General features: G+C 49.3%; 2 protein-coding genes across 5 annotated transcripts; both read right to left on the minus strand.

Moving 5' to 3' along the window:
• Positions 1-5,431: 5,431 nt before the first annotated feature.
• PEF1 (penta-EF-hand domain containing 1) lies at positions 5,432-29,492 on the minus strand. The gene is made up of 5 exons (XM_051987794.1): positions 29,379-29,492; positions 14,516-14,816; positions 8,724-8,879; positions 7,869-8,012; positions 5,432-6,347 (listed from the first exon to the last, which is right to left on the minus strand). Exons 1-5 carry the CDS (start codon positions 29,400-29,402, stop codon positions 6,118-6,120), a joined length of 855 nt encoding a protein of 284 aa, XP_051843754.1. The 5' UTR covers positions 29,403-29,492; the 3' UTR covers positions 5,432-6,117.
• A 6,036-nt stretch (positions 29,493-35,528) lies between these two features.
• Positions 35,529-112,456, minus strand: COL16A1 (collagen type XVI alpha 1 chain). Of its 4 annotated transcripts, XM_051987778.1 has the most exons (72): positions 112,094-112,456; positions 110,634-110,727; positions 108,981-109,055; positions 108,781-108,898; positions 108,088-108,211; positions 105,366-105,632; positions 105,121-105,201; positions 104,819-104,944; positions 102,666-102,719; positions 102,062-102,100; positions 101,060-101,092; positions 99,326-99,352; positions 98,758-98,820; positions 97,596-97,637; positions 97,426-97,470; positions 97,293-97,328; positions 96,615-96,677; positions 96,485-96,529; positions 96,204-96,299; positions 95,592-95,630; positions 93,461-93,505; positions 93,310-93,345; positions 92,988-93,098; positions 91,434-91,472; positions 91,002-91,037; positions 87,500-87,601; positions 87,153-87,197; positions 86,990-87,025; positions 86,229-86,273; positions 85,476-85,592; positions 85,244-85,279; positions 84,705-84,812; positions 83,890-84,012; positions 82,873-82,926; positions 82,586-82,627; positions 81,490-81,525; positions 81,356-81,409; positions 79,759-79,827; positions 78,649-78,702; positions 78,539-78,565; positions 71,273-71,338; positions 71,026-71,073; positions 70,872-70,925; positions 66,082-66,135; positions 65,803-65,841; positions 64,062-64,178; positions 63,934-63,975; positions 63,745-63,828; positions 63,192-63,236; positions 62,515-62,559; positions 60,053-60,106; positions 54,152-54,205; positions 53,209-53,262; positions 51,950-51,994; positions 51,781-51,834; positions 50,201-50,236; positions 49,858-49,920; positions 44,966-45,037; positions 44,779-44,832; positions 44,106-44,150; positions 43,852-43,896; positions 43,489-43,542; positions 42,626-42,679; positions 41,368-41,418; positions 40,504-40,593; positions 39,515-39,550; positions 39,177-39,221; positions 38,718-38,906; positions 38,184-38,250; positions 36,975-37,151; positions 36,533-36,610; positions 35,529-35,836 (listed from the first exon to the last, which is right to left on the minus strand). In XM_051987778.1, the coding sequence occupies exons 2-72, from the start codon at positions 110,707-110,709 to the stop codon at positions 35,634-35,636; spliced, it is 4,878 nt and encodes a 1,625-aa protein (XP_051843738.1). In that variant the 5' UTR covers positions 110,710-110,727; positions 112,094-112,456; the 3' UTR covers positions 35,529-35,633. The 4 variants fall into 4 exon arrangements, with proteins under 4 accessions (XP_051843738.1, XP_051843735.1, XP_051843736.1 ...); XM_051987775.1 differs by lacking the exon at positions 112,094-112,456 and having other exon boundaries at positions 110,634-110,993; XM_051987776.1 differs by lacking the exons at positions 91,434-91,472; positions 112,094-112,456 and having other exon boundaries at positions 110,634-110,993.
• Between the last annotated feature and the right edge of the window lie 29,910 nt (positions 112,457-142,366).

Raw genomic sequence — 142,366 nt, forward strand, 5'->3', positions numbered from 1 at the left:
GGGGCAGGAATGGGTAAGAGAGAAGATCTGGAACTCAAAGTTAAAAAGAGTAGGAGGAGAATCCAGAAAAGGAGACAGGGAAGGAGTATCCTGAAAACCTAGAGAGAAGAGACTATTAAGGATAAGTGACCAATAGTGTCAAAGGCTGCAAAGGTCAAGGAGAATGAGGAATGAGAAAGGCCACTGGGTTTGGCTACTAAGAGACATAATCTCAGAAAAGGCAATGTCGGTGGAATGATGGAAGTTGGAACCTGGCTTGTAAGGGGTTAAGAAGAGAATGTGGGGAGAAATAGTCACTTATGACCTTTCCAAGGAGTTTATCCACAAAGGAAGAAGACATACAGGGTGGCAGAGGCACACATGTGGACATGTGCCCACTTGGAACGGGCACCTGTAGACTCACAGATGTAGGTGTGCACTCATGGACGCGTGTACGTACGGACACATACATACTTACACACCCCACAGCGGTGTACCAGTCCCTACACCCAGAAGACACCCCCTTCTCACCTCGGCTTGTTGGAATCCCCAGCTTCCTCCAAAGCTCAGTTCAAACCCCGCCTTCTCCCTACCTGAAGCCTTCCCCTGGCCCTCTGGCCGTTAGTACCCCTTCCCAAAGTAACCTTTATGTTAGCTTTGCACATTTTGTGTACCTGCTTAAACAATCCTGGCTGACTCTCTTGGTAGAAGGTGAGCTAATGGGGAGTGAGGTGGCGGGTGGGGAGCTGGGACTGTTTGTTTTACTGTTTTATTTGTTGTTGTATCTTAGTCCCTAGGATATAACGAGCACTTAATAAATGCTTGTAGAATGATGATTATGTATACATGGAAACAGTCACACTGGAGACCTGCATGTACATACACGTGAACAATAAAGTGTGCATAGAAACAAGCACAAACTTACTGCACGTCTGCACACACAGATTCAGATCCAGCTCCGAGAGCACACATACCCAGGCCTCTACCCCCGTCCCAGGGGGAGGATTTGTCTGGGAGCTGAACTAAGCAGAGTCAATCCCTATCACATTTTCCCTCTTCCCACGCTCTTCGCTTGGCCTGGGCCGGGGTCCAGTGAGATGGCCCAGGCATGGGGAGGAGGGCAATGATGTCAAGGCTGGGGTTGGGGCAGGATGCCTAACCTCCTCTGGGGACCATCGCTGAATCCAATTCCTAGCAATGGGATCAAACTTCCCATCAGTCATGGAGGGTCTTGCTCCCTCTTTTCCTTCCTCCCCAACCCCTCCTGCCCCTTGTAGGCAATCTCCTTCAGGGCAGGCTGAACTCTGACGACTCTCTATAGTCCGGTTCATCACTTGGATTGAAACTCAAGTCCAGCCGGGCCCGACAGCCTCCCAGCTCCTGGGTGCTTCCTTTCCTAATGGGGGTGGCAGTGGATCCCCCTCTTGCCCCACTTGTCTCTCCCCACACTGAAGCAAGGAGGGGTACCTGTGGCCAGGGAACCGCATGGCCTCCCAGAGCCACAGAGGAAGGACTTTTGCATTATCTGGTATTTTGTACTATCCGTTTGGAGGATTATCTGATATTGGAATTATCACAGGCTCCCAGGATTTTGTGCCAGACAGAATTATCTAATTCTGGGTTTTTCATTTGACTGCTTTCCTCTGCACTGGCAGGGATAATTGAGATGTCTCTCGGGTAGATGATGTCTATCCCTGTCAGTCAGAAGGTCGTTTGCACTGCTCAGAACCCCAGGTTCACCAACTCTCTCCTGCTCCTCTTCATGAGCACGTATAACAGGATGGCCTCAGGGCCATCTGGGGCCTTGGGGGTTTTGCTGCCTGTCACAGCGTCTCAGGTGTGGCCACGGAGGAAATGCGCCCAAAGACGAGCCAGGCGAGCGCGCCGTCCTCCTTCATGTGAAACGAGCGCCGGACAGACCCGGCTGGCTCCCCCCCAGAGTGGGCACAGCTTCTGGGGCTGGCGTTTCTCTGGGTGCCCGTCTGGATAGCAGCCCAGAGTGCGGATCAGCAGGCCCTGGTCCTGGCCAAAGGGCATAGTGATCTTCCTGGCTCGGGGGCCTCAGACGTCAGTGTGGTCCTGGAGTAGGGGAGTGGGCATTTCTCCTTAGAGGCCCCGGCCTACAATCAGCCACTCTGTGAAAGGGCTGAAGACTCAGGGAAATGGGGAGAATTCGCGGCCCATCCCTCAGCTAAGGTCCTTGCCTTTCTCGAATTACAGCTACTTATCCACACCTTCACAGGCATCAGCCCAGGGACCGTTTTGTCTGTGGGTCCCCAAGGCCAGCTCAGTGCCTGGTATACAGCAGACGCCTACTAAATGTCTGGGCAGTGAAGTTTCCTTCAGAGCCTGCTGAGGCTCGCTTTCCAGAGGGTCACATCTCTTCGCCCTCTCCCGCACCTCCACCTCCTTCTGTTTTGTTTTCCCCTGGCAGAGGAAACCCTTTGAAGGCGGGCCTGCGGTAACTTTTGTCTCTGTGCTCCCAGGGCCTGTTACAACACCGGGCGCACACAGACGACTTGGATCCCGGCCACAGAGAAAGCTGGGGTGGGCAGGAGCTCGGGGCCTGCGGCCGTCTTTCACAAGCCTCCCCTGACTGCAGGAAGGCCCCTGGGGCCGCAGGGGAGAGGCTCTCCCCACCTGCCAGCTCCCTGGGTGCCCGTGCCCATCTGTGGGCGTGTGTGCTGCCTGGAGGCCAGTTCTGGAACAATGGAGGCTGCTTTCTCTTTCTACCTCTGCCCTGGGTCCTGGCAGCTTCCCGAGAGCCCAGGCCCAGCCAGCTCAGGAACACCCTGTCTCCCCAGCCTACAGAACGGAACAAGCCCGGGTTCCCAGCGCACGGTGGTCACTGGCAGGGCCCAGAGACCATCTCTGCTGGATTCTGCAGGACTCGGGCCAGATCTGTGATCTGTGACCCACCCCCAGCTGCAGCCTCCCCTCGCCCCAGCCCGCCTCGGCTGCAAAGCTCCCTTCGCAGCCATCTGCTAGCCGGGGCCTTTCCTGATTTTCTGCTGCTAGAATAATAGCAGCTAACGTTTATATTGTGGCCACCATACATTGACAAATGAGCCAACACTTGGATGCCATTTGATCCTCCGGGAGAGAGGTGTTGTATGATCCTCATTACAAAGAAACTGAGGCAGATTGCTCAGGTTGCACAGCTATTAAGTACTTGAGGCTGAATTTGAACTCAGGTTTCTCTGACTCCTGGCCCCGGGCCCTATTCACTGTGGTTTCCAGCTACAGCTTTCCCCAGCACCAGCTTGTATTTGCTTAGGATCCCTTATACGCAGTATTTTGAATGCGAGTCACTTGAAGTCAAGGCCCTTCCTCTTGGTCTCTGGGACTGCAGCAGGCTTTGAATGTCTGCTGCCTGGTTAGTCGGGGGCCAGCAGCTCCCTGGAGGAGGGCTGCCACAGGAGGGTCTGGGCTGCTCCAAGAGGTGGGACACTGCGAGGAGGAGGCTCCCCAGCGAGTCCTGGGATGTCCCCCCGACGCTGGCTGATGTAGCACCGAATCCCACTCCCAGCCTGAGACAGGATCAGGAGTTAAAGCCCATGCTGCCTCCCTTCTGTCAGAGGCACTGGCCCCCAGCCCACAGCTATTTTAATTAAAAGCTGCTTGTAGCTAATACAAGGCACAGATGGCACCGGCTGTTCCTTTTGCCCTAAGCTGCATGAAATCTGAATGGCTCAGGCTCGGGGCAGAAATGTCTCAGCAAGGTGGGCCAGCGGGGGACCAAGGGCTAGGGGCAGAGCTGAACTTGTGGTCTCGGCTCGGGCCGGGCTCCTGGCAATCTGTGATCTCACTGGCCACTGCCTCGTCTCGACTAAGTCGCAGCATCACCTGCCAGCTCTGACAGCCCCGCCATATGGCTGGGGAAATAACAGCCTCCAGAAAGGTGGCCTGGCTGGCACCCCTAGCGACCACATGCCTGCCTCTGCTCAGTGGCCAGCAGATTCGCCCCTGGCAGGCTCAGAGGGGATCAGCCCCCTCCGTGCCATGGGCTGGGCCCAGCCAGACTCCTCGTGTGCACTAGGCGGGTTACAGGAAAGCCGTCCAGCAGGCTCCGTGCAGGGCGCAGAAGGAAGGGCCCTCCCTGGAGCCGCGCTCTGCCAAGGGGACATCTGAGCGAATGAGACGCCCCAGTCCTGACCGCTGTTACTGATGGGGCTGCAGTCCTCCCCCCGACCTCCCTGCTTCTGCTTGGTCGCAGCTGCTTTGATGAGGATGGTCAGCTTTCCCAAGAAGGTCAGCTGCTCACTGCCTCGGGCGGTGCCTGAGATGGCTGCTGAGGCTCCTACAGAGCTCTTCTCCCACGATCCGGAGGCAGGGTGCTCAGGCACGAAACAAGCTTGCTGTGTGCCAGCCCCGTGCTGTACACGACGATCTCACTGATCCTCCCAACCACCCTGGGAAGTGGGTATCATTATCCTCTTTTTTACAACTGGGGAAATCGAGGCAATCGGGTTAAGTGAGTTCTCCAGTCACAGCACTAGGGCCTGAGGCTGGGTTTGAACTTGGTCTCCCAGCTCCAGGTCCAGCACTGTCTCCACAAGCCGCCAGCAGCCAGAGCTAATGGGCCCGACAGCTCAGGACGCTTTTGGACGGTGCCTAGGAAATTTTCCTTTATACTGAGTTAAATCTGTTTGTCAGCAACAGCCCTCCATGACCATTTGTCTAGTAGAATATTTCTGATGTTATCTTGGTTCCCATGACTCCCTTCCAGGGAAGCCAGACTCCCCTCCCAACATGACTAACTTTTTGGAAAGACAAATCCCAGGCAGTGGGAAATGAGTTCCAATGGGCCCAATCCAAACAAGTGGCCACTGGCTGTCCAAGGATGGCCTCCCAGGGCTGTCTCTGAGGAAGGGATGGCAGGCCCTGGGCTATCTGGGGCAGAAACCAACATCTTTGTTGGGCAAGGGAAGGGAACAAATCTGGGCAGGGAGCAAACCCACGTGCTTGGAGGGATGGGGAGGGAGAGAGATCACTGGATCTGGAAAAGGATTCTGAAGATGAAAGTTCTTCATGTGGAAGAGGGATTAGGCCCGCTCAGCTTGGCGCCAGACAGCATAACCATAACGGGGAAGGGGAGGGAGGAAGATGCTACAGGGAAGCAGATTTCGGTTCAATGGAAGGAAAGACAGCAGTGAGCAGCTCCTGCAGCAAGGGAGCACACACCGGGCGATGTCTTCTCATTCCAAAGAGGTGAGGGCCAGGGTCGGGGTGAGGACAAAGGGCTGCCCAAATGGGCGGGAGCACAGTCACCCGGCGCCCTCGGCCTGTCTGAAGCACCCAGTCCGGACACGGCACCGTGCTCAGGCTGGCTCCAGAATCGTCTGAGGATTGGACTCCTGAGCCCACCGGCACCCCCCCCCTCCCCCCGGCCCCTTTCCCTGCCGGGCCTGTTTGCTGGTGCTGGTAAGAGTGACTAGAGGACAAGATGGGCTTGTGAGGTAGCACCCCTTTATTGAAGCTTATGGAGGCGCTGGACTTTTGGCCCCTACAGACTGAGAACACAGAGATGCATTGGCAACAGCAGGCACGCGGGCTGGGCACAGGGCGCCCGCTCCTGTTGGCCCGAGCAGCATGGGCACAGCACGGGGCTGGGCAGCGCGGGGTTCTGTGGAAATGCCCGTCTGGCCCTGGTCTGTTTCATCTGCAGACAACCCACGTCTGTCTAATATAAAATGACACACAAGGAAGCGACGAGGATATACATGTGGCGAGAGATGAGCTAGTGTGGACACGGGCCATCAGGAAAGGCCGCGAGGCTTGCTGGTCCGATGGCCTGAACTGACCGAGTCCCTTGAGAGCCTGGGTCCCCATCTCCCAGGCCTGGAGGCCCGGGGAGAATCCGCAGCCTGAAGGGTCCTATGGGGGCTCGCTCCTCCCCAGTCCAGGGTGGCAGTCACCGTCAGGTTCTAAGATTCCTTTCTGGGAATGTTGCCACTCAAAGAACTGGGGAGCTCTACTTTACTTTGGGGCAATGGTGAGAGAGGGAGGGGGGAGGGAAGAAGCCCCGCACTGTTTCAGCGGGGGGCGGGGGGCGGGGCAGGGTCTCCAAAGTCCCTGGATCTCTGAGGCCAGCATCCCTCCGGCTCCGCCCCCAGGAGGCTCATGCGCTGTGTGGGGTCACAACATCCGGGAGGCCGTCATGATGAGGAACTCCTCGAAGCTGAGCCGGATATTGCCCTGCATGCTTGTGTCCTTCTCCCGGAAGGCCTCGGTCAGCACCTGTAGCTGGGTGCACACCTGGATGAAGCGGTCCAGCTGCATGGCGGGGCTGGCAGAGCGGGGGCAATACCGGGAGAGCAGGAGCTGCGTGAACTGGGGGCTCAGGTTGTAACCCATCTGAGACAGAGCTGCAAAAGACAAAGCCCCAGGGGAGCCGTGAGCCCTTATCTGTGCCAGGAGAAGAGCAGAACTTGGCAGCCCCCCCCGGCCCCCTCGAAGACTAGGACGGACTCGCACCTCATGAGGAGGGGAGGCCCCAGAACCTGCCCGAACCCATCAAAACAGGGTTTCTGTCCTGCCAGTTGCGGGACAGGACAAAAGAGCCAAGAACCAAGGTGACCGCCTCTCCCTAGAAGAGGAAAGCGAGGCAGGCAGAGGGGACCGGTTTGCCTGAGGTCACAAAGGTCCTGAGTGGCAGAGGGCCAGCTCTCCTGGCCCTCCGTGTTACCTCCACAAATTTCCCATTTCCGTTCCGTCAACCCCTCTGGTCCAGGCCTGAGACACAGCTCCCCGTGCAGGAGCCAGGCTGCTCCCAGCAGGCTCATGGGACAGACATAAGAAGTAGACATAAGTAGTCAACAGGGGAAACTGAGGCACAGACGGAGGAAGGGACTGAGGGAGGCATCTCCCCTACATGACTATTGAGAACCTCATCTTTCAAGAGGGGTACTGCGGTACCATACATAGCAAGAACACTGGATCTGGAATCAGATTCGGGTGGTCCCAGCCCAGGTAACAACTTCCTGAGCAATCATGTCACTCTCTCTAACATTTCTCTGGATCTCAGTTTCATCTTTAAATGAGGAAGGTCAGGCCGTCTCTAGGGTCCCTCTGGCTCTAACACCTGCACATCACCTTGAACACAGAGCTGGACCCAAGCCTTTGGCCTGAACTGAACCACTCCTGGGGAGCAGTCCCAGCTTCAGGGAGCTTTCTCCAAACCTCACCAGGCCCCCTTAGCCTTGGTTCATGTGACACCAAAGATCTACATAATTGGCTATTCCAGGGCTTGCAGATAATGCTCCTCCATGCAAATTATCAGCTATTTAGGCCCCAACTTCTCTTCCTGACCAATGGGTAGAGAGAAAGGAAATTCAAGCCTGCTGTTCAGGTTACTTATCAGGGGCTGAGATCAGCAACTATAAGGAGACAGTACAGCATTCATTACCTGGGACTCCCTTCACAGGTAACCAAAAGCTTGCTGTCCAATTCCTACCCAATTAATGCAGCCAAGTAGCCCCAAAACCATTTCCCTCTTTGCTGCATTAACAATGTGAGGTGAGTCTGTAGCCTCTGCCCCTTATGACTATTTCTCTGTGGGAAGCAGTGAGTGGGGTGGGGGGTAGTGAAGGACCAATATCTCCCCCAATTTTCCTTTCTGAGGGGGCATATGACTGTCACATGAGACCTTGCCCCCATCTTCCTAGGTCTTAGGCTAAACCACACAGTGAGAGCCAGGAGAGCTGGATGGATATGGGCCCAAACTCTTCGGGCTGGCTGCAGGTAAGCTGGCATTTTTTTCCTCCTTGGCATCATTCTCAAATGCCAAGCTTGCATGCTGGGTGTTGTTATAGTCAAATGGGAAAGAGAGTAGGTCCCAAGGGGTCATGGGGCAGGAGGCTTGGGAAGGGCCCCAGGGCCCAGCTCACCTTGCTGCAACTCATTGTAGCTGATGGAGCCCGAGTGGTCTCGGTCATATTGCTGGAAGAGGTTCTTCCACTGCTGAATGAAGGTCCACAAGGCAGAGAAGCCAAAGAGGTCGATCCGGCCTGTTTTGGTCTTGTCAAACATATCTGGAGAGGAAGGATTAGGGCCAAGAAGACTGTGACCACTGAAAACTAAGGACCCCAAGCAGCTGGCCTGACAAGCCCTGAGAACTTGCCACCTCTCTATTGTAGGAAGGACAAGTCCCAGCATAGGAAAGGGCCCAGAGGGAGGCAGAGCTAGCATGCGGACTCAGATCTCCTGGCTCTAGGTTCTTTGGGCAGTTTCCCAGCTGCCTCTTCTACTTTTCGTGCCTCCATTTCTACCACTAACTTGTTGGGGTTTCTAGAGTTATAAGAGTTGATGGGATTTTACTTTTACATAAGCTAGTTCTTTTGAACTTCAGAGCCTCTCTTGGGGGCAGGAAGATAAGAATCAGGAACTGGGGTCCCCTCTGATCTGAGGGCTCTTAATGGAATCCCTGAGCCCAATGCCCGTTCTACTCCAGCCAGAACCTGGAATGAAAGGAGGCCCCACATTCTTGATAGGAGTCAGCTGGGAGGGCCCTAAGGGGAAACATTCAAACCCTACAGTCCTTCCTGGCTCCACCATCAGATCTCCATCTATCAGACATAGCTATTTCCCAGCAAGTCCCCACTTTTGGGGAGCTGGACAAAGGATAGGCCAGTTTTTCAGGCTGAAAGCACAGCTGCTTCAGGGCCCCTGAATATGGGGGAGTTCATTGGTTTGCCCTTTGGGGAACAGAGAGAGGAAGGATAGGATGGGGGAATGGGACTCACTTATCATCATGAGGCAGGTTTCATCATTGAATGTGGACCAATTGGAGTTGACCAAGGCCTGCTTGAGCTCCTTCACAGAGATGTAGCCACTGTGATCTGAATCCACTGTCTGGAACCAGGAGTAAGCTTCAGGGTCTACACCAGGAGGAATGTTTCCTGAGAGAGAAAGCAGATTATGAAATTTGGGTTGAGTCTTGGATTCCAATTGCTAGGACCAAGAAATGGGCAATATGGGGCTGAGTTTTAAAGGATAATGTATATCCTCCCAGGCTTGTAAGAGAAAGACCACATATCAACAGAAAATAAGCTTTCTAAAAGTAGAGACTATCTCACTTTTTATATCTCTAGCACCAAGCACTAGGACTGACACAGACTGACAACTGTTTAATAAATGCATGTTGATCAAATGAGATATGATAAAGTTAAAACAGCACTAGATGTGGAGTAAGGAGATCTGACCTCTTGAGAAAGTCATTAAACTCCCTCAAACCTTAATGAAGGAGTGAGGAAGAGATGGGGGGATGACAACTCACATTCTGAAGAGAAGTGGGTAAAAATATAAGGAAGGTCTGAGTTCTTGAGATCTGTAAGCATGAGTAAAAATTTAACAATTGGTCTACATTACATAATATTACATAAAAATTAAAAGTTCAATGATGCCACTTATTTTGAACTTTTTATTCACTGAGGATCAATCTGCATATGAATTATCACTTGTAGAACAAATAGAACCCCCAAAGGCCTCTTATGTCCTATAGGAAGTATCATTGGCTGCTGCAGCCTGAAAAGCTTCCTTCTTTCCTTAACCCCAGAGCTTTTGGGCACTCAGCTAGGCCTGCCCGGGTTCACAATGGACTGACCTCCTAGAGGTTAAGGTTACCTCCATACCATGATGAAATCTGAAGGAAAATGGGGCTGGGGAAGAGAAAGTCTGCATTATTACAAATTAGAAATGGGGGAGAGGTCAGAACTGAGAGAAGTTTGTCTATTCATGCTTGAAACATCAGGCTTCCATAGATAGGGGCAAGAAAAATTCAACTAATGCCTTAATATGATTGAAGAAGTATTGGAGGGAAAACTGGACAGGTGAGAAGGGGCAGAGTAAACAACACAAGGAGGGGAGAGAACTGTTATTCTGTGTATGATTTACACAATAGAAGCTGCCTAAAAAACTACTTCTGAAGAATAATATTATCGGAGTAACAGGGATGGGAAGAATCGAAAAATCCTCTCAGAGCTGAAAAGGACCTCAGAACACTGAAGGTCAGAACTAGAATGATATGCAATGACAGATGCGAAAGAAACCTTAGAGATTACAGGATATTGTCCACTCACTTTATACAGAAAGAAACTGAGGCCAAAATGCCCAAGTAGGACCATACTGGGGATGAGTGATGATTACTCACTGATGATTACAGTGAAGGCTCTGTCTAGGCTAAGGGTGAGAAGAAAAGAGGAAAGATAAAACGTAGTTTGATGCTGGATGAGTTAAGAGCAAATAGAGCAAGATAAAGCTGCTGGTTCAGCAAGTGCAGGACTGCTGGGAGCTTGAGCTTCTCTCCCAAGAGTAGCCTGTGTATATAGACAGAAACAAAGTTGTGGGGGTTTTGTTTTTGCTTTTGCAGCAACACCATTTCTTAGGGAACTTCAAGAAGGTGCCTGAATAAGCCCCAAACTGCCAAGTTTGTAGATGTGTCCTTGGTTCAGACAAGCCATGGCAGTGCTGATGCAAGCTAATGGGGGGAGACTTAAGGTGGGCCTCTGGTTGGGATGTTTGAAAAGCCTGTTTTGGATGGACGTGCCTAATTTCTTTTAAAGAATCTTCAATCCCTGTCCTATCCCTTTTCTCTCTTCACTTTCTCATACCTGCAAGCTCTCCTGTCTTCTGCTCTCTTGCTGTATCTCTTTGGGTTTTAAGATTCTCTAAATTACCCCAGCAGAATTAAAGGTTAGTCCTATCTCTCTATCATCCCCTATTTTAGATCATGCCCTTTGCTCCATGATACAGCCCCAGGAAATAAGATCAGGTAGAGCTGATTCTCTCCAGAGTGGGGAATGTTAAGAACTAAGACTCAGACTAAAGGGTAAATAAAGTTCTAAAGAGTCAGGAGCTGGACAAGACAACAGAACAATTCATTCGAGGAAAAAAAAGTCAAGAATTTCAAAGAAAATATTGAAAAGAAGGTAAGAACAAAAGGAGTCTCCATGGCCAAATTGTATAGTATATAGAAAACTGTTACCATCAAAGTATTTAATATTGGTTAAAAAGTAGCTCAATAAAGCAAAAAAGGCAAGCAAGACTTAGAAAGAAATAATAAAGAAAGTAGCCTAATGTTCAATAAATCAAAAGGGTAGTACTTTCTTTGTGACATGAATTGCTGTGATAAGTAGAAGAATGCTGGAAGAAAACCTGATTGGAAAAGCACTTTAATTATGCTCCAAATGGATAAATGACCTATCCATAATATGGCCACATTTAAAAAAAAAATAGGGGAGACTGGAAGCAGCACCTTTCATTATTATGATTGGGAAAGAATTCAGAATGAAACAAGAGAGAGGGAAGATCATAAAAGGAAAAAAAACCAAAAAAGTAGATGTTGATTAGGTAAAAAAATCAACTCTTTCTGATAAAAGTTTGATATCCAAAATATATAATACAAATATGTAACACTAAGCCATTTCTTAATATATGAGGCTAAAGGAATTTTTCCCCCTACATGATGAGTCACTTATAACCTGTGATTCTAATACTCCACAGGATTTCAGCAATCTATTTGGACACATCTCCTGCTCTCTGGCCCCCTCTGTGGATCTAACAAAGGAAGGCTGATGTTAACATAGGGATCATGACAGCTGCCCTACGAAGTCTGTCAGGCATCTGAAAGCAAGCACATATAGAACTCTTTGACCAGTAATTGCTGCTATTATCCAAGTGTGAATAATTCTAAGGGCTCAGTTTAACCACTGCTGCGCTGTGGTAGATTACCCTTCTATATGGGAACATGGAATCCACAGCAGTCCTTATATAAGTGGTATCAAACTCAAACAGAAAGAAGTCACTAATCTGTACATAAAGATCCAAGCAGGCTGCCTATTAATTTAGTTTTAAAATGTGTTATTATCTATGCTTCATTGTATTCTTATTTATTTATTAAATATTTCCCAATTCCATTTTAGTCTGCTTCAGGTAGTACTCCAGACTGGTGCAGGTCCACAGGTTTCTGCCTTACCTCATTCATAATGCCTAAGTACCACAATCTCTATAATCACTGCTAGATTCACCAGTATTCCACCCATACACCGATCCAAGACAAACAGCTACAGTTTGGCTTTGGCTTTTTGTTAGCCAGGCAAAGGAATCAACCATCTTAATCTGTTAGTTTAACTCTGCAACCAGGGCTCAGTCAGTTCGGACAAGCAGACAAATCAAACTGTCCATCTACAGCTGGGATTGTCCTTTTCTGAGCCTATCAACAGAGAATGGAAAGACTGGAAGATTGGTTTGAGACACTAGGTTCTGTTTCTCTGTGGAGCCCAGAAAGGCCCTAAATCTCTTCACAACCTGTGTTGCCTGGAAGGGTGACCACCTTCAAGATGAGACCCATGCAACTCTGAAGAGGCTGTCATTCTAGACAGTTTTTTAGACTAAATGCTCACTAACTTGGGTTGAGTGAAACATATCAATCAATTTTCTATAAAAGCAGGAAGAATGGCTATGACACCACCAGTTTTATCTAGGAGCACCAAAGAGAAGTTCTCTCAAGCCAGCAATTTCAAGGGCATCAGAAAGTCAATCAACTACCAAGCACAAAAATGCCAGACCTACATTCATAAGGCAAACTAGGAATGATTCTGGGGATAGATTATTATCAAGTAAAGGAATGTACTTTAAATATCATCCTTTTCTCTTATCCCAGAGTGACAGGTGAGTAAGTTACCTGAGGGGAATCAAGGAAACAGAGTTTGATATTAAATGCCTACCAATCCTTTCTCAATTCAAGTGAGTTGTGTCCATTGCTGCATCCATAATGGCTTGGTCTGGTAGGTCCACAAATAGTTTTCGAAAGAAGAAATGCAAATCATTAACAAACAAAATTAAGATGCTTTAAATCACTGATAATGTGCAAAATACAAATGAAAATACTTATAAGGTTTCTTTCTTAATCGCCATTGAAAAAGATGAAAAAAACAACAACAACATAGAAATAGCTCATGCTGGAGGGGCTCTGGGAAAACAGGCTGACTGGGATAGGAGAGCTGTGGGGGGATGGACTGAGTCAACTGTTCTAGAAGGCAATTTAGAATTAAAGAGTAAAGTGACTAAACCATTTATACCCTTGTCCCCAGCAATCTCACCACTGGGAAAATCTGGAGAGGGATCCAATCAAAAGAAAAGCACACTAGATATACAAAAATATTTATAGAAATACAAAAACCTAGAAATAAAATGGGTCTTATTAATCAGAAAATGGCTCAACAAAGTGTGACATAAGGATATAATAGTACATTAATGCATGTTAAGAAATAATAAGTATGAGGAATTCAGAAAAACACAGAAGGTTTACATGAAATGATACAGACTAAAGAAAAAAGGACCAGGAGAACAATACAGGAGAACAATAAACACAATAACAATGATGTAAATGGAAGTACACTAAAAATGGAGTCTCAATAGAACTGAAGTTGGAAGGTTTTTAGAAGATAATTAATTCCATTTTGGGTGTGTTGAACTTGAGATACAGATGGGCCTTTTTAGAAGGTGATGGTGTGGGACTAAAATTTAGGAGAGAGAGAATAATACTGGACATATGGATACAGAAGTCTTCTATCTGCATAGAAATAATTGAAGTCCCTCCAATACCCACTTTCACTCTTGTCAAAAAACAGGGACTGGGACAGGCCCTGGGGGTGACATCCACATTTAGAAGGGAGGCTACGGATGATGATTTGACAAAAGATAGAAAAGGGATAACCAGGTAGGGAGAACCAAAGGAGACAATGTGAGAGGAGCCAAGGCAGGAGAGCATCTAAGGTGGGGGAAGTCAAAAAGTATAGAAAGGTCAAGAAGGATGAGACCTGAGAGAAGCCTTTAGCACTTATGAGATACCTGATAGCAGCCAAGTGGTGGCATTTATTAAGCACCCAGGAAGTGCAGGACATAAAGAAAAGAAGCCATTGGGCCTAAACAACCTTTCTCAGGGGGCTGAGGTTACAAAGCTAGCCGAAGGACAGCCTGAGGCAATGTGGAATAATCGAGGTGGTCCCAGGAATCCTGGGAGGAACTGGGAGGGGTAAGGAAGCAGCCAGTGTCTAAGAGGAGACTAAGGGTGAAAGGGGGGACCAGGTGACTAAGTGTGATTTCTGTGTCAGAGCTGGAACAAAGGAGGAGAGGATGGAGAGTGTACAGAGATTCTGAAGACAGAAGAGGGCATAGAAAGTTGGAGGAAACAAGGAAAACTGTAACAACCCCCGGGAGAATATGAGGGTCAATCGGGGAACACTAGAGGCCCATGTGGGGATTGGCCCCGGGGGCACACCTGAGGGCACTCTGCAGCAGGGATGAGATCTCCTGGACTGGGGCTTGGTAAGGTGTGAATAGCATAGGATAAAGGGACCCTTGGGATTTGAGAAGAGAGGGTAAAGAGGGTAACTAACAGTTAAGACTGTAAAGCAAAGAAAACAAGACCAAAGCAGAGGTTATGGACTGAAAGTCCTAGTGAGGACACAGAATTTGTTCGGAAAGAGTGAGGGAGAGGGAGAGATGGAAAGAGAAGTTATACCTTTCAACTTACCTGCTGATGGGCCTTGTCCATAAGGTCCTGGCTGGGGGGCATTATAGGGATTTGTAGCAGGCTGGCCATAGGGACCTCCTGGGGCAGAACCTCCATAGGGTCCTCCAGGAGCTCCTGAGGGGAGCCCCCCAGGGCTGGGATGTCCATAGGCTCCACCACCAGGTGGTGGTCGGTAGGGCCCTCCTGGAGCTGGGCCTCCATAAACCCCACCAGGGGGTAGCCCCCCTCCATACTGGGGATGTCCTGGGTAATAACTGCCTGGTGGGGCTCCTGGGGCCTGTCCAGCAGTTCCTGGGTAGCCCTATGGAAAGAAAGAAAAATATTAAGAGTAAGAACAGTGACAAACTTGGGAAAAAGCCTTCCCACTTCTGTTCAAGGAATTTCCCAGCTCCTGGTCTTTACAAAATGTTAAGAGTAGGACTGGAGTAATTCTAGAGGGATCATTGAAGACTGTGACAAGCAAGCTAAAGCCAGGGCTCTTTTCAGCTTGCTCCCTGAAACTCAGTGATCACACACCTGGAGGAGGCAGTGATCCCTTCTATCACTTACTGAGGTCAATGAATAAAGAAATGGTTGGAGTACCACATTTTAGGAAGGGTACTGACAAATTACACAACACCCGGAAAACCAGGGCACCAGATTGATAAAAAAGACTGGAGAATATGAAACATGAAGTTCTGTTGAAACCACAGATAATATTCAGGAGTGATAAGAAACTGATGATAAAATTCAGAGGAAATGCAACAATTGCCCAGAGAATATGATTTGTTGTTCTTAGCCCCAAGGACAGAACAAAAGCAACCAGTAGGAGTTGCCAAAAGGCAGATTTAGGCAGGATGCAAGTAAAACTTAACAATTAGGGCAATCCCAAAGTGAAACACAAATACTTATCTCCAAAACAACAGTTCTTAAATTAGGTCCATGAACTTGGTTTAGGAAAAAAGAAATGTTTATAACTAATTCAATTTAGCTGACTTCCTTTGTAATCCTCTGTACTTCTTTTATGCATTTAAAAGCATTCTTTGCAAAAGAGATCCACAGGCTTTGCCAATGGGATCTAGTTCACAAAGATGGTTAAGAAAGCATGCACCCCAGGAGGGAGGTTCTCCATTACTTGGCTTCTCCAAGGGAAGGCTGGATGCCCACTTTAGGGACATGTAGAAAAAATTCTAGGCAGGAACAGATTACAGTAATGTAATCTTCGGAAACACCTTCCAGTTCAAAGATTCTAGGATTCTGTTTTTCTTGAGGAAACATTCAATGTGATAGCATGAAAAAAGTACTGCCCTACAGAGAAGAAGCTTGTATACTATAAGAAACAAAATATCTTATCAAGAACTCCACTGATACACTGATGAATGCAGGAAAGATTTATTTTACATTCTTGCAAGAATGAGTGCCTATTCTAGTAGATACACTTTTGGAACCCCAAAGGCAGTATTTTATTTCCTTTCCTGAAGGACAAGTCCCTCCCCGATTACCAATTAATTGGATATTACAGAAGTTATAGATGTGATTCTCTACCCCTCATTACATAGCCAGTCTCTGACTCCAAGTAGCATACATTCTTATGGAGACAAAGTTCGGAAGGATTAAAATCTAAAACCTTCATCCCTTCCCCCTGATTATTCTTTGAGGTTTTCAATTTTCTAATTTAAGTTTCATTTCTCCAATTTAATTTTCATAATTGTGGAAACCAAATGCCCATCCACTTCACACAATTCAGATCCTACTACTTGCCAGCTGAAACATGATGGGGAGAGGGACAAATTCCATTTGTATTGCGCTTAAGGCCTTCAGAGCACTTTCCTCCCAACAACCCTATGAAAGCATATGATTCTCATTTTAGAAAGGATAAAACTGAGGTTTGGGAAGTTTTGTGATTTGCCCATGACTAGAGAACCAGAGCCAGTGTTCAAACCCAGGTGACTCAGCTACTGGGTCTTCTGAGAACCCTTTCCTGACTCCACCATTTGAAAGATATCTTTCTCTCTAAATTCCTCAAGACTCTTTCCCTAAATCCCAGTGCTCTCCTTTATGCTTATTTCACTTTTCCTTATATCATCATTATTTGTGTATTTTTTTCCCTTTTAGATTATAAACTCACTGAGCAAACTAAAAAATGAGTCCTGCACAGGCTAATTGCTAGATGAATTGGTTGAATCCATGCATTGAATAGATCTTTCCCAGTGAAGATGTCAAATCTTGTACAAGGTGTACTACACCTGTCTTCTGCTTTCTGGGAGCGGAGTCCAACCCCAACCAAAGTTCAATGTGCAACAAGAGCCCAGGATCATGGACTGAACCAGGAAGTATTCAACTGAGAAGTCAAGGAACAAAAGTTACAGAGAGCCAGGGCCCAGTACCAGCTCCCTGAAACTGGGGCACATATCCTTAAGTTCTGTACAGAACTTAAGTTCAGAAATTAAGGAGGTCAACATAGAGACTGCCATTCCCTTTCACTTGCTAAACCATGATTCTAAACATCCAATGAATTCTCTATCCCAGACTTCTCTGCCAATTCTTCAGCTAAAGAGGTTGAACCTTCAATGCCTTAATAATGGTTCCATATTGTGTACCTGTACTACACAGTACCTGTAACTACAGGTACTATTATGTAGTACACAGGCCTATGTAGTTAGATACAAAGGTGAAATATCTTCCTCCCAATGTGGCACATCTGGAATTCCCCTCAGGAGCATGATAGCATCAAGGCACAATCTTTAAGATCATTCAAGGGTTCCATTTCTCCACGGTGGCACTACAGTTGCATTAGAGTTTCCCTGTATCTCCAGGTTCTAAACCACTAATCTAAGACTTCCTAGTGAGTCTTTTCTAATCTCATAAATTCTATTCACAACCCAATTTGCATTTTTTAATACTTAGAATTATGGGATTACATTTTAGTTGTTAACAAATGTGCCTGACTAATTCTCTGAACATTTGCAATTTTTGATTTTAGTAATTTTCCCAGGGAATGTGGATTTATTCACCCGTTATAATAAGCTGTGATGAATCAAATACTCCATCTCAGGTAGGGGGTCCACAGAATCTTGAATGTCCTGAAGATATCTCTTCTGGACCACAACCTATTTAATTATCTTTGATTATTTAAATCTCCACATTCTAAATTTGGCATGCAAATTTTAATGGGGAACCCCCCCCTTTATTTAATCCAATCAACAACCATGATTGGTTGTTGGAAGATGCCCATATCAGCAGTCTTCCACAGAAGATTAATAAGCTCCTTATCTGTCCTCAATTTTCTAGACTTTTCCTTATTAATATAACAAATAAATATCATTATTATTATTATTATTTTTTGCTGAGATAATTGGGGTTAAGCCACTTGCCCAGGGTTACACAACTAAAACTCTGAGACCGACTAGATGGCACAGTGGACAGAGCATCAGCCCTAAAGTCAGGAGGATCTGAGTTCAAATCTGGTCTCAGACACTTAATACTTCCTAGCTGTGTGACCCTGGGCAAGTCACTTAACCCCAAATGCCTCAGAAATAAAAACAAAAACAAAGAGTCTGCAACTCTGCTACTCATATGTTCAACCTGTCCTGATGAAGGAAGATGTTAGGGGAAATGACATTTTCACTAAACCATACTAGGGAGTAATTTATTCTAAAATTATCTGGAAGATACTTGAAGCTGTGGCTGTTACCAATGGATAGTCCTCAACCTTTTCTGTTAAGTGATCAACCACTATTAGGACATATTTCAGCTTGCCCACTGTTGGCATCTCAGTAAAATAACCTGGACATTCTGGAAGGGTTGAAGGTCTGCTTCCTGTATTCTGCGGGCTTGTTTCCTTAATACTTTATTATTCACTCTTTTTGCAAATTATAACTTCTTCCCAATCTTGTTAAGTTATTATGTATATTCCTACACATGTATATTTTTTCAGTATTAGATCACACATTGCTTGACCTCTCCAATTAACCATGGTATAAAATGGAAAGGAGTTCCCTGACAATTTGTTTGTTTAGTATTTCTTTCCCATCTGGTAGTAAACATCAACTTTCTGTCTTTACTGCCCTGAGTTCAGCCAATCCCTTTTCTTCTTGTTTAATAAATGAAGAAATGAAGACATATTTCTTTGTTCAGGGTTTAGGACAGTTTGCTTAGCCATTTCTTCAGTCAATCTATTTTCTTTTGTCTCAAGTATATTCCTTTTTTGATGTCTATTCACATGGACTACCTTAACTTCATTTGGCAACAGCAAGTTTGTTAATACTTGCCTAACCAATTCACCACATACTAGTTCCTTCCCCTTGCTATTGAATAATCATCCTCTTTCATACAAAAATTTCCCAAAAGTGTGTACTAACCCACCAACTACTTAAGAGTTGGTGTAATTGGCTCCCTCTGTTTCAACCAGAAGTTTTTAATACATGATTCAGTGCACATACCTCACAAGTTTATGTTGATCATGTGTTTGGTAATCTATCTGGCTTTTTAATGATAATAACTTAATAATTATTATTCCCATTGATTATGGCAATATTATATCTTTTCCAATTTATCATCCTAGGTGACTCATCAACAAACAGGTGATGTCCCTCTTCTCTCAAGTCTGGACATACCTGTCCAGACTAGTATTCAATGGTACCTAAACAACTGTGTTCTAAATTCTCACTTCTATTCTCCTCTTTCCACAAGAAGGGAGCTGGATTTACAGAACAATACTTACCACCAGGGTAACTCCAAAGGTGAGTTTTTACTTTCTTCCAACAATATAGTAATGCCAGACACTGCTTGAACACACTCCAGCTAGTCTCATGAGACAAGGTGTAATAATGCTGACAAAAGGGCCACTGGTCATCTTTAACCTCTCTAGTTCTGAGTCAGAACCTCCAGATGAAATGGTTTGTCTAGGGAAGGGAGTGCCAATATAGGGGCCTGAATCAGAGTTTGTTTTAGTTCCTTGGCTGAGTCTTTCTCTTTTTGTGTCCATTAGAGTATATTTGATAGCAGTTCTAGCAATTTGCGATATAAGCCTTTAATTTTCTGAGTGTAGGAGTCAATCCATAATCTACACTAACTAGTCAGGCCTAAGAACTTTCTAAATTCCTTTTTATTCTTTGGAAGGAGCAGTTCAACAATTCCCTCAATTTTCTCTGAATTTATTCTCCCTTTGTCGTTTTCCAAGAGGCCCAAATACCTTACTTCCTTCTTGATATATGTAATTCACTTTTGGATACTCTGAATCTTTGTTCTCTCAGGAAGTTTAACAAGGCATTAATGGCCACTGCTATCTCTCTTCTCCTTTTCCCAAAGATTAGGAAACCATCCACATACAGTAACAGAGCAGTCCCTAGGGGAAATTTGGATTTCTCAGTACTTGCTCCAATACTTGGCCAAATAGTTTAGGGGATTCCAGGAAGCCCTGGAGAAGGATTGTACACCAAAATTGTTATTTCCATCTGTTGAAGGGATTTTCCCAATCAAAGTTACATTTCTACTATCCTGGGCCAAAGGGCAAGGCTCAGAAAGCATCCTTTAAATCAATCACACTAAACCATCCCTGATCAAGGGGAAATCTTACTGAGAAAGATATAAGGGTTGAGTTAAAGGCCCTTGGATTTTGGACCATGTGGTAACATCCCATCACGTTTCTGTGCTGGCAGAATGAGGGTTTGTTTTAAGGGGACATATAATGGCTTAAGGAGACCATCTTTAAGCAGATTCCTCGAGTGAAATAAGATCGTGTTTTAGTCATATCTTCCCCTGGTGGGGGGGAGACTCAATCACCTTTTCCCTTCTTCACTCAAACCTTTAGATCTATTTTTTTTTCTTCAGTTAATACAGACATAGTAATCACAATTTGTTTGTCACAAATCCCAAACTCCAAATTAGTTTTATTATTAAATTTATTCCTAACAAATTGCTTCCTGCCTCGGGGATATAAAGTAATTGTTCCTTTATTGCTCTTTCCCCAAACTGAGGGTAGTTGTTTCAAATATCAGGACTGTGAATCCCTCCCCTTTAATTCCTGAAACTATCAAACTTTGACTCCCTCTGGTATAAAAAAAGTTTCCTTCTCTAATGGTCCTACCTTTATATTTATCAAGGGTTCCCAGTGGGATCTGGAATTTAGGAATCCTCGACCCTTCTAATCATCCTCCTCAAAAGTCAAAAGGGTAATTACCTTTTCTTCCCTTTTTAATTCTGAGCACTCATGCTTGAAATGATCAGGTTTCCCCCACTGCTAGAATCCAACAGTTATAGGAGGGTAAATTATGTTTGGTCCCATCCTCACCTGCCTCTTCCTCCTAATTCTCCTTTCACTTTTCTTCTTATTTTAACCCATATTTCCTTTTCCCTTCCTGACAAAGTTCTATTTTCTTTTTCATCATTTTGCCAACTACTGTCATCATTATGTTTGCCTTCTGTTTCTGTTTAACCTTTATTTTTATAAGTACTTTTTGTGACTCTCTCATTAATTCCTAAGGGGTTTTTCACTCCATCCATCCAGTTTTTAAATCTTTTTCCTATCAGCTGGTCAACCTTTGGTAACAAAATGGATCTTCAGGAAGTTTTGGGTCACTGGGTCTTCAGGGTCCATGCCAGAATACTTTCTCATTTGATTCCTTAGTCTTTGTAGAAATGCTGATGGAGTTTCATCTTTCTCTTATATTTCAAAGGCTTTTGAAAAGTTTTGGAACTTAGGGGCAGCATCCTTTATACTTTTAATTATCAGATCTCTCAAATCTCTCATGTGTCCTCTGTCCTCTGGCTTAATTTATTATCCTAGTTGGGGATCAATATTTGGAATTTTTTGTTCAGCTGCCCTCAACTCCTGGACTTGTGTATGTGTGTCTGTGTGTTGGGGGGGAGAGGAGGAAACGGCTCATATTTCTCATTCCTTCTCCCTATCCTGCCTCTTTCTTCTTCTGAACAAAATGTTCATAATGGCCATTATCTCAGGCCAGGTATAAAAATGTGGTCCCAAGACAGTCCTTTGGGATCTTCAATAAAAGACTTCATTTTTTTTTTTTTTTTTGAAATTTTTCACCTCTGTATTAGTGAGAGGTGCATTTACAAACCCTCTTTCTCCTTGTCCTATGGGAGCCTCTCAAAGGGAATAGAGCCTGAGAATTTCCTTCCAAGAAGACAGCATTCCTTCCCTGATAGGAGAGGGAAGTTCTTAATATCTTATCTACACTGCTCTAATTCTTGATGTAACCTGGAGTGGGCTGGTGCACTAGGGGTGACATTAAATGCAGTAAGACCAGTATCAAAGCAGTCTTCTAATCTCTAGTCCTATTGTTTCTGGCATCAGCTGGGCCTAATAATTCTCCTAAATTTATTAAATTTTGTCCTGGTAAATCTAGGAGAATATGGTGCAAGCAGGGATTTTAAGTTTTCTCTCTTCATTTTGTCTTTTGATTTTCCTGATCTGCAGATTTAAGTGGATACAACAGAAGGCATAATCTGATTCTTCCTGAGAAAAGGGTTTCTTTTCATTGACCTTTTTTAAAGGCTTGACATAGCCTGCTTTCATTCACCCCATACTTAGGCCAGGGAACAGCAGGGTGTTTTGGCCAAATAAAACAACAATATTTAATTATTTTTAAAAATCTTTCTGCCTAGCACAGATTGTATCTTCTCAGCATTTCAACATACTTCCTACGGGATTGTTTGGAAGAACGTCCTTAGGGATATTCTCATTATCCCTTTTACTTCCCTTAAACTTTGCATTCTTATTTCCCATTCTATATCTTTATCTGAAACTTTCTGTATCAAAACTAGCCATTTCTTCCTTCTTCAGCTATTTCTCTCACAATCACTAGAACTGTAGCTCTAGAGCCCACAGTCACTTTGCCCTTTCCCAGTACACACACTCAGAGTTTCAGGACTCCATTAGGATGCTCCAACCACCAAGGCGATACTTAATGTCCTCTTTTCTCATCTTGGTCTGTGGAGTTACCTGGTTACCAGGGTGCCTACTGTCTCATACTTTCTCTTTAAAAGCCCTTTTATGTTCCTGGATCCATAGTGGTCTTGTTCATTAATGTGGTACTAGGACCTTGAAACAGTCCGTGAGCTGGGACGCCTATCGGCAATACAGGAACTGTTTAAAATCAATGGCAGACATCTCCCCATCCTTCAGCAGCGGCTGCCCCTCACTCAGGATGTCAAGATCCCGGATGAGTCCCTATTCGCAGGAAACAAGCGTCTTACCAAGAACTCTTCAAAGCCGCTGGTGAGCCAGGAAGGACTTTTATTAATGTTCTTCTTTATTAATATCCAACAAGTAGGCACACCCATTAAGACAAATACACAGATTTTTATTTCCTATTCCTGATTCGCATTTCCCTCCAATTTGCATTTCCCCCACTGGCTGGGTACCACAGAGTTTACAGCCTATCCAGGGAGCCTAAACTCCCCACTTGACTCTGCCAATGTTTGCTTCTCCCATTTGCCATATTCAATGCTCCCTTCTCCTTATTTTCTTTATACCTTATTTGGTTATAGTTCTCCATAGCTGCAAGGTGTTTGACTATAAACCAGTTTCAACCAGTTTTAACTAGGCCAGTTCCAGTATACTTTCTCAAGTGTGCTGTCATATAGGCAGCATGCTGAGTGATATACAGAAGCAATATCTCCAACCATGTTGCCTTACTGAACAGAGTACTGCACATAAAAGCCAGGAGAGATGTGTTCAAATCTTGCCTCATGTAGGAGTCAAGACCACTTAGGTTTGAATGCTATCTCAGACAGTAAGTTGCACTAACCCCAGCAAGTCACTTAATCTCTTTCAACCTCAGTTTCCTCATCTGTTAAAATGGGGACAATAACACTTCTATGCCAGGGTGACTGAGAGAATAAAGTTTAGTATGTGTGAAATACTCTGAAAATCTTAAAGCAAAATATTATGGTTAACTATACTATTATAGTCAACTAAATAAGAGCCCAATTAATAGGGCTCCCTTAAATCACTGCTTGAGACTTCCTAAAAAAATGAGGCTATGAATCTAGAAATCAGCAACCACTAAATGATTATGGTTGTTCCACAGTGGTAACCTGGGGTCCTCACTTGCTGAGGCAGGGCCCCCACAAGTACTTACTCTGCTCTAGACAAGATAGTACATTGGTCTTGGGATTGGGACACTTGGAGTCAAATTCTACTCAGAAACTGACTACTGGCATTGAGCAATACATCCCTGAACCTCAGCTTTCTTATTTGTAAAATAAAGATATCAAAACTTTTAGGCCTTAATTCATGATAGAAGTGGGGGCTATTACTATTACTGAGGTACAATTGTATAAGGCAATATAGTGTGGCAGAAAGAGTCCTTGGATGACCTAGAAGTTAGTCACAGATTCTTTGGGCCCTCAAATGGAGTGGTTTTGGACTTGAACTTCTTCATGAACTTCTGATCTTTTTCCACCCTAAAGTGGGATCCCCATACCATATACTTCTCTCTACCTCCAAGCCAGAAGGGAATCCCATGCTACTGGAGCTCCAGCATCTACACCACTTTTCAGATCCATAGCTCTGGGTCAGTGGAAAGTTACCAGAAATATACAGGAACAGAGTAGAATTCTCCAGAGTCCCACTGTGTTCTGTCTGGGAGGCAAGGCTAGGGAAGGCAGGAACAAACTTAGTGAGGTATGAAACAACTTTGAGTGTAGCTGCCCAAGAGGTTTGGAGAAAAAGGATGGGGGGAGAGGGAGAAAAAGCAGGGAAAAATAATTTCTTCTGTCCCTTGGATTGTACCACTATTATCAACACATCACTACTCTCCTGATCTTCTCAGATAATTCAGTTTGTGCAGATACTCCCTCTAGCATGATTACCCATAATGAAGAGTCACACTGTGTAACTGAGGTCATAGACAATATACAATAATTCAATTAATTAATTATTCATGAAATGACTTTCACCAAGTCACACATGGCATCTAAGCAATATACTCTGCCCTTTGGAGGCCGGACTGTTGTCAGAGATCACAGGCAAATGGAGGATACACCCAGACAACAATAGAGGCTGATAATCAAATCCTATTTATTCTAAAATTGGACTAAATTATAGTTCAATGCCATAATAAAGATATAGACAATAAGTACTTTGAGCTCTGAGGGTACTTCAGGGAACTTCCTTAATAATGCTCACACCTGCCTAACTAACACCCTCTACCCACCTCTGACCTTAATACTTGTGTAAGGCAGGCAGGGCTGGCCCCTTTTACAGAGAAGACAAATAAAGTTCCAGGAGTACTGACACACCCCATGTCATAAGGAGAGGTGGTATGGAAAGCATTACTTCCGACACCCATTTTACAGAGGAAGCTGATACTTGGTGAGGGGCCTTCCCTCTGTTACACTACTAGTTCTGATCTCTTGACTCCAGATCCAGGGCTAATTCTACTATAACTTATTGCCTTTCAAATATTGGGGATTATGGAACAAGGGAAACTTGAAATGAGCTAAGGATGGTGGACACAGGCAGACAGAGAAAAGGAAAGGAAAAGGGTAAATTCAAATCTGACAAAATCAAGCCCATCCTATTTAAGACAGCTAAGTTCTGCTGTGACAGAATCTAAGAGTGGGTAGAATTCTGAAGCCTCCTCTGGACAGGGTGCCAACTCTCAAGCCTATCCTGGATCAAGGTCCATCCACTCCCCTCCACACTTAAAACCATTGCTACAAAGATTCTGCCACTCCTGAATAACCACACAAGTTCACCTTTCAACAGCACTTGAGTTTACAAAGTACATTCCTCACAACCATCCCGTGAAGTTAGTAACACCATTTTTACAGGTGAGGAGACTGAGGCTCAGAAATGTTAACTGGTGTGTGTATGTGTGTGTGTGTAATAGAGACAGACAGACAGACACACATACACACACACGAGAGAGAGAGAGAAAGAGAAATATTGTCTGATGCAGGAGTCTCAAGCTCAGGGCTCCTGATGCTAAAACAAATCCTTTCCACTAGAGCATTCTGCTGCATAGGTCCCACAAGACTGACCTAAGAACGATGGATGGGAATGGGTGAGGGGCCAAATTTCCTCCTCTCTGAAGTTCCCCACCTGGGATTCTACTCCAGTTCTAAGGAGGTAGCAGAGGTCTCCCTAAGCATGTGCTCAAGAGGAACCACTCACCACTTCATCACTACATTTATTCCATATGGAATCCTTATTTGGTCAAGTGAACTAAATAGCCTTGAAGGACCTCTCCAACCCTGAGATTCCTAATTGAAAGCCCAGCTTGCTATTTCCACTGTGACAGGTTGCCCCAGTGACAGAGCCTGGACCATGGTCTGAGCACGGATAACATATGTCTCAACAGAAGGTGAACTGAGTTTGTCTTTGACTAGGGCCACTGCCCTGCCCGGGTCCTGTGTCTGCCCCTGTATTACTGACCAGTCCTGAGGCCTAGGATGCTCTCTGCCTCATGGGGAGAATGCGGGCTTCTCTACACATCTGGCTGCTTTTCCTTTTCAGCTTACCATCTGTCTATGTTGTGAGTGACTTGAATGGACCAATTTCCAGACATCTCCCCAGTGAAAAGGAAGCCCCTTGAAGACAGTGCCTGTTCTTATTTTTGCTCATGATTCAGGATGCAGCATACAGCAAGCACTTAATGTCTGTTACACACATTAGGCACTAAGACCATTTGTTGAATGAAAGGAATAAAAGAATCTCTTTCAACTTCCCATTTTGGATAATTCAACACATGTTTATTAAATCCTTATTATGGTTATGACACCATAAGTGGTGAGGATATTAAGACAAACCCCAGACAGTGTGTGGGGAGGCAGGAGGGAAGAGAGGAGGAAGGGGAAGAAGCACCCCCAAAAGGAGAGTATGAGAAGTTAGGTTTCTACAGACACTGTCAAAACAGAATCAAGGACGAACTATTGTTAAGATACCTCCAACCAATCACTGTGAGTCAAAGAACTGGCTAAACAACAAAGGTCCTGACAAAGGGGCTCAGGCTTACCCTGGCCCAAACCGGTGAGGGTCATCAAAAGGGCAAATAAGGACTGTAAATCCAACCAATTGTAATTAATTTTGACTATAAATCCAAACCTCGAAGGGAAAGGTAAGGAACCAAACAGTATAAAACTTGCTATTGCGCCTGCATTTGGTGTGTGTCTTGTCATTGAGCACACCTGCTTCTCATGAGAATTGATGAATAAAGGATTCTTCTCTCACTCTAAAAGAGCATTGGTTCTAACACTACTCCTACCAATCTGCAACTGGAGAAGAAGTGGGCAGCGGCAGCACGTCCACCTTACTTACCAACCCTGCTGAGTTCCACGGAGAATTTTGATATCACCCAATAAAAGGAATATGAACCAGCTGAATAAGGTAGGATCTGGAGGCCTTGGACACATACCAGTTTTACGACCTCAGTCAAGTTATTTCATTTCAGTCTATCTCAGTTTCCTTAACAATAACATGATATTCATAACAGCACTGACCTTCACTGACTTTGGTTGTAAGGATCAAAGATCATATGTGAACAGTAGTTTACAAACTTTGAAGTACTACATAAAAACTATAAGAATTATCGAGGCAAGAGAAAATATGACTTCTTAGGGGAACCAGGAAAGATTCATGCAAGAGATGGCACCAGAATTGAGCCTTAATAGCAAAAGTGAGGACTGCATTCCAGAAGTGGAACATCTTGTTTAAATGCAGAGATAGCAGAATGAACTCCAGGAAGAATTACTAATTCAATCTTGCTAGGTCTCCTTTGTGGTGGAGAATAATATGAAATAATGATGGAGAGAAATGGAGTCTCTGAGCAAAGGGGGTTGTGCTTAATTCTGGAGTTAATGAGGGCCTATTGAAGTTATTTGAGCAAGGGAGTGATATGGTAAAAAGGAAGATTATTTTGATATTGTTAGTCACATGAAGAATGGATTAGACAGAGACTAGAAACAAGGGAGTCCAACTTTGTCCTGAACTATATTTGAAAAGTCCATCTGAGAGGTTGTGAGGGCCTGAACGAGGGCAGATGTGACTGAAAAGGTGATGGATGCAAGAGATATAGAGGCCTAATGAACATAGCCTGACAACAGGTCGGCTATGAGGACTAGGAGAGAGAAACAGAAAGGTGGGTAGGGCAGAGGGCTGGTTTAGAGGGTGGAGGACCTTGTGTTCTGTGGGTCTCCAGGGAAGCACTAGGTTACACAAAGTCCTGCTGTCTTCACTAGATTTAAATTCCTCAGGGGCAGAGCTGCTCTTACTCTCTTCTTTGTATCTTACCAAGATAAAATAGGAAAGAGTGACAAATCTGGTTAGAGGATAAAATGACGGGCTCAAGTGCCTTGTGTTGGAGAAGAAATGCTGGATTAGAAGCTCAGCTTCACAACAGGCTAGCTCTGTGACTAAGGGTGCTTTCTTTCCCCTCCAAAGGTCTCAGTTCCCTTACAATAAACTAAGGGGTTGGGAGGAGATCTATGGTTTTTAAACTTTTTTTGGCAGATTAGCGAAGCCCATGACTCCTCAAAAAGCTGTTTCTAAACATAAAATGAAATACATAGGCTTATGAAAGATAACTGCAAAGCCAATTATACTGAAATAAAGAAGTAATTTTTCCCTCACTCAAGTGCACAGAACCACTGAAATCTAGCCTATAGGATGTTAAGATCCCTTTCTAACTGCTAAATGCATCTATCTGAATTATTTACATCTAATACATTTAACTTTTACTTAAACCTTCTAATCCTCAATTTCTTCATATGCAAAATAGGAGAATGATAATTAAATCTACTTACAAAGCTATTGTGATCAAGAGAAATTATGGAAGTAAAGACCTTTAAAAAAACTTTTAAAAGTGACATGTATTACTACTATTATTGTCATTTTTATGATCTTCATCATTACAAGACTATTGTGAAGAAACATAAATCCAAATAAATGCGAATGACTATCATTAGTAAAAAGAGCCCCAAGAAGTTCTGGTCTTGGTTCTGTTACTCATTTATTTGGACAAACCTCTTAATGTCTCCAAGTCCAAATTTCTTCTTCACTAAAGACCACTAGACATGGTCTGTAAGGACTTAACATTCTATGGTGCTATGACTGGCGTTTAGGGGGGAAAACGCCTCAAAGCTGAAAGGGATTTTAGGATCATACATCTAGGGTTAAAAAGGAGACCATCTAGTCTGAATTCTTTTAAGCGACAAGTAGACTCAATCTTATTCTACAAGTTAACAGAGATCAAAAGGTAAGTTCATCCTAAGAACCTGTTATCTTTTCTGTTCTAACTGCCTTTTGAGGTCAGAGCTAGAAGGGATCAAAAGCATAGAACGTCAGAACTCTAAAAGCCCCTCTAACAGGAAGTGGGAGCTGGGAGGGGGCTGAGAGAAGGAGTATCAGGGTTGGGAAGAGCCTTAGAACACAGAGTGTCAGAGCTGGAGCGGCTCTTAGGATACACTATCAGAGCTGGGAAGGGCCTGAGAACGCAATGTTGGGGATGGGAGGGCCCTTAGAACACGCAATGTCAGGACTGGGGGCCTTCAGGTACAGATTGTTGGGGAAGGAGGGCCCTGGCCCTTGGAACAGAGGATGTCAGGACTGAGGATCTTTAGAGCGGAGGATGTCAGCGCTGGGGGGCGCCTTAGAACAGAGTCTGTCGGAGTTGAGGGAGGGCCCCGCAGGGTCCCAGAACACAGCACGTCGGCGCGATCGCGGCCCCAGGACACCCTCCCATGGTCCAGACACGGCGCGGGCGCTCCCACGCGTGTCTCGTTCGCTCCGGCCTCGGCGGAGGCACCAAGTGTGACATCGCCACGGCCGCGGTGCTGGCGTAGGCGCAGGACGGACCCCCGACCCGGGCCCCAACCCCCGGCAGACCCAGGCTCGCCGCTCCCTCAGTCACTCACTCACCTGCCCGTACGGGTAGCTAGACATGGCGTCTGTGACGTTACTGAGAGGAGGCACTTCCCTTCTACGGCCACCACCCGCACGCTCTCACGAGAGGACGGAGAGAAGGCCAGCACGGCTGCCCATTGGACGGTGTCAGCGGCAGCTCGGGCGGATGTGACGTGACAAGGCGAGGCCCTCGGCCGGCTAGCTCCAGTTGGAACCGGTCTTTCCGCCGACCTTCTGCTATTATGGCCCCAGTCCCTTTGTTCTTCTCCACTCCGAAGAGGCACTTCGGGCTTTCCGGATAGGGTCTGGTTCCCTAAAGAAGCAGAGGCCGCGGCAGCCCGAAGGAGCAGCGGGGCCTGGCTGGCCGTCCCCCACTAACGTCACATCCTGACGGGCATTCCTCTGAGGGGCGGAGTCGGGCTCATCAGCGCCCTCTGCAGGCCGGGAGCTGCAGGCACCGGGGAGCCCTGGGGAGCGTCTCTCAGCCCATAGCCCCAGCGCTCATCCCTTTCCTCATTCATACGCTCGTGCATTCATGCATTCATCAAGCCTGGGCAGAATCAGTGTCGGGGGCTGACTTCCCCTCACACTCGCCACTCCCTCCCGGTTCTCCCAGTGACCTTTGGCCCCCTCTGCTCCCCAAGTCCCGTCATGGGTCCAGCTCTCACCTCTCACCTTTTGTCGAGGTTCAGCCGTCCCCCACTGGCCTTGACCCCGCTTGGGGTTGTCTGGGCAGATGCCGAAGTGCTTTGCCGATCTCCAGCTTTTCCCGGAGATGAGGAAACCGAGGCGCCCAGCTTCCCACTGGGGAAGTGCGGGCTTGTGCCTCCCAGCCTGGCCCTCAGCGCCCACCTTGCCGTCCCGGTCCCTGGGGAGCTGGCCCCGAGCCGCCTCTGTGCTCCCTGGGGCTGGCCTTGCCCTCCTCACCCAGGACCCGTTTGCCGCCTTCGCCCTGGCGTGGGGCGTGCCCCGCCTTCACTAACGCGTACTTATTCTATGGGTGCTCATAAGGAGGGAGAAAAAGCGCTTGGGGAGGCTGGCCGCGGTCTGGCGCGCGGGCTCGAGCAGCAGCAGGGCGGATGGCAAGTCCCGCCGGCTGCATCACCCACAGGCGGCGGCCGGGGCCCGGACAAGGACTCTCGGGCCGTGCGGGCAGGGGGAGGGGCATTCACCGAGCACTTGGTGTGCCAGGAAGGGGGCTCCGCGGGTGGGCGGAAGCACTGGGCCTGGGGTCAGGAAGAGCAGAACGCCGCAGGCACTGCTGGTGTGGGTGGGCAAGTCACTTAGCCCCTGTTGCCTTTATCTTCTGTAAACGGGGCCACACTGAGAAAACGGCAAACCAGTGGCTTTGCCTGCAGAGTCATGCAGTGTGTGCCAGGAACTGAGGGGCGCTTTACAGCTGATCCTCACAGGAGGGGGAGGGGGCTTTGTTAGCCCCATAGCCAGCCGACATGTCTGGTGCCTTGCCCCGAGTCAACAGCTAGTGTCCGAGGCCACATTTGCACTCTGGTCTTCCTGGCTCTAGGCCTGGTCCCCGCTTCATCCACCAGCCAAATAGAACGCAGTGTTGTGGCGGGTTTCTGAGGGACGCCCTCGGTCTAGCCTTGCAGAAGGGACTTGCCCGAGGTCACAGGGCTGCTAAGTCCCCGGGTTGGAACTCTCCCAGCGGAGGGCAAACTTCCTTCCCAGCCCTACCTACTTGGGAGGGGAGAGAGTGGCCCCAGGCCCGCTGCCTCCTGCGGAGCTCCTGGCCTGCAGACGGGCTGGCCTGCTAACTTAGCCTGGCACAAATAGCAAGCCCACCTTAAGAGCCAGCCTCCCTTCCTCCCCTGGCGGAGCCTCAGGCCCACCCACCGAGAGACTACCAGTTCATTCTGGGTCTTTTGTTCACATTTTCCCCTGTATACACTAATGTCTAGCCTTAGAAGCTTAAAACAACATATTTAGCATATATGTGGCGTTTGAAGATTTGCAGGTCGCTTTGCAACTCTCACTTTATCCTCACCCCGCCCCTGAGAAGGAAGGATTATCCTCACTTTTCAGACGAGGAAACTGAGGCAGACACTGTACCCTGTGTGGCAATAAGCCCCGGAGCCAAGAATCCTCCTCTGATCTATGTCCAGAACTTCCCATCCGTCATACCGCTGAGTCCGAGTCTGGCTCCCATCAGGCTGCCTGGCCAGCTTCCCTTGGCCTGGATAGTGTTTGGTAAACGCTTGGAGGGACATCCTTGATCCCTCTCCCTTTGCACAGGTTGATTTTGAGGTGCAGAGAGGGAAGCTCACAAAGTGGCTGAGAAGCAGTCACTTTTCAGAGGGCCCCAGGCAGTGGGAGGGCTCCCTTAGAGGAGATGGTCTTCCAGCCTTATCTCACGGTTCCCCCCTCCACACTCCAGAGTGGGCGGCTCTTGGCCTTCTGAACTCCATCCTGAGTTAGCATGACATCTCTCCCCACCTCCATCAGGCCGGGGCTCCCGTTTATAGCAACCAATGGACATTCCCTCAACTCCTTCCATCCCTTTGAGTTTGCACCCATCCTTTCAAGCCCCACACAGATGCTGTGCGACCGCCAGGGTCCTCCCCACCCCAGAAGATTGGCCTTTGTTCACATCCACTTACTGTGGGAGAGTTGTTTGCAATATCCCCTTTCCAGTGTTATCTTCAGGAGAACAGGGATCCCAGTTTTTAGAACTTAGCAAGGTGCTTAGTATCTGTTGAATGATCTACAAGATCCCTTCTAATACTAATCCTGCTTTTGCTACTGATTCCCCTTTCTGGATCTATTTCTTCAACTGGACAATCGGATGGAGGAGGGAAGACGGGGTATAACAAATTCTTTTTAACTAGCTGGCAATCAGTACCCTCAGGTTGTAGGTCTCTTAAAATGTATTTGCAGTGTGGTTCTGGGGTAAGTTTCCTTTTAACTCGTGGAAGGACACGTCTCTCCCAAAATGGGGAGCCAAACGGTGGGGCTGCACCCCATTGACCATTTCCATCTCTGAGAAGCAGGGTGTTGGAGCAGTGTCTCTCTCTGATCCCTCCCAACTTAGGCTCCTGGGGCTCCCTGCTGGATGATTGTCTCGACTCAAGCACTTAGATGGGGCAGGGCTGAGTAGGGAAGGACCTGAGCCATCTTTCAGGCAGAAGGTCAGAATGCAGGCTCCCACACAGATGTTCAATGATTCTTGGACCATGGAGGGCTCTTTGTTCTGCCTCGGTTGTTTATTTTTGAGAGGGCTGAAGCAGGAGGACCAAAGAGTCTCTCACAGGAGAAACAATCAAATCTTTTCTGAATACTGAGATGTGGGTGGTGGCTAAAGAAGAGGGATTGAGCAGATACTGTCATAGAATGCTTTGCTGGCCTAATAAAAGTTCCAGAGCTGACCCCTTTAGAGTTAAAACATAACTTGGTAAAGGAGGCTCACCCTTTGGAAAATATTACAAGCCCCGGAGATAGACCAGTCCCACTACTCCCCTCACCTCATAAAACTCTGGCTCAGCTTCCAGTTCCAGCACTGCTTACCAGGAAGCAAGCCTATTACCCGCTAAAATATCAAGGGATTGATTCATTCTGACTTGAGCCAGATCAAGTTCAGAAGAATTTTAACTGCTTCATGGAGCTTGTAGAAAGGAGGGGGAAGCAAAGAACCAAACAGAGAAAGGAACACCACAACTTGGCAGTTTTGCAACATTTCCCTTCCATTATGGAAGGGCATGGAAAGTAAATTTATAGACTTTTTTTCCTCCCCAGAAACCATTAATGAACAACAACCAAAACAATGAAATCTCACAGACATGCAAGCAGTCAACAGACAATAAACGAAAATCCACTTTTAAGAGCATCTGGCTAGTTTTCCGTGACAGGGAAAATTGTTACTAGAGGATTTGAATTTTGCAGGACTCCAAATTCAGTTCCCTTCTCTTTATGCAACTGGCTACCTTTTCTTCTTTTTACAGAAGCTTCTGTGAATGTTCCAGTTTTCTCACTTATAGATCTTACCACTGAAGACCTAACAACATGGACCAACAAGTGTGGCCTTCTTGCCATTTTGGAAGGAATGAAGAAAGCTTCCAAGACAACCACAAAATAGAAGAGAACACCTCAGGAGGGAAGTGAAGCCTTTAGAGACCATCTCCCTTCTTGGAATTATCTTACTCCTGTGCCATCTACTCCAAACCAGAATAGCTGATGAGCAAGTTTGAGAGTGGTTAAACAGATTTTCCACCAACCACATTAAAAGGAGAAAGCGCTCAGATTTTCCCCATGGGCCCAAGATGATGCAGCAATTTCTAATACCTGGGAGATAGATTTGTCAAAAAAACTTCAAATTTGGATAATTATCACAGACTAGCAGTAACTTGTCTCATTAAAGTGAGGAACCATTCTGCTATGAGAGGATTCTCTAATTAATCCTCAAAAAGAATGGATTGCAAGCTTCCCAATAGAGCTTCTCCAGTCCAACCTTTATGTCAAGGTACCCAATATAGCAGCTGGCACCCAGATCTTTTTTTCCCTTTCCCACCATTGTAATCCTCAAAGTGGTATGTCTTCTGTAAAGATACCCTGGCCCACAAAAGCAAATGGCAGTCTGTCTTCCAGTGGGAGTGCTAACATTTGTCTCTTCTCTTCCTGTATCCAAGACTACGGCCAATGTTTTGATGCAAAGATTGTTTTTTTTTTTAATAGAGTACACTGGAATTCATGTAAACAAAGCATCCCTGTAAAACAAGAGCCAGCTACATCTCTCCTCAAAGCCCCCCTGGAAATACTGTGGAATTGGGAGGAGTCTGGTGGGTCTCATTCCTTTCCTAATCAGCACACCTCTGCTTCTGACTACCAGAAGGTCAGTTCTCACAGTTATTTCAGGCCCATATAGAAAACTGAAGTTTCAGAAATGTCATGGGAACAATTTGCCATCCTATTTGTGAGCCTCAAGGGATTGAGATAAATATCTGAACTTACTGCCTCTGTGCTGCCTTTGAAGTTTATCCATCACTAATAAAACTTTCAGAAAGCCAGAGTTGGATCCAACTGAGCAGCTTTCTTTGGAAATCCTTTTGGACACCAGTTATTTTTGCACAGGGCAATCAGCCCACTGGGCCAGAAGGATCAAGCATTTGGAAAAATGAATGAGGATGAAGCTGGGACAGGAATATTTCTATAATGCCTTTTTTTTTTTGACCTGGTCATTGTACAAAGGCAGACAGGAGGCATATCACCAAATCCCATCAGACTTAGCTCATCGGAGATTTAGAAATAAAATCGGTAGTTCCCACATTGACAGACCCCAACATGCCCATTGCAAGCTGGTTTCCAAATAAGAGATTCAGGTTACCTTGTAAAGGAAATAGGCAGTGAGTGAGAATCCCAGCTGATGCAATTTGCAGTTTAGAAAAGGGGGTTGTCAGAAGCTTTTTTTCTGAAGACAAGGCTAGAGATTATCGCAGGCAGGAGGTTCTACCTCATTTCCCCCAAGCATTCCCTATCTGCCTCTGTCGGGGACATACGATTATCTTTCACCCTTTTGCATAGGCCCTCAATCATCAGTGAGCCACTGAACCGATGAGGAGGGATAACATGCCTGAAGGCACTGCCAAGCAGCCGAGTGTAAACTCGTGCATTCTTCAAGGTGCAGGGAGAGCTAAACCAGGCAGAATTTTGGTCACAGTCTACACATGGAGATGAACATCAGGGCAAGACTGTTTTCAGGCAAGGGAGTGAGGGGGACCTCTCTGAATCAGAAGTAGCATTTTTGAACCTCTCTTCCCTTCTCCTGCCACTCAAAGGCCGAGCCAAGTTTCTTCTGCTGGCCTCCTGAGAAACTTCCCAAGGAAAAGAGGGCAAGAGGCTCAGAGATGTTGTCTTGATGGAATAAGACATAAGGAAAAAAAAAAACTAAAAGAGAAGCTGCTGAAAAAAAAAGGAAATCTGGAGTCAGGGACCACCTCCAGTAGTCTCACTACAGACCATTTCTGGTTTGAGTGTGTATGACAAGGGATATTACCTTTCTTGAACCTGGAACTGGCCTACAGAGAACAAGGACAGACAGGGGATTTGGAGAGGTAAGTTCCAACAGGGATTGGGGGTGGTGGTGGTGGTGTGTGTGTGTGTGTGTGTGTGTGTGTGTGTATGTGTGTGTGTGTTGGAGGAGGTGTTTTCTTTAAAAAAATATCAACAGCAATTTTAAAAATCATTCACAACCAGTCAGAAGGACCACAGAGCTTTGGCTGTCCCAAGAGAGTCCTTAATGTTGATGGTCAGCACATCATTTCAGCCAAATGGCCCCTTCATGCTTTTCACTGGTGGATACTGCTGCTCCATGGGCATGGCACTGAAGCAGTCTGAAGGGTTACAGTGGCCCGCCTTTCCAGGCTGTCCTGTGGGGCCTGGGGGGCCCGGGATTCCAGGGATCCCCTGTTGACCCATGGGCCCAGTTGGGCCCAGCTTTCCATACCCTGGGGGTCCCTGGGGACCTAGAGTGGGAACATGAAGAAGAGATTAGGAAACTCATCCCTTCTCACCTAGGACAGATGCCTCCTCTCCCTTGATTCCCTGGAGAAAATGGTGCTGAAAGGCTGTGATCTTGCAATCAGTGGTTCCAACCCTGGTCCTGATACTTTCTTTGTCTAAGGATAGGTAAGTCCTTTCTACCTGAGCCTCTGTTTCCCCACCTATAAAATCGGGAGGAGCTTCCTTGTACTACCTAGTCCCCTGGACTGTGGAGGAGAGATCACTTATCCCTTAGAAAGGGAAGCTGCTTTTCTCATTATTCTTCTCCTGGGCAGTCCTGGTACTTTGTACCTTCACCCTCACCTTTGTATATTTATTTATTTCTTCCCTTAAGGGCAGCAATTGGCCATTTTTTATCCTCCTTAGTTCATGGTCTTGCCTTTAGAAGATATTAAATTGAATTGACTCAACTAGGAAGTGAATAAAGATGAGGTAAAACAGTTTCATTTTCTAAATGAGTCAGACAAGTGCCTAACACGGGACTCTGGGCACTGTGGGTGCTCAATGAGCAGAGGTTGATGGATTGAGCCATGATTGTGTGAAATTCTACCTAGGGGTGATTAAGGAACCATCTGGCTAGGGGAGAGACAGCTGCCCAGCTAGTCCAGGGTCATTTCCCATCTTCCATTTCCCCCCGAACTCCTGCTGATTCTTCTTACCTGGAGGCCCAGGGAGACCTGTTTCTCCAGCAATGCCAATGCCAGTGTCTCCTTTGTCACCTTTGGTCCCAGGCAAACCTGCCACAGAGGGAAGGAAGGTAAGAGGACCCACGGAGAGTGCTACACCAGGCTGGCCATGCTGGACAGCCCTACCCCGCCTCCCTACACATAGCCTCCTCACCCACCCCCATGCTCCCTCACACACACTCCTGTGCACTCACACAGGCATGGACAGGTTAAAGAATGCACCCAAGGGCCTCTCTGTAGCAACATCACAAGGACAGAGATGTCTGAGGAGATCTGGCACTGAGCAGGAAGGGAGAGCGGGACCAAACAAAATCTGCAGAATGCTGACAACTTTTGCCAGAGCCTTCGGGAATTGGAGGCTGGCCTGGGGCCTTGAGGGTCACAGATACCCTATTCAGTATCCCGGCAGAGCTACCTCTCATTCCTGGAAGGCCCTGCCGGCCTTCTCTGCCGATCTGTCCTGGAAGTCCGGGTGAGCCTGGAGATCCTGGTCGGCCTGGAGCGCCGTCCTTGCCTGGGGGTCCCGGTCTGCCTGGGGCTGCAGCCATCTCCACTGGGAACTGCATCCTGGATGTGTAATAAGCCATCCTCTCTGCAAGGAAAGGCACAGGTTCGTCACTGGGGCTCCCCCTCCCTCCATGCAACTCTGGAGAGCCTTCCTTCATCCTTAGTCGTGAATCAGTGATTGATGCAAACTTCTTTAAAGAGGGAAGAGAGGGAATAAAGTACAGGGCAGCTCAGCATTGCTCATTTTCCTCATCTGGAGAATGAGTCGCTGGCTAAGGTCCCCCCAGCCCTGACATTCTGAGTCCCAACGTCCCTTCTGCTGTGCTGGAACCTCCCTCCTCCCTCACCTCCCCAGATGACAGAATAAGTAAACGCAGTCCGAGGGATCTTCGCCTGGCTGCCAAGAACATAAGACCACCTAACTTTAGGAGGGGTGCCCACAAGAATCTGTCACGCTTCTCCTTCCCTCCCTGGGGAGGGTCAGGAATGACAGAGGGGAGGCTGGGGCCTGCTCTCCACGTTGGCCATCCTGCTTACAAATCCTTACACTCCCTGGGTTTATGTGAAGAAGCCCATCTCCAGGGAGGCAGCCCAAGAAAGTGGGAGAAGTTCTGGGTCTAGAGTTGGAAGAGCCTGGCTTCCAGTCCTGGCTGAGGCTTCCTAATTGGTGACCCAGCCTGAGAAGTGCTCTTGAAGTTTCTGAGCTTTTTGCTCAACGGCAAGATGGGGCAAACTACATGCCTCATGGGATTGAGGAGGAAAGCCTTTGTAGACCCTCAGCTACTGCAGGGATGGGAGTTATTCATAACAAAGGAAGGAGTTCCTTGTTCATAGTTGCATGGCTGTGAAATGAGACCCTGAGCACAAGAGTCTTGAAGACCTGGAAATTGGTGTCAGTCAGACTGAGGTCAATGGAGAAGCAGGAGGCATATGATGGGTGTGCGCAGACTGTGCCATAAAATAGGGAGCTCTGAAGGAGGGCTTTGGGGATGGAGGGGAGAGGTGTGGATAGGAAAAAGCTGGACTGAACAAAGAAGTTGGTCTGATTGCATGATGAAGACTAGAGGCACATAAAGATTAGGGAAATCAAGCAAGGAAGGCCCCTATGATCACTTACCATCAAACATTTTGATGATCTCCTGTCTGATGAATCTCTTGATTTCATCATAATTCACCATATCTGCCTGTGAGAGAGGAGAGAAGGGAGGCAGTGAGCTCACTTCAGGTTTTCTAAAAAGCACGCTTTTCATCTGAATGGAAACTTTTATACCTGGGCTTCTTAAAATTTTTCCCACATGCAACCCCTTTTCACCCAAGAAAGTTTTTTGTAATCCTTGGTATGGGGATATATAAAATAGATAAATCAAACATTTACTGGTAACAAATCATAACTTTGTGACCCCCATCTTCAGTTATGAGACCCCCTCCCCCGTGGGATGATGACTCTAGTTTAAGCAGCTGAGTTTTATAGGATTTAAGGACAGGATTTACGGGCAACATTTCTTTGGGGGCCCTTCCTTGCCTTGCTGTGAGTTTCTGAACCTTTTTTCTCTCCACAAAGTCCAGAAAAGCTTGCAAGGTATTTCCATGCTATAGCCACATCTTTCTGAGTAACCCCATTGTCTATGTGTTCGCCCACCTTCCTGCTTACCATTGTTCCAGGCAGTCCTGGCAGCCCTGGGGACCCAGCAGGCCCAGGAGAACCTGGGTGGCCTCTCTCACCAGAAGGCCCTGGTGGTCCAATAGGGCCCATGGAGCCACTCTTGCCAGGTCCCCCTGGCATGCCGGCTCTCCCTTTCTCTCCAGGCTCACCCTTCTGTCCTGCAGATCCAGGGTCACCCTGCGGAAAAGAAGAAGTCACCTAATATTCTCCTTCCAAGCCAAGGCCAGCGTGTGTCCTTCAAGTGAGACTCGGTTGACCAGGAGCTGGCCTGTGGTTTTCTCAGGCCTTTCTCTCTTGCCTCTTGGCCTTCCCCTGGCCACCCTGCAGCTGCCAGTAATGGCAATGAACTCTGCCCAAGTCTGCCTTCCTAGTGTCCTGTCCCAGACTGTGGTGCCAGGGACAGCTCGTCCCTCCGAATCGAGGTCAGAAGGGGTTTGGTCTTCTTACCTTTGGGCCCACAAGGCCATAAGGTCCTGGCTTTCCAGGAGGCCCCTGGAAGAAAGCAAAGGTCAGAGATCAGGAGACAAGGAGAGGCCCTGCTGGGATGTAGAGAGGGTCTAAACAGGCCACAGCCTGAGGCCATCGTTGGAGTCTCTAGGACAAGGAGAGGCCCTTCTCCTCAGCCCAGAATGTGAGGACCTTGGTGAGAAATGCTGGGAGCAGAGGAGCAGAGTGGCAGGTGGCTCGGTGGCTCAGGAGAGGGAGGCTGAGCCAAAGACGGGGGGCAGGCGAGAAGCGCCCACAGCGGCCCGGGGAAGCGGCCAGGAACCTTTGTGATACAGTACCTCTTTGCCGGTTGCTCCATCAGATCCAGGCTCACCCTGACCATGACAAGAGAAAACAGGGAGTCAGGAGCCACAGCCCGGACCCTTCCTGCAGCAGCCCCAGCCCCTCCTTGCCCACAACCCTGAGGAAGAGCTCGGGACCCAGCATGCTCCCTAAACCTGGGGGTGCAGGTTCTGTGCCAAGACTTCTGCCACCACAAGTCAGACTGTGGTTTTCCTAAGGGAGAGGGATGGAGACCGAATTTCATTGGTACCAAGTACTCTTCCCTGGATGAGGAAATGCAGGTTGGGACCTTCTATGAAACATAGGTTTGAGTCTCTGAGCTTGCTAAGCAGTTAAGTGACTTGCTCAGGGGTTGCACAGTCAGTATATATCAGGGGCAGGGCTGGGAAAAAAATGTCATTCTGTAGCCCACAACCTTATGTGTGGTATTGGGTCACAGTTTACAGTGTCTTTAAAGGTTTCCACAGTTGGAAGCAGCTGAATACATCAATTGAATGTTTTCTCCTTCAGACTGGGAGCTTTCCAGGAAAAAATGGAAAATGCCTTCCTGTCCCAAGCGACAAGCCCGCCCAGCCCAGGACTCGGGGCACACTGGGCTGCATGTCCCAAGTTTCCTCCAGGTTTTACAGTTTAAGAAGGCCTTTCCTAACAATAATCCTATAAGGTATGGAGACAAAACTTGGAAACTGAGGCTCAGAGGAATGTCCTCTCACATGGCTAGGCTCTGGTGACCCCGAGTTCTGAGCCCCCGGTGAAGTTGTTTCCTGGCCTTCTCCCCCACCTCTACTATCTCTACATTTTGTAATTTTGCTTTTACTATGACGTATGTAGATGCCACCAATGATCTCTACCCATGAGACTTCAAAATCCCTCACAGTAAGGGCCCTGTGCAGCTCCCCTTGTCCTTGTAATGTCTGTTGGCAGGATTCCATGCCAACATATTAGTATTGACTGAGAGATAGCCCTTCCCCAGCCATATACTTACTGGGGGTCCAGGGTGTCCAGGGGCGCCAGGTTCACCTGGAAGACCTGCAAGACCCCTTTCTCCTGGGGTTCCCCGATCTCCTTTTAGTCCCTGGAGGCGGAAGAAAGAAATGCCATCAATAGTTTAATCTGCCTACAAGACCCACCTCCACTCCTCCCACTGGGGAAGTACAATGTACAATGAGATGGTACATGACTCCATATTCTTCTTCTTCATTTTCTCTTAGCCAGAGTGTATGAGAAATTGAGAGAGAGACAGAGACAGAGACACACACAGAGAGAGAGAGAGACAGAGAGAGAGAAACAAAAGGAGAGAGATGACAGAGACAGACACACACAGAGAAAAAGAGACAGAAGGAGAGTTAGACACACACAGATACAGAAACAGAGACACAGAGAGATGGAGAGAGGAGGAAAGAAACAAGAGATAGACACAGACAGAGACCAAGAGAGGAGAAGAGAAAGACACACAGAGAAAGGGATATAGAGAAAGAGAGAGAGAAGGAGAAAGAGAGAGACAGAGAGACAAAGATAGAGACAGAGAGACAAAGATAGAGACAGAGATACACATAAACACAGAAAAAGAAACAAAAGGAGAGACAGAGAGAGGAGGAGAGAAACAAGAGACAGACACACAGAGAGACCAAGAGAGGAGGAGAGAGAGACACACAGAGAGAGATATAGAGAGAGAGACAGAGTGTGAGTGTAAATCAAGTGTGTGTGTGTGTGCTGGGGAATGGAGGTGTAGTAGAGGCTGACACCAGATGGTATAGAATGGGTACAAAAGGTTTCTTCTTTCCCCGCTCACAGCTGAGCTAGGCAAGCCTACTGGGAGAGAAAATGAACAAGAGTAATTGGTACTTACGATTCCACTGATCCCAGCAGGCCCAGGCTGGCCGGGAGATCCAGGGGGACCCTGGGATGAGAAAGAGAAAAAAGGAAGCAGGATGGAAAAAAACCAGCTGGGCTGCCTGGCCCAGCAATGCAGAGGAGGGTACCGACGATAATGAAAATGGTACCTAATATTGCTATAGTTTAAAAACCCTTCCCCCCATTCCTTCTAGTCTTGCTCCTCACGGTCTTCCTGAGAAGCATGCGGGGTCAGAATTGGTCCCTCCATCTCACAGAAACCTGGGGCTCCCTCCACGCTGGAAGTTCTTTCAAACCCCACGGCCTCTCCCTCCGAGCAGCCGTTTCCTCCCTGAAGCTCCAGTTTAAGGAGGTGGCCCGAGAATGCCTTCACCTCCTTCCAGGCTACACCTGGACTCATGGCCTCGGGACCTTCATCCTGTGGCCCCCAACGCTTTTTGGCTCTCTCTTAGGTGCTGTCTCCCTGTCAGCATGAGTTCCTTGATGACAAGGACTGTCTGTCTTTCTGGATATGTTTGTATTCCCAGAACTTAGTGCAGTGCCTGACACACAGTCAGTGCTCAATAAATGCTTTCTGACTTGATTTGACTCAACAGGAAATCTCAAGATTGGTTGAGAGACTTGGTCATGTCCTGTGAGGTCATGCCCCCATAAGGAGTCTGGGGGATGAGAAGGGCCTCTGTCTCAAGTCTTAGTATCCTGCTGTCTTTCTCAGCCCTTGCTGGAGGATTTGGACTTTGAAATTTTACTCTGTGTCCAACAGCGTGTATATATTTTTTCTCTTGTACTCAACGGTGAGCTTCCAGAGAGCAGGAACTGAATGGGATTCATCCATGTATCGCCATCCGTTCCACACAGAAAAACAGCAGAAGTCAGTGAAGGCCTTTGGATAGAACTTCAGGGCACTGTGATTTCGACACTAACACCAATTTCTGGCCCAATACCTATCTTGTAGATACCACAGAAAAGCATCCCTTCCCTTCTCTGTCCCCAGGCCTAGTAAATAATGAGGCTCTTCCTCCCAGTGCAGGGCTGCCCCTCATTTCCATAATCATGGCTCATCAAGCTCTGGAGAGGATGAGAAAGAGATATGAAGCTCTTTTAATAACCACTCACAGCCTCAGAGCCAGCAGACCTGGAAGCCCTGGCACAAATGCACCTTTTACTCTTCTCCGTTCTATGACACTGACTATCTCCCCCCCTCAAAGCTAGGGTTTCTCTCTGAAAGTAGCAGTTGCCAAATTTCAACTTACTGCATGCCCGGGTGGTCCAGGTCTTCCCTGGGGTCCCATGGGGCCAGGCTCACCCTACAGGACACAGGAAAGGGAACAAACAGAAAAGTTAATGGGCACCTGCAGCCTTTTCTCCTAGACTCTACAGCAGGAAGGTGTTTGCAGGAGGCCAGGCAAAGTCTGAGGACCACTTCTGGAGACCAGACTTAAAAGGCCAGACGTCCAGAAGCCGGTTATGGCCAACAAGATCCCAAGAGAGGAAATAGAGAACAAGACGGACTAGTTCTTTAGGGCAGGTTGGCCCTCTCTGTGCAGCTAGATAGGCACGTATGGTCATATCACAGCAAGCTGCTGTCTTCCTCCATGGGCAAGAGTAATAATGATAGGTTGATACCAGACTCTTGCATACAGGTTCCAATGCCCCAGGAAGTCCCGGTGAGAAGGGGAAGGAGCCAAGGGTGTTCTGAGTGCCACAGATCACAAGCTGTACCTCAGGGCACATTTCAAATCAAAGAATTTTAGAACTAGACAAGATTTTAGGGATCATTGATCAAATCTCCTCATTTTGCAGAAAGAGAAAGAGACTTTGCCAAGATCTGAGAGAGAACTAACTGGTGGTTGAGTCAGAACAGGAACTCCTGTCTTCTGACTCTTCAGGTGCAGCCATTTCTCTTCTGTCCCAGGCTAAGATGTCCAGGGGGAGCAGAGCAAGAAAGCCTTGCTCCCATACCCATGGATGAAGGACCCCAGCTCTCAGGAGAGTCAGGAAGCTGCTGAGCCTCAGACAGCAGAGCTGGGGAGCCCCTGGAAGCCTAAAAGCAGAAGTCTCCAGGTCTGGGAGGGTTAAACATTCATCAAGTGCCCGTAAGGAAGCCAGGCCTTACCTCAGCTCCTGGCCGCCCGCTGCTGCCAGGAGGGCCTGGTTTACCACAGTCGCCCTGGAAGAGAAAAGAGCCTGTTTGTCACGGGCTCCCCTCAGGAGCCACGTATCGCTGGCAATGGCCACCCCTGCCAGAGGGCAGTGGCCACCTGCTGGGCTCCAGAAGGGAACTCCTGTTGGCTCGGGCCAGTGAGGGAAGCAGATGGGAGTCAGCCAAGCCTTGAAGTTGCCCGTGGTCAGGAGAAGGGGGCAGAGGGATCTTCCAGGATGCCCAAAGTGCAACAAAGGCTCTACTGCCCAGTGTCAGTGCTGGGCTCCCAGGGAGCACAAAAATGGCCCCACTAGGAAAAGAGAACCCCTTACTCACCTTGGGCCCAGGGAGGCCTGGATGTCCTGTTTTTCCCTTGAAGCCCTGGAAGAAAGAGATGGTGGTCATTTTCAAATAAATTTATGTCTGCTCTTTAATTAAAAAAACAGACTCTTGTGGCTCTGAATGCAACAAGTACAGGGCAATAGAAAATCTCAGGTTCCATTCTTAGGAATTCTATCCTTGAGTCTTCTGCTACAGGGAGTTGCTCATTCTACATCAGTGGCCAGATTTTATTTCACAGGAAAACTTACCGGGAGTCCCATGAGTCCAGGGGGTCCAGGAGGGCCAGGGTCCCCCTAAGGAAAGATAAGAGCATCAGGCCAAAGGTCTACTCCAGTTACCTCTTGTCCATGTTCACTGGACCAAAGTCACCCCCCCTTCACCATCACTGTATTCCTGGATAAAGAAACATAGACTGTTGGATGAGAGACTCGTGGAAAGTGGCTTGAGCCTAGCCTGGCTTTGCCATTCCTTCCCTATGGCCAAATCTCTTGTCCTGCTGTAGCCCCAATTTCCTCAGGAAGCTGAACTAGATGAGCTTAATGGTTTAGGATTCCATCCCACTTCCCACTTCTCTGATGGAGCCCAGCAAATGATACACAAGGAAATGGGGATTGTTTCAGGCCTTTGAAGCCCACAACCTGACCTCATTTAGTCTCACTGCCCAATTTCTTTGGTAACTTCAGCAACTCCTCATTTTGCTTCTTGTCCTGGTTTCTATGAGTACCAACAAGCCTGAAAGGAATAGAACCTTCCAGGTGCCTAAGAACATCCAAATCTTACAGGGGCTCTGAAAATTACAGCTGTGACAACTCTATGAAATCCCATGCTCTTGAAGGTTCTAGGGCTTTTTTGTGGGGGCAGAAATGAGGGAGGAAGTCTGACCACAAAACCTCCTCATCCATCTTGATCCCTCCATCTTACCCTCAAACCAGGTTTCCCATCCTTCCCATCTAGTCCCTCGAGGCCAGCAGGACCCTGAAAAGTAGAGAAAAGTGTTCCATGTTCCATGTGCCTAGGATGGTGACTGGATTGGGGCCATAGGGAACGAAGCTTATTTGGCCCTTCTGCTCCCTTACCCCATGTATCCTGGGGCAAGTGAAGCCCTTACCTGTATGCCAGGGGGTCCGGGAGGTCCTGGAGGGCCCGACATGCCTGATGGTCCTCGAATTCCTTCACTTCCCTGCAAAACCCCCACCAGAGTCAATAGAGCCTACTTATTTTTGGGGGGTGGGGCTGGCCCAGGAACAATGTGTATGTGAGGTCTCTGACTACTAGAAACCAGGATTCTAGTTCTAGATAATGGATAATTACTCACATTTCTATAGTATTTTAGAATTAATAGTCTTGTCTTTTCTCAACACAACCCTGTGAGAAAGGTATTATAAATATCATTATCCCCATTTTGTAGGTGAAGAAACCAGAAATTTACTGAAGTTAATAAAAGATTAACTTAAGTTAACAATGTCATAGAGGCCTTCAGATTGCTAGTCTAACCTTCTTTCCACTGTTCCACCCTGCCTCCTTATAAGCTTTCACTATGGCTCTGTTTCCCAACCTTCCATCCCCTAGGATGTCCTTCCCTCAGCATGATCCCTTACTTTCCTTCTTTGAGCCTCAATTCGGCATTTATATAATTAGAAGTATGAATCAATGGTAATATTCTTCAAAAAGTTGAGGGAGCAATGAGTACTGCTATTCAGAACCTGATTCTGATTAATTCTGGGGAATTAACTGGATGTTGAAATAGAAATGATAGGAATTGGTTGGCATGGGATTATCTGGAAAATGGTGAAAGAAGAAAACAGAGTTAAGCTAGATTTAGGAAAAACAGATTTTTAAACTTCAAAGAAGGAATCAATAGTCTATGGAGGCCTAAAAAGTCAGCAGAAGTTGATCCAAGAGGCATAGAAAGTTCTCAAGAATGAAATTCTGAAGTACAAATGGAAATGCTGTGTACACAAAGGGAATTTATTAGCCAACTCAAGACGATTTAAAGATAATTGATAAAATCAAGAATTATGTTCCTGTCCAACTAATATCCAGAACACAAAAGTCTGAATTGAATTGATATTAATGATGGATACTAAGGAGAAACAGCTTTGTTTGTTGGGGATTCCTTTATCTCCAGATAACGAGAATAAGATAGTTTTTAGGGATGAATGGGACAATAATAATGGCAAAGAGAAGGAAGAGCTACTCAATTCTTATTTTGCTTCTGTTTTCTCTGTTGACAAAAATGATCATTGTAATGAGAACAAACCAAACATAGTTAGAAGAATTTAGATTGAAGATAAATGAATAAATGGCAAGACAGTTGCCTTCAATAAATCTGAGTCAGATGGCCCAGAAAAAGCACTCGCTACTATACTGTTAGCAGATAACATTGCTTAATCAGTAATCTCTGAAAGATGGCTAAAAATGGGAGAAGATATAGAGAAGGACAAATATTACCTTTATTTTTTAAAAAGGGAGGAAGAATAGAGTTTGAGAACTATGTGTTAGTTTAGTTTAGACAACTGTCAATATTCTAGAATGTATTATTAAAGGGATCGTTCATGAGCATCTAGAAAGGACAATAGTGATCACCAAAGGCCAGCATTGCTTCATGGAGCAAAACAGGTCATGTCAAATGACCCTTTTCTGATGAGATTACTAGATTGGTAGACAAGTGGAATATTATACACATCGTACACCAACACTTCAGCAAGACATTTAACAGTCTCTTGTGATAGCCTCATGGATAAGAAAAAGGGATATAGATTAGATCAGGGCTTCTTAAATTTCTTTATATGACCCTGTATATATAGGTATATAAAATAGGTGTACAAATTAAGACATTTATTGATAATCATGATTTCACAACTCCCATATTCAGTTTCAACTCATAGTTTAAGAAGCTTTGGAGTAGGTAACAGTATAGTTAGGTGAGTTAAAAGTGGCTGATTGACTGTGAGCAGACCCAAAGAATATCAATTAACAAGCCAATGTCAAATGGGGGGAAGCTTCTAATACAGCACTCTGGGGATCTATCCTTGGTCCTGTGCTATTAAATAGAATGATTAACTAAGATGAGAGAATAGGCGGGGAACTTATCAACTTGGCCAATGACATAGAACTGGGAGGGGGAGCTAGTCTACTGGATAATAAGAATCAAGATCCAAAAAATCTCCACAGGCTAAAATAACACTGGGCTAAATCTAACAAGATGAAGTTTGATTAAGGTTAATGTAAAGTCTTATACTTGGATTAAAAAACAATTACCTGCAGAAGAGCAGGATGAGGGAAGGCGTGGCGAGATAACAGTTCATCTGAAAAAGATCTGGGGGTGTTAATGAACTGTCAGTGACGTGGCAGCTGGAGCTACTAGTGCAGCCCTGGGCCTAATTAAGAGAGGCCTGATGTCTAGAGATGGAGGGGGCAATTCTGCTAAACTCTGGCGGCTGAGACCCCACCTAGAATGCAGTTCTGTGTGCCCGGAGATCCAGGAAGGACGCCGAGTCACTGAAGTGAGGCCCGAGGAAGGCAGCCAGGGAGAAGAGGGCACTGAGGAGTGTGGTGCCCGAGGATCAGCCGAAGGAACCAGGGACACGGAAAAGCCTCGAGGGACATGGCAAGTGTTGGAGGAGCAATCAGGCGGGGCGGGGAGGAGAGCAGGAGGGACAGCAACAAGTACGAGGTTGGGGCTCAAGGCTGGGATTGCCAGCTTCGGGCGGGAGGGCTTCCCACCTCCCCCTGGAGTGCAAGTGGGAAATGGCAGGGGGAGGTTCTCATCAGGCACAGCCTGGAGTAAGAAGGCCTCCGAGCTGACTTCCAAATTGGGGTTCTGATTGGATATTCCCCAAGGCCCTTCCAGCTCTGACAATGGAAGTCCTCTGTTTTAAGGTTCTTTCAGCTCTGACAGTCTGTGTTCTACATTCTGAGGTCTCTTAAGGGTCTGCCCAGTGCGTTCCCTCCTTCTGTACCGTGAGGCACTGCAATGCCCGCACTCACTGCGAGGGGGCAGCACAACTTTAGAAATGTCGGTGCTCACGCCCCAACCCCGGCCTACCCCGGGGCAGAGAGCAGAGGCTTTGGATCTCTCAGCAAAACCCTCCTGGTTACAGGAGGGGCCCAGGAGGCAAAGGGAGCCCCCCAGGCCGGCCCTTCCCTATCAGAGATAGACTCTTCCCCACAGGTCTGAGTGTGAGCCTCCTCCTCCTAGTCTGGGGCAAACCCTAAAAAGGGGGAAGGACAGAGGAGGCCCCAGGGCAGAATGTGCTGCTGCGGGAGCCGGAGACAGGGCAGCGAGCCAGCAAGAAGCAAGCCGTCTTCTCTGGGAGAAGAGAGCTGATGAGAAAGAGGAGGAACGCAGCTGCTGGGCTGCTCTGAAAGCTTCCTGCTGTGGGTGGGTCAGAGCTCTGGGCTGACAGGCTGGGAGGGATGACTGAGAGGGGACAGAAAAAGCATACCTTCCCTGCAGTCTGTAGCAGTTTGAACCAGTCTTTGTTTCTCTCCCTCCCTTTTCCCTATTCTCTTTCCCTTTCCGCGCCTCTCCTTCCCTTTCCTCCTTTCCTTCCCTACTCCCTTTCCATCTCTTTATTTCCATCTATCTTCCTCTCCATCTCTCCTCTCAGTCAGTCATTCTTTTCTCCTCCTGTTTCTCCCCTTCCTCCTTCCTCTCTCCCCACCCTTCTCAGTTTGTCTTTCTCTCTCTCCTCTTTGTCTCTTTCTCCCCACCCCCAAGCAGGGGCCCAGCTCTGCCTCTCCCTCAGGCCCTGACTCAGGAGCTTCCTCTGGTCACCTCCTTTCTCCTCTTCCCACCATGGTAGGGTGATGGCACCAGTTCCATCTCAGAGCCTGTGACTCTGTATTCCCATAATTACCCTCATGTGGGTTTTGCCCTATTTCTCTGCTCTTATCTGTTGGACTCCTTCCTATCCATCATGTAAAGTCAGATTGGGATGCTTCTTCCTGCAGCATGTCCTTTCTGATCAGGAGTTGGTAGTGACCTCCTGCCTTGGACCTCATCTAACCCTAAACCATGTTTTGCTTCTTTTGAATGCACTGATGTAATTCTGCATGCCAGAAGTCTGGTATTTTTGGCACGGCACTTGGAGTTGGGAAAGAATCAGATTCTTAGCCCGACTCAGGCACTTACCATTGTGTGATCCTGAGCAAATTATTTCACCTTTCCAAGTAAGCCTCAGTTTGCCTTCTCTCTTCAATGGAGATAATAATACTCGGACCTACTTGTCTCACAGAAGCACTGTAAACCCTGAAGTACTATATAAATGTGAGTTGTTACTGATATGTCATATTTCCTTATTAGATTTACTAGAAGTTCTGGGAAGACAGAATCCTATCTAAATTTCTATGCCCTCTAGCACTCTAGCATAATATTCTGTTGAATTGAGCCCTCCTCCCATCCAGGAGACAGAAGATCTGGAGGTTGAGATCACTGCTTCCTCTTCCCTCCCTTTAAGACTTCCCAGAGCAAGCTCATTGTCCTCTGACATCTAAAGGAAAAGTAGGATTCAGTTTGGTCCCCCTTCTTGCCCATCTCCTATTTTTTTTTCTTTCATGGCAAAAAGGCAAACCCTGTGAGAAGCCAGAGAGGAGGGCCTGAGGCTCAAGCCAAAGGGACCTCCTGGAGCTTGGCTTCACTTTTTCATCCCACTCCCTTCCCTTTGCAGGAGGCGGCTGCTTTTCACTCAGAATGTGTTTTTCCACCCCCAATCCCCAACTTGGAAGCCACACAGAGGCAAGGCCCCTAACCCAGCCCCCTCCCCATCCTCTCTCCTCCTCCACCCACCCCAGAATCCATCTGTTTCTTCCATCCGACAGGGCCCTTTCCCGATCCTCCTTCCCTTCCCTCCCCTTCCTCACATACCACGGGGAAGTGTCTTGGTATCTGTTTATGCAACTTGGACTGGCTGATAAAGGAAATAAGCCAAATTCCTGGTGACTCTGAAGAGAGGCTTGGATCCTAACTCCCGTCCCTCCTCCAGTTTTCCTGCTCACCTTCTCAGCTGGGGGGCCCGGTGGGCCGGCCGGTCCTGCTTTGCCTGGGAATCCTGGGGGCCCCTATAACAGAGAGGACTGACTTCAGAGCATTCTCTCTCTGTCTTGCTTAGCTGTGGATCTCACAGCTATTGTTCACTTCTGGACATTAGGCTTCCATCTTCTGGAAGCAGGAAACCCTCTACCCCAACCACCAAGTACTTCCCTAGTGTCCTTTCCCCATGTCTGCCCCACCTCCCGCCTCCCTTGCCTCTGCTTTAGCCACTTCCTCCCTTCCTGGTCATCAGGCAAATGACCTTCTGGAATATTATGCATCTCTTCTTGATTCTGTTCTGATACTCACCGGTGGGCCTGGGAAGCCCGGCTGTCCCTGAAATCCCTGTAGGACAAAAAAAAAAAAAAAAAGCATGGTAAGCTTGAAAGGGCAGGAACCTTGGTCTATGTGAAGGGCTGCCATGTGGAAGATGTTTTTGTTCTGCTAGGTCCCAATGGAAAAGATCAGATATGAAGGGTGGGAACATTTCAACACGATATAAATAAAACTTGCTAATAATGAGAGATGTTTCTAAGTGAAATAGATTGCTTGTGGGAGCAGTGAGGCCCCAAGACCAAAGCTTCTCCAATGCAGGCTAATGGCTACATGTCAGGGATGCTCTGGAGGGGAACAACTAGGGAACCCTCTGAGTCCTAGACAGAGTGAGATGTCGGGACCTTCTGGCCATGTCCTCCATGTCATCCATTTTGTATTTCTCAGATAACCCTCTGCCCCAGTCACTAAATCTCTCCCCAGTATCCTATCCCTTCCACACTCCCCATCTTCCATCTACTGCAGGGTAGGTGACAAAGAAAGGCAGGTCTCAAGGGGACATGCATCCAGAGAAAGGAATCAGGACTCCCATCACTCATGGGCACCAAACTCAGTGCCATCTCTTCCTTGATCTACGGTGGCTGACTCAAGTCATCTTTATTTGTGTTACTCCCACCTCTATCCCATACATTTACATCCTTTACATGATAAAGCCCTGAGACCAGGATCTTTTGCTTTTGGGGGGGCCTATATCCCAGTCCTTAGTATAGTGCTTGGGACACTATTATTGAATAAATATTGATTTTCTTTCTCCTCCTTCCCCTCTTAGAAAAACATATTTGTCCATACATAAACACATTCACACACATTCACTCTCTCTGTCTCTCTGTGTCTATTTCTCTCTCTCTCTGTCTGTCTCTGTCTCTATTTCTTTCTCTCTCTCTCTCCTTTTCTCTTGTCTTTTCTCTCTCCCTCTCCCTCTCTGTCTCTCTCTCAGTGTCTCTGTCTCTCTGTGTCTCTCTCTCTCTCTCTCACTCTCAGTCTCTCTCTCTCTCTCTCAGTCTCTCTCTCTCTCTCTCTGTCTCTCTCTCTCCTTTTCTCTTGTCTTTTCTCTCTCTCTGCCTCTCTCCTCTCTGTCTCTCTCTCTCCCTCTCTCTCTCTCAGTCTCTCTCTCTCTCTCTCTCTCTCTCTCTCTCTCTCAGTCTCTCTCTCTCTCTCTCTCCTTTTCTCTTGTCTTTTCTCTCTCTCTGCCTCTCTCCTCTCTGTCTTTCTCTCAGTCTCTCTCTCCCTCTCTGTCTGTCTCTCTCTTAGTCTCTCTCTCTCTCTCTTTCTCTCTCTCTTAGTCTCTCTCTCTCTGTGTGTGTCTCTCTCTCAGTCTCTGTCTCTCTCTCTTAGTCTCTCTTTCTCTATCTTATTCTCAGTCTCTCTCTCTGTCTCTGTCTCTCTCTCTCTCTCTCTGTGTCTCTGTCTCTCTCTCTCTGTCTCTCTTAGTCTCTCTCTCTCAGTCTCTGTCTCTCTCTCTCTCTGTCTCTGTCTGTCTCTCTGTCTCTCTCTCTCTCAGTCTCTCTCTCTCTCTCTCTCAGTCTCTCTCTCTCTCTCCTCCCCTCCCCACTTACCTGGTCTCCTTTCTCACCAGCACCACCTTGGACTCCTCTTTCTCCTCGGGGACCCTGTCACCCATAGAAAACAAAGAAAACTGGCACCTTTTCCTCTCAGACCCTCAAGTAGTGCCCAGGCCAGAAAGGACCTTTCTACCAGCCACCCTGAGACCTCTCCCACACTCACTGCAGGGCCCGTGGGGCCTGGAAGACCTTCAGCTCCTGGTGGACCCTAGAAAGAGAGAAAAAACCAATGACTGACCTTGAAGATTCAGGAGTGGGGGCAGGATTGAATGGGTGACTGTCCAGGACTGGCAGGAGCTGGGCGAGGAGGACATGGCAGCCTTGCTGGACCTGATGGAGGGTCCCTGGTGACCAGGGAGAAGAAGGACTCATGCCGATTCTGCTTGAATGAGGAAGGGAAACACGGCCAGAGGCCCTGCTTGCCTGGAGAGTCAGTAAGCGAGCAGGGTTGCAGGGGGCGCTGACGAGCAGAGAAGCTGTTCACAGGCCGTACCAGGCTGGGCCAGGTAGGCCCAGAAGACCAGGACAAATCCCACTGACCGGGCTGCGGCGTGAGGCTGGGGGAGCAGCGCAGTCTCCGAGGCTTAGAGCTCAGGAGAGGTCCAGGAACCCCTGACCACCCTGCCCTGCGGGGGCCTGGCAGAATTCTGAGGGAGTCGGGGGAGGAAGAGGATGCACACATGGTCCTGGAGACCAGAGTGAAGGGGAGACTTCCCTGGGAGGTGGGAGCTCAGTCGCTAGAGCTGGAAGGGCCCAAAGCCCTCCTAACGGACTGGCCCAGAGAGAGCAAAGGGAAGACCCGGGCCAGGGCCCTAGCTCAGGGCTGGGCCCCACAGGTTCCCCGGCTGAGGCTGGGAAGCCCGTGCAGGGCCAGCGGTGGCACCCCAAGCCCCCCACCCGGGCCCTTCCTGGTAGCCAGCTCTGCTTCGGGGGGCGGAGGGCAGGGAGGCATCTGGGAAATAGAGCTCCCGCCCTGGGAGCCAGGAGACCAGGATTGGCGGCCTGGCTCCGGGGTAACCTGGGGGACCCCGGTGGAATGGCTTCTTTGCTCTGAGGGAAGGAGCTGATTTCTCATCTGCCAAGTCCCACCCCCTGCTCTTACAGGCCAGGGCCCGCCCCTAGGGCCGCAGCCGCACAGGTTGTGAGGGCAGAATCAGGAGGCAAACAGCCCCAGAGCCGGGTCCGGAAGCCTGGGCCCTCCCTAGCCTGCTCTTCTCTTGGAGGTCCTCAGTTCTGGGTCCTGGGACTCTGCAAATCCCACTTCTCTCAGCGCTGCTCCCTCCCTTGAGCCCCCTGTGGTACAGCGGGGGCCGGGGTGTGGCAGGAGCTGGGCAGGGAGGGCCCCCATCGCCCCTTCTCAAACTGCCAGAGTGATCTTCCAGGGTAAGGGGGGGGCGGCGCATCCTTTCCAAGGGGACTCACCGACTCTCCCTTCTCTCCGGCAGGACCCGTGTAGCCTCGCTCTCCCTTGATACCCTTGGCAAATAGAGAGAGAAAAACCCGGATTAGCCCCGTGCCCCCGCAGAGCTGTCCTAGGAGGCTGGAGAAGGCACCTGCGTCAGCCTGGCCCTGAAGCAGCTAGCGCTGGAGCGGGCAGTGGGGGCACCCCTGGGCCCTAGCTCTGGCTCCCTAACCCAGCCCGAGGGTGCACAGGGCGCGACCTCTGCCTCCCCCCCATCCAGTCCCGGACCGTCACTGTCAAATCCGCCTCTGTGATATCCGTGCCTCCCGAACCTCCTCCCCCTTCCCACCACCTGCATGGACGCCGGCATTCAGGGCCCCCACAATACCCTCCATGTCCCCGAACTTTCCTGCCTCGCTGCTCCTAATATGGAGAATGTCCTCCCCCACAATGAGCTTCTCCTCATCCTTTAAAACCCAACTCCAGCGCCCACCACTCAGCTCTCCCCGTGGCCGCCCAGGGCATTAGGGACGCTTCCTCACTGCTGGGCATCCAGGAGGGCAGGGATTGTGTCTTATCTAAACTTCCCCCAGCCCAGAAGCTGAATGTTTACACATATATGTGTGTGTGCTGAACGCCTGCCCGGACGCGCTCTGCCTTTCTGGGAGGTGGGGCCGGCCTGGCAGGACCCGCAGCAGGCCTGGCTGCTCTCAGAGGGGCCGCCGGGGGGCAGGGACACAGCCTTGCCCGGGATCAATAAAACCACGAAGTTAAGGGGGACAGTTGCAGGCAGGAGAGGAACCAGATGGAGGCAAGTGTGGGGAGCACAAAGGCAGGCTTGGCGGCCGTCCCCATCCAGGACAGGGATCTCAAAGCCTCTGCTGCCTGTCCTTTTGGCCCAGGCTATGCCCGTTCTCCTTCGCCCCCTCCCTGCCCGCCTTCCCCGCCCCCTCCCTTACTCACAGGCAGTCCTGGCGGCCCCATGGCACCTGGGTAGCCTGGTTGTCCTGGCGGGCCCTGCAAAGGAAAGCAGACACGGTGCAGCAGCTTCTTCCCAAAGTCAGGCTCAGCTCCGAATCCCTGGCCGCCAAAGGCAGCACCAGAACCAGGGCTTCTGAAGCCTGCTGGCACGGGAACGCCAAGCCGTTGGCCCAGCTCCCCTAACCCAGGCCCCGGGCCCGGCGTCTCTGCCGCCATCCTCGTCCTCCTGGACTGGCTTCTCCTGCCTCTGCCCATGCCCACCCTGCCAGCCTGCCTGGCAGCAGGACTTAATTAACAGGACTCAGAAGAAGTTCCAGATTATCTCTATCCCTGGGAATTAGGCTGGAGACAGTTCGGGGTGGGTGGAGGAGGTGGCTGGAAGAATAATTCTGGGGTGGAAGGTAGAGCTTCTGTGTGTGTGTGGAGAGCAGGTTGTGGGGCTAGGGAGTCTGCTCCTTCTCAGTCTTGGGAAACTGCCCTTCCCAGTCTCAGGAATCTGCCCCTTCCCAGTCTCGGGAATCTGCTCCTTCCCAGTCTCGGGAATCTGCCCCTTCCCAGTCTTGGGAGTTTGCCCCTTCCAATTGCGAAGTGATGCGAAAGAAGCCAGGATGGAGGATGGGGCTGGAAGCCACTCCTGCTGCCCCTTATCCAGCACTGCCCTCTCTCTTGCTGAGCCCCACTGGTTCCTGTCGGAGATCAGCTCACAGAAGTTAGTCTCCCTCTCCCTCGGATCCCTTTTTGCCTGGCTGGGCAGGTCCATCTTACCTCCCTGTCCCTCATGCTCTCCCAGTTCCCCCTCCCCCTAGCTCTCTGGTTTCAGAGAAGCCCCCCCTAAAAATCAGTCCCTCACACTGCCCCCATACGCCATGTGGCGCGTGGTGGAAAGGGAGGTCGCCACAGCTGGGTTAATGACTTTTTTTCTGGGAATTGGGGGCCTTTGCTCCCCCTCTGCATCCCCGACAAAGAGGTCATCCAGCCCTGGCGATGTGGGAAAACAGCAGCCCTCTCCATACTGAAGCAGCTCATGGGAGGGAACTCTCCTGGCAGCCAACTCTAATCTGCCATGTTGCCACTCGCTTTGGGGGCCAAATAAAACACGTCTAACCATTCTGCCACATAACAAAGTGGTTATTATGTCCCTTCCCTCCCTCCCTCCCTCCCTGGGACAAACACACCTGGCTCCTGAAGGCGAGCCCCCCGAGGTCTGGTCCCCATACTGCCCAGCCCCCGACCTTGGTGTCAGTACCCCCAGCCAGACCCTCTCTCCCAGATGTGCTCGGGCCAAGGCTCTGCACGCTGGCCCACAACTGCGGCCATTTCTGGCGGCCACTTCAGGAGGTCCTGACACTGCTTTGGCCCATCTCCCTCTCACCTGTCAAGGCCGGCTCCTCCACCCCTGGCCCCTCACGTTGGACCTTGAACCCAGGCCCCAGAAAAGGGGTGAGCCGGATGGGAGGGAGGTCAATCTGTGTGGGGACCAGGGGTGAGCCCAGTCTCGTGTAGGCCCTTGTGAAGGGGAAGAGATTCTGTCTCTGTTTCTTTCTGTGTTTGTGTCTGTATCTGTGTCTGTGTCTGTCTGTCTCTGTGTCTGTCTGTCTCTGTGTCTGTATCTGTGTCGGTCTCTGTATCTGTGTCTGTTTCTGTCTGTATCTGTGTCTGTGTCTGTTTCTGTCTGTATCTGTGTCTGTGTCTGTTTCTGTGTCTGTCTGTATCTGTGTCTGTATCTGTGTCTGCATCTGTGTCTGTCTCTGTATCTGTGTCCGTTTCTGTCTGTGTCTGTGTCTGTGTCTGTGTCTGTGTCTGTGTCTGTGTCTCTATCTGTCTCTGTGTCTGTCTCTGTATCTGTTTCTGCCTGTCTCTGTTTCTTTCTGTGTCTCTCTCTGTATCTGTGTCTGTGTCTGTGTCTGTGTCTGTATCTGTCTCTGTGTTTGTCTGTTTGTTTCTGTGTCTGTCTGTTTCTTTCTGTGTCTGTGTCTGTGTCTGTTTCTTTCTGTGTCTGTGTCTGTCTGTTGTTTCTTTCTGTGTCTGTGTCTGTGTCTGTGTCTGTTTCTTTCTGTCTGTCTGTGTCTGTTGTTTCTTTCTGTGTCTGTGTCTGTGTCTGTGTCTGTTTCTTTCTGTGTCTGTGTCTGTCTGTTGTTACTTTCTGTGTCTGTGTCTGTCTGTTGTTTCTTTCTGTGTCTGTGTCTGTGTCTGTCTCTGTTTCTTTCTGTGTCTGTGTCTGTCTGTTGTTACTTTCTGTGTCTGTGTCTGTGTCTGTTTCTTTCTGTGTCTGTGTCTGTCTCTGTTTCTGTCTGTTTCTTTCTGTGTCTGTGTCTGTCTCTGTTTCTGTGTCTGTGTCTGTCTCTGTTTCTGTCTGTTTCTTTCTGTGTCTGTCTCTGTTTCTTTCTGTGTCTGTCTCTGTTTCTGTCTGTTTCTTTCTGTGTCTGTCTCTGTTTCTTTCTGTGTCTGTCTCTGTTTCTTTCTGTGTCTGTGTCTGTCTCTGTTTCTGTGTCTGTCTCTGTTTCTGTCTGTTTCTTTCTGTGTCTGTCTCTGTTTCTTTCTGTGTCTGTATCTGTCTCTGTTTCTTTCTGTGTGTCTGTCTGTTTCTGTGTCTGTCTCTGTGTCTGTGTCTGTTTCTTTTTGTGTCTGTGTCTGTCTGTTTCTTTCTGTGTCTGTGTCTGTTTCTTTCTGTGTCTGTGTCTGTCTCTGTTTCTTTCTGTGTCTGTCTGTCTCTGTTTCTTTCTGTGTCTGTCTCTGTGTCTGTCTCTGTTTCTGTATCTGCGTCTGTCTCTGTTTCTGTCTGTTTCTTTCTGTGTCTGTCTCTGTTTCTTTCTGTGTCTGTCTCTGTGTCTGTCTCTGTTTCTGTATCTGCGTCTGTCTCTGTTTCTGTTTCTTTCTGTGTCTGTCTCTGTTTCTTTCTGTGTCTGTATCTGTGTCTGTTTCTTTCTGTGTCTGTGTCTGTGTCTGTTTCTTTCTGTGCCTGTGTCTGTCTCTGTGTCTGTTTCTGTCTGTGTCTGTCTGTTCTTTCTGTGTCTGTATCTGTGTCTGTTTCTTTCTGTGTCTGTGTCTGTGTCTGTTTCTGTTTCTGTCTCTGTATCTGTGTCTGTTTCTGTCTGTGTCTGTGACTGTCTCTGTATCTGAGTCTGTTTCTTTCTGTGTCTTTATCTGTCTCTGTATCTGAATCTGTTTCTTTCTGTGTCTGTGTCTGTCTCTGTATCTGTCTGTTTCTTTCTGTGTCTGTCTCTGTTTCTTTCTGTATCTGTCTCTGTTTCTGTATCTGTCTGTTTCTTTCTGTGTCTGTCTCTGTTTCTTTCTGTGTCTGTGTGTCTCTCTGTTTCTTTCTGTGTGTGTGTGTCTGTTTCTGTCTGTTTCTGTTTCTTTCTGTGTCTGTTTCTGTCTGTTTCTGTTTCTTTCTGTGTCTGTCTGTCTCTGTGTCTGTTTCTGTCTGTGTCTGTCTCGGTATCTTTCTCTATGTTTCTGTCTGTATCTGTGTCTGTCTCTGTATCTGTGGTCTGTTTCTGTCTGTCTGTGTGTATGTCTGTGTCTGTGTCTGTGTCTGTGTCTGTCTCTGTGTCTGTCTCTGTGTCTGTGTCTGTGTCTGTGTCTGTGTCTGTCTGTATCTGTCTGTCTGTATCTGTGTCTGCGTCTGTGTCTGTCTCTGTATCTGTGTCCGTTTCTGTCTGTCTGTGTCTGTGTCTGTCTGTATCTGTGTCTGTCTGTATCTGTGTCTGCATCTGTGTCTGTCTCTGTATCTGTGTCCGTTTCTGTCTGTGTCTGTGTCTGTGTCTGTTTCTGTGTCTGTGTCTCTATCTGTCTCTGTGTCTGTCTCTGTATCTGTTTCTGCCTGTCTCTGTTTCTTTCTGTGTCTGTCTCTGTATCTGTGTCTCTATCTGTCTCTGTGTCTGTCTCTGTCTCTGTTTCTGCCTGTCTCTGTTTCTATCTGTGTCTGTGTCTGTGTCTGTGTCTGTATCTGTCTCTGTGTTTGTCTGTTTGTCTCTGTGTCTGTCTGTTTCTTTCTGTGTCTGTTTCTTTCTGTGTCTGTCTCTGTTTCTTTCTGTGTCTGTGTCTGTTGTTTCTTTCTGTGTCTGTGTCTGTGTCTGTCTCTGTTTCTTTCTGTGTCTGTGTCTGTCTGTTGTTACTTTCTGTGTCTGTGTCTGTCTGTGTTGTTTCTTTCTGTGTCTGTGTCTGTGTCTATCTCTGTTTCTTTCTGTGTCTGTGTCTGTCTGTTGTTACTTTCTGTGTCTGTGTCTGTGTCTGTTTCTTTCTGTGTCTGTGTCTGTTTCTTTCTGTGTCTGTGTCTGTCTCTGTTTCTGTCTGTTTCTTTCTGTGTCTGTGTCTGTCTCTGTTTCTGTGTCTGTGTCTGTCTCTGTTTCTGTCTGTTTCTTTCTGTGTCTGTGTCTGTCTCTGTTTCTGTGTCTGTGTCTGTCTCTGTTTCTGTCTGTTTCTTTCTGTGTCTGTCTCTGTTTCTTTCTGTGTCTGTGTCTGTCTCTGTTTCTGTGTCTGTGTCTGTCTCTGTTTCTGTCTGTTTCTTTCTGTGTCTGTATCTGTCTCTGTTTCTTTCTGTGTGTGTGTCTGTTTCTGTGTCTGTCTCTGTGTCTGTGTCTGTTTCTTTTTGTGTCTGTGTCTGTCTGTTTCTTTCTGTGTCTGTGTCTGTTTCTTTCTGTGTCTGTGTCTGTCTCTGTTTCTTTCTGTGTCTGTCTGTCTCTGTTTCTTTCTGTGTCTGTCTCTGTGTCTGTCTCTGTTTCTATATCTGCGTCTGTCTCTGTTTCTGTCTGTTTCTTTCTGTGTCTGTCTCTGTTTCTTTCTGTGTCTGTCTCTGTGTCTGTCTCTGTTTCTATATCTGCGTCTGTCTCTGTTTCTGTCTGTTTCTTTCTGTGTCTGTCTCTGTTTCTTTCTGTGTCTGTATCTGTGTCTGTTTCTTTCTGTGTCTGTGTCTGTCTCTGTTTCTGTATCTGCGTCTGTCTCTGTTTCTGTCTGTTTCTTTCTGTGTCTGTCTCTGTTTCTTTCTGTGTCTGTATCTGTGTCTGTTTCTTTCTGTGTCTGTTTCTTTCTGTGCCTGTGTCTGTCTCTGTGTCTGTGTCTGTGTCTGTTTCTTTCTGTGTCTGTGTCTGTCTGTTCTTTCTGTGTCTGTATCTGTGTCTGTTTCTTTCTGTGTCTGTGTCTGTGTCTGTTTCTGTTTCTGTCTCTGTATCTGTGTCTGTTTCTGTCTGTGTCTGTGACTGTCTCTGTATCTGAGTCTGTTTCTTTCTGTGTCTTTATCTGTCTCTGTATCTGAATCTGTTTCTTTCTGTGTCTGTGTCTGTCTCTGTATCTGTCTGTTTCTTTCTGTGTCTGTCTCTGTTTCTTTCTGTGTCTGTCTCTGTTTCTGTATCTGTCTGTTTCTTTCTGTGTCTGTCTCTGTTTCTTTCTGTGTCTGTCTCTGTTTCTTTCTGTGTCTGTGTGTCTCTCTGTTTCTTTCTGTGTCTGTGTCTGTTTCTTTTTGTTTCTGTGTCTGTTTCTGTTTCTTTCTGTGTCTGTCTGTCTCTGTGTCTGTTTCTGTCTGTGTCTGTCTCGGTATCTTTCTCTATGTTTCTGTCTGTATCTGTGTCTGTCTCTGTATCTGTGGTCTGTTTCTGTCTGTCTGTGTCTATGTCTGTGTCTGTGTCTGTGTCTGTGTCTGTGTCTGTCTCTGTGTCTGTGTCTGTCTCTGTATCTGTGGTCTGTTTCTTTCTGTCTGTGTCTGTTTCTGTCTATGTTTCTGTCTGCTTCTGTCTCTGTGTCTGATTCCATCCAAGTCAATCTGGTCTGTCAGGCCATTCTCTGCCATTTACTGAGTCAGGCCGAGGAGCCCTTGGGCCGAGCGTTCCATCTCCAGTTTGGCCCCCGCCTGCTGTTCCCAGTACCGAGTCGCATCCCTCCACTTACCGGCTCCCCTTTGTCTCCCGTCAGCCCGGTGAGACCACGTTCTCCCTGGAGACCCTTAAAAAAGAACAGAAGCTCCTGGGCTGGGGGGCTCTCCCCACCTTCGTTCCCCCCATTCTTCCCCTCATTCCTCTGTCCCTGGCTCACACTGGCTCGGGCCTGGGTCTATGCCCCCCATGCCCACATGTTGCACCTTCCCTTTACCGAGCCCGATCAGAGTCCTGCTCAGCCAGATTCTGTGCAATGGTTTCTGGTCAGGGAGGGGATGACCCAGTGTTTTACCCACAAAATGGAAGTTGTTGGGGACGGCAAGGCCAAACATCTGTTGGCTCCTGACCCTCTTGTCTCCTATAATTGCACTCCAATCTGTTAGGCCAGCCTGGGGCCAGAACCTGGGAAGTCTGCCTTAATGGGGAAGGGGAGAGTCTGCATCGGGCGGGGCCACGCTTGGCTGCAACTCTGGGCAGGTTGCTGTGACTCTGCGGGTCTCCATCTTTGCCGCTATAAAACAGGCAGAAAGCAGCCCTCGCTTCCTACCTCATAAAATTGTCTGTGAATTGCGAAGTGTTCTAGAAACAAAGCTGTCACTGGGGGTGGGAGTGGGGGAACTGGAGACTCATGGAGGGCCAGTCCAGAGCCCCTTTAACTTGCACAATTCAATCAGGTCTGCTGGGCCTTTTGTCTCCTCTTCCTGTCACTCCCTTGGGGATGGATGGGAGGAGATCATGGCCAAAATGTGAGGAGCAGAAGGGGGAGTGGAAGATAATTCTGGGTAGAAGCATTTGCTTTGTCCAGAGGTACCGCAACCTTACCTCACCACTGTCCCCTTCCAGCACCTAACCCCTCTCCCAAAACAAGCCATCATCGGAGGACACTTTTCTAAGATCAAGGGTTCTGTCCAAAGGGCGATGGTCTCCCGGAGTGGGGAACTTCAATAATATCTGCCCAGAGAAAGGGCCCCCCAAGAGGGAAACTGTTACTGATACAGCCTCCAGTAATTGAAGAAATAGTCATTGTTATAAGAAAATGACTCGAGCAAGATCTCCTCCCCGAAAAGAAGAGACTCTCAGAGGCATTCTCCTTCAGAAGGCTGGATCTCCTCAAGGAGCTCCCCTTAAGGAAGTGACCATCAGAGGGCGTATCCCTGCCCTGGGTGACCGGAAGCCACTTCCCCCTCCAGCTAAACGGCCACAAGGGGCCTACCTCACCTGCCCTATCACCCCCTGCCCGGTACTTACCAGTCCCATCCCACAATACCCCGGGCACCTCCATTTTCAGAACAGAGCAAAGGGAAAGGCAGGAGGGTTCCCTTGGGAGCAGCTCCTGACCTTTTCCAAGGGAAGGGGACGGTGGAGAGCCAGAGCCAGCGTCTCTTCCCCACCCGGCCCTGCCAAGGGCCTGCCTCAGCCGCTGAAGGTGGCCCCCTCCCGCCCTCCCCCACGCCCGAGGTGCCCACACATCTGCACACGACAGGATGATGACACGACACGCACGGACGGCCAGACAGACGGGCCCTTCACCCAAGCAAGCACGAAGACACGAGGTGGAAGCCGGGAGACTTCTCACCAGGATGGAGACCCGAGGGCGGAGGGAGCCATGGAGGGGGGGCACCCCCTTCCCGGACTGCCCATGCTGGCTCTCCAGGGTCAGGGCCAAGGGGGCGCAGAGGGGCCACCCGGGCACACGCGGAGCCATGTGGAGCTGGATAAGCGCAGGTGGGATTAGCATCTGTGATTGACAGGCCGGGAGGGTGGGCTCAAACACACTGGGGCTGATGAAGGCAGAGCAATTAACGACCCCAGCAGGTGCCAGGTGTGGGGAGCGCACGTCCCGGCAGTTTCCAGAAACGCAGGGGGCTTGTGGCCCCCCGCCTGACACCATGCCAGGACAAGGGGTGAGGAAGCAGGGGGAGGAGGGGGCCAGTGCAGAGAAGGGAGGGAGGTCCTCCATGACATCCTCTCAGGACCAAGGGAAAGGCTGGGGTGCCGTGCGGGCACAAACAAGAAGAAACAAGAGGGAAGAAACAAGAGAGCCCTGGCAAATCCGCCAGAGTCCAGAAGTCCCCCAAGAACCACCTGGAACAAAAATGCCCAGACCAAGGAAAGAAGAAGAAAGATGGAATGGAGGGGGGGAGCGGGTAGGGGAAGATGGCTCCCGAGGATGGCTGATGGGTGGGTCAGAAGGTGAGAATCAGGGCATGGATGGGGAACAGGGTGAGGGGCGATGAAGAGGAGGGTGGAAAAGACATGGGGGGGCCCATGCCAAGAAGGAACAATGGAGCTGGACGCATCCCTGCCAGGCTGTCCTCGCCCCAGAGACGGGCACCCATTGTCGTTAGCTACTGTGCCTGAGGTGGAACAACAAGAAACACGGGGGTGCCGGGGGCTAAGCTGGGGGCAGGAGGGGAGACCAACAGAAACCACAGAGACCTGGGGTGGGGAGTGCGTGCAGCTCTAGGTTCTTACAGGTAATCCGGGGGAGCCAACAGCGCCAGGGAAACCTGGGGGGCCCTGAGGGGAGAAACAGGTGTGTCACATCTCGCCAAGTCCGGCCCCGGCCAGCGGAGGGGGAGACGGGCCAAGGCCGGGGGGCTGGACAGCAGGACTCTGAGCGAGAGCCCCGAGGCTCCCTGCGTCCCGCTGCCCCCAGGCCCAGAAATCCGCTACAGCTCTCCTTGCAGCTGGAGCCTTTGCCCCATCCATGGTGGGAGTCAAGACCAGCGATGGCCCCTCTGCCTTCTGGAAGCTGCGGGGCCTCCCCTAGCCCCAGGCTCGGGGCCTCATCTGCAGCTGTCCCGCCAGGGCCGCCAAAGGCTCAGGGTCGGAGGCTGGCTCAGGCTCACCGCCACGGGCCCTTGGGCCTCCGCCTCCAGGAGCCTCCTCTGCGGGACTCGGGGATCCCCAAGAACCCGTCAGCTCTAGCCCCATGATCCCGAGGGGAAGAGGGCGCTTGGATCACTCAGGCCTGCCGCCAAAGGGCCCGGGCGGGCCCCAGGAAGCCAAGCTGGCACACAGGCCCGGAGGAGGCGGCCCCCTGCTCGCCAGAGACGGTGGGACCGGGGTTGGGGCTGCCCGCTCCCCCACTCTCAGAAGCCCCCTCAGCCCCGAGGTCGGCGCCCCAAGCGGAGATTGCAGGTACTTACAACGGGCCCCGGAAGCCCTGGGGAGCCTCTCATCCCGGGCGGGCCCTGCAAGAGAAGAGGCGGGGTCAGAGGACTGGGGGGGTTCCCGTCAGCCCGATTCCCCGGGGACTCCTGCCCATCCTAACCTCCCACGAGCTCCGTCAAGAAAAGCAGCGGCACCGGGGAGGTTATTGGTGGGGGGGGGGGAATCAGGATTCCCAGGTCCTGGGTTCGAATCCAGCTGCCAAACTTCTGAGCTTGCAGCACCTCGGTCACCGCCCTCTCTGAACCTCATTTCCCGTGTCCACAAATCAGGGTTAAGAATCCTTGCTCCAGGGGCAGCTCGGGGGCGCAGCGGGCAGGGCACCGACCCTGAAGTCAGGAGTCCTGAGTCCAAATCTGCCTCCGACACTTAGCACTTCCTGGCTGTGTGACCCTGGGCAGGTCACTTAACCCCAACTGTCTGGGGGGGGATCTCCTTGCCCCGCTTATGCTGTAATGTTGTTAAGAGAAGCCGGCTTTGTAGCCTCCCCCCCCCCACTGACCCGGCTGTCAGGGCCTGTCCCGCCATTACCTCTTCTCCTCTCTGCCCCGGAAGTCCTGGAGGGCCGGGCTGGCCTGGGCTCCCAGCACACCCCGGGTCCCCCTCTCCATTTCCCTGGGATGGAACAGAGACGCAGAGAATGAGGGGCAGCCCCGGGGGGGGGGTGGAGGAAGGGAGAGGGGCCGGGACTCCCCGGGGAGGGGGCAAAGCTTTACTCACGGGGGGCTCCTCGGCTCGCGGGCGGTCCCGTTCTAGGAAGCACTGGGGAGGGAGGCGGAGGCGTTAGTCGGGAGGAGGGGGCTAGGGCCCGCCCGTGACCCGGAGCCCGTCCAGCACCCAGCCCTTACCCGGGCACAGTTGTCGATGCCTGGAACGCCGGGGGTGCCCTGGTCGCCCTTCTCTCCCTTCATCAGGCTCGGGGTGGGAAGGCCTGTCTGAGCCTGCACACAGTCCCCACAGATGTTCTGGGGAGGAAGGAAATGTAGCCATCAGCAGCTGGGACCACGGGCCCCGCTCCCGAGCCCTGAGCTCAGGCGTCCTCTGCCCGGTACATCCTCTGGCCCATCCCCGGCCCCACCGCTCAGGGCAGCTCCCCCCCCCCACATCCGGGCACTGGCTTCTCTCGGTCCTGAGGGGCTCCGGGTGGGGAGGGGGCGAGGAAGGGAAGCTCCACCTCCCGGAGCCCAAACACCGATGGCCCGGAGAGCTCCTGGGGGCTCCCACTCCCTTCCCCAAGAGCCGCTCTCCTGTGATGGCCCCAGTGCCGCGGCTGCCGGGGCGAGGGATCCCACCGCAGGGAAGCTCCTTCACATGTCTGACCTAGCCCGCCGTGGGGGGGGGCTCCCAAGGACCCCCGAGCCGCAGCTCTCCTAAGAACGGCCCGTGGCTGCCTTCTCTCCCTAGAGAGGGATCAGCTGAACCTGCCCAGAAGTCTCCACTAAGAAGTCAGTAAGATGGATGCAAACTCTGCATTTCGTTTTCCCCAACATACCTCACTGAGCACATACAGAAGGGGGGGAGGTAGAACCGGAGAGCAGCTCCTTGGGAGGCGAGCTGCCCGTAGGCCCAGTGTGAGCCAAGAGGGCGACGCTGCTCCGAGGCTAATTAATGCAGCCCCTCCATCACCCCGGCCGGCTGGGAGGGCTCCTCCCAGGATGGGGGGGGGCGCCCTCAGCCCGTCTCAGGCCTGGGGCCCTCCCAGGGCTTCCGGCCACGGCCCCGACATGAGGCTCCCGGCTCGCCGAGGCCCTTTGGGGCTGCCCCCACCGCAGGGAGGACGTGTGGCTGACGCGGCGCCCACATCCACCTTTTCAACTTTCATTCATTAGGAATCGCACGGTGTCCTCTGAGCCCAGCAGGACTGGTCTAGTTCCCAGCCTCCTAAACTGATTGGGGACTCCACGTGGGGCCTCACAACAGTGAGGAGGGTCACAGAACTAGGACTGCTTTACCAGGAAACGCTTGGTTTGTAACACCACCGACTTCATGAACTGTCTGCCTGGGGCGACAGCAAAACTTCCTGAGCAGAAAGGGCTCGGGAATGGGGAAAGTGTAAGAAGATGCCCCCTTCCCAGCGGTAGCCCTGACTCTTCTCTCCCAGCTAAACCCTGCCCCCTCGGCTGATGCGTCCTTGGCGTCACGTTCAAGCCCCGCGTCGTTCACCTTAGAGCCAGAACCCCAGGAAGGGGCCGCGGCTGCGAACACAGAATGTCCCGGATGGGAAACTTTTAGAACCAAGAGCCCAGAATTCAGGAGCTGGAGGGTGATTCCACCCCGTCCTCTTGGGCCTGGGGCGTCATTAATAGTCATCTGATGAATCATGGTTTATAAACGCTCCAAGTTGGAGGGGTCTGGGGGTCACGCAGGCCGGCTTGTGCTTGAAGCGCGAGTCCCCTCAATGTGGTTCATTCTGCCCACGATACCAACACGTGTGTGACATCTGGGCGCAGCGCCAGCCCTCGGCTCTCCGGGGCTTGTGTAGGAGTCTGGGGTCACAAGCCCCCCCAGCCCCGATGCCAGAACCAATCACGGGGTGCACGGAGAGCCCCCCCATCCCCTCCCCCTCCTCCCGGCCACCCAAGCTCTTACCTTCAGAATGTGTCTTTCAGCCTCCGCTGAGAGGGGGCCCTGAAGGGGAGACACAGACCGGGGGCTCAGGCCCAGGCTGGGGGGGACAGGGAGGAAGAGGAGAAATACTGGCAAAGAGAAAGGGGCTCCGGCTCTCCAAGCCTTTATCCCGGCTCTCAGTCCCAATGGGAGAGGGGGAGACGCTGAGACAACAGGGAAAGAAAATGGAGCCCGCAAAGAGGAAGCAGACCCCAACAACCCAGCTGGGGAGGGAGCAGAGACACAGAGCCTTATACTTACCAAGTCTCCGGCAGGCCCAGGCAGTCCCGGCAAACCGTTGTGGCCAGGTATTCCCTAGAGCCAACGATAAAGGCGGACATTGAGGCCGAGGGTGAGGGGACCCGGCGCTATCACTAGTGGCGGTGTGACTGTGGACAAGCTGCTTCCCTCGCTGAGCCTCAGTTTCCTCACTTGTAAAATGGGGATAATTACCCGCAGATCGGTTGTGAGGAAGATGTATGCTTTCTACATCTTTAAGTGCAGTAGAGATGGGAACTGGATGCAATTTAAACACATCTTTCTCTTCCAGTGTCCTGCTTACCTGCTTCTAGCTCCCTCCTTTTCTTCCCTTCTTCCTTTTCTCTTCCTTCCTCCTTTACTACTTTTCTTCATTCCTTTCTTCTTTCCTTTTTTTCTACCTTTTCTTTCTTTCCTCTCTTCTTTCTTCTCTTCCTTTTCCTTCTTCTCTTCCTCTTCTTTCCCTTCTTTCTTCCCTCCTTCCTTTCTTCCCTTCCTCCTCCCTCCCTCTCTCCCTCTTCTTTCTCTGCCCCCTCCTTCCCTGCCCAGCATCCTCTCTGCCTGTGACTTCTCTTCCCCTCATTATTCTTATTCCTAGGCAGAGCCCGAGCCCAGGGGAGATTCCATTTTCTTTGCCACAGCTCAGCCCGAGCTTGGGGACCATGGGGAGGGCTGCTGCTGCTGCTTGTGCTCAGTCTTGGCCCAGACCTGGCTCCTGAGTCTCCAAATACTTGGAGCGGACACGTGGTGACCCAGACGGACACAGACAGAACGGGGCTTGGGGATTTTTCCAGGCGGGACCACTTCATTTGTTCACTCCCTTATTCATGCATTCATTCATTCATTCAACAAGCATTTATTAAGGGCCGATTACGCCCTGGACACCGTGAGGGCCCTGGAGAAAAGAGGCCTCTTGGAAAGACAGCATCTGTGCCCTTGAGAAATTCACAAAATAAGGGAAAAACAAACAGGACAGAGGGAGTACAAGCGTCCTCGTTTGACAAATGAGGAAACTGAGGCTCCGCAGGTTGCAACGGCTCCTCATGCACACTGGGCTCACGAGAGGGTTCCTCAGGCCACATCTTGCCTCTCTGATCTCAGAGAAATTTAGATCTGGCAACGGTTCTCCATATCAAGTCCCGCTTTTACAAAGGGGGAAACAGGCCAAAGGCACAGTGTCCGAACCAGGACCCACAGCCAGGGGTCGGGACTGTCCCCCGGGCCACCCTGCCTGCTGCAGAGGACCCGAGGGGGCCGGAGCTCCCCGTGACACACAAGGCCCCGTTCTCCCGGCCTCTCGCAGGCCCTGAGCCCGTTTCCCGAGGCTGCTCTGCTTTCTGCCTCTAACCCACCTTCCCAAGGTCCAGTCCTTGACTCTTTGATCTCACTCTCCACACCCTGCTCCAGGTCCTCGCCTCCCAACATCTCCAACGATAGACAACAATGCTTCACAAGACTTACAAAGCGTTCTGTGCACACTATCCCGTCTGATTCTCATCGTGCCCAATTAACAGCAGAGAAAACTGAGTCTGGGGTCGGGTGACTCGCATACGTGTACCCCCAGTCCCCGTCTGCCACCTTTTCCAGCCAACTGTCTCCCCAGCCATTTTCTCCTTAGTTTCTATCTTTCCATCTGCTGGTTCCTTCTCTACTGCCTACAAGTCCATCCGAGCTCCCTTCCTCCATCTTAAAAAACAAAACATTACTGGCCCTGACCATCTCCTCAAGGTCTGCCTTTCCCAGACAAAGGTGGTCTCCCCCGCCTTCTCCTCTCAGCAGCATGCTCCAGGGTCACCAGAGTGCTCCCAGGTCACCAACGTGCTCCCGGGTCACCAGCGTGCTCCCGGGTCACCAGGGTGCTCCTGGGTCACCAACGTGCTCCCGGGTCACCAGCGTGCTCCAGGGTCACCAGCATGCTCCCGGGTCACCAGAGTGCTCCCGGGTCACCAGTGTGCTCCCGGGTCACCAGAGTGCTCCAGGGTCACCAGAGGCCGAGGCCCAAGGCCCTTTCTCTCAGACCCTGCGGCCCCTCCCCTCCTCTGTCTGTTGCTCTCGTTTCCCTGCTCTCTGACCGCGGCCCTTTGGGTCCCTTGTGGGCGACCTCCGGGCTCAAGCCTCCTCTCTGTGCAGGTCAGCTCGTGTCCTTGGGGCTTCCACAGCATTTTTCATCTCTACCCCCACATTTGGACTATTGGAGGGGGGAAGAAGGTAGATTTAGGAAGAGGGTACAGACAAAATGAAGGGACGCAATGGACACCAGGAATGGTAAACACCAAATGGAGTCGGGAGAGCGTGTATGAAAGAGGGGAACTCACCATTACCAGTAGGAAGGGAGCGCCCCATGGGTGTGGGGTCGCCCTTAGGGGACACCATAAGCCATGGGGGCTTGGGAGAGGCACCAGGTGGCAGGGGGAGGAGCGAGGGGAAAGACACCCTGAGACAGTGTCCGGGCAGACTGACCTGAGGCGGTTCAGGGCCCATTGCAGGGGCCATTAGCCATTTTACTTGACACAACTTGGATTTCTGCTTGGATTACCTCCACAGAGGGTGGGACCTCCCTAACAGAGCCTCCTTCCTGCCCACCCCTGGAACAATTTTATCAATGCTTCCGTTTTTCTCTGCCCTCCACACCCACCATTCAGGACCTCATCATTTCCCCGCTCTTTTCATGTTAAAGAAATCTTTTGAAAAGTGCACTGGGGGTCCCTAAAAAGAAGGGGGCTTTAGCAGACCAATGCTGAAATTTTAGGGACCGAAGCCTGGACCACTTACTAAGTAGCGCCCAGAAACTGTGAGTGAAAAACAGGTTCTATGGAAGTATTACAGAGCAAAAAGCCAAAGTTTGGTGACCTGCCAGAGGTGCAAAGCTGGTGACCAGGGCACAGCAGCAGAGATTAACACAGGGCCAATTTTTACCCACTCAGACACCGGGTAGTTTTTTGCTGGGGTCCATTCACTCCAACAATCAGTTTCCCTCCAAATAAATGGGGCCCAAAGTCCTTTGGGGTATAGGGTGATGATCTCATCTTCTCAGACTACTAGGAACGGACCTAGAGGGAGTCATCCTACGGGTTGCTGAGCTGGAGAACTCCTGGACTGTTTTGGGAGCCTGTTGGTCAGTCTCTCTAGGCCTCTCCCTATTCCGGTCCATCCTCCACTAAGCTCTCAGTGTGACCATGCTTCATAAAGCACAGATCTCCTAATCATGTTACCCCCCACCCTGATCCCCACAACTCAATAAACTAACGGCTCCCTATCACCTCCAAGCTCGAATGTCCTCTCCTCGGTGTCCCAAGGCCTTCAAACCTCTCCCCCTTTCCTTCCTCTTTTCTTCCTTCTTCCTTCACCACACACTTGGCAGGCCAGAGACACTTGTCTCCTGGCCATTCCTCGAATAAGACCCTCCACTCCCGTCTCCAGATACTGGACATTTGCCCCCATATTGCAATCCTTTCCCTCCTCATCTCTGCCTCCGGGTTTTTCTGACATCTGCCGAATTCTAGCCAAAATCCCACCTTGAAAAGCAGCCTTTCTGAACCCCCCCGCGCTGAGTCCCAGTACTTGTCTGTACGTTTGTACAGGGTTGTTCTCACGCTGTCTCCCTCATTAGACTGAGCTCCTTGAGAACAGAAACTCTTTCGCCCTCCTTTGCATCTCCGTGCTTAGCGTCGCGCCGGGCAAATGTTAGGGAAACATTAACTGACTCACTATCCCCTTCTCTCCATCCACGTGGATCTCCCTCCACTCCAGGCCCTCGTCACTTCTCACCCGGATTATTTCAACAGCCTCCTCAACGGCCTCCCTGCCTCAGCCTCTCCCTACTCCAATCCGCTCAGCACAGAGCTCTCCAACTGACTTTCCTAGAGCAGCACATACTCTCAGTCCATACTGTGGCTCCTTATTTACCTGCAGGATCACACAACCCTCCTGTTGGGAATCGCGCCGGGCCCGACTGCCCCTCTGCCTTCAGGGACTGTATTAGGGCTGTGGGTCTGAGGCCTTCGGGAAGCAGGGGCCTTCCTTCTATCTGAGAAGCACCTGGGGTGGGGCAGGGCGCGCTGAGAGGCAGGAGCGGATGCCTCTTTTCTGGCTGTGACCTAGCAGGTCACTTAGTGATTTCTTCCCACATAGACCAGGATAGTGACAGATGCGCCAGGGGTCCCACAGGCCTCCGGGGAAGGGGCCTCCACTTGCTGGAGGATGAAGCCCCAGCGAAGCTGCGGGTGGGGCTCCCAGCTGGGCCCGAGCCCCCTAGTCCTTGAGGGCGCTCGGCCAGGAGCCAGAGAGCCACCTATGAATGACCCTCTGGGGATTGTGGGACTGCAGAATTCAGAGCTGGAACCACCCTGAGAGATCAAGGCCAATTTCTTTTTCAAATCAAGGAAATTGAGGGTTAGTGGGAAGAGCCCAGCTGCCTCCTTTAGTGTTCCTGGGGAACAGTCCCCTGGCACTAAGGCCTGGGCTCCTCCCGGAGCGGGGTCCCTGACTATCTAGGCTCTTCTGGGCCTTTGTTTCCTCATCTGTAGAATGGTGCATAAGTAACGCTTGTGTGATCTTCCTCGCTTTGTGAACACTTCACACAGCCCTGGGATGTCCACCCTAGGCCTCTGACCATCTGTGGGCTACCTCATGTCCTAGGCAGTCACAGGGGACACAGTTTGGCCCTAGAGACCCCCTGCATCCTCTAGTGACAGAGAAACTGGGACCTGAGAAGCTTGGCCAAGAGGCGGGAAGGGGGCAGCGGGCCCTCCCTGGGCAGCCCCGGCCCAGTCACCCTGGTTTTCCGTCCTCACCTGCCGTCCAGGCATTCCAGGGGGTCCTGGAGGTCCGGGGACTCCTGGGGGACCCTACAAGAGAGAAAGGAGACTCAGATCTGGCTCGACCAGGGCCGAATGAGGGCGGGAAGCTCAGGGCAGGCGGGACGAGAGGCAGGGAGGCGGCACACACCTGAGGGCCCGGCTGCCAAGAGCCGCCGATCCAAAGTCCTGGAGCACCCTGGTGGGGGGAGGGGGTCGCAAAAGAAGGGCAGAGGTTATAGGAGACATCTACACACCAAGCAGGAGGCCGGGGTGGGGGTGCAGAGGGAGGCCGCTGGCTTGAGCGCAAAGCCCCACTGACCCCTTGGCACAGCGGGCACAGCAGGGGTGAGGCGGGCGGCCGGGCTGCTCCCCCGGGCCAGGGGGGCAGCACTTACCGGCATGCCAGAGAAGATAGCTTCTCCTCGGGAACCGGGGGGGCAGGAGCACTCCCCTGGGTCACCCTGAAAAGAGAAGAGAAGTCACAGGGAATCGGGGAAAGGGGAGACCTGGGGCCAGATGAAGTCTCGCATCCTGGGAGCCTCAGGACTCTGACAGCCGGCCTAAGCCCTGGTTCCTTTCTGGCCCAGCCCCAACCTCCCTCCCTCTCCTACATAATGAGCCCATTTTCTCTGCCTCCCCTCCAACAATCCCTGACCACTCACATCTCCCCCACCCCCTCATGCCCAGAAGCAGGCCCTTCAGCTCAGTATCACCAGGTGCCCCCCGCCCCCAGGCTACAGGGATGGGCAGGAAGCTGTGCCTCCCAGGGATCAGGATCCCATCCCTGTTATCAACCCCACCCCCTCACCCCCTGCTAGAAGGAACCAGGTGAGACATTCAATCAAACATGGAGGTGGGAGGGGAGGATGATTATGGAGTGCCCTTGTCATTATGGCTCTCCTTCCTTAAAGGCAAGAATAGCCTGTGCTTATCAAGCCCTGTAGAGTTCACAGGTGAGGTAGGAGGTACAACCATCCCCATTTTACAGATGAGGAGACTAACGTGGGAAGAGCCTGGTCCACTAATACAAGACCAAGATGTGTTTCTCAGAGGCCAGGTCTTCCAGTCCTGAAGGGGGAACCAGCCCACTGTGGCAAAGCCGGGAAAAGGGAATGTGAATGTGTGTGTGTGTGTGTGTGTGTGTGTGTGTGTGTGTGTGACAGACAGAAACAGACACAGACACAGACAGACACAGATACACAGAGAGAAATAGACACAGATACAGAGACAGACAAAGACAAACAGAGAAAGAGACAGACAAGAGAGAAACAGAGAAAGAGATAGACACAGACAGAAACAGACACAGAGACAGAGACAGAGAAAGAGACAGACATAGACACAGACATAGACAGAAACAGACACAGAGACAGACATAGACACAGACAGAAACAGACAGAGACAGAGACAGAGAAAGAGACAGACACAGACACAGACAGAAACAGACAGAGACAGAGAAAGAGACAGAGACAAACAGAAAGAGACAGACACAGAGACAGAAACAGACAGAAACAGACAGACACAGAGACAGAGACAAACAGAGAAAGAGACAGACACAGACAGACAGAAACAGACACAGACACAGACAGACAGAAACAGACACAGACACAGAGACAGAAATAGACACAGACACAGGGACAGAGACAGAGAAAGAGACAGACAGAAACAGACACAGACACAGAGACAGACAGAGACAGAGAAAGAGACAGACAAGAAAGAAACAGAGAAAGAGACAGACACAGACAGAAACACAGACACAGACACAGAGACAGAGAAAGAGACAGACACAGACACAGACAGAAACAGACAGACACAGAGACAGAGACAGAGACAAACAGAGAAAGAGACAGACATAGACACAGACACAGACAGAAACAGACAGACACAGAGACAGAGACAAACAGAGAAAGAGACAGACACAGACACAGACAGACAGAAACAGACACAGACACAGACAGACAGAAACAGACACAGACACAGAGACAGAGACAGAGAAAGAAACAGACAAGAGAGAAACAGAGACAGACACAGACATAGACAGAAACAGACAGACACAGAGACAGAGACAAACAGAGAAAGAGACAGACACAGACACAGACAGAAACAGAAACAGACAGACACAGAGACAGAGACAGAGAAAGAGACAGAAACAGACACAGACAGACAGAAACAGACACAGACACAGAGACAGACAGAGACAGAGAAAGAGACAGACAAGAGAGAAACAGAGACAGACACAGACACAGACAGAAACAGACAGACACAGAGACAGAGACAGAGACAAACCAAGAAAGAGACAGACACAGACAAACAGAAACAGACACAGAGACAGAGACAAAGACAAACAGAGAAAGAGACAGACACAGACACAGAGACAGACACCGACAGACAGAAACAGATACAGAGACAGAGACAAAGACAAACAGAGAAAGAGACAGACACAGACACAGAGACAGACACCGACAGACAGAAACAGACACAGACACAGAGACAGACACAAACAGACAGAAGCAGAGACACACATAGAGACAGAAACAGACAGACACAGAGACAGAGACAGAGACAAACAGAGAAAGAAACAGACAAGAAACAGAGAAAGAGACAGACACAGACAGAAACAGACACAGAGACAAAGAAAGAGACAGACACAGACACAGACAGAAACAGACAGACACAGAGACAGAGACAGAGACAGACAGAGAAAGAGACAGACACAGACACAGACAAACAGAAACAGACACAGAGACAGAGACAAAGACAAACAGAGAAAGAGACAGACCCAGACACAGAGACAGACACCGACAGACAGAAACAGACACAGAGACAGAGAAAGAGACAGATACAGACACAGACAGAAACAGACACAAACAGAAAGAGACATAGACACAGAGACAGACACAGACGGTCAGAAACAGAGACACACACAGAGACAGAAACAGAAACAGACACAGCCAGAAACAGACAGAAATAGACACAGAGACAGCCAGAGACAAACAGAGAGACAGACACAGACACAGACAGATACAGACAGACATACACAGAGACAGAGATAGACTTAGACAAAAGAGAAACAGAGACAGAGACAAACACAGATAGACATAGACACAGACAGACAGAGACAGAGATAGAGACAGATAGACAGAGGCAGAGACAAAGGCAGATAGAGACAGAAAGACACAGACAGATACAGACAGACAGAAACAGAGACAGGGACAGACAGACAGAGAGAGAGACACGCACAGACAGACAGAAACAGAAATAGACACAGATATAGACAGACAGAAACAGAGAAAGGGACAGACAGAAATAGACAGACACAGACAGAGAGACATGCACAGACAGACAGAAACAGACACAGATACAGATAGACACAGACACAAACAGAAACAGACACAGATACAGACAGACACAGACAGACAGAAACAGACACAGACACAGACAGAAACAGACACAGACACAGACACAGACACAGATAGACAGAGACAGACAGAAACAGACACAGAAACAGACACAGACACAGACAGACAGAAACAGAGACAGATATAGATAGACACAGACAGACAGAAACAGACACAGACACAGACAGACAGAAACAGAGAGAGACAAACACAGAGACAGAGACACACAGACATTGTACACAGACAGACAGAAACAGATACACAGACACACACAGACAGAAGGAAACAGAGACGGACATAGACACAAACATAGACAGATATAGACAGACAGAAACAGAGAGAGACAAACACAGAGACAGAGACACACAGACACACACAGACAGACAGAAACAGATACACGGACACAGACAGACAGAAACAGACACATACAGAGACAGACATGGACACAGTCACAGACAGAAACAGAGACAGGGACAGACACAGACAGACAGAAACAGAGAGAGACAAACACAGAGACAGAGACACACAGACACTGTACACAGACAGACAGAAACAGATACACAGACACACACAGACAGAAGGAAACAGAGATGGACATAGACACAAACATAGACAGATATAGACAGACAGAAACAGAGACAGGGACAGACACAGACAGACACAGATACAGAGACAGACACAGACACAGACAGACAGAAACAGAGACAGATACACACAAACAGAAACAGACACATATAGAGAGACACAGATACAGATAGACAGAAACAGACAGACACAGAGACAGAAACAGACACAGACAGACAGAAACCGACACAGATACAGACAGAAACTGACACAGATACAGAGACAGACATAGACACAGACAGAAACTGACACAGATACAGACAGAAACTGACACGGATTCAGACAGACATAGACACAGACAGAAACTGACACAGATACAGAGACAGACATAGACACAGACAGAAACTGACACAGACACAGACAGAAATAGACAGCTAGACACAGACAGAAACAGAGAGAGACAAACACAGAGACACACAGACACTGTACACAGACAGACAGAAACAGATACACAGACACACACAGACAGAAGGAAACAGAGACGGACATAGACACAAACATAGACAGATATAGACAGACAGAAACAGACTCAGGGACAGACACAGACAGACACAGATACAGAGACAGACACAGACACAGACAGACAGAAACAGAGACAGATACACACAAACAGAAACAGACACATATAGAGAGACACAGATACAGATAGACAGAAACAGACAGACACAGAGACAGAAACAGACACAGACAGACAGAAACTGACACAGATACAGACAGAAACTGACACAGATACAGAGACAGACATAGACACAGACAGAAACTGACACAGATACAGACAGAAACTGACACGGATTCAGACAGACATAGACACAGACAGAAACTGACACAGATACAGAGACAGACATAGACACAGACACAGACAGAAATAGACAGCTAGACACAGACAGAAACAGAGATGGACACAGACATAGACAAACAGAAATAGAGACAGACAAAGACACAAACAGACACAGAAATGGAGATGGACACACAGACAAAAACAGAGATGGACACAGACTCAGATAGAAATAGAGACAGATACAGACTTAGAAACAGGCACAGATACAGACAGAAATTGACACAGATACAGAGACAAACACACAGACAGAAATAGACACAGACACAGAAAGACAGAAACAGACACAGACACAGACAGACACAGATACAGAGACAGAAACAGATAGACAGAAACAGAGACAGACACAGACAGACACAGAGACAGACAGAAACAAGAGACAGACACAAATAGGGACAGACACAGACAAGGACAGACACAGACAGACACAGAGACAGACAGAAACAAGAGACAGACACAAATAGGGACAGACACAGACAAGGACAGACAAGGACAGACACAGACAGACACAGACAGACAGACACAGAGACAGACAGAAACAAGAGACAAACACAAATAGGGACAGACATAGACAAGGACAGACATAGATAGACACAGAGACAGAAACAGAGACAGACAGACAGAAACAGAGACAGACACAGAAAGACAGAGACAGACACAGACACAGACACAGACAGAAAGAAACAGACACAGACAGACAGAAACAGACACAAACAAACAGACACAGATAGACACAGAGACAGAGACAGACACAGAAACAGACACAGACACAGAGATAGAAAAAGACACAGACAGACACAGACAGACAGACACAGAGACAGACAGAAACAAGAGACAAACACAAATAGGGACAGACATAGACAAGGACAGACATAGATAGACACAGAGACAGAAACAGAGACAGACAGACAGAAACAGAGACAGACACAGAAAGACAGAGACAGACAGACACAGACACAGACAGACAGAAACAGACACAAACAAACAGACACAGATAGACACAGAGACAGAGACAGACACAGAAACAGACACAGACACAGAGACAGAAAAAGACACAGACAGACACAGATAGACATAGAGACAGACACAGAGACAGAAACAGACACAGACACATATAGACACAGACACAGAGACAGAGACAGAAACAGAAACAGACACAGACACAGATACAGAGGCAGACACAGACACAGACAGACAGAAACCGAGACAGACACAGACAGAAACAGAGACAGACACAGACAGACAGAAACAGACACAGAGACAGACATAGAGACAGAAACAAACACAGACACAGACACAGAAACAGACACAGACACAGACACAGACACAGACACAGAAATAGACACAGACACAGATAGACACAGACACAGAGACAGAAACAGACACAGAGACAGACACAGATACAGAGGCAGACACAGACACAGACAGACAGAAACAGAGACAGACACAGACAGAAACAGACACAGACAGACACAAACAGACACAAACAGACACAGATAGACACAGAGACAGACACAGAGACAGAAACAAACACAGACACAGACACAGAAACAGACACAGACACAGACACAGAGACAGAAATAGACACAGACACAGATAGACACAGACACAGAGACAGAAACAGACACAGAGACAGACACAGATACAGAGGCAGACACAGACACAGACAGACAGAAACAGAGACAGACACAGACAGAAACAGAAACAGACACAGACAGACACAGACACAAACAGACACAGATAAACACAGAGACAGACACAGAGACAGAAACAGACACAGACACAGACACAGAGACAGACACAGACACAGAGACAGAGACAGACGCAGATGCAGACACAGACAGATAGAAACAGAGACAGGGACAGATACAGACAGAAACAGAGACAGAAACAGAGAGACACAGACACAGACATAGACAGACACAAAGACAGACAAAGACAGACAGAAACAGAGATGGACACAGACACAACCACAGACAGAAACATAGACCGACAGAGACAGACAGAGATAGAAGAAACAGAGACAGACACAGATACAGATACAGAGGCAGACACAGACAGACAGAAACAGAGACAGGGACAGACACAGACAGACAGAAACAAAGACAGACACAGATACAGACAGAAACTGACACAGATACAGAGACAGAGACAAACACTGACACAGACAGACAAAAAAAGACAGGGACAGACACAGACAGACACAGACACAGACAGAAATAGAGACAGACACAAATAGACACAGCCAGACAGACAGACAGACATAGACATACAGAGACAGAGACACACAGAGACAGAGATACACAGACACAGGCACAGACAGACACAGACACACAGACAGACATACTCACAGACACAGACACAGAAAGACAGAGACACACACACAAACACAGAGACACATACACACACAGACAGACAAGACACAGACACAAACACAAACACAGACACACACACACACAGACAAGACACAGACACACAGATACACACAAACACATACACAGACACACACAAACAGACAAGACACAAACACAGACACAGACAAGACACAGACACACAGATAAACACAAACACACACACACAGGCAGACAAGACACAAACACAAACACAGACACAGACAAGACACAGACACACAGATAAACACAAACACACAAACACAGACACAGACAAGACACAGACACACACAAACACACACACAGACAAGACACACACACAGACAGACACATATAGACACAGACAGACAGACACATGGCAGGAGGCTGCGGCACTTAGACAGTGCTGGGGGGCCCATCTGGCCCAGGAGCACTCACCTTTTCTCCACGTGCTCCCTTTTCTCCCTGGGGAAACAAGCAGAGCTGGTGAGCGGCCCAGGTGGAGGAAGCAGCCCAGCCCCAGCTCTGACCCTAGGGGAGCTACTCACCGGTGTCCCGCTGGCCCCCGGCAGCCCTGGCTGCCCCTGAGCCCCAACCCGGCCCTGGAGAAGGAAGAAAGGAAGAGGCTGTTGAGGCTGCTTCCGTGATAAAAGGAGAAGGAAAAGTTCTGGATGCACTGGGGTTGGAAAGATCCCCCCCTTTGAGGTGGGTGGGGGGCATGAGAAAGCCGAGATTCAGAGAGTAGGGATGTGCCCGGGTGGGAGTCCCACCAGTCAGGACTAGGCCCCAAGGGCCCTGCCTCCACCTCCTCCCCGGAGGCCTCCCCAAGGCACTTTGCTCCTTCTGGGCCGAGGCTCTCCGAGGCTTCAGTCACACACAGTGCAATGTAGTACAGAGAGAGCTGGTCCTGGCACCAGGAAGGCTTGGGTGCGAATGCTGCTTCAGGCACTCATTGCCTTACTGTCTCTTTTGCCTCATTTATAAAATAAACCTGAGACCAGATGGCCTCCAAGGCCCTTTTGCAGTCGGAATCTATGATCCTATAGACACTTAATAAGCACCTCCTGTGTGCCGGCTCTGGAGGCCCAGGGTCTTGGGGACAAGTACACACAGAATACGGTGACTATAGGGGAGGTCAGGAAAGGCTGAACCAAGCCCTGAGAGAACCCGAGGCCTTGGGGCAGCAGGAAAGCCGGGGGAGGCAGGGGAGGCCCTAGGCTCTCAGAAGCATCCTTTTGTTTTCTTGTTCCTCCTTCATTCTCCAAGAGGGCTGATGACCTCACCAGGGCTGAGAGAGATCTCAAGGGCTAGCCCAGCATCCTCCTTTGCACAGAAGAGGCCCAGGAGGGTCAGACGGCCTCACATTTGTCATCTGTCTTCTCCACCCGCTCACCTCCTGCTGGGACTCCAGCTGAGTCCCCCTGACCCGTCTCTATCCCCCATTCTGATGCCTCGGTGGTCGGGCTGAAGCCCCTGCCCAGCAGCGTCTCTGCCCGCAGACCCCAGTTCCCTCTGCCTCTCTTTGGGGGGCAGGAGACCAGGGGCTGCTGCAGGTGTTAGCCCAGCACGCCGCCCCTCAGGCTTTAGGGCTTTGATGGGTCCCACGACCAGGGGTCCCTCCCAACCCGCTGCAGGACAGCCTGACACTGTGCTCTTACCGGGGGGCCAGTGACACTGAGGCCTGCGGGGCCTGGGGGTCCCACATCACCTTTCATCCCAGCAGAACCCTAGAGGAAAGGAGGAAAAAAGGTTCAAGTTCAGGGGACAACCCTGCAGTCTCCAAGGGCGGCCCTTAAGTGCTCCTAAGGACAGCTTCTGTGGCCACTGGAGGCAGACTGCGCAGCCCAGGCAGGGAGAACTCGCCAAGCTCTGGGTTCGGGTCCTGCCCCCACACTGATCTCTCAGCATCCAGAAAAGGGCCATCTGACCTTTCCCTGACCCTCAAAGGTGACCCTGAGGAGGCAGCCATGACCCGGGAGGTGGCCCTCCACCTGCCAGCAGTGCGTCCTCAGACTGATGCTGGGAGCCTGAGCCTGGGGCTGGGGCTTGGAGCCAGATAGGGAGGGGTTCACGATCACTCCCAAGGGAGGCCAGCCCTCCCTCTCTCCCTCCCTCCTTCCCTCCCTCCCTTTTTCCTTCCTTCCTTCCTTCCTTCCTTCCCTTCCTTCCTTCCTTCCTTCCTTCCTTCCTTCCTTCCTTCCTTCCTTCCTTCCTTCCTTCCTTCCTTCCTTCCTTCCCTCCTTCCTTCCTTCCTTCCTTTCTTCCTTCCTTCCTTCCTTCCTTCCTTCTCTCCCTCCCTCCCTTCCTTCCTTCCTTCCTTTTTTATAGGGGAGGGCCAAATCACAATCTGTTCCCACATCATTAAAGCAGCCTAAGTGGGAAGCAGCCGACAGGCGCGTAGCCCTGGACGCTGTCCCCCCAGGCGTCTGCCCCTCTCCGGGAGCCCTGGGCTCCCTCCCCTTCTGCCCGGGCTGCGGCTGTCAGAGCCCTGCACCAGTGACTGCCCCCGGGAGAATTTCCTAGCAGGGACCCAGCCCGCAGCCACCAGGGCTTCATCCGTTGAGGATTGTCCGCGGGTCTCCCCCTCCTCCCACACGACTGCACCCTCCCTGCCCCGGCCCCAGGGGCCGTTCCCCTGCTGAGCCTCTTGCACAGATCACCCGGGTGAAGGCGGCCCTGAGCCTGGGGGGCGGCTGAGGGTCTGAGCTCTTCTCTAACCGGGGCTCCCAGTGCGAGCTGCTCCATGCAGAGAGCAGGAGGGCTCCGCAGCAGAGCCGCTACTGTGATTAACAATGAGTCCCGAGTGGCAGACCTTTCGTTATCAGGTTAACGCCATTATTATTAATATCGGCCTAGACCCTGTGTGCCTGTCAGTGGGCCGCCCATCCCTGGTCCCGCATCTTGCCCGGGAGCCGGAGAGAGGGGCAGGGATGTGTCTAGAGGGGGCAGCTCGGGGCCCTGACGTCTTCGCTCCAAGGTCTGCCCACGGCCCACGGTGCCGGGCTGCCTGTTACACGTTTAGAAAAGCCTCCCCTTAAACGACGTGGAGTCAGCAAGGACGGGCATTATTGCCCCAAGGAACCGCTTGCCACAATCACATGGCTGCGAGGGGACACAGGGCCCCTCAGAGCACGAGGGGGTCTTAGCCCCCCTACTCATTTTACAGAGGAAGAAACTGAGCCACCAGAGTGGAAGCGCCTCCCGGGAGCCTCCCGGCCAGCGAGGAGGCGCCCCGAGCGTTGGCCCGCGGCTCACCTTGGCGCCTTTCTCTCCAGCGTAGCCGGGTGGGCCCCGAGGTCCTGGAGGTCCCTGCGGAAACAGAGAGTCACGCGGCGCCTCGGAAAGGGGCCCTCCCCTGCCTCCCGTCCAAGGCCCCGGGACAGACGTACCATGGTGCCCGGCAAACCCTGATCACCAGCCTCTCCCTGTGGACCAGAGAGCAGAGATTACTACCCGGAAGGGCCCCAGACCACCCGCCTGGTGCACTAGGGCTGAGAGGAGCCCTAGCCGGGCCAGAGAATCCGAGCTGGGAGGGACCTCAGAGGCCATGGAGCCCAAGCCGCTCCGCGTTCCGGGTGACCTGCCCAGTTCGCTCAGGTGCCACATGGCTCACAGAGGCTGCCGTTTGTCCGTCCTCCTGGAAGCCAGGCAGGGGACGCTCATGCAAGTGAGCCGGGATCCCGGTGCCGAAGGATTGGGCAAGGTCCCCTGCCTCACTTTCCCTCCAGAGCCAGGGGGGGGCCAGATTTGGATCAGGACGACTGGAGATGGCCCTGGATGTCCTGGGAGCCCGCGGCCTTTTTAAGCTAAGCTCTTCCACAGGGCTCAGTTTGACTGAGGCCGGCCCCATTCAGTGATCAAGGCTAGGGAGCAACTGAGGCAAAAAATATCAACTTTTACCTAGTCCAAAAAAGGGAAAATCTAAGAAAACAAATGAGTGAATCTGGGAGGGGAAGATCCTCAGAGTTTCTGACCAAAGCAGTAAGGACCGCTACGTACATCCAATCTGAGTCCATCAGGACCCTAACAATGACCAAACAAGGCTTGGCCCAGGACCCGCTGTTGGCCAATTAGGATTAGATTGATTTTGGCTTAAAGTCTGATTTGTAAGAAAGAAATCTAGATGAAAACCCCAAGATATCTGGGGAGGCCTTGGAGGTGCAAGAAGAAAAGAAATGCTTTTAAAAGCATCTGTAGGTGATGGGATTGGAACCCAAGCTTTTGACCCTAAATCCAGGCAATCCTTCTTTTGTATTAAAGCTGCCATTGAAGCTAGCACCCCCCCTAACTTTAATTCAAAAGGACTCCCAGAGGCCCGAGAGGGCAAAGACACCCAGCAATGCAGAGCCCAGTGTGGAAGTCCCAGAGTTCTGCCCATGAGAAGCCATGGGGGCAGGCTTCTGTCTGGGACTCTGGTGGGGGGTGGGGGGGACCAACGGCTGGGGGTCCGGCAGGAAGTGCAGCGGAGTGGGAGGAGGAACTCACCGGAGGACCCTGGACCGACAGCCCTGGAGGCCCTGGATCGCCCTGAAGAGAAGGACAGAAGAGACTGTGGTCTGGGATGCTCCTCCTGCCCCCCTCCCATCCTTCTCTCCCTGGACCTCCTCTCCTTTTGATCTTCTTCCCCAGCTCTCATCCCACCAGTTCTCCATATTCTCCAACCTCCATCCAGCCTCTTCCCAGGCTGCTCTCCTCAGCCCCCTCATCTCATCCAGGGGCTTTTTCCTCCTTACTCCCCCTCTTTGCCCCATCGATCCCTGGTCCCCAATTACCTGCAAACCTTTGAGCCCAGGGGGACCTTGCACACCAGGCAGGCCAGGCTGTCCCTGAAAGACACACGGAGGGGCCCGTCAGCCCGGGAGGACACCAGAAGCCAGCTAGCACGACCCACGTAAGAACAATACACCCGTAAGCGGCCCCGACTGACGGCCTCCAGAGGTGCAGAGTCCGCAGGTCACACAGCTCGCGTGTGCCGGGCGCAGAGCCCGGGCTCTCTGCTCTGGCCTTGGGTCTCATCCATCACTAATGGCTAATGAGGAAACATTATAAAATGCTGTCCTCCAAGCCCGGGAGACAGAGCAAGGGCGATCAAGCTGGCCTAGGAAGGACCCATTGCACACAGGGGCAAGTGTCAGGAAGCTCCGTCTGCCCCCGGCTCCCCTGCCCTTGGTCACACCTTCTAGGGCTGCCCGTGTCTGATCTGGCAAACAGGCTCCCCCAGCTCCTCCCCTCTCTAGCTAAAGATGCTCAGTCCCTTCCACCAGTCCTTCCTCGGGCCCTCCTCAGGGCCTGTGTTCCCACGCTGGAAGGACGCTCTCTAGACTGAAAACATCCTCCCTGGAAAGGGCCAGGAACGGAAATCAGGGCTCTACAGCGTGGTCTGCGTGTGGCCACTGCCGCCCTCGCTCTGGACGCGCTTCATGTGACGCGGTTTGCTGGGTCGTGCTTTCGGTGCCCTCGGTGCCCTCGGGCTCCCAGAGCTTTCTCAGAGACCCGCCTCCTCCCATCCTGAACTTGTGAAGCCCAAGAATGGGCCTTTACATTCAGCCCTGGTGTGCTGCTTCTTATCCAATTAGCTGCCGATCGTAATCGCACTCGCTCGGATCTTCCAGCATTGCTCCCCATCATCGCCGTTCGCATTAGCGTCCCCTCCTAGAGCTGCGCAGGCTCGGGTTGGTTTTACAGATGGATTTAAATGAGTGATGGGCAAAAGCCACAAAAAGCCCGGGGCCAGGCCCAGAAGGCACGGGATGCTGCGGGCAAGGGGCCGACGGGGCAGGGGGACTCACCGGTTTGCCAGGACGGCCCACGCCCTCCGGGCCCTGGTCTCCCTTGGGCCCCGGTCTCCCAGGAATCCCAGCGACATCTGCAAACTCTCCCTGCAGCGTGGGGCAGGCGACACAGGCGTCTCCCTGGGCAGAGGGGTAGGCGGGTGAAGGGCATCCGGGCAGGGGCCCATCCCGGCTCTGAGGCCAGGCCCTCGTGCCAGGGACCAGTTAGGCCCGGGAGGCCACAGTGGTCTTCCCACCCTCGAGAGGGAGGTATCATTGAAAGGTGCCGAGGAGCCCCGGGCCCAGGAAAGCTAGGTGACAGGGCCAGTGAGCGCTCCCCCTTCTCTCTTCATAACCCCCTCCTCACGAGCATCCACCTGTCCCCCAGGGCCCAGCCCGGCTCCCGCACTCGGCGGCTTCCTAAGCCTTCTCCCCGGCACCCTTGGTTTGCAGACAGGGAAGCTGAAGCCTGGGGGTGGGGAGACAGCGGCCTGGCTGGGAGCTGTCAGAGCCAGGACTCCTGCCCGCTCCCTCTTGGCTCCATGGTGCCCACCTCCCAGTGCTAGTTCTGGCAGCTCTCCAAGAGCAAAGCCCAGGGCCCGTGGCAGCCTGCTTCCTTGAGCCTCTGTCTCATTTCATTGACTTCCTGATTTTGTTTAGGCCCTGAGCTCTCTCAGGGGCCCTCCTTATAGAATAACTGCCATGACTGAGGGTGACTGGCACCCGGACCCAACACCCCCAGGGAGGCAGCGGGCACCCTGCGCAGCGCCCCCCGGCAGGGCCAGGCTTTCCCTGGGCCACCGGGAGAGGAAGGGTTGGTGTCCGACACTTACTTTTTCTCCTTTCGGCCCTGGGCGACCCCTGATCCCCGGTTGTCCGGACAGCCCTGGCTGTCCCTCGGTGCCCGGCTTCCCGGGGTCTCCTGGATTCCCTGCGTCACCCTGTATGGGGTGGAGGGGGTGAGCAGGGAAGGCAGCCATGTGGGACCTGAGAGCGTATCTGAGGAACAATGGAGCAGGAACTTCTCCAGGTGAGAATGGGGGTGAACGTAGCACCTTCAGGGGCCAAGATAGGGAGGGCCTGGGGGGGTGGGGGGTTTGCAGGAACCAGACTTCCTGATCATCAGATTTAGAGCTACAAGGACCTTTGAGTGAGCGAGCTTTCTTCATGTTGCAGATAAGGAAACTGAAGTCCAGACTGGGGAAGAGGCGCCCCTCAAAGCATAAGTAGTAAGTATCAGAGCCAAGATTTGCATCCACACCCCCTGACTCCCGGTCCAGTTCCCTTTCTTCCACCATCTCTGTCCCACCAGAAACGCTTTCCCTTCCCTTCCCTGCCACCAAGACTCCCACAAACCCCAACCTTCTCTCACCTTTTGTCCCTTCAATCCAGGTTCCCCTGTTTTACCCTAAAAAAGAAAAGGAGCCCAGGAAAGGGCTTCATGTCAGTCCTCCCCTGGGCCCTCCAAGCCCCAGGGTGGAGGGGAGGGTCTGGCTGGGTTACTATCCCCTGGCATCTCGAAGTTCCAAATCCTTTGGAACACTGATGGGGGTGCCATCCGTGGCCCAGTTCTCTTCCTCCAGGGACAAAGGGGACGGACTTACCGGCTTTCCGGGCTGGCCACTCCCAGGTTGGCCTGGTTCCCCTTTCTCACCGGGAGGTCCAGGAAGAGCCCTACCAGAAGGCTCGGATGTGGAAGGGCACTGCTCACACGGCTCCCCCTGGCAGCGCGGGCACAGAGATTTGTGGGCATTGGGAAAGTCTCCTCCCCAGGCCCAGTCCAGCCCAATCCCACTTCCCAGCGCCTCCCAACTTTGGCATCGACTGGACAGATGCTCTTGACAAGCCAGTTTCTCCAGGATTTGGAGTCTGGAATTGGGAAATACTATAGTAATGCCATGTAATTTACATAGAACTTTAAACTCTACAATGTATGTGAGTGTGCGTGTCTGTGTAATCCCAACTAAGCCCCACAGCTAGGCTATCTGTAGAGTAAGACCCCCAGCTATTATCATTTCATTTTACATGGAGGGAAAGGAGTTGAGAAGCTAAGTAAGCTGAGCCTCAGAGTCAGGACTTTCTGACCCCAAGGCAGCCCTAGAGCCTCTCCAGCAGACTGTCTCACATTGGCTGACTACTGGAAAAATCCTGGGAGGGGGTCAGAGAATAGAGTACCAGAAAGGACCAAACCTCTGGTGCCACAGATGAGGAAAGGAGAAGGGGACTGGCCAAAGTTACACAGATAACCGCCCTCCCCCTTCCCTACCCTGCTCCCCAACTCTTGTCACCCATACATCTACATGACATGAACTGGCCTCCAGCCCCCTCCTTCCCTCATCACTAACTTCCAGTCTCACCTTCTCCCCTTTAATGCCAGCAGGTCCCATGGCCCCGGGGGTCCCCTGTGAGGAGAGAGAGAGAAAGGAGGGAGGGAGGGAGGGAGGGAAGGAGAGAGAGAGAGAGAGAGAGAGAGAGAGAGAGAGAGAGAGAGAGAGAGAGAGAGAGAGAGAAAGAGAGAGAGAAGAGAGAAAGAGAGAGAGAGAAGAGAAGAGAGAGAAGAGAAGAGAGAGAGAGAAGAGAGAGAGAAGAGAGAGAGAAAGAGAGAGAAGAGAGAAAGAGAGAGAGAGAAGAGAGAAAGAGAGAGAGAAGAGAGAGAAGAGAGAAAGAGAGAGAAGAGAAAAGAGAGAGAGAGAAGAGAGAGAGAAAGAGAGAGAAGAGAGAAAGAGAGAGAAGAGAGAGGAGAAAGAGAGAGAGAGAGAAAGAGAGAGAAAGAGAGAGAAGAGAGAAAGAGAGAGAGAGAAGAGAGAAAGAGAGAGAGAAGAGAGAGAGAAAGAGAGAAGAGAGAAAGAGAGAGAGAGAGAAGAGAAAAGAGAGAGAGAAAGAGAGAGAGAGAAGAGAGAGAGAAAGAGAGAGAGAAAGAGAGAGAGAGAGAGAAGAGAGAAAGACTATGAGAGGGGTTCCAACAGGGATCCCAATTCCTGTGATCTACCACAGTGTTGTCCATTCCACCCTCTCCCTCCGCCCCTTTGCCTTCTCCCTCCTGCATCTTCCCTGTCCCCTACCCCAGGAGAAGGCAGCCGGTTTTAGACTCCCTCCCACTGCCAACCCACCCACTCACCGGTTGGCCAACTGGCCCCATCTCACCAAAGTTACCCTGGGAAGGAAAGCAGAGTGAAAATGAGGCTGGGCCGAGGCTCCTGCGCTCCCCAGTGCTATCCCCTGGGGCCGCCATCTTCAGCTCTCCCAGCGTCCCAAGTCTCTGCCCACTCCTCGGCACTCACCTTCTCTCCCTTCATCCCTGTTGGCCCGGGTGCCCCAGCTTTCCCCTGAGAATGTGAGGTGAGGAATGATCAGCCTCCTCTGCCTGAGGAGAACCCCACCCCACCCCCGCCCCGGGGGCCGGGCCTGGGCAGCTGCCCCCACTCCCCGGGGAAGATGGGTCTGCTATGAGAAAACTGAGCCCCAGCTGGGGACCCTCAGGCAGGGCCACACATGGGCCTGAGGCCCAACCCCGAGGTGTGGCCTCCCCCCACTGGCTGAGGGAAGGCTCTAAGGTTGAGGGATTCGGGGTCGCCCAGATGCCCAGCCCAAGGCTTTGGGATGAATGGGGAATGCCACGGTCACTCACCGGAAGGCCAGGCAGTCCAAAGCCTGGGAAGGCCACGTCTCCTTTGGGCCCCACTAAGTTCTGAGCACCTACCCCTGGGCTGCAGGGCAAACATGGCTCCCCCTGGGGAAAACGCCCAAGGGAAGAGCCGGTCACCACCCTCCCAGAGCCTTCCCAGGGCCCTGCCCCTTCCTTAAGCCATCATCCTTGCAAGAATCCCAGGACCTCAGAGCTGATGGGGACACCAGGGAGCACCTAGGAATCCCCACATCATCTTTCCAACACGAGGGCATCCAATCTCCCTTTAAAGACCTGTGATGGGCATCTCCCAGCCTCCAGGGGCTCCTCCTTTTGGAGAGTTCTGATTGATAGGAAGATCTTTCTTACATCAAGCCTTTCTGATTTCTACCTTGTCTTCCCAGTTCTGCCCTCTGGAACTGTGATAAATCTATTTTCTCACCCTTATAGTAGCCTTCAGATATTAAAAGACAACAACAATGTCCCCTAAAATCTCCCTTTTTCTAAACTAGATCACCCACTTTCTCTGACTGATTTGTATAGGGCTTGGGATTCATTGCCCATTTCATGCCCCACACCTGGCCACCAAACACAGGGCGAGGTGCAACTCATTCCCGTCCTTCCCATGAGCCTCTAATTTAAATTAAGACTGTGTTAACCTTCTTTTGATTGCTTTGTCTCATTCCTGACTCACCTGGTGCTCACAGCAGCCTACATCTTCTGCACAGAAATTATTTTCTAGTCAGGCCTCCCTTATCTCATACCAGTGAATTGATTTTTTTTAATGTAAGTACAGTCTTTACATTTATCCTGATTAAATTCCTTATTATTAGATTTGGCTTTTTGTTCTGGCTCATCCAAATCCTTCCAGACTCTGAATGACCACTTGCCATCTTAGTTGCTCCTCCCAGCATTCTGATATTTGTAAACATGGTCCGTATTGCATCTAGACCCTGATCTAAGTCATTCAAAAAATTAAGCAGAACAGGGCCAAAGGCCAGAGGGGGAGAGAAGGGAGTGAGCATTTAATAAGCACTTATTGTGTGCCAGACACTGTATTCAGCACTTTACAAATGTAATCTCCATGGGGCACTCCAGTAGAGACCATTTCTTCCTGCCACTGTCAGGCTTTACAAAGTATCATCTAGATTCATGGCTTCTGCCCTCCATCATTCAATTCCCCCCAATATTCAGCTTCTGTGCCCCCACTACTCCCATTTCTAAACTCATCGGTGACTTCCTACTAACTCAATCCATTAACCTTTTTCTCAATCTTCATTCTCCCTGACCTTTCTGAAGCAGCTCATATTCCCGATTATTCCTTCCTTTTTGATATTCGTTCCTCCTCTGACTTCTACGACATTGATCTCACCGGTTCTCCTGCTTCATCTTCCCTCAAAGCTCTGATCTAGGCCCTCTTCTTTCTTCGCTCTCTCCCCTGCCGGTCTTATCCACTCCCATTGCTTCAATGAGCACTTCTATGCAGAATGCTTCCCAATTTATCTCCCTGGCTCCAGCCCATTTCTCATCTCTAAATACCTACAGGATAGCTCTATTCGGTGTCCCACTGGCACCCCAAACTCAGCAAATCTAAAACAGAACATGTCACCTTTCCTCTGAAAGCTGTCCCCTATCCCGAGCTTCCTTATGAAAGTGCTTTGTTATTGTTGTTCAATCAGTTTTCAGTCATGTCTCCTTGTGGCCCTATTTAGGAAGTTTTCTTGGCAGAAATATTGGACTGGTTCGCCATTTCCTTCTCCAGCTTATTTCACAGATGAGGAAACTGAGGCAAACAGGGTGAAGTGATTTGCCCGGGATTACCCAGCTCGATCTGAAGCCAGGATGAGGAAACTTCACAACTGCTGGTCTGGTGCTCTATCCACTGCACTACCTAACTGCCCTATTTATGCACATTGCCCTTCCCAGCCTTCCAATAAACCAGACCTGTCAATCCCCCCCAACATCCAACCAGTTGCCAAGGCCTCTTGATACTATCACCACAGTATTTCTCCCAGCTGTCCTCTTCTGGCCACACACAAAGCCTCTGACTACCATTATTCCTTCCCCCCTGGATGACCCCAGTAGCCTCCCACCTGGCCTTCCTGCCAGCATCTCTAATGCATTCTGCACATGGGACTCAAGTCAGCTTCCCAAGGCTCTGCCCTGGCCATGTCACTCCCATTCAAAACTTTTCAATGTCACATCCTCAGCCCTATCAAACCACTCTTAATTCCCCATTTTGTCCCCGCTGTGACTTTTGTGACTAAAATCAACTGTCCACTAATCAGTGTGCTGATGCTCCCTCCCTTCTTCATAGTCCAATCCAGATACCTCCCCAACTTTGCCCTCTGGACCCCCCACGTGGAAAAAAAGATTTTTCTCTCTCCAGAGAGTTCCCAGAACCCTTTGCTCTTACCAGGGTTCCTCTGCCCTTACCTCCTGCTGCTTTGCGCCACAGTTATTTGTGTACCTGGCATTTTATTGTAAGCATCTTGAATGCAGTAACTATACCATATCTATCTTTCTAATGGAAAATGCTACTGAGGAAATGTGTGATTTCCTTAATTTCAATATGCAAATCCCCTTCAATGACACACTCAGCCACCTAAGCCTTTGGAGACAAGTCCTAGCAATTAGCTGTCTGAGGCTCAGAATCATTAAATCCCAGCTTCTTAAACAGTGGCTCATGACCCCTACATGGAGTTTCATGACTGAATGTGGGGTTTACAAAATTATGATTTATCATCACATCAACGTTTGATTTGTATACCTAGTTTATATACCTTTATACCAGGGGTTGCATAAAACTTTCAGATGAAAAGGGTTGCAAGTGGGGAAAGTTTAAGAAGCCCTGAATTAAATGACTTATTCAAGGTATCCCAATTATAGGCAGAATTTGAATTCAGGTCTTCCTAAGTCTATTACTCTACCCATGGTACCAGCTGGCATACACAAACACTTAATCCAGTTTGGTAAACCTTTCTAAAGCACCTATGATATGCCAATCACAGTGATAGGATAGATGCTGGTCTTGTGATTTTACTGGTATAAAGAATTCAGCCCCTTCCCTGCAAATAAGTGTGAGAAAGTTGCTGAAAGCACAGAGAGGCTGGGGAGTTTTCCCAGGGTCACACAGCTGGTATCAGAGACTAGGTTTGAGCATATCTTCCTGGTTTTGAGGTCAGCTCTCTGCCTGCCCTCAGGTGGCTTACATGCTACAGGTGACTACACAGTAAACATACACAGAGAAAAATGCAAAGAAGCTGGGAATGGGGGGGCATAGGAGCAACAAGGAGGGTGGGGATGGGGGGGTCTCATGGAGAAGGAGGTAGCATGCTCTAAGGCAGAGGGGGAGCAGCAGGGCGCCCGTAGGATGCGGTGGAGAAGCCGGGCTGCAGTCAGATGGGGATGGGCTTTCTACCAGGCACTAATTTTAGGGGGGGATGTCCCATGCAGAGACCTTGTGTCCTCGTGGTGATTTAAAAGGGTGGGAACCCCCACTTACCTTTTCACCCTTCATCCCACTGATGCCAGGCTCTCCCTGCCCAGAGACAAAAGAAGCTTGGGTTAGGCAATGGGGCAAGGCTCAGAACCCCCAGATCTCAGCCAGAGGGGGAGGGGCAGGGGAAGGTCTCTGTCAGCACCTCCCTCCATGGCACTGCAATGGGAGTAGGACATCTGGTTCTCCCACTTCGGGAGCTATCAAAGGATACTGGGTCCTCGAGGTCAGCTGGTACAACCCCCTCACTTTTTCACCGGAGGAAACTGACCCCCCCCTAAGTTGAGGGCGGAGGTAGGGGTGGGGGACGGGCGGAGTGATCTGCCTTGAATTTCTCCAGTGACAGTGGCAAGGTAGGATCCGAACCCAGACCCAGACTCCCACACGGAGGGGAAACTAAGGGCCCATCTTGCCTACCCCGGGTCCCCCAATATCTACCCGGTTGCCCTTCCGGCCCATAGCACTGCCCAGGTAATCCTGAAAGAGAGGCCAGGCTGGGGTGAGGGCAGGGTGGCCCAACGGCTTCCCCCTCACCTCCTCACCCCGGACTCTCTGCCTCCCTTCCTCCCAGCCTCGCCCTGCCCCTCTGCCGGGCCTCACTATGAGAGCCGGCTCCACCCCAGCACCGCCGAAGGGCATCTTTGCCGACGGGCTGCAGCCGCCTCCCTGGCACAGGACTGTTGCCACGGAGACGCTGGAGGGCGGGGTGTTGCCATGGCGACTCCAGGAAGGTGGGTGCCAACTCTATGGTTCCCACCCCGGGAGATAGCAGGGACCCGTGGCCCCTCTAGCCCACTCTATACTCTATGGTTTGCCCCTTCTAGGAACCCCACTGTCTGTCTTGCTTTGCTCGTGGGGCGCGATGTGAGGAGGGCATGGCTCCGCCGGCCCGGTCTGTAACCTATGGTTCTGCCCGTGGCGGATGAGGAGATCTGCCTTGCCGGGCCGCCCCAGGGCCACTGTGAATATTGGAGCCCCCGGCTTAGGAAATGGCAAACCCAGCATCTCTGTTAGGAAAACCCCAGAAGTGGGCGGGAGCGCAAGCGAGTGAATGACCACAAATGATCCCAGAGGCTACATTGTAACAGGGCTAAGTCTAAAAGAGAAAAGAATGTTGCCATTTGGAATAATGGGCATGCGAGAGCTCTGCCATTGGAGATGGAGGGTGCAAGGATCCTCACGCCAAAGCAGCGGACTCGGAGAGTGAGAGAACATGACCTTAACACCTCCCACTGGTAGCAACCCTAGAGAATCTGGCTCCGAAGGCTCACACGGAAATCTATGGTGTCGCCCGTGGACAGTGAGAGACCATGGGCCTTTCAAACCCTCCTCCTCAAGAATGATGGGCACCTCCTGCCCTCATGATGCTTTTGTTCAGGGAGACCTGGGCCTCCGCCAAATCCGTGGTCTTGGAGAATGAGAATATGGCTTTTTTTTTTTTAAACCCTAATACATTTTAGGGAATAAATAGGAGTATGTGGTTCTACTAGTTCAAATTTTAATCTATGGTTATATGGAAAGTGAGGGAATATGGAAACCAGCAAACGTGTCCATTGGGAAGGATGGGGGAAGACAGCGCCCAATTTTATGTCATTAAATTATTGTCATATAGGACTAATGGAGCCTCCCAGAACTGTAACCAGGCAGTGCCATCAGAGCTTTGTCCCAGGGGGACAAAATTAAAAGGGAACTAATTCATTATTCTGGGCTACGCTTCTTCCTTTGTCCATTCCCACAGCAGTGATGATGGTGTCCTGGAAAGGGACAAGATAGTGGTGGGGACTGCGGAGGGGTTCCTCACCCTTTGCCAGATTCAGAGCCTCGGGGTGTCTTGAGACCCACCTCTTCCCCCTAGTGGCCACAACTGGGTAAAGCTCATCCTAAAATCCCTTCTGCCAGACTCTTGCCCCAGGCTGAGCTTTCCCAGGCTTCTCTGTGTAACTGGTCACGCCCAGGAGCATCTGTGAGCCGCCACTCTGGCCCACAACCCACCTTCAGCAGACCGGGTTCTCCCGGCTCCCCCTTTGGTCCCGGTTTTCCTGGCAGTCCCACGAAGTTCTGGAGTCCCTCTGGCAGAGTAGGACACACCTCACAGGGGTCACCCTGAGGGAGGAAAGTGGGAAGTGAATGCTGGATCCAGCCCAGTCCTAAACCAACCCCATTGAGTTCCCAGAGTCACCAGCCCTGCCCATCCTTCACCAAGCCCCAGCTCAGCCGTTGCCCTGAGGGAGGTGTCAGAACCCAGAAGTCCTGGTTCCTGCAGTGGGCAGACAGAGCCCAAGGGGGACCCTGAGACCTTTCATTCGGACCTCACCTTTTCTCCTTTCAGTCCTGGCGTCCCTGGTCTTCCCTATGGAAAAAAGAGACATCAATGGAGAGGGAGGTGGGTGGAAGAGCCCAAGACCTATAGCAGCTCTGCCCACAAGCCTCCCTATACCTTCTAAACCCTTCCAGGCAATACTTACAGGCTTTCCCCCTGGACCTTCCTTCCCGGGAGATCCAGAGCTTCCCTGCCGAGAGGAACAACCAGAAGCAAAGGGTTAATGGTGTAAGAAAATATAAGAGGAAAGACACAGATTTTCATATCCAACCCTCCCATTATACAGATGGTAAAAACTGAGGTCCATGGAAGGTCAGATCTGGGAACAAAATCCCAGGCCTCCTGATTCCTGGTCAGAGATTCTTTCTCTCTGCTGTACCATATATTTGGCAGGGACCTGAAGCTCATGTTCCAGGGAATCCTCCTTGATGCAGTGACTCCAGGAGGAGTTCAGTTCCTCAGACCCTTCCTTCCTGCTCCCTTACCAAATACCCCTCCCTAAATCCCTGATGCAGCCTAAGGGATATTATATGCTATTAATCATAAAGGACATCATGTATACATACCTACATATCTATCTATTTAATATCTATATTTTCTTATGAAAACAAGGATGACTAAATAGTGCAGTAGATAGAGTGCCAAACCTGGAGTCAGGAGTTTTTTAGTTCAAATTTGGTGTTAGACACATTAACTGTGTGACCTGGGCAAGTCACTTCACCCTGTTTGCCTCAGTTTCCTCCTCTGTAAAATGGGCTCAAGAAGGAAACGGCAAACCACTAGAGTGTCTTTGTCAAGAAAACCCCAAATGGGGTCACAAAGACTCAGACATGGCTCAAAAGACTGAACAATAATCAATATGAACAAGGGTTTCTCTCACCCTTTGAAATGTACACAACTCTTTTATCACAGCAACTCAGGGAGGTTCCAAGTTATAATCCAGCATAGTACCCATTTTACAGATAAGGAAAGGAAAATTTGGTGAGGAAAAGTTTTAGGACCTCTGAATGATGATTCAGAGGATCATCAATTTAGAAATGCCCCTCAAGTTCAAGTCCCCTCACTTTACAGAGGAGGAAATAAATGCAGGAGAGAAGTAACTTTCCTAGCATCACACCACTAACTGAGGCAAGAATTAAAGTCAGTTCTTCCTGCCTCTGAATTCTGGTACTCTAGCCCACGGCTCAGGGCTGCCTCATCTGCAGGACTCAATTCCAGGGCTCCTTCCTCTTCTGTCTGGCTCTTGACAAGCACACTGTACTCCTGTCACATCCTTCCCAGTGTCATCCATTAATTCCTTTCACCAAAATGTATGCTAGTTTCATCCTGTTTCCTTCTATCTATCATATGTTCTCATTTAACTATTCCATCTCCCCCAATCAAATGTAAGCTCCTTGAGGGCAGGGGCTATTTTTGCTTTTCTAAACTCAGTGCTTAGCTCAGGGTTTGGCATTTAGTAAATTGGTGCTGATTGTTCATCCATTGATTGGTTGTTGTGACTTGTGGCCATCCCAGCCCTGAGTCAGAATGGAAAAAAGCAATAGATCTGAAGTCTCTGAGACACACTAGATGTGTGACCTTAATGAAGGCCATTTCTCTTTGGATCTTAGTTTCTGTATCTGTAAAATGGGGAGATGCCCTATTGGCAAAGATGGTGTGGGGTTTCCACGAGGCAATGTTGGTAAAGCTATTCTCTATAACAGCCAGCTCTTATCAAAACAGCATTCGTCATCATCTCTCTAACTCAGATTTTCCTCTGGCCCTTGCTTCCTTCAGCAGGGTCAGTGACTTGGCGGGAATCCCAGAGGTGATCACTCGTCCCAAGGTCAGACCGCCTCTCCATAAGGATGGAAAGATTGAGAAGAAGGAGTCTTCATTATTGCATGTAGCCCTTGGGGTCGGGGCCTAGAATGAGCTGGTTGGACTAAACTGGCCTTTCTTAGGGCCCCAGACCACCCACACCACAACAGTGCCCTGAATACCGGGCGCAGGCTTTGTGACTGTGAGAGGAGCCAGGGACCTGGGAGAGCTGAAAGGCGCCTGGAGCTGGAAGGAGAAGAAAAAGAGAAAAAATCCATTTTCTCCAGCTTATTACAGATTAATCTCCAGACTCCTGAGTCTGAGTCTGGCTGAGGTTTGGCCTCTTTCCTGGGAGGGAGACAGGGAGTGGGGGCAGTGACTGAGAAGCCTGTCTGGGGTTTCCATAAAACCTCTTCAACCCTTTCCCTCCCATCTCTAACTGGGGCTGGCTCAGCCCCGAATCTCCCCGAGTTTACCTTGTCTCCTTTTGGACCTGCTGGGCCACCAGGATCCCCCTGTAGGCAGAGTCAGAAATCAGGCTCAGCAACCTCCCTGCAAAAGCCCTTTCTTTCCCTTCCCTTCATCTGTGGACCCCTCCTCCTGAAGGGGCTGCAGTATCTCCCCCAGACAGGAGGCCTCCTAAGTGCAGAGCTCTGACTCCCACTTAGATTGAGGATCCTGGAGATCGGGGGCATGTCTAACCCTCAGGCCGGGGTCCCTCAGAGCAGAACTGTGTCTGTCCCTTAGAAGGGGGCGGGTCTCTGAGATCAGGGACATATCTAAATTTAGTCTGGAAGTCTCTGAGGGCAGAACTACGTCTCCCCAAATTGAAGGCCCCTGATATCAGAGCCCTACAGACTAGGGATCCCTGAGGGTGGAGCAATGTCTCTCCCTCAGAAATGGGTCTTGGAGATCAGAGGCCTTTCTACCTCTGACTGGGGCTTCCTTGAGGTTCTCTCTGGGTGCCCCAGTCCTTTGTTCTCAGGGTCTCTCTGGATAGGATGATGGAGAGACTAAATGTACAGGCACAATGAGGAGTCCTAACACGGAGTACCCTATGTGTGGGGGTGGTCTTTGAGGGCACTCACAGGTGTTCCTGGCAGCCCAATCCCAGGGGGTCCAGGCAGTCCTGGGGGCCCCGGCTCTCCAGCTAGTCCTTCTGGTCCCACGAAGCCGGGATCACCCTGGACAAATACAAATACAATGATTTAGCATACGCCCATGTTGCTCCAGGCCCTATACCGAGTGCTGGGGACAAAAGTAAAGCACCAAAGCAAACCACGTCCTGACCCCAGGGGGCCTCCACTCTGCTGGACGTGGGGACTCTCGTCACTCCCCCAGGCCACAGAAGAAACCCCGAACCCCTCACCTTTTGCCCTTTGGGGCCGATGACACAGATTTCCCCGGGCCGGCCCTATAGAAACGGGAGACAAGAGTGGGAGTGTGGCTGCGGTCTGGCAGCCCTGGCCTCCCCTGCCCCATGTCCCCAGGAGCCTTACGTCTCGGCCAGGCTTCCCCACTGAGCCCTTGAAGCCGGCGTCTCCCCTCTCTCCTTTCTGGCCCTAGAAAGGAAGACATCATTCTGGCCTGAGAGGTGGACCTGTTTTCACGAAGATTAAAGGAAGTGCCTTTGTGGGCAGAGAGCGGGCCTCGGAGCCAGGAGGTCCGGGCCCTGTTGTGTCTATGGCACAGCTGGCTCGCGTGACCTTGGCTGAGCCCCCCTCCATGGGCAGCTGCCCAGGACCACCTGCTGGCGCTGTAGTGGGAGTCTCCTCACCTGGGAGTTCTATATACCACGAGGTTGAGGCTTACCTCAATGGTAACATACATAAAAAGTGAGCCCAAAAAAGCCTTGTCAACCTCCAGGTGGTACGTGAGGAGCAGCTTTTACTGCAACAGAAGGATCGGGGGAAGGACTGCCATAGAAAGGGGGACATGGGTGACCAGGCCTCCCAAGAGCCTGAAACATGAGGCTTCTGGGACTCAGACCTTCTACCCCCCCCCCGGCTATCATAGCTGGGATCCAGTTCTTGCATTTTACAGATGGGGAAACTGAGGCCCAGGGGAGGGACGGATGCTCGAGGTGGCAGAGAATCAGAGCCAGGATCTTGACCCCCAAAGTCCCTCTGACTCCACTGCATGTCTTCTGTTCCCTAGAAAAGGTGAAGGAAGCTTACCTTCTGCCCGGTCGATCCAGTAATTCCTGCGGGACCCTGGGAGCAGGATTAGAGGAGGAAGGAGGGTGAGCCCCTGGGCCCAGAAATGCCAGCCCCACGCTCCTGCCCATGCCCTCGGAGCTGCCCCACTCACCGAGTCTCCTCGATCTCCCTTTTCACCTTTGGGGCCTTCAGCACACTGGCAGGGAGGGGGAGAAAGAGAGCAGGGGTCAGGGAGGGGAACATCCACTGTCCTTGGGCACGAAGCCCGGATCGCTTCCCCTTTGTGGCCATAGGCTGTCCCCACCGCCCACCGAGCCTTACCTGGAGAGGGGCCTCCGGGGAGGTCCGGACACAATCAGAGCCCTGTGGGGAAGAGGGAATTCAGGAGAAGGGGCCAAGGGCAGGAATTGTGGTGGGGGAGGAAGACCAAGATTTGGGGGGAGAGAAATCAAAGGTGGTCAGGAAGAGTTCCCAATGCTGGTGTTCAGTAATTTTCAATCGTGTCCGACTCTTTGTGATCCCATGAGGGTTTTCTTAGCAGAAATATTGGAGTGGTTGCCCATTTCCTTTTCCAGCCCATTTTACAGAGGAGGAAATTGAGGCAAGCCAGAGTCATCCTGCTAGGCAATGTCTGAGGCTGGGTTTGACCTCAAGAAGATGTCTTCCTGATTCCAGGCCAGACCTTCTACCCACCACACCAGCTAGCTGTTCCATTCTACTAAATGGGAATTTCTGGAAACAAAGATTCTCTCTGTTTCCTGGAAGATAGGGGATGTTCTGGGCATTCTGGGAATCTAGAGGACATCCTTTCTCAGAACAGGGAGCCTGGCACTGGCAACTCAGGCTTCCCCATGCCTATGTCTGCCTCTGGAATGAGAGCTGCCGTGACCGTGGGGGAGGGTCTCCACTAGCCCTATTGCCTTGGTCATAGGGGGAGGGCCCCCACTAGATCTATTGCCTTGGTCATAGGGAGAAGGCCCCCTACTAGATCTATTGCCTTGATCATGGGGGAGGGCCCCCACTAACCCCACTGCCATGACCGTGGGGGAAGCCCCCCCAGACCCACTGCCTTGGTCATAGGGAGAAGGGCCCTCACTAGCTCTATTGCCTTGGTCATAGGGGGAGGGCCCCCACTAGATCTATTGCCTTGGTCATAGGGAGAAGGCCCCCCACTAGATCTATTGCCTTGATCATGGGGGAGGGCCCCCACTAGCCCCACTGCCATGACCGTGGGGGAAGCCCCCCCAGACCCACTGCCTTGGTCATAGGGAGAAGGGCCCTCACTAGCTCTATTGCCTTGGTCATAGGGGGAGGGCCCCCACTAGCCCTATTGCCTTGGTCATGAGGGAGGGCCCCCACTACCCCCACTGCCGTGAGGATCACTCACTCATGCAGCAGCAGACACAACCTGGGGGTGCCAGCCCCTCCCCCAGCGGTAGGTATGGGTGCGGGGAACAAGCTGTGGGCGCAGATGGTTCCTTACCCGAGCTCCTTTCTCTCCCTTGGGTCCTTCAGAGCCAGGCAAACCCCGCTCACCTTTCCCCCCCTGTGGGTAAGGAGCAGAAGTGAATTTCAGCCTCTTGGCCCAAAGCTAAGACAAGCAAGAAGCTCAGGAGGGAAAGCGAACCCATCTCACATGGGGGAACCAGGCAGGGTCCTGCCCCCAGCCCCAGGCCCTGCAGCCCTTCTGAGTGTACAGAGAGGAGCAGTCCCAGTCCTTCTTCTCACACCTGAGACAGACTGACATATGAGGGACAAATGGGACGGCCTCAGGCAGGCCGCCCCCCTGCCCTCCCTGCCACACACAAACTTGGGTCCTGTGTGCGCGCTTGCACAGAACCCTGCACGGCATGGTCACGGTCCCCACGGTTACCCCCCATCATCCTTAGAGCATTGGTCCCAGTATACGCACCCACTCCCACGCTCCCAGAGTCACACGGTCACCCCAAGGGCCAGACCCACAACCATGACTGTGCAGGGCTGGGGTCGGCAGATTGGTGGAGGAGGGGAGGGGGAAAGCTGGAGGACTGTCCCCGGGGCTTAGGACTCACCTTGAGACCAGGAGGACCCAGCGTGATCTGAGGAGACACGGTGTCGGGTCACCGGGAGACAGGGAGGCAAAGAAGGGAAGTGAAGGTCCAGATGGGAATGCTGAGGTCACTTTGCCAAAGTCTCACAGCAAGGCAAGGAGACAAGCTGACCCCCGACCTTCCTCCCCTTTCCACTGTTCTTTCCAGCAACTTGGTTCCCGATTCCCTCCTTCCCCCACAGAACTCTCTATTTCCCGGATGGAGAATGGGGCTAGTTTTTGTCCCCCCACTTCATCTCCTTCCCAAGCTGCTCGTTTGCCACGGCAACCCTGCGGTTTCCATAGCAACTTCACACACATCTGGAAGCTATAGGTCTGCCAGATGTTACAGGCTGGTTTGGCGGAGAAGGGGATTGAGAATCCGGGAGGAGAGATGATCCCACAGGGGAGAGATGGAGCAGCGCGTCGTGGAGGGCAGAGTCATGGAAAGTTGGGAGTGGGGAGGGTCTGAGGCACTCCTCATGACTCCCAACCCTCAGCCTCAGCCTACACTTTTCCTCATGTTCCTCCCGCCTCCAATATCCTGCCAGGAGCCAAGCCAAGTCTCCCTGAGCTCCAGAAGGAGTTTGGGGGTAAATAGGAACTCGGGCAGCCCCATCAGCCAATTCTCTACAGCTGTGGGGAAAGGGGATACTCAGAGGCAGGATGATGGCCTGGATTTTGACAGAGAGGCCCGAGAAGGGAGCACTCACTGAGAAGTCAGCTGGGATGGGGATGGAGGTAGCGGGTCCAGCCCTCCAGGCAGCCCTCCCGCCCGCAGGCTCCCCTAGCCAAGGCAGAGCAGGGGGACATTCTGGGTAGGCAAGCTGAGGGCTGTGGGAGAGGGATGAGTCAATCTGGTAGCAGGGGGGTGCCCGATCTGTGTGGGTGTAGTGGGGACACAGTAGGATGCCAGCTGAATACTCCCACTGGGGCCCCTTTGTTCCCCTCAACCCCCAAGGAACTGCCTGGGGGACGCTAAGGTCTCAGCCCCTCACTTTGGGTCCTTTCCCTCCAAGGCTGGACCAGATCCCCAGGCAAGACCCTTGGGAGCAAGAGGGATCTACTGCCACTCAGGCCAGGGTCTGCTGTGATTCGGGAAAAGGGCTTAATTTTTAGCCAAAGTTCATTATTTCTAGTGCTGGAATAGACTTTAAGGATTGTCCTAAATCTCTTAATTTCTATATTAGGAAGAAAAGACTAAATTGGGGAAGGGGTTTTTCCAAGTTTCTTGGAGACCCAGCAAGCTGGCAATAGAAACCGGGTTTCAATCCCCCATCTTTGATTTCTGGCCCTTTTGATTCTCTAAGGTAAAATGTAAAAAATTAAGACTACCAAAAAGGTAGTCTTGGGCACTCCTCTTCCTAAAAGACATGTAACCAGATAGGATCCCACTGGTCGTGGCCGGGGTGGACACAGCCAAGCTTGGGACGTTGAAGTCCCAGGGAGGGAAGGAAGAATAGCAAGCTATGGACAGACCCATTCTCTCTTTGCAGTGTCTTCTGACTAGAAAGGTACCTTGGAGAACACTTAATATAAAGCCCCTAGTACAATAAAACCTAGGAAGGAGCCTTGCCCAAACGGGGTGCCTGCATCCAGAAAGGGCCTTCAGAGGTGGCCCTATGTTTCTTCCATCCACACTTGGGAGCCCCCTCTGTCTTTCCTCCTCCATACTTTCCCTTCCACCCGGGGCCCTCGCCTCTGTGGGCTCACTTACATTCTCCATGGAACGGCTGGCACAGGGTGGGCACTAGAAAAAGAGAGCCGAGTCACCAGCGTGACTTGGGGATCTCACTTAAGAACCCCTCTCCCAGATCCCCCCACTCGTTCTGAATGTTTCACAGCTCCCTGGGAACAGCTGCCCTGGCAGATCGAAGCGTCTTTTAATCTAATGGACTGAGAACCAGGACACTTGGATAATGCCACTGGACATAACTACTGTTAATACCCTTGAGTACCAGGCTACTCTCCCATCTATGTGAATTCCTCTTTTAGAGAAAATCACACTCTAATGTAGCATTTGGGGGGCAAAGTATCTCCAGGAGTCCTGAGTGCACACGGATGCATTGCTCGGGTAGCACCCCGTAGCTTGCTCCACAGAAGATCATAGGGCAAAGAGAAGGATGTATTTCAGAAGCCATTAGTCCAACCATTTTCCAGATGAGGAAATTGGAGTGCAGGGAGGAAAAGGGACTTGCCCAAGATTACAGGATCATAGAATTTAAAAAATTTTGCAGGGATTACGCCAATTCACTCATTTTACAAATGAGGAAATTGAGAAATAAGGCAATTACTTTCCAAGGTCATATAATACATAATTGGAGTCAGGATTTGAACCCAGAGCTCCTGAGTCCTAATTTACCTCTCTTTCTACTATGCTGAGAGGGCACAGCCAAAGAAGGGAACTTTGGCCCTAACGGCCCCCAGATAGAGGTTGGCATGGGCTTCGCACAGTCCACAAAGATCGTCGGACTGGCAGAGAGGAGCAGAATTCTCTACCATGCCCACAGTGGTCAGGGCCAAGGTGGTCTCGCCTCCAGGGCCTCTGAGCTAAGCCAGTAATCTCTGTGTGATGGGGAAGAGTGCCAGGGCCTCTCAAGGAATGCCAGCAGACGGGCAGGCATCCGGCTGCCCCCGCTCCCCTCTTCTTCCCCCTGGGCATCCTCAGAGACTTATTTCAGGGGCTGGTTCAGTCTGCCTTCACAATAGGCAGGCTTACCTCATCAGCTGGCATAGCCTTCTGTACCCAGGAGGAGTCCTAAAAGGAAGGAGAGGCAAAGGGATATGAAGAGGGAAGGAACCGAAAATAGGGGAGCCCCAACCCCCAAAGCTATCTAGCTTAACTGAAACTTGGGGTTCTGGGATCCACCAACTAGGCCAGTGTGGACATCACTGTTTTAGTTATCCAGGGATGACGAGGACTTTAGTGGGTACCCCTGTGATACCCAGAGCCTTTCAGTTCTGGAGACTGGCCACCAATGCCCGTGGACTCTGGAGCTTTTTCAGGAAACAAACTGGAAGTGACTTCAGAGCCTATTTAGTCCAACCTCCTCATCTTACAAATGAGGAAACCGAAGTTCATAGAGGGGAAGGGACTTGCTTAAAGTCATGAGCTAATAAATGGTGGCAACAGGATTTGAATCCAGGTCTCAACACATTTCACTCTTGCCCCTACACTACTACATATAGTGTTACCTCCCAGAATGCACCCCAAGTCCCAGGGGATTGGACAAAAGGTAGGCTGGGAGAGTTTGGCTTGAGTACAGGGAACAGCCTTGGGGACAGGCTGGAGGGGAGTCTTGGCAGGCGTGCTTAGCTCCTACCTTACTTCCCCTCTCTCTCTTGATTTCAGCATTTCCTGAGAGCTGAGCATTCACCTAAACAGAGGGAAAAGTGGGCTCAGAGAAGAGGTTGGAGGAAAATGTAGTCCAACCCTGACATTTGACAGATTAGGAAATGGGGAAGGGTCTTCTTCAAGGTCACACAGGTAATAGCAGAACTGTCCCTCTGGTTCCCATCTCAGGGAGGGTTCTTCACAATGACACATGGATGGGTGTCAGGAGCTGATGTCCCTCCAAGAGTGATCAAATCTCCTAGGGCTGTTTTAGTCGTCCTAGAGGTGGGAGACTGACATTGAAGCGAGACCCCCGGAGATATGTCAGGAATGTGGGAGGAGGGCAGTTTATCAGGAAATAGAATTATGCCCATTGCTGGGGGTGCCCACTCACACTTACAGCCTCTGCCACTAAAGAAAGCCTCTTTTTCCATCCTCTATCCTCCCTCCCCTTTTGCACAGGCCATATGAACAACCTGTCCCTCTTCTCCTCTTTCCTCTCCTTCCCAATTTCATTCCCTGTGACCCCCCACCTTTTGCCTTCCTAATTCACCTTCCTCTATTCCTCCTGTTCTTTCGTCTCCCTCCCCAAGTCTTCCCCCAACCCTCTTTGCCCCTCAGATGCTGGAAAAACTGAGCCAGCTAATGAATGGAGCCATGTGTTCTCCAGAGTAAGAGCCTGGGCTGTCTGCCCGAGGTGGCTGAGGGGGGCATGGGCCTCCCCCCAAGCTCTTTAGTCTCTGGATCTTTCTGATCATGTTGCAGGGTGGAGGAACCTTGGAGTTTGATGAGGCCCAGGAAAGGGCATAAGGGATGTAACTTCCTGCTTCTACTCCCAAGTAATCCCCCCCAGGTCCCATCCACAGGACACACTGTCATGGCATTGCTCAGGCAGGAAATCAGAGGGTCATAGAATGGCAGAGCAGGAAAGGGACTTCGGAACATCAAATGTTAGAGCTGAGGAGCTTAAAACAGTCTCAGAACCGGGAGGGACCTTAGAACACAACATTAGAACTAGAAGGGATCATAGAACATAGAATGATGGAAGGGATCTCAAAGAGCTAATCCAAGCATTGGGAGGAGGGGAAGCACACATAGAAGGGGGAGGGACTTTCCAGTAATCCTACAGACTTTAAATGGCAGATCTGGGATTTTACACAAATTCTGCTGATTCTGAATCTAGTGATCAAGTAGAGGTCAACTTGATGTTGTTCGTAGGCTGGACAAACAAGTCCACTAGAGCTCAGTGAATCTGGGACTTTGGGAAGCAATGGGTTCTCCAAATGCTTAATGAATGAGTGTTTGTTAAAGATTGGACTCCCTCTCCCCACCGTAAACAAATACACCTCCCCATCTGGGTCCTGGGCTGTGTTTCTGAAGCCATAGAGACAGATGGGCATCCCCTTTCTTTGTGTATAGGCAAGGGCATGCAGGGTTCCACCAGCTTGGCAAACCCAGGGGGTACAGTTCAACATCTCCCTGCTCCCTATGGGGCTGTGAGGCAGGAGGCTGACAAGGCTCCATGTTGTCAGAGGCATTGGAGAGGGCTGGCTGGGAAAAGGGAGGAAGGAAGGAAGGGAGGGAGGGGGTAAAGGCAAATTGGATACCCCCTGCCTGCCTGCCTCCCAGGAGAGAGGCTGCAGGTATCAACTTCTTGCAGGCCCCTTCTTCCTATTTTGAGGTGAATTTTCCATTTTTCTAAAATACCAAGAATCCAAAGATACAAGTATTATGTGAAGAATAGAACTTCTTACATAAGAAATGCTTATAGAACCTGTGAATGAATGAATGAAGAGATAGAAGGATGGATGAATGGACAGGTGGATAACTGGACAAATGGATGGATGGATGGATGGGTGGGTGGATGAATGAATGAGTGGACAGATGAATGGATGGATGGATGGGCAGATGATGAATAATAGACACAGCTCCTGATATCCCACTTTGGAGGAGAAACCAACCCCAGTGTCTATAGGGTCCCTTACGCCACTGGCCCCAAAGGCTTCACCTGCCCATCTTGTTAGGGGACCCTTATCTAAGGTTCATAACTCAGGTATACCTACCAGCACTAACTCATTTTGGGGGGTTGCCTCTGGCAGGAATGCCACATAAGGAGAGTGAGGAGTGGGGTTAGAACTTCACCTTGCTGCCCTGTGGCTCCTCCAGGCAGAAGCATCGAGTGTAGACTTTGCCCTCCGCCTGAGGACTGATCTCGATGAGCTCGTTGTTCTGGGTGTCCCGTCGAGCCTTGGAGGCCTCCTGAGGGCACTGCTTGGAAGGAATTGGTGCTCAGGACACATGAGTTTCACTCTTCACCTGCCTCTCCTCCCACCTGCCTAGGGCTAGCTCCCTTGCCCTGTCTGTGCTTGGTTGCCCCAAACCCCAAAGAGGACTGACATTCACTTAAATGAACTGTCCTGTGCCCCCCAAGTTCCCACACTTACCCCAGCTGGTGAGACCTCACAGCACCCTTCTTCCATCACCAGGGCAGGGTCACAGTAGATGTGTGCCTGCTGCAAATCAAACTGGGGGGGGGGGTGGAGGCAGAGGTAAGAGGGGCACAGGGAACAAAGCAGAATCATCCCAAGGGGAGTCTCCAGGAATGGGAGGACATGCTGCTGGATGGTGCCAGCTACACCCCCAGACCTGGAGAGGACTCCTCTGGACCCCAGCCCCAGAAGACACTTACGAAGACAGGTTTGCCTTGCTCAGCATCCACACCCAGAAGGACATGGCCCTCAGGAAGCACAGCACGCCGGGGACCCACAGGTTGGGAGGACACGGAGGTGCAGTCCACGTGGACTGAAACCACACGCCCAGTCACACTCAGCACCAACTTGTGCCAGTGCAGGTCAAAGAGCTGGGCCACAGGGAAGATGCAGGACACAAAGTCGCCATCTAAGCCCCGGGCCCGAAACTCCAGGCTCTTCTCGTGACTGTTGACCTCCAAGGAGATCTGAAGAGGCAAGATGACAAATCACGGACTGAGAGCCAGAAGGGACCCTAATTTTATATGAGCAAAGCAAGATCCTGTAAAGGAATGGGAATTCACTACATTGCAGAATCTCAGAGTGAAGAGGAAATCTCTAGCCCACCCAAAACCAACATACCCAACAAACTCTTGAAACCTCAAATGATGGGGAGCTTATTACCTCCCCAAACAGCCCAGTCTACAGTGTTTTTAGGAACATTTTATTTATTCCAGACATCCAATCTAGATCTGCTTTTTTGTGACTTTTCCCCATTTTTCCTAGCTGGGGAGCCAGTCAGAGCAAGTTTACATGGCAGCCCTTTGGATAATTGAAGGCTGTTACATGTTTCCAGCATCCTCTCCCCCTCCCTCCATCCCCGCAGCCTTCCATTCCTAATCCTTTTAAGATGAGTGCTTGGTCCCCAGTCTCCCTCCCATCTTTGGGATGATGTGACCTGTTCATCAGTACAAGTCAAATATTCTGATTTTCCAAGTAACGAGAAAGCCTGTGGACAATTGTTCTTCCTACTCTCTCCTTTCCTCTTTGGGCAGAAAAAGGAGAAATATGCAATTCTATCCAGCAACAATAAGAATGATTAATAAGAAAAAGGAAATGAGCATTTATTAAGTTCCTACTGTGTTCCAGAACTGTGTTAATAGCTTTCTAAATATCATCTCATTTGGGAGGTAGTTGCTGCGATCACTCCCATTGTCATACCAAAAAAAACCAGTAGGTTTGTAGCAAGTTCAGCTTTAAACCCTGCTACTTAATAACCACAATATGTCATACCAAAAAAAATTATGTTTGTAGCAAGTTCAGAGTTAAACCTTGCTACTTAATAACCACATCAAGCCCTTTCCCCTTCCTAGCCCTTGTATTCTGCCTTAGAAGGAGGCTCCAGAATCCACTCCCTCTCTCTTTACTTCATGCTGCCTCCCATTTCTTGACTTTTAGAAAGCAGTATGTTATACCAAAAACAAAAACAAAAAACATTATGTTTGTAGCAAGTTCAGATTTAAACCCTGCTACTTAATAACCACATCAAGTCCTATCCCCTTTCTAGCCCTGGATTCTGCCCCAGAAGGAAGGCTTTCTCAGATCGAGATTGCAATTCCCATTTTGTCCTAATTCAATCGCTCTTGTCACTACCTGCCACCAGGCAACAATTACCCATCACTCTCCCATTCCTATCCAACTAGAAGGAAGTTTTCCGGTTGGCCCCGCCCTGTAGAGTGAACCAATGAGCTTGGACCACTAGGATCTGGCGACCAATCAGAGGCTGCTTCGAGTGGAAGATGCTGTCCTCTTTGGGGACCATAAGAGAAGGAAGGGCTCTAGGCTGGCTAGGGAATGAAGTGCCATCACCAGCCTGGGACTGGAGACTTTTCTGTTATTCGTACGACTGATGGCCTTCCCCTAGTGCACCATTTCTGCATCTGTATGTTCTCTTTGTCCTTGCAAATAAACCTCATAAAGGCACACAGAAAGCCAGAATGGGTGGAGGGAGCAGCTGTCTCAGCTCTCAGAGGATGCTGCGCTCACAACAAGAAACCCGGGTCCTAGCTCTGACACGAAATCTCCGTGGGATTCCTTTCCCTTCCTCTGTGCCTCTGATCAACCTCATCAGTCAAGGAGGGGATTAGACCAGGTGGTCCTTAAAGTTTCCTTCCAGCTCTAACAATTTCAATCTTTTTGTAGAGGAATGTGGGGAGAGGGAAGCAGAAATCTAATTGGTTGCTGCAGATTGTAGAACTGAGGAGATAATGATCGGTTAATCTCTGAGCCCCAGGAGCCAAGCAGATTCAGAAAATACAAAGGCCAGGTGGGCTCAAGGAGATTAGACCAGGTGGTCCTTAAAGTTTCCTTCCAGCTGTAACAATTTCCATCTTTTTGTGGAGGGATATGGGGGAGAGGGAGGCAGAAACCTAATTGGTTGCAGTGGCTTATAAAATTGGGGAGATAATGATCGGTTAATCTCTGAGCCCTAGGAGCCAAGCAGATTCAGAAAAGACAAAGACCAGGTGGTTAGAGGCTTAGGATGAGGCTGAAAGCATAATATGAAGTAAAAGGTGAATCCCCTTTGGATCTAATGCCTTTTGGATCTTCTCAGAGGAGTGGGCAGCAGTGCGTGCCTGAAAGCAGCCAAGTCTAAGCCTCCTCACAGACTGCACCTCCAGGTTCTGGGTCCCAGGAGAGGAGCAGAGCTGCTGCTCAGGGAGCTCCTCGGGAGCTGGTTGCATTGTTGGTCAGGGAAATCGCAAGGGCCACTTTCCAGGGCTCTGAGTAGCCAGGGGCAGGGTGATGAGAAAGTATGAGGGCTGAAACCTTCTAGGAGGAGGGAAAAAGAGGCAGGGGGAAAGCAGGCAGATAGGGAGAGGAGGGAAGAAGGTCAGGGGAAGTGGAAGCAGGGTTAGGGGGAAACAAGAGGCTGAGGCTCACCTGTGGGTATCCATCTTTATCAGTCACTTGCAACAAATACCAGGTATCTTTGCTTGTCTGTTTTTTCAGCAGAAGGGTCAACACTATTGCAAACTGGTCAGGGACACCCCCAGGAAACACCTGGCTGGAAGTAGAAGGAAGAAAAGCTAGTTGAGCCTTGTCAGAAGCCCAGTCTTGTCGGTCTGGCTTCTTCCCAGAGTCCACTTAACACCATTTTTTACCCCTAGTATCTTCTCTTACTCCATTGCCAGCCAGATATCTTATTCCTGGTATGAAGTTAATGCCCACTCAGCAGAGAATACCCATGTTCCTTAGTGTCAGCCTAGGACCTCTTCCCATGTCTGGGGCGGACTGACTGCCACTCCTCCATTGCTAGTCAAATATCAGCTCATCCTTGCTTATTCCTTCCCCCATCTGTCCTGATTCCTGTCTGCCCAGGCTGGGGCTCATCTCCTGGGCATAGGAATACAGAGACAGGGGAATCAGGATTGGCATGGAAGCCCAGCCCGACTTCTTGGGCAGCCTATGGATCTGCCTTTAAGAACTCATCCTGTTCCTGCACACTGAAGTCCAAGCTGATCAGCATAAGCTAGGACAGCAGCAAAGTGGATCCAGAGGCAGGGGAATGGAGGAAAAGACCTATGGGAAAACCTCATTCCTCTGCAGCCCTCCCCAGATACCCAGGGTACTCACGCGGTGGGGAGAGCAAGCTGGGCATTCCCCAACCGCAGAATGAAGGGTCCTTTTGGGTTTCGAATCCGCTTGATGGCTGAGACCTTCATGAGGGCAAACCTCTTAATGAGATTAAAACCTGGGGAGGGAAAAGGGGTTTGGGTGGCTGAGCTGAGTGGTGGGTACACAGAGATGGGGAAACTGGGGAAACTAGAACTCACCTGTCATGTTGGTTGGGGAGTCACCATTGGCCTCTAGCTTCAGTCCCTCTTGCTGCAGGGTGGGACATTGTTCACCTGTAAGAACGGGGGGGGGGGGGGTACTGTCCAGGTAGCCTTGGCATGCAGGTCCAGCCTTGGCACTATCCCACCTTCCCCCTGCCCTGATGGCCCAGGAGAAGAACCAGACAGGACCTTCCTCAATCAGGAACAGAGATGAGGGGAGGCAGAACAAAAAGGAGAGGAGAAACTGTAAGTGGCCCCATTTGGCAGATGAGAATATTGAGGCCCAACGAGGGGATGTTATTTGCTCCAAGTAGCACATGAAGTTAGAGGCAGATCCTACTTTCTATTGCTCCATTGGTGCCCCCAAGACACTGGCAGGGGTGGCAGACATAGGACACGATGGAGCAGGAGGTGTGTAAGGGGGCAGGGTTGGGGAGCCAGGGCATCTAACCCCAAAGGACATCTGGCCTCCTCGGGCCAGCTGAGAATGCCCTGAGTGAGGCGGGACTCCACGGGTCCGGGGCTAGGAAGAGCCCCTCCGGGTTGGGCCCAGAAGCGCTAGGACTCTCCGCCCCTCACATGCACATGCAGCCGAGGGGCCGTCTCCATCCGCGGCAGCCTGTGTGACTCATCACCTGGCTCGCTGCCCGGATTCCTCAGAGATGTTGAAATCCGCTGCCCCAGCCCCCCAGGAGACTCACAGAGAGGGGGGTGGGTGAAGTGCACTCACACGTGTGCACATGTAGCTGCAGGAACGCAGGAGCAGGCGCACTCCCAGGCGCAGGGACAGGAAAGTTCGCACCGGCTCCCAGGGAACCAGCCCTCCCCACTGCTGACCCTTGCAGGGAGGCACAGAGCCCCCCAAAGGGCTCTGGGGCCTTGGCAAGCTCAGGGACCCCCCGACCGAGCAGCTCCTCTCTCGGGCCGTGGAATGGAGCCCAAGCCATTCCCCTGGCTGACCCTGGGGCTAGCCGGGCCTTCAGCGGGTCTGCGCCCCCTCACAACCCGGACTCGAGGAGGCCCCGCGGAGTATTCCGCAGTGAGCAAAGTGGAGGGCAGGAGGGCTCGGCTTCCCTCTACAATGAGGCTTCCCGGGCAGCTCCAACGGGCTGGAGGCGGCTGTGGCCTCAGGGAAGCTGGGCTGGACAGAGCTGGCAGGAGCCCATTCCTTCCCAGACACTCACATGCAGCCAAGGCCCCCTCGGGGCAAGGGGGGTCTGCTTCCTCCCTCGCCTCCGTGCAGTAGGAGACCGAGACACACACTCACACCCATAAAGGGACCAGAGCCGTTCACAGCCCAGGAAGAGCGGCCCCACGATGCTTCGGGTTCCCAGAGCACTTCCCCAGCTCTTGGGAGCCCGGCAATAACCAGAGCCGAGGATTGTTACTCCTGCTTTGTACCCAGGAAGCGGAGGTTCAGAGGAACCTAGTCCCTCACCCAGGAGCCCCCCGGGCACTCTCGGCCCTCCGCCTGCCTCCTCACTCTCAGAGCCTCCCACGTACATCCCAGAGACACACGAGGACACAGAGGCTGCAGGACATCAGCCTGCCTTACTGAGAGACCCCCTCAATCAGCTCCTGGGACCCTGCCCCTGAGCTGGGGGCGGGGCCCGGCCCCGGTTCTGATGGGGGGGCGGGGCGGCACCTTACCAGTCTCTGCTCCTTGACTGCCACAGGTGACCCAGAGACTGACGAGCCACAGTCCCGGAGCCCAGGCTGCCAACATGCTGGACTCCGTCGGCACCTGGGAAAGATACAAGCCGGCGGGAGAGGGAATGGAGGGGACGTGTCTCCCATTTCTGGGCCCCGGCCACCAGGGCCGGGCTCCCATGCCTGCCCGTGGACACGGACGACCCTCAGGGACCCCCCAGTCAGATCGGGACCCGGCCCAAATGGAAGCTGTTGGCAAGGAGAGTGAGCGGAGACAGGCCTCCTCACAAGGCCACCAGGGGGCGCAGTGTGGGCCACCTGTCAATATTTGTAATAGATTAGGCCCTTTTAATTTGATTAAACCAAAATTGATGTGAGGAAGTATATCAGCCTGAGCTTATTCTTTAAACAGCACTAATCCATAAAACATCCCAATATCTCAATCACACTCTCTCTCTCCCTTACCTTCCCAGGGCCAGCAAAGGTCATTAAATCCAGCCCCCTGTCTCTTGGCCAGCGCAGGAAGAAGGGGTTCATTGGAGGAAAGGAACTACCCCAACCCTTTTAAGGAGTTTCCCTCTCCTTGGACCAATGTCGGATCTCATTCTCTACTGATGTACTTATTTCCCAAAATCATAGAATAATCACAAAGCTGGGAGAGACTTGGAGAGCATCTGTTCCAAATGTCCCACCCCTCCCATTTTACAGGTAGAGAAACTGAGGCTCTTTCAGAAAAGAGACTTATTCATGATGACACATTTAGCATAAGGATTTGAACCCAGTCTCCCGACTCCAGGGACTAGTGTGCTTTCTATGGCACCTTGTTAACTCATCTGGTTAAGCTCTGGAGGAGACAGCATGCAGTGAGACATCTCCTCTGGGAAGTGGAGATCATTATTCTCCATCCTCAACGTCCTCCCTCAGCTTTTCCTTCCTAAGTAGCCTGGGTCAGTAGGTCCCCCTCTGTCTCTGGTTCTTACAGCAGGGCCCCCTTCTGCCCTCTGGGACTGCAGAGCCTCCAGCCTTGACTGGCCAATGGAAAGATGCCATGGCATTGGGAGGCATGTGGATTCGGGCAGCAACGCAGACATGTATGTACCTGTGATACCCTCGGTTCCCATCTCGTCTTCCTTTTAATCCCTTCCCCTCGAGTCTCCTTCCCCATTCCTGACCCACAGCCTTTCCCAAATTCCTGCAGTCCTTCTTAACCCTAAACCTGGCTTCGTGGCAGAGGGGGAGGGGATGTGGATGCTGCAGAGGGGGATGATCCTGAAGCGCTTTGGCAGTGGGGATCTGGGAAAGAGAGGATCCTCCCCCTTTACTCACTGATTCTCTAGCTCATTCCTGCCTGAACACCCAGCCCTAGAGCAATCACGGGGAAAACCTGAGAAAGAGCTGAGAATCTGGCTGCTTGGGGCCGGGAGGGGGAGGGGATCGGGGACCAGGGGTCCCCCACTTACCTGCCTGAGACCTGACGGATGCCTCAGCACCCGCTCCCAGGCCGTGTGTGGGGAGAAGGTGTGGGGCCACGGGTCTGGCTGCCTGGGCCTTGGGGACCAGGAGGGAGTCCCCCCACAATCTCTTGGGATGTGGGGTTCCCAACTTGCTCGTGCTGCTCTTGCTGTGTCCCCTTCTAGAGCGAGTCCAATACTGGCGGGCTTGCCGGGCCCACGGTTGAGAGGGGAGACTAGGCGGGTGGAGGCTGGCCCCTGGCCAGGCCTTCAGCTAATGGGAGCCAGCTGTGGCGGGGCCGCCCGCCGAGGAGGGGGGCTCCGGGGCCGGCTAAGTTAAGCTAGGAGTTTGAAGGGGCCGGGCTAAGCTGCCTTTCCTCCTGCCCACCCCCACCCCAATCTTCCCCTTTCTCTGCCAGGTAAATCCCCTGTCCACACTTCTAGGCATGTCTCACATTGCACAGAGACAGCGTCACAGGAAGGGCACCCCGCCTCCCCCTGCAAGGGAAGCAGGAACTCTGGCTTTTTAAGAACTTGGGAAGAAAACTTAAACAGTCATCCTCGGTGCCCCCCTTTTCTTTCCCTGCCTCCTTCCCGCCGGCTCCCAGGATTGTCCCCTTGCTCTAGCCAGGGTCTGAGAAGACAGTCTCCAGGGAAGCCCCCCAGTCCCTCCCCCATTCCAAGCTCTATGACTCCCCCACCCCCACCATGACGTGGCCATTGGCCCTCCACGGTCTGCGTTTTTCCAACCTCAGCATCCCAACCACAAACTCTTTCCCTGAAGGCTCCCAAGTCAGTTCCCACTCATATGTCTGTCTGTTATACCACACACTCCCCCCAATCAGAAGGGGGAAAGAAATCATAAGATCACAGATTTAGAGCGGAGAGGAACCTTTGAGACCCCCTAGTCCAAATTTTATTTTTCAGACAAAGAAAAAATCGAGCTTCAAAGAGGGAAAGGGCCAAAATCACACAGCCCCTGTGAATCAAAAAGCGCTAAGGCTCAAAACGAAGCATTTCGTCTCTGGGACTGTGCAGAGGATTCAAAGACATGGAATAAATACAAATGCAAAGTAATGAGGGAGGGAGCACACTAGAAGCTGGGGTGAGCAGAAAAGGCATCCTGGGAAGAGCTGAGCTGAGTCTTAAAGGAAATGGGGGATTCTCTGAGACAAAGCTAAGAAGGGAGGGCATTCCATACCTGGAGAATAGCCAGAACAAAGGTTGGAAATGGGGGATGGGATGCAGGGTGGGAGAAACAGAGAAGCCAATTTGGGGGGACAGATGAGTTCAAGAATGGAAGTAATGGATGGCAAAGCTATAAAGGTTGCTAGAGGATGAAGTAGATAGAGTGCCAAGCTTAGGTTCCTGAGTTCAAATCCATCCTCAGATACGTACTAGCTGTGTGACCCTGACCGTCACTTCACCCAGTGTGCCTCAGTTTCCTTATCTGTAAAATGAACTGGAGAAGGAAATAGCAAAGCACTCCGGTATCCTTGCCTAGAAAATCCCAAATAGGGATCCACAAAGAGATGGACACTAATGATAAATAACTGAACAACAGAAGTTGTCTGGGGCCAAATTGTAAAGGATTCAAACAAAGGAGTTTCTATATGCAGAGGCAATAGAAATTTTATGAGTAGAGAATGACAAGGTCAGATCCATACATAAGGAAAATCATTTGGCAGCGGTGTGGGAGATGGAGTAAAGAGAAGAGGGACCATTGCAATAGTTTATGTTGGAGGTAATGAAGATTCTAAGTAATGTTGGCCGTGTGAATTCTAGAAAGGGAGGTAGTGATAATAATAAAATGCTTTTACTTCTGTATTACTTTGGGGCTTACAAAGCCATCTCCATAATAGCCTCTTAGGATAGGTAACTGTGTTTTAGCCCCATTTTGCAGGTGAGAAAATCTAATCTTAGAAAAATAATTGGCAGAAAGCTATGAAGTAAGGTAGGATTCGAACCAAATGTGGTTCCCTCTTCCCTCTGGGAGGACTCATGCTGCGGATGGTCCAGATCTTCCCAGAGGAACCAGCACTGAGCAGTTCTCACATACCAATCTATCTGAATTTGCATGCAAGAGGAAGGGGACTCCAAGAGGCTCTGGCCATGATGGGAACCCCCAGCCCATCTCCCATCCCCCGAAGGGGAAGGCAGCCTCAGGGACACTGGGAAGGGAGCAGTAACTTGGAATCCTGAGGCTACATTGTGTGATTGAGGCTCTGGCTACGTCCAGAAAAGAAAGGGGTAGCCTTGGGTGATGAGGACCCTAAAGCAGTAGCTTAGAGGGAGCTGAGTCAGTGGAAACCAACTCCGACGTTCCTTAGGGCAGCCCTCAGGAACCAATTCCCAGCCACAGTCATAGGGAAAATGCTGAGTTCAGCAGAAACAATCAGCCCGGAAGGCAAGGGGAAAAGAGGGAGGGTGATAACATGCAAGAGTAGCAATGTGTGCGGGAATCCAGATGTCTATTCCCCCAATTCTGTAGCCCCAGGTCCTTGGGGGTAACAAAATGATGGAGTAAAACAAGGCGGAGATCTCATGTTCAGGAAACTGAGAATTGTGAAATGGGCCTATTCAATTTTGACATGCAAAAATGTGACAAAGCTATGGGCAGAATCAAAAATGGACTGGGTTAGTCCCTGGAGTGCCGGATTTATAAATTCATAGCTTGTTAGAGCTTACAAGGTCCTCAGAGACTTTCTAGTCCATCCCCATCACTTTGTGTATAGGAAAAACCAAGGCCCAGGGTCCCTGGGAGAGGGAATTAACTTGCAGGGCACACAGCGAGCTAGTTTAAGAGCTGAAAGTTAAAACTGCTAGTTCAGTACTCTGTGGGAGATCTGGATTTAGGTCTTAAACTCTTTCTAGTCAATTTATCTTTCTAGGTCTCAGTTTGCTTATAAGCTTATAAGCTTAAAATTTTCCAGAGGTCCCTCAGATCAATATCTCTTTTGGCTCATAGTCCCTGCCAAGAGTTTATAATTCAAGAAGAGTTAAGCTTCCCCAAACGTGGACAATGTTTATAATAAGCACTCAAGATAACAAATGTATATCAGGCATAGGACAGCTTATATTCTACTCCACAGAAAGAGTAGAGGACAAATAAATCAAAGCATTTAGCAAATACATGTAGAAAACACAGAAAAGGAGTTAGAATAGCCCACAAATAATCTAGACTTTTTCTCCTTTTCTGGTGGGTCCTACTTTTCCACCAGAGTCCTAAAATCCTTCTAACCCAGCACTACTCCATGGTTTGCACACCCTTTGGAAAGCAAACCCCTTTCCTCTATTACCTACAATGCATGATTAGATCTAGTTATATACCAATCTTCTGCTTCCCCATATTGGGGCCATGGTTCCTTACTGTCCTCCACCCATTTCCTCACACACATACCCTTCATCAAGGTGCAAAAGAAAGCTATGAGATAAAAAGTAAAATGAGTCCAGAAAGAGCTGAGAAGGCCTGTTATATCAAACCTAAGGGGGCTCCTTCCCACGGTCCTTTCTTCCAAGAATCAGAATTATAAAGCTAAAACAGGGACCTCAGAGACCCTTATCTAGTCCAACCCTTTTATTTTACACATGAGACAACTGAGGCTCAGTAAGGATAAATGACTATCCCAAGTTCACATAGGTAGACTCTTTAAATGTCAGAAGGAAAATTTAAACCTAAATTCTCTGACTCTAGACCCAGTTCTCCACTGTATTATGAAACCTCCAAATCATCTTAATGGCCCCCCAGGCACTGAATCCCAACTCCTGGAAATGCTGAGAGCCAGCTCTTATCTAAACAAACAAGATAGCTCTTATCTAACCTCAGGGGACAGTCTCAGTCATTGGGACTTGACGGGTTGTTATTTTTTTGTCCTTTTAAGGGGCCAGTGGATATGTCTATACCTTCCATCGGGAGGGAAATAGACAAGCAAAGGTTATAAAGGCTCTATGTTTTATTATATTTTATTTATTATAATATATATTTGTTTATTATATATAATATTTATTTATCGTTATGTTTATTGTATTTTTATTAATTTTGTTTAATATTTCTCAATTTTATTTTAATTTGATTTGGGCTTCACTGGAGAATGATAATAGATAAGGATCTAGGGGATTATTCCCTGATCAGCTTGGTGAGCCTTTATAACCTTTGCTTGTCTATACCTTTGCCTATAGGGGGTGTAGACATTCCCAACGACACTTTAAAAGGACAAAAGACCATGAAGAATAGGGCAGCTAGGTGGAGCAGCAGCCCTGAAGTCAGGAAGAACTGAGTTCAAATCTGACCTCAGACACTTAACACTTCCTAGCTGTGTGACCCTGGGCAAGTCACTTAACCCCAAGACCATGAAGAAGACCCAGGACAGAACCCTGAAGTTAAAGGATGTGATCTGGAGAGGGATCCAGCAAAGAAGGCAGAGAAGGAGGAGTCAGACAGGAAAAAAAGAAAACCAGGATAGAGCAGATAGCCTTATAGAGTAAGGTCACTTCATCATGTAAGACGGGGCAAAGGAGGAGAGTGAAGGTACAGTTAGTGCTGGAAAGTGTGCCCAAGGAAATTGTGACATCAGAGGAAAGCAGAGGTCCAGTAATAACTAGTGGAAAGGAGTAGACGAGGAATAGGTTTAATACAAGGGGAAGTTTGTTGTTTGTGGAACAGGCATTCTGGAGAGCACAATGGAAGGGCTGAATTGAATTAGGATTAGAATGAAATTTTAGAATGGTGGGATGGAGGAGGATGGAAATGAGGAATCAGGCGGCAGAGGTTATGGACTGTGGTTTGGATCATAATTTTCCAGAGTTCAATCACAAAGATGATCAAGTGTGAAAATGTTTATCAAAGTGTGGAGGACACTATCCCCCTGCCCTTAAAGGATGGGAGCAGCAGGAGATGGGAACTTTTAATTAAAGGGAGTGTTATTCTTTGCATCATGTCCCAGTTGGATGGTTGAGATGGTGGTAGCAGGAAGTAGAAAATGCAGGTGCAGATGGAAATGGAAGACCACTGGCCCCATCTTCTAGCAGTCTTTCCTCAAGGGACGCCCTGTGTCCAGCAGGAGATGGAAGACTCAGGGAAATAGCTCACTATAGTCTGAGGTCTTCTCATCTGAGGAGTCTGACTACAAAGCAAAAGCAAGAAATCAGATGGGGAGGCAGTTGGCCATGCCATAGCAGGGCATCTAGACTCAGGATTCAAGGACTGCCTGCACTAAAAGGTTGAAAGCCAAGAATCTTTTTTTAATTTAATTTTTATTCTTTTATTGAAGTTTTTTATTTTCAAAACATATGCAAGAATATTTTTTTCAACATTGACCCTTGAAAAACCTTGTGATTCAATTTTCTCCCTTCCCCCTATGCTCTCCCCTAGATTGCACGTAATCCAATGTATGTTTAAAATGGTAAAAAATATATATGAAGTCCAAAATAGCAATACATATTGATACAATTATCTTGCTGTACAAGAAAAACCAGATCAAAAAGTAAAAAAAAGGGAAAGAAAATAAAATTCAAGGAAACCACAACAAAAAGAGTGAGAATGCTATGTTGTGGTCCACATTCAGTTCCCACAGTCCTCTCTCTGGGTGCATATGGCTCTCATCATCACAACATCATTGGAACTGGTCTGAATCATCTCATTGTTGAAGAGAGCAACGTCCATCAGAATTGATCATCATATAGTCTTGTTGTTGCCCTGTATCTCCTGGTTCTGCTCATTTCACTTAAAGCTAAGACTCTTTAATAGTAGAATTAATCATTCTACTTTCTCTGCCCTGATCACACCAGATCCGTTTCTTCAGGCACATTTTATTAATGAGCTTGGGGACCATGCCATACAGAGTTAGAAGAATTGGGTATATTTGGTCTGGGATGGAAAGTCTTAACCTGAAAGAGAGGCAGTTTGGTGGTGAAATGAATAGGGTACTGGTCTTGAAGACATAAAGATTCAAGTTCAAATCTTACCCGAGACATTTATTAGTTATCTGGGAGAGTCATTTAGCCTTTGACTATCTCATTTTCAATCTGTAAAATGGGAGCAATAACCACACAAGGTTGTTGTAAGGATAATATTTGCAAATCTTAAAACACCTTCTAAATGCACTACCATTACTGGGGCCACAACAGCTATCTTAGAGTATTTGTAGACATTTTATGTGCAAGGTGGCTCCCTGGGGCAGGAGCTTTTTTTTTTTTTTTACTTCAAATCCCCAGTACCTCACAGAGCACCTGGCACATAGTAGGCACTTCATACATGTTCACTATATAATTGAAGATAGAAAGAGGTAAATTTTGCTTTAATATCAGGAATTCTCTCTTGACAAATTCAAGCCACCCAGAAATAGAACAGGCTGTCTTGGAGTCAGATGAGAACTCTCCAGGTGGAGCCTTCATGAGACTTCATGAGCGATAGAGGGAATTCGTGGCTAAGTATGAGTTGGATGAGATGAATCATGACAGACATGGATTCTCTGGAGAACTTCAGTCTTATTTATCCCTGTGTCCCAGAGCTTTGCTTTAGAACTTTCTCATTTTCTTTCCTTCAGGAGAGGTTGTTCAACAGTCAGACTCATTCACTGGATCCCTTGAAAATCTGAATTCAGCACATTTTGGGGAGGACCCTTTCCTTTGGCGGAGTCCTTGGGGTCTGTCAGAGTAGACGTATGGGTCAAGAGAACAGGGGCCTCTAGAACACTGATCTTATGGGCCGAGAGGAGTGTCTCCGTTATTATTTGTCAGTACATAACCTTCTATTACAAACATCCTTCCCCCTTCCACACAGACCCCCCACCTCAATCTCAGCTCCAGCTCTGTTCCTTGCCCCTAGTACCCTTGGGGAATCCCTGGGAGGATCAGTCAGGATGGGGGCCAGCTGCAGGCTTAACTTTCCCTGGCACTGGGCTCTGTGCCCTTACCCCAGATGGCATCTCCACGAGGTGATCAGAGCTGCTAATCACCACCAGCTGCCCCAAGAATGCCCACAGCTGGGGCTGCCAAGGTCCCCTGGGGCCGGGGAAAGACTTGCCAAAGCGTCAGGATTCCTAGGACAGCATGGCCCCGGAGGTACTCTTCCCTCCTCCCCCAGGGAGGGGGGCCCAGGCTCCAGCCCCTGCTTGGGAAGGGGACAGAGACTGAGGGGGGCAGGGGAGGCAAAAGGAGAACAGAGAACCGGGTCATCTGCTCCCAGGCTGCTCTAGGATGGCTGGAGAGTGAGGGGTAGAGGCTGTGAATGGAACTGTGTCACACACTCACACACACACAGACACAGACACACAATCCCACACATAAATTTTTATATATACTTATATATGTATGTGCATGTATATGGGTATGTATGTATATAGTTATTCTGCTCACATCATGGGAATTAAAGGTTTATCTCTACCCTCAGCATCTGGAAAATCTGCATAAACTTTTGTGGATCTGTCAATAAAAAGTTATTTAAAATTTTTTTTTAAAAAGTGCAAAAAAAGCACACAAGGAAAATAGAAGTAAATAAATACATACAAAAATATTGCTTTTGTATAATCAAAAAAAAAAAAACTTTTGTGGACCTTCCCCCTTCTGGCCAGGAAAAAAGGCTGAATTATTACAGTATTAAAAGATAAAATAGATTGCTATTGTATAATATTATACACCTATTTTATACATTTCTGAGTATCTAAACTTTTCCTGTATTTTCTGCTGACCTTTACCTGCTGTGTATGTATAACATGTGTGTAGATATGTAGTATCTTGTAAGGAGTGTAACAGCTGTGTGTCATTTGTGTGATGCATGCAAGTCTGTGTAACGTGTGTGTAGCATGTGTCGTATGATGTATATATGTACACCCAGGTCATGTATCTGTGTGAAGTGTGTAATATATGTGTGTATGTACATGTATGTACATGTCACTGAGACACAGAAACACAGGATTATAGTAACATGACAAAAATAATTCATAATCATGTTGTACTTTAAGATTTTACAGAATGCTTTCCTCCAAATAAACCATGTATGAGAAGTAAGCAAGGAATATTAGTCTCATTTTGTGGTTGAAGAACTGAGACGTAGAGAGGGCAAATCACTTGCCTAGAATCACAAAGCTCATTCCTATCAGAGGATGGAGGCTACATGCATGTATGTGTCACACATGTTTGCATGTCGGTGTCATACATGATCTGTACATGTGTGTTATGTGTCTGTGTTAAATATATATGGATCTGTATATGGATTATGGGTTATATGTGTATATATATATGTATGGATGTATGTATATGTATCTGTATTTACATGTGTGTGTATGTTCACACACATATATAAAACTACATGCTCTAAACACTCAAAGACTCAGACAAATGGGCAGCATATATATGTATGTGTTTTTCTATAGCCACACCCCCTAAATTCTCCAAAACTCGGCCCCCGCCGTGGGCAATGCCATCCCTGCCCACTGGAGCACTTCTTCCCCTCGAGGATTAGGACCAGAAAGCGAGGGTGCTGAGGTGGGAGTTTATCGGGGAGGGTTCCAGGACAAGTAGATGAATAGAACCGGGAGATCACTCAGACCAACCCAGTCATTTTACGGAGAAGACAGTGAAGAAGGATCAAATCAACATTCAAACCCAGGTTCTCTGACTGGTGATGGAGCACTCAGTGTGGAGCCAGGTGTTCCTTTTCACCTCTCCCTGGGGGATCTGGGGCTGGGACTAAGAAATTCTGGAACATCCCCCAATCTGTTCTCATTTCTATAGGGAAGGGGAGACTAAAGAGGAAAAGGAGGTGCAGGAATTTTTATTCCCACTTTACAGATGAGAAAAGAGAGGCTCTTAGAGGCCATGTGATTTGCTCATCCATGGTCACTCAACAAGTTAAGCGAACATCTTTTCTTGAATACAAGTCCAGTACTCTTTGCTGAAACTTAGAATCTGGGAACACGAGAAGATTTCACAGCTTGGAAACTTAGATCATCCAGAACTTTAGAGCCTTGGAAACTTTAGAATCTCAGAAAGTTAGAATCATGAGAAAAGAGCCCTGGAGGCCATGTGATCCAGTTTCCCATTCTGTCCTAGGATCTCTTGAAACAGCATCTTTACTAAGAGTCCTCTCACCTCTGCTTTAACTCTCCCAAGTAGCAGGGGTCCTCAAACTACGCCATGGGCCAGATGCAGCAGTGAGGACAATTATCCCCCTCACCCAGGGCTATGAAGTTTCTTTATTTAAAGGCCCACAAAACAAAGTTTTTGTTTTTACTATAGTCCGGCCCTCCCACAGTCTGAGGGACAGTGAACAGGCCCCCTATTTAAAAAGTTTGAGGCTTTTTGTGCACCCTTGTGAGGCTACCTGCACCCTTGGAATGCGTTAGATTAGGATTCATCTCCTCAGTCCCATCTCCTCCACAGGTTGACCCCATAATCATCCCCCACCTCTAACATCCAGTTTCTCTCTACCAAACGACTCCCCCCTGTCTGCAATGCTCTCAGCTCATCCTTAAAAATATCCTTAAAAACCCTCATTTGACCCTACCATTCCCTCCAGCTATTGTCATGTATCTCCCTCTTTCCCAGCCAAAAACGGAGAAGAAGGGTTGACATGAGTTCCTAATTCCTCTCTCTCAGCTCCTTGCGACCTGGCTTCTTCCCAGCCCCATCACTCAGCTGAACCCTTCGGTTCCCAGCCGTCTCTTAGCCTGCTCCGTCTGACGGCTTTTTGTACCAGTCCTCTCGACCTCTGAAAACGTTGGTCTCGTTGGCCACTTCTTCCTCCGGATTTTCTCTCCTGCTGGATATCCTGAGTCATCTGCCATTGCTCTGACTTCTCCTCCATCCCTTTGCTGGGTTATTATCCATAGCGAGGCTCTCTAACCGTGGGTGTGCCCCCGAGCTTTGTTCTGGGCTCACTTTTCTTCTCTCTCTACCTTCTCTTGGCTATCTCACCAGTTCAATGAGCATCTCTACACTGAGATTCTCCTGCCTGTAAATCCAGCCCTAGTCTGTCTCCTGAGCGCATCCCATCTCCAGGCTTCTCTGCACGCCCAGTCCCCCGCGCCCAGAGGGCCCTTCTTCCCTTCCACCTCTTACAGCCCCTTATTATTTCCCATAAAGCTCAGCTCATACACGACAGTCCCTTCGATACCTTTTTTACCATTCCCTACTTTTAGGGCCCCTCTGCAGCTACCTTATACTGACTCCATGGGTGGCCATAATGTAAGAATAGCTGACATTTAGAACGTTTAAGGTTTTCTAAAAGATTTCACAAATATTATTTCACACTTTGTAAAGTGCCTTGCAAACCTGAACATGCTACGTAAATGACATGTTTTAAATGACTATATAAATCGTGTGTTCAGGTTTACAAAGCATTTTACAGTCATTACCTCATTAATTGTCATTTACGTTGCACGTTCAGATTTGCAAAGTACTTTACAGTTATTATCTCATGTAACTCTCCCAACAGCCCTAGGTGAGAGAGAGAGAGAGGGTGCTTTTATTATTCCCATTCTATGGATGAGAAAATTAAGTCTGAGAGTGAGAGAAAGACCTGCTGACTTGTCCAGAATCAGTGTCTGTGGTAGGAGCTAAACACAGCCTTCCTGACTAAGTTGAGTCACCCAGCTGCTTAAATATAGATAGGAAGGAATACGTGTTCCTCCCTCCAGCCCCCAAAGAAAGTAATTTTCTTGAGGGTAGGGGATAGTTCTCTTTTGTCTTTATTTCTCCTAGGACAGAGTGACTTTCATGGAATCTGGCACCTTGTTGTTCAGTTGTATTCAACTCTTTGTGACTTCTCTATGTGGTTTTCTTGGCAAAGATAATAGACTGGTTTGCAATTTCCTTCTCCAGTGGATTAAGGGAGTCATACAGGGTCACACAGCTACTGGCTTCAGGTCCAGCGCTCCGTGCACGGCAGCGCCACTTAGCTGCTGTTACTAATAAAATAATAATCATGATAATGATGTGTTCAGTACCGATTATGCGTCGGGCATTGTGCTAAAATTTTTGTAGTTATTATCTCCTTTGGTCTTCAGACAATCCTGTTGGGGAGGTCATGTTATCTCCATTCTACAGATGAGAAAACTGGTTTAGTGATGTGTCCAATTTTATAGGCTGCTAAGTGTCTAAGGCTGGATTGAGCTCGGTTCTTCCTGACCCAAGACCCGTTACGCTGGTTATTGAGCCACCAGCTGCCTAGGACATGGGCGAGGTTTAATAAATGTTTCGTGGATTGATTGGTTGGATGTGAGGGGAAAGGGGGCTAGATTTGTGCTAGAATTAAGGGCAAAACTGAGCCGTAGTCACAGGAAAACAGCTCAGTGTAAAGAACACTCCCCAGTAAAGCAACACGATGGTGGGCTGGGCGCTTTGGCGAGGGGAGCTCCTCCTCTGGGGGTATTCACCAGCCCCCAACTTAAGAACCAGAAAGGCTCTTTTCACTGGGCTGCCCTCTGTGGGGTTTTCTCAGCAAGGTGCTGGAGCTCTTTGCCCCTCGCTCCTCAGGCTCGTCTCACAGTCGAGGCAAGCTGGCTTTGTGATTGGCTCCCACAGCCGGGGAGATTCTCGGTCTCCCTGACTCCGGCCGGCCCCCCAAGCTGCCCGGAGAGGCTCTCCCAGATTGCCCAGGCCGCTCCTTCCATGGCACAGCTGCCAGGCACTCGGCTGGTGTCCGGCGGAGGCGGAGGGTCCAACGGGGCAGGAGGTTCAAGTAGTTCTATGTCCGCCGAAGCCTTCCTTCCACCCTGAGCTTCTGAGTCTGTGGAAGGTTCTCCCACTGTCGGAAGGAGAGTCAGCTTGGCTGGACCGGGCCAGGGTGGAGTCTGGGGCTACTTACTGGGCGCAGACGCGGGAGCCCAGGCCAGCCACTAACAAGGGGCCGATTGTGCCCGAGTCTAGGCTCAGCCGCTGCCTGCGGGGATGGGGAGAGGCTGCTGGGGTAAGGGAGTGGGGGGGCTATTGGGGCAGGTGCTGGCGTTTTGTCCCCTGGGCCTCCCAGCTCCTGTCAGACACACCAAAACAACCAAATAAATCTGGGGGTGGAAATTCCTCATTCTCTCCGAGCTCCCCCGTCTGGGCCTGCCCCCCCTCCTGGCAGCTCCAGGCCAAGGGAGGGGAACCTTCTCCCTGTTCCAGACAAGGATTATAAGGGAGGGCTAAAGCCCTCGTCCCAGTGAGGAGAGAAGATCAGTCCCCAGCACAGGGGGCCCTTCATTTGCCCATTCCCCTCCTCATCCCCCAAGTTCTGGCCTGCAGACATTTCCCTAATTCATAAAACAGCTCACACCTATTTTTAGCCTCTTCTTTTGGCCCTGGAGGGAATCAGAGGGAAAAAGTCTGATCCTTCCTGGCCCGGGGAAAGGACAGGGACTGCCAGAGCTGGTCAGGGATCATTAAAGGCCCCCATCTCCACCTAGGGCTCCTCCATGACAACCCCCCCCCATTAAACACTCACATCCACATTCCCAGATGCTTCTCCAGGCCTTCCCTCATCCCAGGAGAGCATCTACTCTGGACAATGAGAATGGGGGGGAAGGAAGCTGGGAAATGGAAGGAAGGAAACCATTAGAGTTGGGTTGGGGAAGAGTTAAAATATTGCAGAATCTGAAGGTAGAATGGACCTTAGAGACCACCTAGTATAATCTCTTTATACACAAGAGGTAATAGACCGAGAGATAGAAGAAACTTGTCCATGGAAAGTGTCAGGATTCGGGTTTGAAACTGGTTCTTGACCCCAAATCCAGTGCTTGGGGTCTGGGGACCTTATTCTATGGGGAATAGGGTTGGATTGGAGAGATGGGATGAGTCATGGGTAAGAGATTGGAGGATAGACTTCTGCCCCCATCCCTGTGGCTCTGTCCAGACGTTGCTATTGATCCAAGGGACAGAGGTCCACAGCCAGGGCTGGGAGGGCTCTGTCCTAAGCCATTCCCTGGGGGAAAGAGTCCTCTATGAAGCAGAGCCAGGAGACAGACTGTTAACACATAACAACAGTTCTAAGGATGAAGTGTCCCACTGGGCCGGAGCCAGGGCCGTCCATCTGGCCCCCATGCAGCTGGGAATAGGGAAAGGCAGATGGGGGGAGCCTTGGGGAGCCAGGACGGGCTGGGGTCAGGAAAGGGTTAGGAATGCCCTGATGCTACAGTGCCCAGGGTGTGAAGGGTGTGAATTCCCCCAGGACAGTGAGTTCTACTCACTTAAGGGCTGGCTCCCCTCCATTGCCCCCTGCATCACAACTAGGGCCCCAGGGGAAGGGTGGGGTGGGAATATGATCCACTTCCCCACCCTCACCCCCTAACAGGACCCATCCCATGACCAGAACAGGAGGGAGGAGGCTGATGACGGTCATGATGAAGAAATCCCAAGGTTCTGGGACAGGGCTGGGGCAGTCACAGGGGCTCTGCTCCATCATGCTGGTGAGAGACGGGACATCCATTTTTCAGAGTAGAGTGAAAGTTTACAAAGCCTTTCCTTGCAGCAGCCCTGTTTACAGAACAGGAAACTGAGGCTCAGAGGGAGAGAGAAAGGGAGCTGCCCAGAAGCTGTGCTCTAAGGTCCAAAGCTGAGTTTTCTGATCTCCAGATCAGTGGATTTTTCCAGTGCACTCTTCCCCCTCCCATATTCCAGCATCCAGCCAAATTGGCTTTCTCTTTGTTCTTCATAGACTACACGCCATCTCTCTTTGCACTAGCTGTCCCCCGTGCGCAGAACGCTTTCCCTCCGTACTGCTACCTTACTAAATCCCTTCCTTTGAGATGCAGTGGAAGAATGACCTTCCACATGGAGTTTTTTCCCATCCTGACCATCATCATCCCAGTCCCTCAGGCTCCCAACCTATAGGAATCATCCTGGACACCCGTCTCTCAGCCAACAATATCCAACCCGTTGCCAACATTTGTCCATGTTATCTTTCCAATATTTCTCCAATATGCCCATCTGGCCTCTGACTGCCATCGTGCTGGTGAACAGGTCCACACCCCTCAAATCTGGGCCATTGCAATAGATGCTCAAATCCTCCCATTCAGCCACCAGAGAGACTTTGCTAAAGTGAAGGTCCATCAGGTCAGCCTGCCCTCTCCCCTACTCAATAACTCCAGTGGTTTCCCACTGCCTCCAGAATTCAATACAAAATGTTCTGTCTAATATTCGTAGCCTTTTGCAGCCTAGCTCTGTCTCACTGTTCCAGTCTTATTACACCTTACTCTTTGATATGTGTTCCTCAGTCCAGTGATACGGGCCTCCTGGCTGTTCCTGGAACAAGGCTTCTTCTCAGCTCTGGCTATTTACTCTGGCCCCTGCTTGGAATGCTCTTCCTCCTCGTCTCTGCTTCTGGTTTCCTTGGCTTCCTTCATATTCCAGCTAAAATTCCACTTTTCTATTCAAAGCTTTCCTAGGTCTTCTTTCATATTTATATCTTCTCTCTGAGATAATCTCCAATTTATTCTATTTACGGCTTGTTCATCATTTGCAAGTATGATTTTTACCTTTCTTTGTATTCCTAGTGCCTGGTACAGTAGCTGCCACACAGTGGGTGCTTAATAAATGCTTGTTGATGACTCAACCCATTGCTATTGCTCTCCACTTGAAACATCCCTCTATTTAACTACTTTATAACTATTTGTAATTATTCTTTCTGGTTATTTTGTATAAACTTACATATGAGCCTACTGTTTGTCTCATCACAATTATGTTAAATCCTCTCAAGTAGAGGATGTCACATTCTATTTATTTATGTCTCATTTATATGTATTGCCTCATTCTTTATATTTGCTTGTCAGCACAGTACCTGGCACAGAGCAGGTGCTTAATAATAAATAAAAATAAAGGTCTATTGATTGATTGACTTTGAGTAGGAACCACTTAAGTCTAGACTGAGGTTCACAGAAGCCTGAGCTCAGGCAGTCACTTTGGATAACTCTTCCAGCTTCTGAAGACCCTCTACCCCCTACTCACTTGGCAACTAGAGTTGGGCTGATAGATGAAAAGGAGGCACCTGACTCTTTTCCATCCTTCCCCATAACCTTCCAGGACTCCATTTACCATAAAAACCATAAACCTTTATTGTGCCGTAGGGCAGTCCTGTCCCCATTTAGCCCAACTGGAACATAGTATCTGTCTCCCTGTCCCCTGATATGTCTGCCTGTGTCCTGGGAGCACATGATTAGGGTGTGAGGAGGGAATCACTGGGAAAAAAGTCCAGCCTCAGAAATGGGAAAGGAAAGGAGCCTCTTGGAAGGGGAAGTGATGTCAAGGTGGAGAATCAAAAGCCCTTCTACCCTCTTGTCTGCCCATGGCTAGACTTCTTCCCCACCCCAGCTGTCCTAGGCCAGCCCTGCTTGGCTTTCTCAAAATCTGATACCAACGCTAAATGTGTGCTGGGGAGGAGTGGAAGTTCCAGAGGTGGAGAAGGGCAGGTTGATGGCCAATGGAACAGCCTCCATCCATGCTTCCGGGACTTGGGCTCTTTCCTCAGAGATCTCATGACTTGCCTGCTCCAGAAAGGTCTAGAGAGCTTTCCAGAGGGGTTGATGAGTGTGCACTGAGGGAGGAAAGACCAAATGACTCATGTGACTGACTCAGTAGATGAAAGAGTAATTGTTTGTGACAGTGAGTCTGTGAGGGAGCTAAGTGATGATTGTGTAAATAACTGAATGATTGATGAGTGTGAGTGTGTAAATAAAGGAATTACTGAGCCAGTAGGTGAATATGTGTGTGTGAATAACTGAATTATTAGATGAGTAGGTGAACATGAGTGTGTGAATAAAGGAATTACTGAATGAGCAGGTAAATATAAGTGTATGAATAAAGGAATTACTGAGCCAGTAGGTGAATATGTGTGTGTGTGTGAATAACTAAATTACTGGGTGAGTAGGAGAATGTGAGTTTGTAAATTAAGGAATTATTGAGTGAGCAGGTAAGTGTGTGTGTGTGTGTGTGTGTGTGTGAATGGTACGTGTATGTAAGGATGAGTGAGTGGAAGAGCTATGAGTAGGAGTGACTAGTCAGGTCAGAGTGTGTGACTGAGTGAGTTCATGTGGGTGAGAGAATGTATTGATAATTGATAGTATGTGAGGATGTGTGTCTCTATGTGACTGAGCCTGTTTGAGGGTGATTGTGATGCCCAAGTGAGTAAATGAGTGAAGCCGTATATGAGTGACTGAATGTATGAGGGAGGGAGTGATAATGATTGAGCTGATCAACGGTGTATAACTGAGTATATAACTGACGTGTCTAGGAGAATTGTGTGAGGATGTGTCAGTGTGACTTGTGTGTCGGTGAGTGTAGGAATGACTGTGGGAATGAGGATAGATGGATGGATGGGTGGGTGGATGAAGTGGTGAGGTAGCAAAGTGGAGACTTGGATTCAGAAAGACTTGAAATCTTTCCTCAGACACTTAAATTTGTGATCTTGATCAAATCATTCAATCTACAGTTTCCTCATTTGTAAAATGAGATTGGATTCAACGACTCTTAAGATCCATTCCAGTTAATGATCCTGTTAATGAATTAAGTAAAGGAGCGACCCTCCGGTCTCCCTGCAGAGGTACTTGGTCCCTTCCCTGCCCCTCATCCTGGCCAAATGTGGGTGGATTGATCCAAGCAGGAGCTGGGGCCTCAAGTTGGGGACTGAACAACCTGAGCATATCATTATATATCATATCATATCACATCATATCATAGTAATTATATAACGTATTCATTAGCTACCTCCAATTGTAGCTCTTTTCTGTTAGGTGTTTCTTGCCTTTGGGATAATAAGCACAGGTGAAATGACTCAGGACATCCTAGCACAGAGAGCCTCACTAGCATGAAGAGGGTCTAGAGGGATGGCAAGCTGGCACAAGAAGGCATGTTGGCTTAGAAGGGGCTCAGAGAATGACACAGGGAGGACATGCTGGTACTCAGAAGCAAGATGCCCCTGCTCTCCGTTTTCCCGTTTTCCTGAGAGAAGAGCCAAGCGGAGCCAGCCCATCTGAATTCTCTTTCAGAGTGGCAGTGATCCCACTCCCACCCTCTGGCTATTCCACGTCCCATGAGGTAAGGTTCCCAAGGTCCAAAGTTCTTGCATTCACAGATTGTGACTGGGTGAATGGTGGAAGCATAGAGTTAATTCCGAAGGGCAGGTTTGGGGTGGGAGGAGCTATAAAGACCTCTTACCACTCCACCCACAGAGGCTTTCCAAGCAGATCCAGGAGGGGATCTAAGCATCCCATCTCCCAGATCCCTTTTTCAATCTCCTATTCCCTTTTCTACAGGAACAGGGAAGTTGCTGGGCTGGGGTAGGTTCCCCAGGAAGGTGGTCTGGGGGCTCCCAAGATTGCATCTCCATCTAGTGGAAAATTTGAGAATTGCCTGGTTGGGGAGGGGATAAAGAGAATAAAGTCCTCCCCATTCCTTCATTCCTCCTGCTTACTGTGGAGTCTGGAAGGGCAAGAAGAGATCCGGATTCTAGAGCTGGACTGAGGCCAGTTCAGGATTGTCTATTCTTACTAGTCCTTGATCCCTCCACTTGTAGTGGAGGGGGAAGTTCTCCTCCTTTAACCCAGAGGAAGGCATCCAGCAGAGAATCAGAACCTCAGAATCTGAAGGACCTTAGGGACCATCTAACCCAACTTCCTTGTTTTATAGAAAAGGAAACTGAGGCACAGAGGAAAGGAAATAAGAAGAGCTATTTTTCCTAGCACATCTTTCAGCTCTGCAACTCACAAATCCACACCCTGGAAACTCTTCTGCCTTTTCCTCTCATTGTAAGGGTCCTCCCAGAATTTCCATTTAAAGAGGGCATTAGACAATGGGGAAATATGTTTTGCATGACTTTATATATGTAACTGACATCATATTGCTTGCCTTCTCAATGGGTGAGGAGGAGCTAGAGGGAGGAAAAGAATTTAGAATTCAAAAATTGTTTTAAATCAATACTAAATAAATAAAGCACACCAAAAGTGGAGAAAAACAAAAAATAAATAAAGAGTGCATCGCGGCCAGCAATCTCTCCATGTCCCAATAGGCTATATTCCTCTGAATTTCTCTATCATATCCCTTATTCCAACTTCCTTTTATGTGTTGTCTTTATTAGAAGGTAAGCTCCTAGAGCAATTTGAAACTCTGCCCAAAGGGCTATAAAACTGGTCTAATCCAGTAATACCACTACCAGGTCTGTATCCCAAAGATATCATAAAAAAGGAAAAAGGACCCAAGTGTACAAAAATGTTTATAGCAGCTCTTTTTGTGATGGCAAAGAATTGGAAATTAAGGGGATGCCCATCAATTGGGGAATGGCTGAACAAGTTGCAGTAAATGGTTGTAATGGAATACTATTGAACTTTAAGAAATGATGAGCAGATGGATTTTAGAAAAACCTGGAAAGATTTACATGAACTGAAGCTGAGTGAAGTGTGCAGGATCAAGAGAATATTGTACGTAGTAACAGTAACACTGTGCCATGATCAGCTGTGACAGACTTAGCTTTTCTCAGCACTGCAATGATCCGAGACAACTCCAAAACACTCAGGATGGAAAACCCTATCTACCTCCAGAGAAAGAGCTATGGAGTCTGAATGCAAATCGGAGCATAATATTTTCATCTTTTTTGGTTTTTGTTTTTTCTTTCTTGTGGTTTTCCCTTTTGTTCTGATTCTTTCACAACATGAGTAATGTAGGAATATGTTCAATATGATTGAATGTGTATAGCCTATATCAGCTTGGAGTCATGGGAAGTGGGGAGGGAAGGGAAAGAAGAAGAAAACTTTGGAACTCAAAATTTGACAAAAATAAAGGTTGAAAACTATCTTTACATGTAATTGGGGGAAAAATAAAATACTATTAAGAACTAAAAATAAAGTAAGCTCCTTGAAGGACAAGGATTCTTTTTTTTGCTTGTGCTTAACATGGCATATGGCAAACAGTAATCCCTTAATAAATGCTTGTTGATTTTGATAGAGCCACCTCCATTCTATGGAAATATGTGCACACACAGATTGCCACATGTGCATGGATAACATACACAAGTTTGCAAAGTCATGCCCTCATGACATTTCTCATCCTTGTATATGTGGGCATCTGCTTCTAGTTGGATCTGGGTTGGGGGTGACTAATTCACTTGTTTCCTGCCCTTACCATCAGTCAAGAAAAGATGTCAAGCTATGTTCAGTACTCTTGCAATATCTGGGGGGTTTTTTGCCTGTAAGAGTGTGGAAGTGAGAGGGAATTTTTCTCCAGAGGTATGCTGGTAAATTGTCAACTAGATACACTTTTAAGTTTAATCTGCATTATTCCCATTTTCTCACTCAAGTAGAGACAATTAACAAAACAATAAATCAAGTCCTGATTTTGTAATATTTTCTGATTTTCAAGGTATAAATGCTCACATTGAAATTTTAACAGTTTTCTGGTATGAGCGGGCTTTGGTATACCTCTTAAAATTCTTTCCAGCTTCCTTCACCCCTTACAATTTCCAACCCCTATACCTTGTTCCTCAGTTTTTTTTACAGAGTCAGAATCAGGGCTGCTGAACTGTGAGGACAGGAAGGCAACAGCTGCCTCCAATACCCTTGAGATGGTATCCGTTTCTCTCCCACTTTGAGGCTACTTATAGGGAGGAAATAAAAAGAGGAAATAAAAGTCTTTGGATCAGTCAGTGTTCCCTAAATAATTTATTAGACAGTGAGTTGAGTGTGTAGAGGGGAGATAGCAAAGGAATCAGATGAGACTTTGTTGTGTTATTCATTCGCCTCAATAAGCATTTATTAATTAACCAAGCATTTATAAAAGTACTTTCCTGATGCTGGACCTTATATTTAGTGCTGAGAAAGACAACAGAGTTTAGATGAAATGAGGTTTCTGTCCTCCTGGAGCTCACAAACCAGTGGGAAGATAAACTAGTGTAATAGTCTGGGCAAGAAGTGATAATAGATTGAGCCACTGAACACAGAGGTAGCTGGAGGAATGGAGACATGGGAATACAGAAATGAAGAGACTTGGTAACTGAATATATGCAGTATGTGAAAAGGAAGGTTCATGGATGACAGCAAGATGGGGTGACGGGGAGGATTGTGGTACCCTTCGTCGGAAAAAGGGAAATTCAGAAGAGAAGCGGGTTTGGAGGGAAAGTGGATATAGTTACAGCCCATTCATCCTTGGCTATCTGCAACTTCCCACTGAAAAATGAAAAGTGTGTGTTTGAGGTGGAGAGAATCATTTACTCATTAGCCACTGCTCAGAGTACAGAGTCCACTACTGAGGGGTGCCAGCTGTAAGCACAAGGCGATGGAGAGCAGGTGAGGGAACACAGAGATTGGGGGGACCACCAGGAATTTTGCCTGTGAATGTCTGGGAGGAATTAGCAGCTCACATCTGATGCTACTTCAGAAAGCTAGAGAAGGAGGGGAAGAATGTAGTAGGGGGGTGTTTAAGGAGGTGATGTAGTTGTATTAGTTGGGAGTTGATTGTAATGTTCCATGATGGTCATGTCACAGCCCCCGAGGGGCCATGAGGCCATGGGGGATTTTGGAAATTACTGATCTAGACCACATTTCTCCATCATTCCCACAGAATAACATAAGAGAGTCTGCCAAATGCTTTGTTGAAATCTAGGTAGCTATACCAATAGCATTAATCTAATTCACCAGCCTAAGAAAGTGACACTCTGAACTCAGTCTTCCAGAACCAGGCTGGCTCTATGTCCCCCTCAAATGTCTCTTCTCTAATGTCCCCATTCTGGTGTGTTCCCTCTACCTTAACGACCAGTGATTAGTGCCCCAGTTTCATTTAACCAATTAACACTGATTCGCTTTTACAAAAGAATTATTACCATGAAGAGTTAGCAAGAACACAAGTTACAAACATTCCCCCTCCCATATTTTGGCATGTACTTTAATATATTTTCTAGGAATTTAATATATTTATACTTAAATATATTAATATTTAATATATTTTCAGCTCTGCAACTCACAAATCCACACCTTGGAAACACTTCTGCCTTTCCCTCTCATTATAAGGGTCCTCCCAGAATTTCCATTTAAAGAGGACATTAGGAAATAGGGAAATATGTTTTGCATGACTTCATATATGTAACACAGAGACTGGGGGGACCACCAGGAATTTTGCCTGTGAATGTCTGGGAGGAATTAGTAGCTCATATCTCATGCTACTTCAGAAAGCTAGAGAAGGATGGGAAGAATGTAGTAGGGGAGTGTTTAAGGAGGTGATGTAGTTGTATTAGTTGGGAGCTGATTGATCACATATTCCATGGTGGTCATGTCACAGCCTGTAAGCCGTGGGGCCATGGGGGATTTGGGAGATTGCTGATCAGATTTAATATATTGCAGGTGTGGTATGGCTGAATCCCCTTCTCTACCACTGTTGGACTGGACCAGGTAGGTTACCTGGGACTTTACTGACAGGCTTCTGGCATATCCTACTATGGGTTCTGCCTCTGGACTTCTGGCAGCTTGCTCCCCTGACCATCCCGAGCTCCCAAGGTGATAGTCATGTCTAATCTCTATCTCCAAGCAGGGAAGAACAGACAAAATACGGAAAGAAGCAAGAGATCCGTGTACTCCTGGGCTATAATGGCTCCCCACCAAGGGCTTTGTCTTCTAATTCTCTGACTCTCCCACCCCCTGCTCTGCTTTTGAATGTATCCCAGTTTAAGCTAGATAGCTAAGCAACAGTTCATTTTTTCTATCACATGGTTATCCAGGACCAGTTACAGAATGTCTGTGCATGCTTTAAATTGGGCAGCAGGGTACTTCTTATGATGTGCCATCATACTTTTGGGGAAGCAGGCTCCCCAGCCTTTTCTACATGGAGATTGCCTCCTATTACCCTAGTAATTCCATCCAAAAGGTAAATGACCTCAGTCTAGCATGACCCATTCTTGATGAAGTCAAGCTGTCTTCCTGCTGCCTTTTCTAGCAATCCATTAACCTTCCTTTCAATAATACATTCTGTGTGCATAGCAGATTTGCAGTTTCATATGCAATCATCTTTTTTATTGTACCATGTTATGGAAATGCCTGTTTTATTCCATAAATGGAAAATTAAAAAATAATACATTCTAAAATTTGGCAAGGAATTAAAGTCAAACTTGTTAGTCTACAGACTGTTTACAGAACTCTCTCCCCATTTAAAAAATTGAGACATTTTCCTTCCCCTAGTCTTTTACTACCCCTTCCATCTCTGAGAGATCTCAGAAAATGGTTCAACAATCACATCAGCCAGTTTTTTTCAGTGCCTTAAGGATGTAGTCCATCTGGGATAGCCGACTTAAATTCATCAAGGACAAACAGGAGCCTTCCTGTCTGACCTGGAGTATCAACTTCCCGTTAGCTATATCTGTTCTGTCCTTTCTAGTTCAGAGATCCTTCTCCTTGGCAGAGGAAACAAAAGCAAAATAAGAATTGAGTAATTCTTCCTTCTTCCTGTCATCCATTATCATCCTCTCATCCATCCTGAGCATCTATCTGTCCCTTCTATGATTCTCTTTCTCCTGATACAGTTTTTTAAAATATTCTGTTTCTGTTTCTTAGCTTTCCTCACTAAGCTGAACGCATTCTGAAATTTATCACTCCTGACACAATTATTAAGAGACCAAGTCACACTTTTGTACTCATCCTCTATTATCTTTACTTGTTTCCATCTTCAATAGTGTACATGTCTCTTAAAAAATCTAAGTGATGAGTCCACTGTGAATCCACATTAGTCTTGAAGAGCAACTCCCCACCTTTTCCCTCCCTTGGAATGGTTTCTCCACATCTTCCAAATGTCATTCTTGAATGACATTTATCCTATAGAATTTTTAGCCCATGGGATCTTACCTCTCCTTTTCCTGAACCCTTTTAAATGGGTTCTCTCAGAACCCTAGTTCCCAATCAGATTAAGTTCCATTTTCCTTCCTTTATAACAAATTCAAAGATGAAGTGGTCACTTCTTCCCAAGGTACCCATAATTTCTCCTTCAGTTCCTTCTGTTGAGAATCTGGTCTAGAATAGACTCTCCCTCATCAGTTCCTCCATCTTTTGAAGAATGTAATTATCATCAAGGCAAGCCAAGAAATCATTAGCTGCCCTGCTCTTGGCAGAGAGAGAGAACAAGAACAGATGTCTGGATAATTGAAGTCCCCCATCACTATGACATGACAGCCAGGAAAACTGATTCAATATTCAGCTGCATAAGAGAGGTACGGTCTCCAGGAAGGCTGTCCTCCTTCCTAGTCAGACCACATCTGGAGCATCACATTCAGTCCTGGGAGGAAAATGCTAGCATAGCACCTGGGGCTCTCCTCACACATGGACCCTACCCTGCCCCAGAGCTATCCCAGGTTGGAGATTCTTGATGAATCGGCATCCACTCAAATCTTAGCTCTTAAAACCCCAAACGATGGGTTTGTTTTTTACTAAGTCAACCAGAAAGAATATATTAGTCCAAAACAAAAGACATTTAATCAGACTGCATGACCCAAATTAATTGACAAGAAAAGATTTCCTATCCCTTCCCTCCATATACCAATGGAGCATATTTTCTTACAGATGAGGGAATATGTGTCAGAATTAAACATTCAGTAAGTGCCTACTATGTGCACAGGCATTGTGCTAGGTGCTGGGGATATTTTTAAAAAGGCAGTTCCTGCCTTCAGGGAGTTCAATCTAAAGAGAGAGAAAACACATAGAAAAAAATTGAAAAGCTGGAAGGAAGGGGAAGGGAACGTTTCCTGGTACAGGGAGATAAGATGAAGTTCTGCAGGGAGATGGTCTGAGGAGGTGAGAATTTCAGAATCGATTTCATCTTCCAAATGATGTGTTTCTGGAGCTTTAGGAAAGGGGAATGACATGTGGTGATGTCTATTCTCAGAGTCACCCTTGAGAGAAAAGCTTTCCGATGTCTGTCCTCCACCTTCTGCAGTCCCAGAAGAGACCAAGGGGCAGGGGATGCTGAGGAGTGAGTGAATTCCTCCTAGAGATTGTGTAATCCAGGAAAGGAGCTAAGAGGACAATGATGCAGCTAAGAAACATACATGGAGAAGGCACATTTAAGGAATACATGTGTAGTATACCCTCAGGAACCACTTATGGGGTGGACACACAGATGGGCAGCACATCCTTGTGGCCACAAGAATCCTGACTTTGCAAAGCTACCACTGCTGCTCTCTGCTGTTCATTGCTGGGTACCGTGTCTCCAAGTCCTGCTGTGCATTATGTTATCCCGATGGAATTTTCTGCTAGTCTCTAGTTTGGACGTTCTTTGAGTTGCTTTTTACTGTAATCCCCTTATCTTCAGTGGTTTGGCCCCTTATTGATGTTCCCTGTTACTATTTGCTGAAGATCTACCGGCTAATGAGCCTCTTCCTTTGCAAAGCAGAGCAAAAAACCTTTTCATGTTATAGCTCCAGAGACTATGACAATTGCTTCTACCCAGATAGTCAGGAAAGCTAATTAGATTAGATGTCTATTCTTTTGACCCTCTGCTATTTATTTTCTTCTAGCCCTAGGAGCTATGGTCCTACAAAGTTCTTGACTCCAGCCAACTGTTTGACTTAAGGTTAGAAAATTTTGTTGAATGCTTGTCACATTCTTGACTATTAGAATGGATTCCCTCAAATCATTTTAGAGACTCCACCCAACAAAGCTGAATAGCATCTGGGAGAGGGAGAGTGGGATGGCAAAGCATTTCAGCTTCCCCCAATTCCCATGATGCTCTCCCATCATGCAAATTAACTTGGGAATAAAAACAAAAGGGCCAGGTGAAGTCCTCAAGGCTATCAGCCCTATTGGATCTTTTGTTCCACATTTCTTTCTTTATTATACTTACCTCCCAGCAACAAAATCAGAGTTTTAGTTAGCATCCTTGCCACAGCAAACTTGGCCAGTTCTTACTGCTTTAGGAAAGACATTGATGAGCTGATAAGCCAAGGGAGCTTAACCAAGATGAAGATTGTGGAATGGCCTTGAGTTCTTGCCAACATGTGTGAATCATTTAAGAAATGATGGGATGCTTGACTGGGAAGATAAAGAGATGGAAGGTTATGATAGTTCTCTTGAGGTGTCCTCGAGGCTGTTGTATGAAAGTGATCAGACCTGTTTTGTTGGGTCTCAGAGGGTGGAACTGGGGTAGAACTTCTACTTAGATGGGCTAGAAGTTGAAAAAAGGCAAACTTTAGTTTGATGCCATATTTAAAGCTGTCTCAATGTTGAAGATTTGTCTCATGATGAAGTAGTTTTATTCTCATTGGAGACATGGGGACAAAAGCTGGATAATCTTTTAAGTACGTTGTGCAGAGAATCCTTTTTGACATCAGGGTTGAGTTAGATGGACACTGAGATCCTTTGTAGGGCTAAAATTCTGTGACTTTATGATGTTCACTTGCCTCTCAGAGGCTTGCATAAAATTGCTCTGTTTCCTGAACTCATCTCTTGTCTCTTTCTGTCCAGGTGGTCTAATTACAACAATGAGCTTTCTCTAATACTGTGATTGTTACCCAAATTCTCTCTCATCTTTGGTATTTCCTCATGCAAACACATTTTTTAATGTACCATGCTACTCCTCCTTCCCCTTTTTAAAAATGTGTCTTGTTTCTTTTTACCTGTCCAGATCCAGATTGCAGTCATGGGTTCCCACCAGCATATCAGCAAAACTCACAAGATCAGATTTTCTGCCTTACATAAAGCTCTAGCTCCCCTTGCCTGTTACCCATTTTGGTAGATTTGTGTGTGGATTTCTGAGACAATAGATTTTTTCATTGGCTCCTTTCCTAGATTTTGTCACCTATGAATTCCTGGATGCCTCTACTGTCGAGTTTCCTCTGTCTTAACAACTCTATTCTCTCTAACCAGCAAATGTCAAGACTTTGGAAAGGTCTTGATAAGGGGGTTGGCTAGAATCACCCAGCTGGTAGGTTAAATTCCATATCTGATTTCTTCTTCTATGTTTTTGTCTCATTTTGACTCTATCCTCTCCATCCTCCCCCTCTGAGAGGTAGCTCTATGTGATAGATTGAACTTAGGGGCTTGGCCCGAGAAAACCCAGATTCACATCCTGACAATTACCATTTGCAAAATATGTAACCACGGATGAATAATTTTACCTCTGTGAGACTCGATGTTGTCCCTCTGTAAAATGGGGATAATGTACTCTGGGCCAAAATAAGGAAGGCATTTTATAAAACACAAATGGCTATGGATATGTGAGCCATGATTATTGTGGCTCTGTTTCAGTTTTTTGATTTTTGTCCCTTTCTGTCTCTTGATTTACTTGTGTCTCTGTCTCTACATCGGGATGGAGGATGATGATGGGACGCATTCTTTTCTGTAGGTGGGACTCAGAAAAGCAAGTTTAAGTCCCTTCACCATTCTGTTGGTATTAAAGGGAGGGGATAAGAATCTGGTCACCAAACCACTCTTTTTTTCAGGTTCTGGCTCCTTCTGGGATGAAGCCTCAGGACCCTCTGTGAGCCCAACCTCCCCTGCTGGAGAGGGGGAAATCGATGCCCTTTCCAGCTGCCCAAATGAAATATTGACTTTCTTTTTGTATCTGGGGACTGCCTGTGACAGATGATGGATGTCTGTGTGACTGGGGTTGGGGGTGGGGAGCTGGAAGAGAGGGGGATATAAAGGGAGATGTGGCTTGTCCATTCAGACTGAAAGCCCCTCAAGGGAGGTTGTGTGGTCTACAAAAATATTCCCTGGCCTAGAAAGAAAAAATCTGATCTGGAGCCCAGGTCTTGACATTAATTCACTATTTAACCTCCCTGAGCCTGCTTCCTGATCTGTAAAATGTCAGGGAAGAGAGAGTGGGTCCCTCCTAAGGTTCTTTCAGCTGTGGCATTCAGTGGGGGCAGCTCTCTCCTGGGCCACTGAGGGGAAGTGCTGGGACTTGGGCTGGGGGAGGATCAGAGCCTGACTCCCAAAGAAGTCTTTGCCAATGTCTTGTAGTCTCCAAATATCAGACCAAACCAGGAATAGGCCCTTAGACCCGAGCAAGGAGTCCAGAGACCAGAAGAGGGGTGAGCCCCCCTCAGCCTGCTACTCTCTCGACACTGTTTCTTCCTATCTCGTGATCCTCTTTGTTGTCACTCTAGGCTTAAAGAATCAGTCTCTCAGAATTGGAGCAATAGAGCTCTGAGCTTAGAGTCAGGAAGACCTGAGTTCAAAATTTCGACTCAGAGTCTTCCTAGCTGTGTGACATTTAATATCTCTTAGCCTCAGTTTCCCCCATCTGTAAAAGGGAGATGATAATGACAATAAAAATAATGCCTCTCTCATGAGGTTGTTATGAGGAATAAGAGAGATTAAATATGTTGTATGCTTTGTAAACTTTAAACTGCTTATATAAATGCTAGAGTCTACCTTCAACCTTTCCACCAATGCCATATTTTCCCCTCATCTTGACAGGTCATAAAGGGCCCTTAAGCCCACTTCTTGTTTCTAGTATTGATGGCCAATGCCTTCCAGGCTCTGCCAGGGCAGATGCTCTGATGTTCTCTAAGGAATCCAAATCCCTGCAATCTTTCTTGCAACTGAAATTAGAGTGTGATCTCTCTGAGAGTAGAATTTGTTTCCTATTTCAATTTGCAACTTTAGCACTTGGTACATAGTAAGAGCTTACTAAATGCCTTTTCATTCATTTATTTATCTCCACTTAGATGTCCTCCTGGGTATTTTGAATTTAATGTGACCAAAAAAAGGGACTCATCTTCTTCCCCACCCCCACCTCTAAACCTGCTTTCTCTTCTAACTTTACTATTTCTTGTCACTCATTGTAGAACTCTCAAGCCTTCCCTTTCCTTTAGTCCTACATCTAATCAGTCACCAATTCCCGATCATTTTAGGCCCTTAGAATCTTCCTTTTCTGACATGGCCCCCTCTGTGGGTTAGACACCTGGACTATTGGAAAAGCTTCCCATCTGACCCCCTTGCTTCCAGCCTCTCCTAATTTATTCTCCACATTATTTAGTTCTGCAAACAGTTAGCCCCTTCTATGTGCCAGACACCGTGCTGAATGCTGGGGATTCAAAGACAAAACGTTCATGACAGCTAGCTACTCCGTCCTCCAGGAACTTACATTTTACTGGGAAATACAATATTTATGAAGACCAAAAAGATTTTTTTCAAGAGGGAAAGACTATGACTGACTAAGAAACTTAAAAAAGGTAGATGAGATGCCTATCACCCACCTCCCAGGGCTACTAGAAAAAAAGTGCTTTTTAAGCTGCAAAGTACATCTAAAAATGTGAGAGATTCTCATCATTGTTGTTGTTGTTATCACTAAAGTCTTAACCAAGTGCCTCCCTCCTCAGAAACCTTCACTGACTCCCCATTGCCACCATGATCCATCCCCCACTCTTCTCTGATCTTCAACAAATCTCTATTTCTCCCTGGATGCCTAAAAGCACACTCACGCCTTCCCCCATCCTTAACCAAAGCATTTGCTTGGTCTGACCACCGCTGCTAGCCATTGTCCTCTACCTTTCCTCTGTTTCTCAACTGAACTCCTCGAAATGTCACCCACAATAGAAGCTTCCATCACAATGCGTCCGGCCGCTTTCCCTCCTCTCAAATTCCCTGCAGTCTTGCTTCTTGTAATTCATCCTGACCTCATCATTCAGCTGAAGCAGCCCTCTTCAAAATTACCAATAATCTCCTCATCATCAGATCTAATGGTCCCTTTTCCATCTTCATCTTTCTGACCTTTCTGCAACATTTGTTACTGCCAAACACCCAGACACTTTCCAGATACTTAACTCTCTGTTTTCACACTCTGCTCACTGTCGGACCTCCTTTTTTACTCCTTTGTCTCTCTTCGGGAATCTCCCTTGGGTGTCCCCCAAGTTACTGTCCTGGGTGTTCTTCTCTTTCCTCTCCATGCTCATTTGATGATCAACTCCCATGGGCTCAAATAAGCAGCTAGGTGGCCCAGTGGATAGAGCAGAAGAGCTGAGTTCAAACACATTCTCAGAAATTTACCAACTGTGGTGCTGGGCAAATCACTCACTTCACCCTGTCTGCCTCAATTTCCTCATCCATAAAATAAGTTGCAAAAGGAAATGGAAAAGCACTCCAGAATCTTTGCCAAGAAAATCCCATATGGGATCACGGAGAGTCAGGTATGATCAAAAACAACAACATCATGGACTTGATCATCTATGTAGATAGTTCCCAGATCCGTTTCCCTTGTATATTTTGATTTTTATATGTCATCTCCCCTCTTAGGATGTAAACTCTTTGCAGTCGAGGGCTATCCGGGTTTTTGCTTTGTATCCCCAATGCTTGTGGGACACAGTCAGCTTTTAATAAAGGCTTATTGATTGTTCTTCAGGATACAGTCCCAGCACTTTCACCTGAAATTAAAATCCTTGAAAGTATATGAATTCCTGGGTCTAGCAAGCAATCCCTTTTAGCTCTCTGACATTCTGACACAGGTTGCTCTCAGAGTTTGTCCATATCATTAGGAATTCAGAAGAAGTTTTGAATTAATGAGTGAGGAAGGAAGAGCCAGGGCCAAGCTGGAGTGGGAGGCAGCGCTTCAGGAAAGGGTTAGGGGCTCTGTGTGTGTGTATGTGTGTTTGTGTGTATATTTGTGTCTAAGGGGGTGTGTGTGTGTGTATGTATATATAAAGATGGGAGGGAAGGAGGGGGATCAGGAGGGGACACTGGGAAGGGGGACACTAGCAGAGGGGAATGAGAAGACCACAAATGGGGATCTGGGGCCACAAAGAGGGAATTATGGGAGGGCTAGGTGGCGCAGTTGATAAAGCACGAGGCTTAGAATTAGGAAGACTCATGGGGGAATTTAGAATCAGAGGACCTGAGTTCAAATTCTGACCCTATCAGTTGTGACCTTGGACAAATAATTTAAAGTCTCTGGATATGTTTTCTCAATTGTAAAACCAGTTATTGTTCAGTTTTTATTCAATCGGGTCCAACTCTTCACGACTCCATTTGGGGTTTTCTTGGCAAAGATCCTCATCTTACAGATAAGGAAACTGAGGTAAATAGGGTTAAGTGATTTGCCCAGGATCATACAACTAGTAAATGTCTGGGGCCAGATTCCAAGCCTAGTTTTCTACCCACTGTACCAGCTGTTCATAAAACAGGGAGGTTGATATATGTGACCTCAAAGGTGCTCTCCATCTCTAGAAATAATTCAAGATCGAATATGGAGAGTGTGGGGTGACCGTGAGGGCACTGGGGGACTCATGAAGGGGAACTGGGGGCGGGGTGGGGTAGGAGATGGGAATGAAGCTTTGGGGAGGGCAGCCAGGGGAGCTCAGTAGGCGTTTGCCATGATCCTCATGAGCCTGGAGGGAGAAGTTTGCAG

This window comes from Antechinus flavipes, chromosome 3, assembly GCF_016432865.1.
Source record: "Antechinus flavipes isolate AdamAnt ecotype Samford, QLD, Australia chromosome 3, AdamAnt_v2, whole genome shotgun sequence".
Taxonomy (NCBI): domain Eukaryota; kingdom Metazoa; phylum Chordata; class Mammalia; order Dasyuromorphia; family Dasyuridae; genus Antechinus; species Antechinus flavipes.

Coding starts and splice junctions, on each gene's coding strand:
- PEF1 (XM_051987794.1), bottom strand. CDS start 29,402: ATGTCTAGCTACCCGTACGGGCAG. Junction 8,880..14,515: donor TGGACAAGGCCCATCAGCAG/GTAAGTTGAAAG, acceptor TTTCTCTCTCAG/GAAACATTCCTCCTGGTGTA. Junction 6,348..7,868: donor CTACAATGAGTTGCAGCAAG/GTGAGCTGGGCC, acceptor TGTCTTTTGCAG/CTCTGTCTCAGATGGGTTAC.
- COL16A1 (XM_051987775.1), bottom strand. CDS start 110,814: ATGGGAGCCCGGCCCTGGTGGCCGGGGCCCAGAAATGGGAGACACGTC. Junction 78,703..79,758: donor TCAGTGTCACTGGCCCCCCG/GTAAGAGCACAG, acceptor TTCCTTCTCCAG/GGCCGGGTTGGGGCTCAGGG. Junction 39,222..39,514: donor ATGGAGCAACCGGCAAAGAG/GTACTGTATCAC, acceptor GCTTTCTTCCAG/GGGCCTCCTGGAAAGCCAGG.